This window comes from Nelumbo nucifera, chromosome 2 (genome assembly GCF_055504915.1).
Source record: "Nelumbo nucifera cultivar China Antique chromosome 2, China Antique-T2T, whole genome shotgun sequence".
NCBI classification, from domain to species: Eukaryota; Viridiplantae; Streptophyta; class Magnoliopsida; order Proteales; family Nelumbonaceae; genus Nelumbo; species Nelumbo nucifera.
The window spans coordinates 18,893,307-19,027,183 of record NC_142650.1 but is presented as its reverse complement, the minus strand read 5'-3'; the positions used below and the strand labels follow the sequence as shown (position 1 = coordinate 19,027,183).

The 133,877-nt window shown below is 38.7% G+C and overlaps 4 protein-coding genes across 5 annotated transcripts; 1 reads left to right on the top strand and 3 right to left on the bottom strand.

Annotated features, from left to right (window-relative positions):
- Positions 1-288: 288 nt before the first annotated feature.
- Positions 289-28,241, bottom strand: LOC104595038 (smr (Small MutS Related) domain-containing protein). Its single transcript, XM_010255587.3, has 11 exons — positions 27,329-28,241; positions 17,413-17,438; positions 13,527-13,682; positions 6,720-6,802; positions 3,806-4,035; positions 2,171-2,241; positions 2,024-2,080; positions 1,670-1,737; positions 1,470-1,576; positions 1,061-1,131; positions 289-921 (listed from the first exon to the last, which is right to left on the bottom strand). The coding sequence occupies exons 1-11, from the start codon at positions 27,834-27,836 to the stop codon at positions 793-795; spliced, it is 1,506 nt and encodes a 501-aa protein (XP_010253889.1). The 5' UTR covers positions 27,837-28,241; the 3' UTR covers positions 289-792.
- Positions 28,242-43,626: 15,385 nt separating this feature from the next.
- LOC104595036 (DNA replication complex GINS protein PSF3-like) lies at positions 43,627-50,373 on the bottom strand. Of its 2 annotated transcripts, none has more exons than XM_019197381.2 (7): positions 50,236-50,373; positions 46,526-46,703; positions 46,366-46,434; positions 46,184-46,284; positions 45,582-45,674; positions 43,962-44,101; positions 43,627-43,876 (listed from the first exon to the last, which is right to left on the bottom strand). In XM_019197381.2, the coding sequence occupies exons 2-7, from the start codon at positions 46,568-46,570 to the stop codon at positions 43,767-43,769; spliced, it is 558 nt and encodes a 185-aa protein (XP_019052926.1). In that variant the 5' UTR covers positions 46,571-46,703; positions 50,236-50,373; the 3' UTR covers positions 43,627-43,766. The 2 variants fall into 2 exon arrangements, with proteins under 2 accessions (XP_019052926.1, XP_010253886.1); XM_010255584.3 differs by having other exon boundaries at positions 49,654-50,245.
- Positions 50,374-50,687: 314 nt separating this feature from the next.
- Positions 50,688-73,031, top strand: LOC104595035 (LIMR family protein At5g01460). Its single transcript, XM_010255583.3, has 14 exons — positions 50,688-51,241; positions 51,353-51,438; positions 65,534-65,649; positions 66,096-66,206; positions 66,631-66,729; positions 66,815-66,937; positions 67,709-67,771; positions 67,870-67,934; positions 71,283-71,392; positions 71,486-71,600; positions 71,704-71,769; positions 72,176-72,286; positions 72,405-72,471; positions 72,570-73,031. Exons 1-14 carry the CDS (start codon positions 50,892-50,894, stop codon positions 72,615-72,617), a joined length of 1,530 nt encoding a protein of 509 aa, XP_010253885.1. The 5' UTR covers positions 50,688-50,891; the 3' UTR covers positions 72,618-73,031.
- Positions 73,032-77,442: 4,411 nt separating this feature from the next.
- LOC104595034 (SGNH hydrolase-type esterase superfamily protein) lies at positions 77,443-111,770 on the bottom strand. Its single transcript, XM_010255582.3, has 6 exons — positions 111,508-111,770; positions 110,199-110,276; positions 84,323-84,463; positions 83,899-83,975; positions 83,652-83,801; positions 77,443-77,890 (listed from the first exon to the last, which is right to left on the bottom strand). Exons 1-6 carry the CDS (start codon positions 111,616-111,618, stop codon positions 77,677-77,679), a joined length of 771 nt encoding a protein of 256 aa, XP_010253884.1. The 5' UTR covers positions 111,619-111,770; the 3' UTR covers positions 77,443-77,676.
- Positions 111,771-133,877: the final 22,107 nt, after the last annotated feature.

Below are 133,877 nucleotides of genomic sequence, written 5' to 3'. Positions count from 1 at the left end.
AAACTTGATTTAAACCGAATCAAATCAAGCTTGAATAGCTAACGAAAAACAAGATTCATATCCAACCCTAACTGAAGTTACTGAACCTAATGTTGGACGCTTGTGCAGATGATACCTAGATTATTTGCAACACCAAAGGGAAAGAAGCATCAATTGGCCCCATAGAGTCTTCTCCTCCATAGGCTTACAAGTTTCAACCAGATGTCCAATGATGATTTCCACCGGGATATCTGGTTATAAGCCTACCAAAAATAAATGTCCAATGATGATTTCCACGACCATTCTACATACAGAGAACAGATTAGACTAAGTAATTAATTACACTTCTGGTACGCAATACATGCTTTCATCTTACAAGTTTCAACCAGATGTCCAATGATGATTTCCACCGGGATATCTGGTTATAAGCCTACCAAAAATAAATGTCCAATGATGATTTCCACGACCATTCTACATACAGAGAACAGATTAGACTAAGTAATTAATTACACTTCTGGTACGCAATACATGCTTTCATGTTATTTAACATGGAAGTCTTATACCAACCGAAAAAAAATATTATTAACATGGAACTGAGCACACAACTCACAAATGTAGGTGCTCTCCTTGAGGTCCTGCAACTGGAGTTTGAACAGGTTAGAACAGGTATATGTTGAAGGGAGTTGGGATTTTACAGGATGAATTGAAAGCAGAAAGCTCAACGGCTAGATGGGTTTCTACATGTCGGACGGAAGGTAGCAAACCATCTTGTACAAACCTATTTGTTAGTACATTGCAAACCACCTGAACAAATCACATCGATTCAGAGTCAGTTTCGGACTCCATAAAGTTGAACTCTTTCCGACCATCTATCTTGATCAACACTGTTCCTTGGTTCTCTTCACTCCATCCAATACCTTCTTTCTCCAAAAGGCTAATGACCTAAAACATCAAACACAAATCAATCGCTATTGGCAAGGGACAGAAACGACAAATATAAGATATTCATGTCTACAACTCCAGCAGATTCATGGCTAATCATTTAATATACAAATGAATCGTTTTCTCACAGGAGCCTTACCGATTTTTTCAGTTTCCCCGTCCCAACCCCGTGGGTCCCACATCCAGTTATAACCCTAAGAGACTGAATAGCTAAGGCAAAAAGAAGAGGAGTTAGTGGAGCAAAATCACAGTCATGCTACTTAGAACAAGATGAATAAAAGAAATATTCAGGATCCGTTGGGTTCACAGTCAAAATTGGAATCAAAATCAGAGTTGGCCGGAATAGATTTTCATTCCCAAGGGAGGGAGAGGGAATGGCCATTCTCTCAAGTGGGGAAATGGCATTCCACCAGGAATTTCCTGGAATGGGATTCCAATTCCACCCAACCAAACAGTTGGAAATGGAAATGGACCATTCCAATTCCAATTCCAATTCCCTATTCCCACGAACCAAATGGACCTCAGTAATGTTGCATTAGGATGCTTACAAGACATGTATGTTGTATATATAAGATGAACTTTCAAGATCCTGATTGCTTGTTTGACATGTTGCCCATGTAAGTCGATTGTTATCACATTTTCTATTCTCTTGTTTCTGCAGACAATTCAAGCTAGACCATCCATCACATGAACAGAGAAACACGCGCACACACACACACACACACACACACAGAGAGAGAGAGAAAACCTAGCTACAAATATATCCTGACTGGCTTTTTCGTCTGCCTCCCTTGCCCTTCTTTTGTGAATTTCCCCCTATCAAAGTGAACAATAAGCAATCAGATTAATCTCAGCAGAAAAGATATTCATGCCCATGCTGGTTAATAACCTCTTATGTCTAGTGACCACTATCTTAATACTGTAAAATGTCCAACTGATTCAGACCTTCCAAGTACACTGGCCAATGCATGCCAAATGGACGACTTACAATCGAAGTCTTAGACTACAGGCCAAAGAACTTGGTGATTGCACTGTAGGCTTAATTTGAGAAGATGTGCTCAGGTGCATGTCTGAAATTACTTGTTACATAGGCTATTTTTACCTGTTCTGAAAGATAAGCTGCGTATGTCCTTTCTCCCTTTAAATATGCTGTTGTAGCCTGCATAACTGTTCTGTTACTAACAAATATACTTAAATTTAAATAAATGGGAAAACTAGAATGATGTCAAAGTCTTAACAACCAACTCACTTTCTGATAGCAGGATTTCATTGTACTCCAGTGCTGCTGTGCAGCTTTTCTAAATACTTGATATTCATCTCCTTCATATAATTCCAAAACAAAAAGAAATGTTAGAAATAGTTTGTTGAATATGACAGAATGATGTATTCATCAAGTAAAATCCAGAATTCTTGCACATGCTGTATCACAAGAAATCTGGATTTTAAAACTCAGAAGGCTAAGGCTACAAAATACATTTTAACAGGATCATGAGATAATGACGAAGTATCATGGGAGCTGAAGAAGCAGGTAAACTGATACTAGCAAACCTAAATTTCCAAAGCCTGATGGACTCCATGCACTCAAGGCATGGGGAATTCATGCTACATATAACATCAGAATTCAGGGCACAGAGGCTTTGTAGTGCATGTAGATGAGATGAGAAGATTTCTCATGCGTGTATGACTGAAAATCAACAACCATCTTTCACTAATAATTATCTATAATCTTCATAAAAATGTATAAACTCCATTTAAAACATAGATAATTAACATATTCATAAAAAAATAGAAAGAAAAGAATTTTCAGAAAATAGAGGGGCTCATGAATTGTCATAGGAAAAGAAAAAATGGATGGAAGAAAAATAATCAATATGTGTTGATTGGACAAAAATTTGAGTTCTTCCAAGCTTATTCTTTTAATCAGCAAGAAATTTAAAAAGTTCTTCCTTGCTTACTAATCAGTTCAGGTTTTGAAGACTTTGACGGTTCAAGACAACAGTATACATGTCTGAAGTCTGAATCCTAACAAATAAGAAAAATAATAAAAAGAAACTAATACTTTAACTCAAACTGAATAGTTTAGTTCAATAATGTATGTTTTATTATTATAAACTCAAAATGATAGGAATATAAAATATCAAGTGCACCATGTAAAAAATGTCTTGGCGATTCCATGAGCACCTTATTGCCTAAGCATCACCTTGACAACTATGAAAATCACTTTCCCAAAGCAAGGACATGAGGCTATTAGGTTTGTGTTGGATCCAACAGAAGAACAGTCTATGAAGCTGTATGGCAACACAATATGCTGTACAGCTGCTTGGATACTAGGTCCAGCCATATGGCCATACAATACAGTTGTATAATTGATCTCAGTGTGGCAAGACTTGGGCATTGGGTATACTAGGCCCAGCCACACACAAGACCTATTAAAAATGCATAACTGACTTGGTTGTATTCAATAGGCATTCAGATAATCAATACTACTTCACATTAATGCCTTTAGAGAAGGATGTATTCCCTCTTAAGCATAATGATGTGTGTTCTCGTCATAAAATGAATCCAAAAACATTCACATATTTTCCCTGCTTTTCATTCATGAATAACAAATATGGCCAACCAGTAACTTTTATCAGTTCAAAAGACACCAACACTATACTTTTATAGTTTTTTGTTTTTATTTGCTGGGAGGGGATATTGACTTTCTACAACATGCAAGATTTCCATAAAAAATTAAAAGAAATGAAAAATGAAGAACAATCCTATTTTTCATAAAATAAACTTGAGACAACCCACTAAACTATTTTGATATCACTTGCATTAGTATGAGCAAAAATAAGGAGTTGGTATCTGATATATGCTCAATGTAGTTAACATCAAGTACCATGTCCAACATTCTGTTGAGTTTCTGCTAAGTTTGGACGAAGATCTGATCCCTGTCCAAGTGACTTCATTTTTTTGACTGCATTCTTCCAGTTCATACTGCTAGGTTCATGCTCAGAACTTTTGGGAATGTTAAATAGAGATTCCAACACCTTTTGATGAAGATCTGATTCTTTGGTTACAGGCCTAGATTGGTATTCTTTATCACTAATAACGACATCAAGACAGTCCCTGAAGCAATAGAACAAGAAAATCAGCTCACGTTCTAGCCTTCTTTTGGAAGTGGTAAGGTTACTGATGGAGAAATAAAAACACACAAGCATCTGACAAGCAAAAGACAATGCTTTATATCAAAAGTTCATTAAACAAAAGATAAAGACAAACTAGCCACCAATTCACCTAATAAAAAATGTGAAGCGCCAGAAAAATAAGAAGGAATGGAGCAATTTTCTGTAATAAGGTGTAGTTCCAAGATACAACCATATTAGAGGTGCAAATCAGGTACCTGATTTTGAGAGCTTATACTACAACAGGGCTGCAAACAGATCGAATTGAACCAGATATAGGTAGATCCAAATTTGATTCTTTTATATTTGAATTCGAATAAGATCATATTCATCAGATTTATATTGGATCTGAATCCAATTCAGATTGCAATCAGATATCAGATCATTGTTAATGGGATTGAATTTGAACTCAGACAATAGGATACCATTTGCAACCCTATACTACATTGGGCCTAGGCTTTTGGATTGGGCCTATTCAAATTTTAAAAAAATCTCAACCCAAGTTTGCCAAGGTTGCAGCAGCCCTAACCCAGACATCTTATTAACATGACAGTTGTTCATTGCATCTGTACCAGATAGAGGATCTTTGAAACTTTCTTGTAGATGTTGAAATTGGACTGTCTTGTGTGCCTTACTCTTTGACTAGTTGAAGAGTGATAAAACTAACCTTTAATGGTTTCTATCTATAGAACCAAGGCTGTTCATGTGGTAAAGAGCGCTTAAAGAGGCCTAATTGGTGTATTCAAGTCCCTTCAGTTTTGCTATTTTGGGGGGCTCAATCAGAATCAAGCATGTTTACTTATTACAGGGCCTGAGATTGACCATTCTGATTCTCCTAGTTGAAGGTAAATGGTAATTCCCTCTGGTTATTCGAAGAATCAGATAGTGGGGAAGGTTTCTACCTGCTATATCACCACGTTAGGAAGGTTAGATGTTTGGCTGCTGAAGTAAATATCTTGTGCTACTGGATCCAAGATCAACAAACCTGTTAGCCAACAGCTTGGCTAGGTTTGTAGTGGAAACAAGGTTAGGTTTATTGGGGGGGGGGGGGAGCTATAATCGTGTTGCTCTATTAATACTTGGTTAACAGTATTAGGATCCTTTTTTTCCATGACATGATGACTCAATGATATTGACACAAATCTCACTCCCACGATCCCACCAGGGTTGGGGTTAAGGATCCTTTCTTCCTTGAACAAAATGAACAATTACCCACCAGTATAGTTTTGCAGTATGATACAGAAAATGAACAATTACCCACAAAACAAACATCCTAATTGCCTCAAAATTCGAAACCCAACATCTTAATTGCCTGCAATATTCTTTTTTTTTATCAGAAATTGCCTACTATATTCACCATTGAGACACAATTCTATATGAACCTTCACGGAGCATGTAGAAGATGTCTGAAGAATCAATACATAAGAATTTCTCAATACATTATTTACTTGCATTCAAGAATTTTCTCTGTATCAAATAATTAGGATTAAGGGTCCAACCAATTCTAAGTAGGACTAGACAAGACAACAAACTGAAATCAAGCCTTTTTTTTATTCTCTTTTTCCTAGTGTTTTAAAAGCACGAGGCACAAAAAATGTACAAGGGATTTTTTGCACCTGAGGTGCAAAGTGCAAGGTGAGGCATGCACCTTTTTGAAGTGAGGCACACAATTATTAAAACTTACAAAAAATGCTAAAAATTAACAAAACAGTAAAACATTAAAAACATTTTTAATAAAAAATGCATACTTCAATTTTAAACTAAATGTTTTATAAACCCTATTAGCTCAAATTAAAATACATAAAACATATTAAAAGTAAAAATGTAAAAAATAAAATTAAACATAACATATAAAATACATTCAACCACTCAACAATTCAAGCATGTGAAGCTTTCAATCTCTTTATTTCTTTCCAATTTCATTACCCTAATTCTGCAAGCCGCTTTGTACCGAGCCCCTTGAGACAAGCCCAAACATGTCCATGCTAGGGTCTTGAATTCTTAATTCATACATAAAAGATCAGTTTTCTATTTTAATTATGGTTCTTTATCTTTTAGAAAACGCCTTCGATTAATAAAGATGAATAAACAACAGTAGTAAAGAGGGGGAGGGTACTCGAAGCACCAGCAAGATAGCAGGAGCACGCCTTTGTAAAGGTGCTGCACATGGGCCTAGGTTACTTGAAATGCACCTCACTTACGCACCTACATGCGCCTTTTAAAGCATTGCCACCCCCCATTGGCAACAATAACTAATGAGCTTTATGATAGTACAAGATTTAAGAATGAGATGTATGAAGATAAGTCAAGTCTTTTGGTTGTCTTGGAACTTGATATCCTCTCTAGTATCCACTGGTTAGCTATGATACCGAGATACCTGTACAAGGGTGCCATATTATGTCAGATACTTCAATTTCTAGTGCAGAATTTCATATCTAATGCCATATTCAGCCATCTTTGCCATGCCTGGGTAACATAGCTGGATAATAATGTGAGCTACATTAGAGCATCTCTGCCTACCTACCAACTAGGTCATACACATCCATGCAAGAGACAACCTGCTACAACAAACAAAACAGAAAAACTGTGAGGTAACAGAAAGAATCAAAATAGGCTTAGGCTAAATACCTGCAATTGTAGTGGGGAGGCAATAAAGTTCCCTGAAGGTCCTCAGATAAATGAAGAGTTGAATCTGATGGTCTATATGTTAACTGTTAACAAAATTTTTGGCATCAGAAAATGATATGCACGGAACATGTAATCAATTGATATTTCCAGTGATGTTAATTGTAGAAGGAAAAGAATAAATTGTAAAATAATACTGATATTGGGACGACTGTAGTAGTAAGGTGGTTTGGTATACTAGACTTATTACTAGTTAAATTTTGAACCCAGAAAAAAAAGGAGGCTACTTTGATGGCAAAAATCAATAATGCTTGGACCCACAAAACTCACAAGCCATCCCAGGTCAGAACTGTTAGAACTTAGAATATGTATCTAAACCAGGGTAAACCGGTTACTAGTTAAGGTGGTTTGGTATACTAGACTTAACTAGTTAAATTTTGAACCTAGAAAACAAAGGAGGATGCTTTGATGGCAAAGAAGAGTTCGAACCTCTCTCCCTAGCCCCCTTGATCTCTTTTATTAATTTAATTCTAAAATTGAGTACAATTACGTGGATGCCCTTATTGAGGTGGCCAGCACTAAAGAAATATATAAAGAGAACAAAAAAGGCCCATAACCAACAAGCATAAACTTAAAACACTACTTAAAAGAAATAAGAACACTAAGGCGCATTTGGCCCATTCTCACTACACAGACAAAATGCTTACTTTTATAAGGGAAAAAAAAGATGATTTTGCTTCAAAACAAAAGCTTTTTTATCAGCAAATAAATTCCATTTACTAATCTGAAATAACATTACAAGTGTTTTAGCTATTGAGCTGCCCAATTTACAAAGCAATCAAGAACTTTCAAGTACATTGGTCACCCAGTTTCTTTTTCACTGCAGCAATTACAGCTTTGCCCAAAACAAGGTTGGTCTATCTGCCCCCTGTTTTGCTAAAACATCTGCCAATCCATTTGTTGTCCTTCTTACCCATCCAAAATTTGCATTAATCTTTCTTGCAAGACAATCAATCTCCCTGAAAGCAAACCTGTACTTCAAGGGTGCTGACTGGATTTTCTTTGCCCAAGAAATCACCAAGAGTAAATCTCCTTCAACTTCCAATTCTCTAACCCCTAGTTGTGATGCTAGTTTCAAGCCTTGCAGAAGAGCCATAATTTCAGCCTGAACTGAATCTCCCTCCAAAGCCTACTGGTCCTGAGAATAGAGTCATTACTACTCCTTGAAAGTTTCTGATAACTCCCCCTATGCCTGCCCTCCCTGGATTGCCAAAGAAGCTGCCATCAAAGTTTAACTTTGATCTTATTTACCTCTGGTAGTTTCCAATCCATTCTAACTACTTTATGTGTCTATTTTATGGATTCTGTCACTTCCTCAGATCTTATCTTTTCATTGAATATCCTATTATTTCTTTCCTCCCAAATAGTCCAGACCAAAACTTCCCTTACCATCTTCCACAAACATCTTCCCCTTTTTTTGTTGCCTCAAGAAGTTGGGGTTGAACAAACTAACCACATCCTATGGGGGAGCCCATCTGCAACCAAAGAGAGAACAGAAAAAAGTCCCATATGCAAGACACAAAGGAGCAGGAGATTAATAAATGAGGAAGGATCTCACCACAAGCCTGACAAAGGATACACACGAGGAGAGAGGCATTTATTTGGCCTTCTTTTCTATAGCGCGTCACAGGTGTTAACTTTTCCAAGGAACACTTCCCAACAAAGAGTTCGTACTTGGGTAAAAAGAAGTGCAAATTCATTTGCAGATGGATTAGCTAGGCAAGGGGTGAATAGGAATTCAGTTTTTTGGGCTTAGATGTAATTGTTCCTTTTTCATTTTGGGTGCATGTTGGCATATTTGGGGAGTTAAGATATTTTAGTTCCCCTCCTCTGTAAGTTTACTCTCTTTTAATGAAATTTCTTGTTATTGATAAAAAAAAAAAACAACAAAGAGTTTGTACTTTGGGAGGGATTGGTTTGCACCAAATTTCTCTGACTAGGAAATTTACCCTCAAAGAGTCTAAGTGGATGAGTAGGTTGAAGAAGCACACGAAAAAGGCCATCTGGGGAAGGAAACCAAACCCTGCCATCTAGAAAGCTCTGGTCCAAAAACATCTTTGGAAGTGAATCACACTCATTATCCCTCAGTCCCCTTCCGAAGCCAAAGTCTGATGGTGCCCCAAATCTAGAAACGGTTTCCGCCTTAAGGTTTGACGGAGAAAAGAGTCCAAGGAATGCAAATTAAGGGGGGTATCCCCAATCCAAAGGTCTTCCTAGAATAAAACATGGTCCCCACAACCCACATCAAAACTAATAAAATTAAGAAAGGTTGGTAATACCTCAGTTCCACAGGGAATTTTATGTTGCCTAAGGTGCTAGCTTTGCATCCCATCCATTGTCCACCACACTGTGAATGCTTCCAATGACCTTGTGTCGAAGCCTATCTCCTTCCAAGAGAAATCTCCAAAGCCATTTCCTAGAAGAGTTGTTCCTTTTAACTAAGTCCCCAATACAGTCCTCCATGTTCCTTTGATTTACATAGTTATTCCCGTTTGACCAGATGATCTTTCTTTTTGTCTCCTAGCTCCGACAAACAATCCCTCATCAATTTTTCTAACTATCTTGCTATTTTCATTGAGGTTCTAAAGGTGGACAAAAAGTAAGTGGGCAGGTTGGCTAGGGTAGACTTTATCAAAGTAATTCACCCTCCCATTGAGATATAGTTCTTTTTCCACATTGCTAACTTTTTAGTGAATCTTCCCACTATTGGTTTCCAAAAGCCATTTGCTCTCAGATTTCCTCCTAAAGGCATACCAAGATACTCTAGGGGCCAATTTTTCACCTCACAACCTAGTAATCCTACCAACACATGGATGTCTCCATCTCTCATATCAACTCTCACCACACAACTCTTTTCCCAATTGACTTTTAACTTTGAGATCCTTCGAAAATGACCAACTAAGACTTTTAAGTTCCTCAAGCTGGCCTTAGTACAATCTTCACAAAAAATGATTATGTTGTCTGCAAATTGTAAGTGAGTCACCACCACCTCATTTTCATCAACCCTCGACCCTTCAAACTAGTTTTCTAGATCAGCTATAATGATCAATCTACTTAGAACCTCGGCAACAATGGTGAACAAGAAGGGGGAAATGGGGTCTCCTTGCCTTAGACCTCTTTTAGCCAGGAAAAAGTCCCTAGCCACTCCATTGATTAGTACCAAGAAATATGTTGAACTAAAACAACCTTTGATCCACTTCCTTCATTTCTCACCCATGCCAGTTTTTTCAATAAACCCAAGAGGAAGGACCAATTCACCATATCATAGGCTTTTTCCAAATCTAGTGCAAATTAGTCCTACCCCACCCTGCTTTTTCTTTTCTACTACACACTCATTGGCCACAAGGATTTGGTTAATCATTTGTCTCCCTTCCACAAAAGCTCCTTGATTTTGGGAAATTACTAGAGGCAGAACAGTTTTAAACCTCCTTACCACTGTTACTAGGACTTTGGTAATGATTTTGTCGAGATTTACACACAAGGCTAGGCCTAAAGTCCTATGGAGTCTAGGTTCTTTCTTTTTAGGCACTAGGGCTAGGAATGTTGCATTAGCTCTGGGTGAGATTACCCTTTTTTTATGAAATTCCACAAGCACCTCCATCAAATCATCGTTTATGATTTCCCAACAGTCTTGATAGAAGGCAATTGAAAAACCAATAGGTCCTAGCGCTTTAGATATTTCCATTGAGAAAATTGCATCATGAACTCCTCCTCACTGAAACTCCTCTCCAAAAGAGCTGCTTGGGTTTCCGAAACTTCAGTCCAATCTAAATCCCTCACTTCCTAATTCCTTTCCCCTAAGGAGGCAAAGATTGATTTAAAATGATCTTCAAAGGCATTAACAATTTCCTCCTCTAATGTTATCACCCCTACCTTCAATTTCAATCCTAGAGATCAAGTTTTTCCTTCTCCCAATTGCCACTGAATGAAAGAATTTTGTGTTACCATCCCCCCCAATAACCATTTACATCTTGATTTCTGTCTCTAAGAGATTTCCTCTAATTCCACATACATAAAAAAAAGGATTTCCTCTAATTCCACTTTTAGGTTCCATCTTTTCAACATTTCCTCCACACTAGTCTCTTTCCGACCTTTCAAAATAAAAGCTTTTTTCCAATTTTCATTAAAAAAACCGGTTGTTTCAACGAAGAGCTCTAACTTGGGCAACTATTCAAGTAGGTAAAAGAAGTTGAAGGATAGTGTCAAAATGGGGAAAAAGGATGAAGGTTAGTTGACAATTGAAGCTTATGAACAAATACAAACAAGAAAACAAAATGTTAAGTGTTCAATAAATGAAGATAGCAAGATCCATTCATTTTCATGGGCATGCCATATAGTTTTTGAAGGTATCAAGATTAAGTGTTCAATAAATGAAGATAGCAAGATTCAATAAATGAAGATAGCAAAATATCAATACAGCCTGATACGTTGGAAGGAGTGTATCAATACTTTGAACCTTGCACTTTTTCATTTTTTTAATTAAAAAACTTAAAAACAGTGCATCGGTGATTAGTCAATACAATATGTATCAGCCAATACAGGCCAATAAGTTGTGAAACTTTGGTCCTCATTTAAACTGTCAATGTTGGTGGAAATATTGGTCATCCAAATATAAGTAACATGTCATAAATGTTGTATGGAAATATAGTAAAAATTATAGACATGATGAAGACATTTCGAAATATGCAAAAATAAAGAATCATATTTTATGAGGGTAGTAGTAAGAAATGATTTAGGCACTAACAATTTAATAGCGGATATGACTTTAAATAGAATGGATTAAAGAAACAAGCTTCATGTAGCCGACCACATATAGTTGGGATAAGGCATGAGTGATGACGATGATGATTTTATGAGAAGATAAAAGAAGCATAGGTAAACCATTTTGGAATTATTACCTGTTTTAAACCATCAAAGCTAAGAAATTAATGTTAAAAGACAAAATAGTACACCATGAAGTTGTCCTATAAACTATAAGAGTTAAAATTACATGATAAAGTGAGTCCAAGCAAAGTTCAAATACATAGAAAGCGCAAACAAGGTTCAAAGTATCGGAAATAAAAGGTCTCGAAAAGGTAGTTTTAAGACGCATTTCAGGATATGCTTTGAATATGCATGGATACGGGCGGAAAATCAAGATACACAAGGATACATTAGGAAACTCAAATAAATCTTAAATAAATATCAATATAAATGATGGAAGAACTAAAATCTGTATGCACATCATAGTTGTCAAGGTGACACCAAGGCGACAAGGCACCCTTGGAGGCTCGCCTCGCCCAGTCGCCTAGTAGTTTTGTATTGTGTCTTATAAATTACTTTTAAATTGTTACTTTTTTGAGATTATAATTATAAAATAGACATTATTAAACAAAAATATTCATTTTTTGTGTTTATAAACTAATTTCTTTTTATTATTTCTTATTTGTTAGGGTTTAATCAACACAAGACTTCTTCTTCTTCTTCTTTTCCTATAACAAAAATAGGGGTTCAGTCCCCATATTTTTTGAATATTCTTTTGTTTCTTCTTTTTCTTCTCATAAATATGTTGATTTTCTAGACATAAATATGAAGTTTATAATTTTCTTATGAAAATTATGGATAGTTATTAAGGAAAGATGGTTATGGAGCCTAGGGAACTACCTAGGATATGTATTTTTCACTTAAAAAAACCCATCGCCTAGGCAACAAGGCACCCCCCTGTCGCCTAGCCTCGCCTTGGCACCTTGAAAACTATGATGTACATACCTTAATTTAAAAAAAAAAAAAACTATATAACTTATCTTAATTATTATTAATATATAAATTTTAATAACTAATTTTAGCATTTATTGACAAATATCCATTAAGAAAGAGAAAGTTACTTAAAAAGACATGGCCTAGTGGTGGACTTATGGTCATTGCAACTTAATCAAGGTTCAAATCATCATATTGACATAACGTGTACTTTTTATACTAACAATTATAAGCCTTAAAATCAACAGCTTGTAGTTAAGGAGTTATAAACGAAATTATGAGAGAGAGAGAGAGAAACAAAATTAATAAGGGTCCATATTCAAATTTGAAAACATGAATTAAATACAGGAGTAAATTAACAAAATTAATTAGAGAGAAACCAATCAATACTACAAGTATTGCCTTGTATCAGACCTGTATCGGCCAATACAAACCCGAAATGGTACAGTACGAGCCAATATCAGCCCAATACACAAAAAAAGGAATGCAACAGATGATTTTTACATGTTTCATGTATTGGGCCTTTGTCAAAACAATATGTATCGGCCAATACGGCCCGATATGTTACGAAATTTAAAACCTTGAGTGCAAATCATTCTAAAAGATCAGCCAAATAATCAATTACATAAACAAAAATTAAGATTTAACTTCATGTCTAGATATAATTTCAAGTTGGTTCAAAGTGATAACCATTGACCATTAGGTGGGCAACAATACTACTACTCCACATATCTACAATATTGTCACCAACTAATGTTATAATACCATATCCTCTACTCCACATAGTGACAACAGTAGTTTCAACTAGGGAATATGTCAATTCAAGTAATGTTTCATGTTGATACCAATGGAAATGGAAATATTAGAAATATATGGGCATTACCAAAACAAAAGTTAACAGAGAAAAAGAAAAACACGAGAAGAAAAAACTTGCATTTAGATGGGCAAGTTTATCCTTGATAACAAAGAAGAAACAGAAAGTAACAAAGCTCACGTTGTAAAATTCAGGAATACCTGGAAATTCCCTGCAGTACTATCAAGACTGTCACTGTCACTGCATTCAATGAAGACTCTTCTGTCTTGTATGTCATTTTTGTTGTAATCGCCATGGCCACTGCTTTTGAACTGGTTGTAGGAGGTGGTAGATAAGTTGAGCAATGCATCCAAGGCCTGAAAAAAGCGTAAAACTAAGACAAATGCAAATTCCTTAGATTGATCAAAAGTAAGAGTAGAATTATTGTCAATTCTTCAAAGGTTAAGAATTGGAAGCAGTCAACACTTTAACTGGTTGATAGTTGAGGTAGATTCAAAGATAGTTATTGGATGGCTCAAGAATGGGAGCTTTATGTATGGATGGATGGAGAACTGGAAGCAACATTCAATTGGATTCAAATAGCAAGTAATAGCATGGCAGATGGACCAACTAAAAACGGGAGTAACAGAACTCAGATGTGTGTGGGGGTGATCTTGGGGAGGGGTGAGGGAACGAGTTATATATGGATGGATGGAGAACTGGAAGCAACATTCAATTGGATTCAAATAGCAAGTAATAGCATGGCAGATGGACCAACTAAAAACAGGAGTCACAGAACTCAGATGTGTGTGTGTGTGGGGGGGGGGGGTGAATGATTTGTAATTCCTTATTAAGCGGATTGTAGACTGTGTATATTTGCTACCCCAAATTGTGGGATGCAAACTAGTTTGTACTGTATATAACACATAATTCTTTCAATACAAATAAAGTTACAGTAATTGATCAAACAAAAAATAAATATCAAAATTAACATCCATCATCAGTTTTGGTTCCCGATTTGAGCTGTTTTCTGGTGGGCAATCCTTATTGTAGATCAGTTTTGGTTCCAGATTTGAAGCAAGTTCTCTGATGATCTACTCACATAAGATCATGATTCCACACAGGATTTGGTTGTTTGGAGGTGATTTTTTGCCTCTAACAGAACTCCAGTAAGGTTCAGAAATCCGTCTCAGCCATCTTTCTGAGTAGAGGAAGGACATAGAGTATTCTTTATTGGGAATTTCTGGAGTGATTCAATGGCTGCAAAAACATAGCTCCATAAGTCTCTAGATGAAACAACTAAGAACCCTAAGAGTTGACCCCTTTTTATGAATAACAGAACACTTTCATTAAGATAAAAATATTGAAGTACAAGGAATAAGCCATCCCAGAGGTTGAGATGGCCTAACCCAGAGCTGCTCTAATCAGATAAACAGTATGTCAAGTAGAAATCCCATCCCCCCAGAATAGATTCTCTCATTCAACCCCTTCTCATGCTAATCCATCTGCCAAACCATTGGCAGCCATGTAAACCCACTGAACAGCAATAACTCTGCCTCTTTAGCTCATTGATCTCTCTCATAATGTGTCTATACTGCTTAGGACACTTTCCTTCATTATATACTTATTCCACTACCACTTTTGAATCCCGTTCAATGATGATATTGGTGAAATTGTTTTTCTTGGCCAGCTTTAAACCTTGTAGTACCGCTATAATCTCCACTCTAACTGCATTTCCATGGCCTGCTGGCTGAGTTGGAAGTTGGGACCTTAAGAGTAGATCCTTCTAAGCTTATTGACACCAATATGATCCTTTCAAAAAAAACGGAAGCCCTATTATGTAATATTACGTGTTGCCAAGCTATTTTGGTCTAGGCAATGACTAATTGACAGTTGAACATGCCAGCTGGTTTGTTGTAGTCCCTCAGGATCATGGCAGTTTCTCTACATGTCGATATACCATTTTCAAGGGGAAACTCCTAAAAATGATCACAGAATACAATTTCTCCTTTTTATATTGTTTTATTTTATTTTATATTTTGAGGAAAGGGATTTCCTGAAGTAAAATGAAATGAAAAGGGTGTGAGTATCCATTAACTAAGCAGACTACGAGGAATGGGAAGTGGAGGAGGTGGCTCCTTTTTTTTTTTGATAGGTAAAAGAAAATTTTCAATAAAATAAAAAGATTACAACCTGGATAGGTGATAAGGTAGCACCTGGCACCCAAAAGATTTAAAACAGAACAATTTTATATTTCCCCTTCATAATTCTGTAAACCCACCACCTCCCACAATCTTTCTCCTAAATCTTCTCTCTTTATCTGAGAGAACTCTGGCAATATCAATGGCCAATCTGCAACTGATTTACCCACAGCCACCACCAATCTGTCCAGCTTCCATTCCTTGTCTTCAAAGATTCTTCTATTCCTTTATTTCCAGATATTCCAGCAAATGGCAAATGGAATACATCTCCATATTATTTTAGCCTTTTTTTCCTCCCCTAATTCTTGGCTAAGTAGAGAAGATTTTAGCAGGTGACCTTGGCTGGAAAGTCCTAACCCCAAAGAGTATCGTGAAGGGATTCCACAAGAAACCAGAAATTTTGCATTCAAAGAAGAGATGGCCGACTGATCCCTCCTCCTCCTTGCACATAAAACAAATGCTGCCAAATTGAATCCTCTTGATTTCAAATAATTCACTGTCAACACGCTATCCATAGCCACCAGGCAAGCAAAAGCTTCCACCCTAGGGGGAATTGGGTACCCCAGACCCCACCCAATGAATCAAAGTCCATTTGGTTCCAGCACAAGCCAACAAGACTTGACTGTAACTTTCCATTTGAGCATTCTTTCCACCATATTTCATCCCTGGACTGGGTTGAGATGTTCACCTTCTCCAACTTCTCCAGCAGACTTAAGAACTCCTCAATCTCCCTATCGAGGAGTGGCCTTCTGAATCTGGGGCTCCAAACTATCTTCTCCCCAATTCTATCATAACAACTGAGGACAGACACTCCCAATTCCGACAGCCTGAATAATCTTGGGCAAACCTCACACGATCACTCCACTCCAATCATCCTCACAAAATCTTATTCTAGCTTCATCCCCAACTGCAAAGATACAAAACCGTCCACACTCTCCCCCCCCCTGAAACCCAAGATAGAAAGATATGGCTGCAGAAGAAATCAGGAATATTCGTGGTAAGATTTTTCTTCAATGAGCTAATGCACTCAAGAGAGTTCTTTCCTGGTGAAGGAGCATGGTATTCTCCAACACCTTCAAAGGTGGAAGCTTCAGTCCAGGATTTGAGAACTCATAAAAAGTGGTTTTACCTGCAGAAAGTGACTGAGTAACATTTATATATTATTTAAGTTCTAGCATAGAAAGCAAAATGTTCTCACAAATGGAGTAAATTTAGGAATCATTGCCTGCTGCAACGGTAAAAACTTGACAAGCATGAAAGATGCAGGATTGAATCTTGATAAGGTTAAATCTGTATCCAGTCTACCACTCTCAAGGCCCCAGAGACGAGGGACCATCATTGGAAAACAGCCTTTTATATATTGAAGCAAACTTAAAGAATCTACACCTAGCTAATTACTTGGAAAAAGATATGCAGATCAAACAAAAGAAAAGGAGACGAAAATCCAAAGAGGATGCTAATGATGACCTCATGGTCCACTTGGGTGGCAAATTGGCAACTTCTGCCACTCCATATAGCACTATGAAATGTACTTATTCAAGGTTCAAATCTTTATCCACCAAAAAGATAGGCTGGACTTAAACTGTGAATCAGTTTGGAGAAGGAACAAAGAAATAGTTAACTTAGCCCCTTTTTTTAAGATAAATAAAGAAAATTCTTAATTGCTAAAAATAAAAGAAATTACAGCTTAAATATGGTAACAAGTGGTCACCCCCAGCTTAAATAGTTAACTTAGCCCTTGAAATTATAGCAAGTCATGACAGCAAAAAAAGAAACAAGATGCAAGGAGCAGTTTCTTATCTGATCTTGCTTTTTAAATGGTCAACATATTAGTAACTGAAAATCAGCGCTTAGCACCAAGTAGAAGGGAAATCAAAGAATGAACCAGGTGTAGAGTTTACTATACCTTTTCAACATCATATCGGCATTGACCTGCAAAGATGAATTTCAGGTTATTCACCACTACAATTGAAGTATGTAAAATATTATATTTAGTCTTTAATATGTCCAATGTGTGAAGGTTGAGAAAATACACCCATATAAACACAGATAAATATGAAGACTAACAACAATGCATGGTTGGAAATCCAGCAGCCATATCATTAAATTTGGATAGGGCTGGCTGAATTCTTTTAACTGGCCTTCCAGTAGGGAAGTCAACATGACTGCTTGAGAATCTCAAGAAGGAATTCAAATTCCAGCAGACAACATACACAGTTTGTCACTTGGGAATGCAGATTGATCAACAAACTAAACAGACCCCCCCCCTCCTTTTTTTCTTGGGGGGTGGGGGTGGGGGTGGGAGGGAGGGGAGCTGTGAGCATTACCATTAGAGGAATGGGATAAGGAACATGTTCTTTGAGATGAGACTTGGAGGTTCACAGATCTTGGATTTTTTAACAAACAAAAGGATATTAGGATTTATTTGCTTGCAAAGAAAATATAAAGTAATTAAAATTTAAAAATAAAAAAAAAAGAAAGGAGATTATGGGAGTATCTTTTTTTCTTTTTGAGAATGGTATTATTGTAATTGGTACCAAAAAAAGGTCCTCTGTACAATGAGATGCTGTACATGTATAATCCATTCAGGGACCTCCAAAAAAAGTCCACCCTCAAAAAAGAAGGAAAAATATGAATACGTGTATAGAGAACCGATTTATGTTCCTCTACTACTAAATTTATCACCTCTGCTTGAGATGTTGATTTTTTATCAAACTATTGTTCCTCTCATACCAAATGGCCCACATAATCAAGGGTGGAATTGTTGACCAGCAAACTTTCCCTTTCTTAGACATACCCGGGACTCTCCATTCTTGTAAGAGTGCTTTAACCAAGGACAGGAAGCACCGCTGCAAACTTAGTGTCCTGATAAAATGAAGCCAAACAGAAGCACTAAACCTGCAATGCATGAACAGATGGTTTACCGGCTCTTCCTCACTAATAGGAGGATCTTTGGTAGGTGACACTCCTTTGATAAATAGATTTTCCAATCTTTTCTGCCTCTATCACCATAAAAACAAAACCATCAGCCAATGTGTGTCTGTTGCCAACCATGGGGCTAACTGGAACCTTGGTTTCAGAAGAGGGATAAGGGATTGTGAACTGCCTAGTGTCTTTGAGATTCTAAGTTGTGTAGAAAAAGTCTTCTTTGATCCCACTAAAGAGGATAAAAGAATTTCAATCCTGAATCCTCAAGGTTTCCATTCTTGCTCTTCACTCTTCCATGTTTTATTATATATTTTCCCGCAGTCATCCTTGGTCTTTCTTATGAAGGCAGTGTGTAAGGGACTGTTGCACATAAAATAACGACTTTTTGTTGGGAGGTTTTTTGTATGAAAGCCAATACCTGCAAGGCAATCCAAAAGAAAAGACACAACTGGTACCTTTCACCTCATTGGTGCTCTTTGTGTGCAATGCAAACAGTGAGACTACTTATCATTTACTAATCTCCTGCCCTTGGTGTCTGGTATTTGGGAGGTTTTCTTCTCTCTATTTAGTTGCATGTGGGCCCTACCAAATGAGGTGCAAAGACTGTGTTATATGATAATTTCCTCTCTCCTTCAAAGAGAAGAGGGAAAGTACCATGGAGATGCACAAGTACAGCAGTCTTAAGGATAGTGTGAGAAGAATGGAATGCTAGAAGATTAAAGGAAGAAGAGCATTCTAAGGAAGTGATGATAGAGATTATCATGATCAGAATAATACACCAATTGAAGACATTGAGACTAATCAGAAACTGCCAGATGTGAACCAAATCAAACTAAATTTTGATGGATGCAGGGAAACACAGGAGAATCAGGGATTGGTGAAGTTTTTAGAAACCAATAGCACTCTACTCAGGACCTATAGGGTAAAGGGAGTGTAGAGTCGGCTACTAAAAAGGGTAGTTTGGTCATTTTGTCTTACTTTACGTGTGTAGTGTAATGTCTTTTATATTTCATTTTAAGTTTTGTGCACCATACTTAATTAGGGGTGTAACTGTCTTTGTAACACAGTATAAACATATAAATACAATCTGGCCAACTAGAGAGTGACTTTTCTCTCTAGTTCGAATCAAGGGTTTTCTCTCCCAACTCTCTCTCTCTCTCTCTCTATTCTCCTTCTTTCTCATTCTAGGACTGAAACCAGTACAGATTGAATCTGTAACATGGTATCAGAGTGTTGGTAATCAGTCCAGAAGATCAACCCAGATTTCTTCATCGCCTCCTACCCTATTCTTCTGCAGAGATCTCATTGATCCCTTGGAGAATCAAAGAGGCACCAGAAAGGAGTGGTCGTTTTTCCCTTTTGGAGGTTTTCATGCCTCCTGTTAGTGCTGAATTGGCTGTTTCAGGTGGTTGGTACAAACCCTCTAATTGATGGATTGAGGAGGGCTATTTAGTGGACAGATTAGTGCATAGGTGATTTGTATGGTATAGATAGCTGGCTTGTACGGGTGTTACAGTGAACAAAAATAGATTGATTGCCGACCTGGTGGTATGTGTTTGAGGGCTATTTAGTGGACAGATTAGTGCATAGGTGATTTGTATGGTATAGATAGCTGGCTTGTATGGGTGTTACAGTGGAGAACAAACATAGATTGATTGCCGACCTGGTGGTATGTGTTTGAGGTGTATCTGGGTGTTTTTGTGGTGCTGAAAGTGTGTGACAGCATTGACTATTATTGTTGAAAACTGTGAAAGCAGATGTTTTCAGCAATAATCAGCCATTAGTGGTGAAGTGTGTGGTGGCTAGCAAGTAGGGTGATGTGATATATTAGTGAGTGGAAAGTTCTTATTTAAAACCTAATGGCAGCTACGGGAGACAGAAGTGAAGACAAATCTAGTGTTATGATTCCCCCAACTTACTTGAATGTGTACATGACTTCTATTAAACTGAATGGTGAGAACCATGTACCTTGGGCTAACTTGGTAGAAGTCTTCCTTAACGCTAAGAAGAAGGTAAAGCATGTGAAAAAAGAAAAACCCCCCAGTTGATTCTCAAGGGTACAGTACGTGGGAACAAGAAGATGCAAAGATTATGGCATGGTTGTAGAATAGCATGAAACCCAAAATTAGTGTGAACTTTATGTTCTTAGATACAATCAAGGAGATTTGGGATCATGCAAAGAAGCTTTACTCTGGACAAGACAATACTACCAGAGTATAACCAGAGTATACCAGCTCTACCAAGAGTACTTTAATCTGTAGCAAGGAAAACAAAGTCTTGAAGAGTATTATGCTACCATGAGGAACCTTCGAAATGAGTTGAAGGTTTATCATCCCCTTACATATGATGTCAAAATTCCACAACAACAGAGAGAACAACTTGATGTAACCAGATTCTTAGTGGGATTGAAGACTGAATATGAGTGGGTGAGAGCACAATTTAGGTGGCTCTACCCTTCCATCTCTTGAGGAGGTGTTTACCCATCTCCGTAGGATTTCTATTGGACCCTCAAGGAACTCTACTATATTTGATAGGTCTGCCTTTGCAGTGACAAAAGGGAGAGTCGTGGAGGTAGAGGAGGAAGCCAGGGAGCTCAGCTAGGTCGTGATGGTGGTAGTGGTCCCATGTTTAATCGTGGTGGTGGGCGCAATGGAGGTCAAGATTCAAGGGGAGGTCATTATAGAGGACATATTAATGGCCCAATAAGTGTACTTATTGTGGAATGGAGGGGCACACTAACTTTTGTTATGATCTACAAGGTCGGATCATGCAGTGACAAGTGGTGGCGATACAAGAGATGAAATTCAGTATGCTAATCAAACACCTTCTACATCTACAGATGCCTCTAGGAAAGAAATGATGAGTGTTCCATGTGATGAATATGAGTGGTTACTCTAGGCTACCTCATAGCAGAATACTACTACCCTTGCCCACTTAAGTATGGCTTGTCTGGCATCTAAACCCTCCAATAGGATTACCGACTTTGGAGCTTCTGATCATACCTTTGAAGCTTTTGATCATATACTCTTGTTAATGGCTCTACATCTTCTATTTGTGGTGTTGGTAATGTTAACATTGATTCATTATCTGTCTTCAATTTTGTATGTTCCCAAATTCCCTTTTAACCTTATGTCTGTTAGTAAATTGACCAAGTCTCTTAATTGTTGTAGTACATTTTTACCACTCTTCTTGTGTTTTTGAAGATCTCAAGATAGGGATGAAGATTGGTGGAGGGCATGAAGCCAGTGGGTTGTATTATCATGATGGTGTTGGTTCATCTTTAGCTCTTCATTTGTCTCTTTCTCCCCCCCCCCCCAATGGCACTACAGGCTTGGTTATCTATCTCTCAAAGCACTTAATTACTTGTTCCGTCATTGAGTTGCCTTTCTACTTTGGAATGTGAGTTGTGTTAGTACAAAAAACACCATCGTGTTCCCTTTAGTCCTAGAGTTGATAGTCGTATGCCATGTCCTTTTCTTTGGTCCATTCAAAAATTTGGGGTCCAAATAAAATTGTGTCGTACAATGGTTACAAGTATTTTGTAATTTTTGTTAATGATTCTTTAAGGATTGCATGACTTTCTTATGAAAGGGGTGAATTATTTTCAATTTTTCAAAAAATTCATGCTAAAATTCGCACTCAATTTGGTGTACATATAAAAAATCTTCGCTTTGATAATGGCCGAAAATACTTCTATACACCTTTTCGGCAATATTTGGAACAACATGGCATTATACATCAAACTTCATGTACTTCCTTAACAAAATGAAGTGGTTGAGAAAAAAAACCGCCATCTTTTGGAGACTGCTCAATCCCTTTTGCACCACATGAATGTACCCAAGCATTTTTGGAGTGATGTTCTTCTTACATCTAGAGTCTTGGTTGTGTGTTATGTTCATAACCTTGGGCCTGGGATGGACAAATTAGATGCATGAACTACTAAGTGTGTTTTTCTTGGCTATTCTAGGACCTAGAAAGGGTACAAATGCTATAATCCCAATTCTCAACGTTCATTTGTTTCTCCAAACGTTACTTTCTTTGAGTTTGTCATTTTTCTATTGAATCTGATGTCTCTCCTCCTTCTACACCTCCAAGTCTTCCATTTCCTGTTCCAATTGATGACCTCATTCCTCTTGTTCCAATTGTAACTAAGTCGTCACCTCTAGTGTAATTTCCTATTGAACGACCACCAATCAGGCAAGTGTATACATCAACATGTATCGGCTCTTGCTCCAAATTCTTCTCCGTTGACAGATCCGGCAGTTGTTTCCACACTAGTCCCACCCCTTAACCTTGACCTTCCTATTGCCTTGCAGAAAGGTAAACATAGTTGCACTCTTCATCCTATTTCTAATTATGTTTCTATTTCTCATCTTTCTGCCTCCCATTGCCAGATTGTCTCTTTTATCTTGTGTATGTTCCTAAGAATGTCCAGGAAGCTCTTACCTCTCCAGGATGGTGGCAAGCAATGGAAGAACTTTCTGCTCTAGCTCATAATCACACATGGGATTTCACCACTCTTCCTCTTGGCAGGCATGTGTGGGTTGAAAGTGGGTATACATGTTAAGTACTTACCAGATGGTAGTGCGAAGCGGTTAAAGGCTAAATTGGTTGCAATAGGTTACAATTGTAAGTGGGTATACACTGTTAAGTACTTACCAAAATTGTGTTCTTGACTTGTTAAAGGAAACAAAATTGTATTGATCCAAAAAAAGGAGACAAGATTATTGAGTGCCAAACTAGCTAAAACACCTATGGAGCCAAATGTTAAGTTGAGTAGTGATACAAGTGAGGGATTGGAAGATCCTAGAAGGTACTGGAGATTAATGGGCAAGTTAAATTATTTGACCATTACTCGACTAGACATATCATTTGCCGTTAGTGGTAAGCCAGTTTATACAGAATCCTCAGGTTCCACATTGGGATGCAATGCTAAGAATTGTGCAATATTTGAAGGAAGCTCCAGGTTGTGGCTTTCTATACAAGACCGGAGGAAGTCTTGAGTTAGAGAGCTACACAAATGTTGATTGGGTTGGTTCAATATCTGACAGAAGGTCCACTACAGGGGTACCTTTCTTGGGGGGAATTTGGTAATATGGAAGAACAAGAAGTAGACTGTGGTGGCAAGAAGTAGTGTTGAAACTGAATATAGAATCATGGCACACACTACATGTGAACTAGTATGGTTGAAAAACCTTTTACAGGAGATGGGGTACTCAATTGATAGCTCTATGAAATTGTATTGTGACAACCAAGTTGCAATCCACATTTCCTCTAATCCATTTGTCCATGAGAGAACAAAACATATATAAGTTGATTGTTACTTTGTGAAAGAAAAGGCGCTCTGCACATGTAAACACAATAAGTCAATGGACAAATTTGTTCACCAAAGGGTTGAGTTGGGGAAGTGTGGGTTACATATGTAACAAGCTGGGACTATATATGACATATACTCACCAATTCAAGGGGGAGCGTTAAAGTCGGCTGTTTTTTTTTTTTTGATAAATGAGAGTAATTTTATTAAATCAAACAACAACAATACAATCAGCCTAGGAGGAGGCACGAGATGTTACCCCCCTAGGACTGAACCATATACACCAAAACTACCCAAGCCTGAGACACAATTACAAAGTAGCCCAAAATAGATCTCCCCTTGACACCCCCTGCTTGGCCAGAGAATCAGCCATTGCATTTGCTGATCTTCTAACCCACTGAAACCTAACAGTCATATTCCTTGTCATCCATTTAACTTTCTTTAACAGATCCCTGTAGCCCCAACAAGCTGTTTTGGGGCTAATTAGCCAGCCTACTACCACCTTGGAATCCCCTTCTACTAGCAGATTTGTCACTCCACTTTGACTAGCCATTTGTATACCTTGTACCGCTGCTAGTAGCTCTGCCCTTATTGAATCACCTTCACCCACTGGTCCTGAAAATAGAGACAACATATTGCTATCTTTGTCTCTCAGAATCCCACCAATTCCCGATGGCCTTGGGTTACCTTGGCAGCTTCCATCAAAATTCAAATTTACCACACCATCCGGTGGGGGAATCCATTCAGCTTGTGATTTGATCTTGGTGGAAACTGTAGTAGCCACTGCAACCCAATTTCTCCTTAAGTCATCAAAGGAGTAATTTACCAACAAGTGTAAAGATTTTAACCATGAAATAGTCCTTGTCAATATGCATTCCTTGATTTTAACAAGTGTGAAGATTAGAGTCGGCTGTTAAAAAAGGTAATTTGGTCATTTTGTCTTACTTTAAGTGGATAGTGTAATGTCTTTTATGTTTCACTTTAAGCGTTCATATAAATACAACCTGTCCAATTAGAGAGAGTGACTTTTCTCTTTTAGTTTGAACCAAGGGTTTTCTCTCCCAACTCTTCTTCTCTTCTCTCTCGCTCTCTGACTTTTTCCCTCTACTTCGAACCAAGGGTTTTCTCTCTCATCTCTCTCTCTCTATTCTTCTTCTTTCTCATTCTAGGACTGAAACCAGTGCATATCAAATCTGTAACAAAGGCTCAATTAAGGCTGAACTATTGGCAGTACTTCAAGGTTATAGGTTGAGGAAAGCTGAAAACTACAAAAACATAATAGTGGAAGGAGACTCCAGATTCATAATAGAGTGGATCAAAATTAATGATTCAGGAGCATGGAAATATAGATATATATTGAAAGTGATAAGAAGCCTAATGAGGGAGTTAAGAGCATCGGCCAAGTGGATAAGGGATTAGCAAACAATGTGGCAAATGCAATGGCCAGACAAGGAGTGGAAAGAAACCGGCTGTTTTTTGGAGAAACATAAATCAAGGAAAGGGGTTGTCACACTTGTAAAGGTAATGTAAAAGGAGAGGATACTGCTACAATGTGGGGTGCTTGGTGCAATCCCTTTGTATAAACAACATTTTTTGCATAAATGAATAAAATGAAAAATTACCTATCAAAAAAATGAAAACAAATGAGATAAAATCTTTAACTTGTTAAACATGTTTGGTATGGAAAAACATCATATACACATTTAAGAAAATTTTGTTGTTTTTTCAGAAAAAAAAAATGTGTCAATTAATAGAAAGTTACCGGAATTAATAAAATCCCTCTCTAGTATATAATATAATATTATATATATATATATATATTGTATTATATTGAAGTCTCTTCCACTAGTATATAATCACACAGTTGTCAATGCAATGTCTAGGCAAGAAGGCGCTCATGGAGGGTTGCTAAGTGCCCAAGTATTCTGTATATGGCACTATGAAATATTTTATATTCTTTATTTTTTGAGATTACAAATTAAAATAGGCATTATAAAACCAAATTAGTTAATTAATTTCAAGAATTCCAGTATAAAGATTTTTGATAAAGAAACTAGTTCAGACCTATGATACCCCAATACCTATATATGCCTAGCATACCAATGCCAAACCCGATATGTACCTGATACAACACTGAATAATCTATAGAATTAACACTTTTAGAATATGTAAAATGATGTGACAATCATATTATAACAAATCTGCACATGTTAGGAATTTAATTTAATCTAGCAAGAAACAGATCTTGAGAAATGACATTTAGTTTCAAAAACTAGATATAAAAGCATGGGATACACATACCCATAGCCATGTTTGGGATTTTAGGAAATGGAGAGTTGCAATCTCAATTCATATAACCATGTTCATGTTGATATCTGTATATAGGCATCATAAGTTCAAACATTAAGCCATGGCATCTCAAGTTACTTCCGGGTGGTGACAAATGTGAATTTGTGGTAAGAATCGGGAAAACAAATATGATGAATAGCTGATTAAGCCTTGTTTCATTGGTTCTGTAGACTTGTAGTGAAAATGTTTCAGCTTCCTTTTTCTTCTAATTTTTACAAAGAGAAGGAGGAATCAAAGATGGCTCTAGAAACCTAATGTTAAGAAGCAAGAGCATGGAATTGCTGACTTTTCATCATCATAGGACCACTGCAGACATGCTAGGCGCATTTCAGGGTATGTGCCTCGCCTAGGTCCTAGGCGCAGCCCTTTCAAAAGGCGCTGCGCCTTGCGCCTCAGCCCAGGCATGCGCCTTTTGAAAATTTGACGCTTTTTTGAACATAGCGGCTGGGCTGGGGGCTCCGCCGCCGGACCCCCGTTCCATGCTCCGAGAACCCTCAATTTGGTAATGTTGTTCATTCATTCATCCTAATAAAATGTCTTGTTAAAAAGCAATTAAAACAATAAAATCATTATTTTTTGTGTGAAAACTAAGAATTTAAGACCTAACGTGCATTTGTTTGGGATTGCCTCGAGGGGCATGGCAAAAAGGCGGCTCGTAGAATCAGGAATGTAATATGTTTTACATTACATTAGCTACGTGAAGTAATGCAATTGAGTGAAAAAAGAGATTATAGGTTTTAAATGCTTGAAAATGTTTTATATTTTGGTCTTATTTTTAAGTTTTCGTTTGAATATGCTTTACATCTTATGTTTATTTATTTTAATTTTAGATAATAGGTTTTTTAAAACATTATTTTAAAATTTAAGTTTATATTTTTATTAATATTATGTTTAATATTTTTTGGCTTCTTTTTTGGATTTTCTGACATTTTTTATTTTTTAGCATTTTTTTATAATTTTGGGCCTTGCTTCAAAAAGGCACATGCCTCGCCTTGCAACTTGCGCTTTTAAAACACTGATGCTAATATCTAGTCATCATTTCATTTTATGTTCTATGCCAGCATTATATACTTCCTTTAGTTTGATTTTTACTGTGAATTCGTAATTAATAGCTGCCGTGCTCAAGATGTTGAGAGTCGTGGTTAACAAAAATCTTAACAGACATTTCAAAATTACGACAAACATAAATATGAAAGAAAACAAAGTTGAGAGAATATCATGTGGCACTTACATAGAACATCTCTCACCACATCCATGCTCATCTCGCAATCATCTCCAAGCATCGAGTACAGGAATTGCTCGGCTTCTTCATTACTTATAGGGTTGTTATTAATCCCTTTAGAAATGTGCGAATTTCTCCTCGGACTGGACATCACATATTCCTTTCCCAAAACACTCGAAATCGTGCCTGCAGACGCAACAACTTTCTTTTGCTTCCTTCCTCTGCAAGCTTTCGCAAAAACGGGCTTCCCAGTACCACTGGAAGAACTAGAACTCATGGGGGAAACATTTCCGTTCTCTAGCAAACCTCCTAGAATCTCTGCGGCCTTATTCGCGTCCCCGTTGGCCTCTCGATAAGCCCAAGTAGCTTCTTCTAGAGAAGCAGAAGAGAACGCCTCGACCAACTGGTCCATAACTCTTCGATCCTCCTTCTGGTCATCTCCTGCGACTTCTCCATTGACGCGCACTTCTCTGTTGCCGCCCTTGCGAACTCGCGGCTTTTTCTTCGAGGGCTTCATCTCTTCAAAAAATGCCGAATTCTCATCGCGGAAATTCTCTCACATAAAATAATAAATACAGAGGACGAAGAGCGCGTCAATTAAATCCACAGAATTACGAAAACAAATCTACGAGTTAAAGATGTCTCCAACTCTATATAAATAACGATGATGCGAATTTCTGAATTGCAGAGGGTTTGCAGTATTGCAGGCGTCGATAGTTGGCGGTGGTGGTTGAAACCCTAATTGGGGGGGAAAAGGAGAAGGCGAGGGGGATTTCGAAATAATTACTGCTTGGCGTCGGTCAACAAGCAACGGCATTTTTCCGATAGTGAAAAATTTCCTAACGAGAGAGGGACTGACCGTTTTATAGGCCTCTCTCTCCCTCTCGCCTCTCCATCCGCGTGAAATCAAGGCCTGGAATTAGATGAATTGGCCCCATTTTTGAATTATATGATGTGGGAATCGGATTTCCTTACATATTTGAATCCGGATCTCCTTTAGACTAACCTCACAGAGTCTTCTCACCAAAAAAAAAACTCACAGTCACAGCACGTCCCAACAGAATGGGATCTGCTTCTCACAAAGGGGCGCCTCACAAACACATCTACCGTGCATTGAGAACATCTCCCGTGAATAATAACTTATAAGTATAAGAGATGTTCTCAATGTATGGTAGGATATGCGTGAGGCGCGTGTGAGGCGCCTTATGTGAGGAGCATATCCGGTCTCCGTCCCAACCACATATTAATGGGGATCCGTATGATTTACGCAATTTGTAAGAATAAAATTATTATAAGAGAGGAATGCAATGTTATTTAAATAATTAATTATTATTTTAATAATATTTTTATAGAAATAATTTAGTATTTTAATAATTTAGATTATTTATATTAATAACTCTTAACAAAAATAATAAATTATTTTTAATTACTTAGTAAAATAATTATTTTTTCTATATTATGTGATAGTGTTCTATTTAATTTATTTAGGTTATTAATGATTAAATGTTATAACTTTTTGTAGATATTATTTAAATATTTAAAATACTTAAATATTAATAAATATATAAAATTAGATTGTAGTCATAATAATCTAAACCCGAGCTTGATGTTTAAGACTTTGAATTGGGCTTTGGTTGATCCTCAACTTGACCCAACCCCCAAGTTTCACCCTAAGAGCAATGTAACATTCTTAATTAAATTGAACCACAACGAGTACAACCCATAGCTGCAAGTATTATGAGGCAAGTGTGAGGACCATAGGATGAGGACGAAATTTGTATTTAATATAATTTTTTATGTGCTTTACATAGGGAAAAATATTTTTTTTCACATATGAAACTCTTCATGTAAATTAAAGAGCAAAAAAAATAAAATTATAAATTTTTTTAATATTTCCAAATTAAATTATTTTTTCTATACCACAACCAATGTTTTAAGACCTAGATTGGATTCAATCGTCGGGCCGTTATATCTAGGAGCCAAGGGCCATTCCGCTTTTCTTAAACCATGACTTTCAAATTTCTAAAACATTGGTAGAACTAGTCAAAACCTGGCAAAATTGTTAAGAACCAACCAGGTTTTGATGATCCAATCCTATTGGTTTCAACGACCCACTTGGGTCAATAAAATGCTTGGAAACTTAAAAGATCAATAGTGAAATTCAAGCGCATGACATTTTAGTTAATCAAACTAGCCTATTACCATTAACCCACCTTGTTACTTGTGGTTAAATATGCATATTTATTGTATACTAGTAATTAAATATATGCTTTGCATGTGAGAATTTTTTTTCATATTAATTACTTGAATTTTAGATATATCTTAGTTAAGATAGAAATTGAAAATTAACAAAAGTAACAATATGATTAAAAATAAACTTAAATATTTATTACTCGATTATGACATCATGGATTTCTTTGAAAGGTTGGATCACTGACCTACCATCTAGATAAGAAAATAGTTTTGCTCTTGGATTAATTTTAAATTAGGGAAAAATGTAGTGGAAGCTGGTTGTACATTTAAAATTAGGCTACAAGTTGGTCCATAAACCAACAAAGCTCTGACAACTAGATTTACATTTCAAATTATAAAAACCATTACTATGTCATTAGAGGCTTATGTGGTTATTGCCAACATGAGACTCTTAATCCATGTTGGACACAACAAAAAAGCTTATATTGAAATTTCACTTTAATATTAGGTGATTGGAAAAAAAAAAAGGTTTTTAGTCTCTCTCTCCCTTTCTTTCTCTCTCTCACACATACACACTCTCTCACTCACAGTCATCTTTATATGCTCAATGATTATATGATTTGAAAATAAATAAAAATGTTTTTGGTTTTGTACTTACACTCTCTATATCAAATTCTCTCGTTCTTTCTCTCTCCACTTATCGTTTTCCCTCAATCTCTCTCATTCTCCCTTAATTTCTCTCCCGCTCCATCTCTCATTTTTTTTTTATTTTCTTACACACTTATATGGTATTAATCATATCGTAAAAAAGAACATGAGATCAACTTGGTATGGTTCAAAAATTATTGCTCCAATTTAATACAAATTTACAAGAATCTCTTGACTATGAAATTTACACCAATTGGAGAATGATAGAGATTGAGGGATAAGGAGATATTAATCGAGAGGGATAATAATGATATAGATTGAGGGAGAACAATATATATATATATATATATATATATATATATAGATAGATAGATAGATAGATAGATAGATAGAGAGAGAGAGAGAGAGAGAGGTTTTGATTGGGCTACAAATTAAAGCTGAGAGAGTGGGAGAGACAAAGGGAGCGGGAGATCGAGAGATGACTATGAGAGTTAGAGAGAAGGGAGGGAAATCGAGAGACAGATGGAGTGGGAGATAAATTGAAAACCTATTTTTGGTATAGATTTTTTTGTTGTGTCCAACATGGACTAAAAGTTCCATATTGGCAACAACCATATAAGCCTCTGATGATATGGCGAGGGTTTTTATAAATTGAAATGTAGAGTCGGTTGTCAGAGGTTTGTTGGTTTCTAGACCAACCTGCAACCTAATTTTAAATGTACAACCGACTTTGACTATAATTTTCCCTTTAAATTATATAAAATATTTTTTTACTTATCACACTTTATTTTTGTTTGTCTATGGTATCATTTCACTCAAACCACTAATCCACCATGTAAAAATAAAAATTGTTTGATTTTTAGGTTAACAATAAATTTTGTATTACCTTTCCATCATTGATAAAATTAATTTTTATGTATAAAACTTATTTTTGTTCAATATAATGAATGCACAATATTATAGATGTACCCAATATTTTAGTTTTTATAAATATATAACATTAGATATGTGCCCAAATTTTCCATTATCTTTTTTTTGTGATTCTTTGTATTTTCTATTATTAAAAATTATATTATTTGACTATGACATTATTTAATTTCTAGATAGATTTTGAATTTGGCATTCCATTTTCATCATTAATAAAAATACATGTACATTTCATAGTTATTTATTTTAATTTTTATTATTTAATTATGACATTATTTATTAATCCATTTGACTCCAAATGGTTGAATTGCTTACCCACCACCAGAAGGGAAGAAAATGGTTTTGTTTTCAAAATATTTATTTTTATACTATTAAAATCAATATTATGGATTTAATTACAAAAAATTAATAATGAGAAAAATATATCTTAAATATAGGATTTAATTTGAGAGAATAAGAAAATAATTTTATTTTCAATTGGTTTTAAATTTTACATTCCATTTCCATCATTAATAAAAACATTTCTTATTTATCGTACTTATTATTGTTTAATATGTACATAAAAATGTTCCCAATTTTATTAATTTCTACTTTTTTATTTTATCTATTTTTTAATTTTATTATTTAATCGTGGCAACATGAATTAACTCATTTGACCCAAAATGATTTAATTTCTTACCACAACCTAAATGAAAACACTATTTTTGCTAGGTAGATTTTAAAAGTATAAGATTTTATGTTATTGAAATTATTAATTTATTAAGTATGTCTTTAATTAATAGAACTTAATGATGAAAAGAAACAAAAATGAATTAAATATATGATTCAACGAAGATGAATGCAAGTTAATAACTTAAATGTTGGATTTAGTGAAAGAGAATTGAATGCATTGAATATCTTTAAATTACTTTTCAACCCATTTAATATAAAAAACTGATTACTCTATTTGCTCTCATTTTTTATCAATAAATTTAAATAAAGAGGGATACATTTTGTCATTAGAAAATTCCATAAATATTCTTGAAGCTATTTGTGCTTTTTAAAGTAGTATAGATATTGTATTAAATACATGCACATTCTTGCAAAATGCTAACCATCTAGATATTTGGGACGGAAATTGATAAGTTAATTAATCGTCTAGCCGCAATACCCAGATATGTTATATGTTATAACTTAACAAAAAATACAAATGAGGGTGTGAAGCTATTATTGAATAAATGTCCATATTTGTCTATTTAATCCACCTCTAATTATGAGGGTTGAAAATATAATTTTAATTAATGATTTTCACCTCATTTAATCCCCTCTCGTTAAGTCTTATATTTAAGGTATTAACCCCCATTTTCTCTTATTAAATCCTATATCTAAGTTATTTTTTCACTAATAAATGCTACTAATGAGATACATGTCCAATAGTTTTAACAATATAAATCCATGTATGTAAAAACTTACTAAAAATCAAAGTCATTCTTTATCCAAGTTATCACTAAGCAATTCAATCATTCATATTGATGTAACCATTTATGGTCATGTACCAATTTTTTTTGTGATGTACCAACTTTTTGGCTAAGTACCTCGTCATTTGACCTGTTCCCAGGTGGCCTGTGACTCAGAGGACGATGGAGCTTCCTGGTGGCGAACTGCTTCGTGATGAGCTACTTGGTGGTGAACTCCCTGGTGGTGAGCTACCTAGTGACGAGCTCCCTAGTGGAGAGCTACCTGGTGACGAGTTTCTTGGTGGTGAGCTACTTGGTGATGAGCTACCTGGTGATGAGCTCCTTGGTGGAGAGCTACCTGGTGACGAGCTCCCTGGTGGAGAGCTACTTGGCTTCCCTTTGCATGAGGTGATCTCCTCTCCTTTGCCGGTGGCGGGAGCTGAGGGACCTGCGAGAACTGAATCAGAGGACCCGGAGGTATTTTCCCGACGGGGACTCTCCGATGCCTAAGTTAGCATTCTGATTGTAGGGAGCTTGGAGAGAAATGAGAGAGCTAGAGAGCAAGGATTACCTCCATTTTTTCATTCTCTCTCCCTTGTCTTTGGGGGTCGGAGTCCTTATATAGTGGTGTCCTGTCAAATCAGGCGTAACCGCCTCTGTCTCTCTGCCACAGCCGTTACTATCAGAGCTAAGGTGGCGGGTGCAGGCGGTTGCTACAGAGTACGGCTCTGCCAGTCAAGGGATAGCTCTTAGGACTAGCAGGCATGGCACCGCCTAGCGAGAGACGTGGGCGCAGGTCTCCGAATCTGTCAGGTACAGTTGTCTGGCAGGAGATCTTCCTGCGATACGCCGAGTTGCCCCTAAGTGCCGAGCTGCCTATAAGTGCCGAGCTGCCCCTAAGTGGCGAGCTCTTCGTAAGACGCCAGGTTGCCTGCGGAGTGGCCAGCTGCCTGTGGCGAGCTGCCTATGCCGAGCTACCTGTAAGTGCCGAGCTGCCCCTAAGTGGCGAGCTCTTCGTATGACGCCAGGCTGATTGTGGAGTGGCCAACTGCCTATGCCGAGCTGTACCGAGCTGCCCGAGCTGCCCAGTTGTCAAGAGGCTGCACTTGGTTTGAATGAGGTGCCAAGTGTTACAATTTCACTGGAGGGCCAAATCCGCCCTCATCACATATCAAATTGGTTAACCCATTAAGTCATAGTCAGATAACTTAGATAATCTAAAACTAACTTAAAAAATAAGTGTAATAATTAGGAATTATTTTTATTGATGATAAAGATAAAATACATAATCTCAAATTAACCAAAAATAAAATTATTTTCTTGTTTAGTGGAGATAAATTATTTAACTTTTGGGTCAAATGTGTCAACCTTTAATGTCATAATTGAATAATAAAAATCATTAAAATATTAAAACACCAAAATGAAAAAACATAAAAAATTTACAACAAAACATTTGGGCACATTTATAATATCATATATTTATCATATTAAACAAAAAATAAGTGTACATAATAGAATTATTTTTACACATAAAAATAAAAATATAGAAAAATTGAACACATCTATAATTCTATATTTAAACTACTATTAAAAATATGAATAAGATTGTAAAACTTTATTTTGACTAAAATACTAATTTTTTTACTTTAATCCCTATTTAACTGTGAGGCTTAAAATGTAATTTGAACTACTACTTTTCACCTCATTTAATTATCTCTTTTAAATTTTACATTTTTTTTATGAATGAACAAAAAATACTAAGAATATAAAATACTACAAAACGAAGAGTCTAACCAAGTAGATATGCCTGTTAATGATACTCAAAACTTTGCACCCCAATATGAGGTGTTTACTTAATCGGGTTCAAATTTTGCAACTTACAAAAAATTAATAATGAAAAACAAAATATAAAAAAATACATAAATTTTATAAAAAAAACTTAGATACATCATTATTATCATCATCATCACTTGGAATTGACACGTATGATGCACGTGCCCACTTACTAGTATATATAAAATACGTGACTTGAAGTCAAGTTGTTTAACATGTGACCCAACAAGCATTTAAGTTTTGTGTCTAGTCCGAGTATTACAACATTGACCACGACACATGCAATACAGATGTTCAAGTAAAAACAAAAGGGTAAAATAAAAAATAAGATTGAAAATATATTTAGATTTAAAATTTTTTACTATGCTATTTTAAATGCCTTAACACATCGGTCCAAGTTAAAAATTAAAATATTTGAATAGACTCCATTTGTAGATATTAACCTTATGTGATACGATGCTATTAAAAATAATCTAATTTAATTTTATGGCTTACATGTAAACTAAGGCAAATATAGGCAATATATAGTATAGATATTTGTTTTTCAATCTAATTATTTTTTATTAAAAGGATATTAATGATGAATTGAAATGGCACATAAAGAATGAATTCATAAGAGAAAAAGGTTAAAAAAATATCCAATTTATTTAATTGAATACGACATAGTTTGAAAAGTAGGAGAGGTGAGAGAGCACCTATAAAGTTAAGAATCATTTTATGAGCATGGTATTATTTTCAAGAGAGGAATCATGAAAAGTTATATAGGGATGAGATTCTCCAATATCACTTTACTTTTACTTTTATAATTAAAAAAATAGGAGAGAAAAAAAACTTGATGGTGGGGAAGATTAAAAGCCATTCAAACAAAAATCATCCCATCATACCATCTTTTAGAAGATAATAAAGAAATGGGATGGAATCTAGATTTGCTCCCAAAAAGAGTCCCAACAAAATTATGAGACGCGACATGTCCTTAACATGAGAAGAGAAGATGGCACGTACAGCACAAATGGGACGATGGTAATGACACCCTAACCTTAGGTGTCTTGGAAACCTGGTTATAGAAAAAAGTAAATTATTAATAAATAAATAAATAAAAATATAGGAAAAAGAGAGAGAATGGTTTTCTGGCCTCCATGAAGGATGTATCCTCCAGTCCCCCCTCTTCTTTCTTTCCTCCCTCCTCTTTCTTCTCCTTTCTCTTTCTCCCTCTTCTCTACTGCTTCCCTGCTCTTTTGCAACAGAACCTCTTAGCGCCCAACCCCACCCCTATCTCCCTCCCATCCTGATCAGCACTCATCTTCCCTTTTTGTCTTTGCTCTCTCTTCCAATTTTTGTCATTGTTTCACTATCAAGGAACCATCAAGAGATGGCAACAGCTGAATAACATTATTGTTCACCTCACAGTTTTAGGGGGTGTAAACTAAGAGAGAAGAAAGGGAAAACAGGAAAGGCTTCACACATGCATCTTATTTTGTCATGTTAACAACATATGGCATCTCCCAGTTTTGTTGGGACATTGTTGGGATGAGAGCAGATTTAGATTCACTGGGATGGTTGAAGAAAGAAGAGGATGATGATGTGTCACTATCTATCTTCTTGCTCTTTATTGGAGTCTGAATCTGCTCTTCACATAGCGCTAGCTTCTTACACTGACCTTACAGCACGTTGCAACCATATATCAAGAACATCTCCCGTACTTACATGGTTATTCATGGGGAGATGTTTTCAATACACGTGAGGAGCAAATCCCGATTCTCTTTATTGTGGGTCATCCATCCACCAATAAATCTCTCTCTCTCTCTAATCCCGAGGTTGCCAAATATCTTTCTCTCTTAGGGGACGTTTTTTTTTCGGATTTTGAGAAGGGGGAACCAAGAATCTCATGTTATTTTTTTAAGATTTATGTGGGGACCAGGGAAAGTTTATTTTCCTGGGTACCACTTACCCGGGTAAGTGATATCCATCTCCTAGGTGGGTAAATAACTTTCCCACCTAGGGGGAAAGTTGTCAAGACTTGAATGGGACAAAAATGCCCCTTTTAATAATGAATTTTTATGGCTAAAATGATCATTGCCTTATTTACATGAGAAATAAAAGAACATGGGTAAATGCACTTACTTGGGTAAGTGTTTCCTAGGAAAAACTTAACCAGGTAACTATATTTACCCAGGTAAGTAACCTATCGAAAAGCGAACGTGGAGTTAATCTTATATCGTCTTCCCCACCCTTTTTTTTCTCATTATCCCCTTGTCTTTTGATCACTTTTTTATTTATCATTTTTATTTGTTTTTAACATTTTAACATACAATATGTATGCATATACATAGTTTAATGGATTTACTAAAGCCTATCCTGTAATTTGCGTTTTACTAAAGCACCCCTACAATTTGCAATTGATTTACTTAATCTACCTTTCACCATAAGATGAAAGTGGAAACGATAATTTTGACCCTAACATCCATCCAAATAAATAAATAAATAAATATATATATATATATATGTGTGTGTGTGTGTGTGTGTGTGTATGTGTGTGTGTGAAAATGCCAATTTTGCCAATAATAAGATACAACCAACCACTATATTTGATTCTATTTGCTGAATTTTATTTTATTTTATACAAAAAGTATTAGGGATACTTCTGGAATAGACAACCATGAGCCCATGCCCTTGCCCGTACTAGTAATATATAATTTAGATTGAATGCTTCAATTAATCGGTTGAAATTGCAAGTAATGATCAATTTGAAAGATTCATTGGTTTGATAATTTGGGTTGACGAAAATGATGAGTTGCCAACATTGCTTGATACTAGTTTAGGTAAATGATAGATTGACCTAAACTAGTATATACGATCTATTAGGAGTGGCCATTATGATCCGATATATATCGTTTTTTCACTATCTCAGGATGTTGCCCATGTGGAATTTGTCCAATATCATTGCTGTTCCACCTGTATATCGGTTCATGCCTGCCTGTATTGGTCATTATGATCTTATACATATCGGTTTTTCACTATCTAAGGATTAGGGGTGAGAAAATCGAAAAACTGAACCAGTCAGTTCAGTTTCGGTTCAACATTTAAAAAAAAATGAAGGTACCAATTTAGTTTCAGTTAATAAAAATAAAAAATCGATGATTAACTGGACTGACCGTTTTACATATATTAATATATATTTTTTATATTTTCTATATATTATAAATTAATAAATAGGCATTATATATAAATATATATTTATAATATATAATATATTATTTAGTATTTAAAATGTAATATTTTATATATATTTCTAGTGTTTTATTATATATTTATATATTTTTTATAATATATATTATAAATAATAAAAAACTAACAAACCGAACCGATCAACTTTGATCCGGTTTCAGTTATCGATTTTTCAAAAACCAGTAACCCCGGTTCGATTTCAAAAATAAGCCCACGGACCCCTACTCAGGATGTTGCCCATGTGGAATTTGTGCAATATATCATCATTGCTTTTCCACCTGTGTATCGGTTCGTGCTGGCCTGTATTGGCTAATGTACGTAGGCTGAAATATACTCAATGAGCTTTTTGATTACATTAATTGCCTCATTCAATCCCCATCAATCATTGTTTTGAATTTTTTAATACATTAAGCATATAAAAGTATGGTGTCAATAATACTTAAACCCAAGTCTTCCATGTGATCAACTAGAGTGTTCACCATATGCTACATCAACATCTAGTGATCATAATCAAAATTTTAATTAAAAATAAAAAATTCAGTAAGATGGTGCTGGCCAATGTGGATGGTTTTGTTTTCTAAAAGAAAAATAATTGATACATCAGCAAAAATTTATTGATTTTAGTGATATATATGATAATTGTTTTTTATTTTATAATTAAAACAAAACTATTCACATTGACAAATAATACCCCCAAATATTAAATTGATTTGATGTTCTTGTTTGGTGACCTAAATTCCACTATTTTCCAATGTTTTCCAAGTGTAATCTAATAATTCATACAATCACACTGCAAATGAACTATCAAAATATATTACTTATTTCCCCACAAGATCCATTAGAATATAAACTATATCTCAGTATATTTCTTAATTTGCTTTTCTAATATTCTTTGCAGTTTTTATATTTTGAATCTTGGTCATCACGATTAACTGATGGTGGTTCAGTTGACAAGTTTTTTTGTTAGTTGTAGTGGAGATTTATGCTCGGTTTGAAAGGAATATAAATACAAATATATACAGTGTAAATACTGAAATACATATAAAATATAGGGTTTTGTATTGTATATTTGTATTTGTACTCCTTTCAAGCTAAGCCTTAGGATCAAATCCCGTTGCCACCAGGGTTGGAGGGGGTTATGGGGTAACGGGGGACATGCTATGTTCCATTTTATAGCCTCATGAAGCCCCAAAAAAATGTCTTCTTTGAACTAACGACTGAACTACACAATTGGGGGTTGGGGAGTGGGGTGATCCATCCCCCAAACCCATAACCCCCCAACCCTGGTGCAGGTGGGACTTGATCCCAAAGTCTCTGCTACAACCAACAAGATACCTTAACGACTAGCCAATTGTCACCTTGCAAAACTGTTGCACAGTTTTTGCTCCACCTGTTATACACTTCCATTCAGTCTATGACATGTTCCTCTTTATACATGTGTGAATACTTAAACATAAGAGATAACATGCTTGAGAGTTTGACCAAACAAGATTCAAAACCACTCATGAATTTTAATGAATTTTCAGTGGTTAGTGTATGCCTTAATACAAGGTGTTAGTGTATGAGATCCATACTGGACCCATTACATATGAAAATGCACGTTTGTTTATACATAGGATACATGTCACAAACCAAATGAAAGTGCATGAAAAATATAGGAGATCTGTATATATCCACAAACAATTGATGGTGGTTCAGTTGGTAGGATCTTTGACTCATAGTAGAGACCTGGGATCATATTAATTCCACTTCCACCAGAGTTTGGGGGATGGGCTACCTTGTTGTGGAGCCCCATGAAATGAAAAAAAAAATATCGATATGATATACCCGGGGGAGCGTTTTATCATTCTTGGTGTACCCAAGTATGTTTGCATATATTAATACACATTATTTTTTCAAATGTTTAAACTATCCCAGCCCTTTTCCCCAGCCCCTTGATCATTATAAAATAAAAAAAGAAAAAAAAAGTATTGGCCATATTGATATACATCAATATCCATAAAAGTGCAGACAGGGTTCAAGGTATTGACATGCTTGATATTGAAATTTCTAGTATAAAACATGTCAACAGGTTAATTATAAAAAAAAAAGTCAGTAGGTTGATATAGGCCTTGTTTGATAATTAAGAAGTACTTATTTTAACAACCACTTAAGGCTGTTTCGTAACCCACTTTTCAAATCACTTATTATGTTTTTAAGTACTTGTTGGGGTGGGGATGTTTGGTAAGTTACTTTTCCCATAAATGCTTATATTGACACAAATAACAATTTTACCCTCCACTGTAGATTATTCAGATCTATCCCTTTCCTTTTCATTTTCTTCATCGGAACTGTAGATTGGCACTCTAGTTTAGGAGTCTAGTTTTAGAGGAACTGACCCTCCGTCTATGTCATATATTCCTCTCGGGTTTCTTCAACTATGAACCGAGTTTAAATTGTAAGCAATGGCATCAATAATGGGTGGCCAATTTTTGTGGTTAATATATCTGCTCCCTGTCTGTTATCCTTCAGAACTCATGCGAGGCACATGCCACCACACTCTGTTAAGAATGCCAAACTTCTGGTTGATGCGACCATCAATATTGAACAACCCTTCGTACAGCCCCGCCAAGGCGGATTTACAATTTCACTTCTGAAAGATCTAAGCCACGTTAGATCTCTAGCATTGAGCAGCTGGTGTTTTTAGTATGATAATTAAGTTGTTCGAAAACAGTAGTATCATGTTGAGTCTGCATTTGTGCTTTCCATATATATGAAGATTGTTCCTTTGGGGTTGAAAGAGTGCTGGGATCCGTCTCCTGATCCTGAACTCGACTGTCTCAACTCTCAAGCAGTTGGGTATGAGGGTGTCGATGATGATAATAAAAGAATTGCCTGCCTGGGATATTTTCTTGGCTAATTTGATTATTTCACAAATGCATGTATTACTGTTTAGGGCCATTGAGAACCTATAACTCTAATTTATCATACTTTGAATCATGGGCAAGTGCAACCTAAAAGGGTGGAGCATATTTTGACTCCAAAATTCTAAAAGGTAAAATCTATGGTGCATGAACTACATTGTAAAGCAAAAGACATAAATCGATGATAAAATGTGAAAATTTCTGATCAGTACCCTATATTTTGGTTCGAGTGACAATTTGGTTCCCGAACTTTAAAATGCAACAATTCAGTATTCGAACTTTCAAAATGTGACAATCCAGTACCTACCATTAATCGATCCGTTAAGTGACATTTGAAAAGTCAAAAATTCCCTAAGAATGACATCTAATTCTCTTTATCAACCATCCAAACGTTGACAATAAAATGAAGAATCCCAAATTCTAGATTATTCTAAACAGTCACCAACTTTTTTGAATAGAAGAGGCTAAGATTTGAGATTGTTCATTTTATCGTCAATGTTTGGATGGTTGATAAAGAGAATTAGATGTCATTCAAAGGGCATTTTCGACTTTTCAAATGTTACTTAACGGCTGATTAACAGATTGGTTAGCGGCAGGTACTGGATTGTCACATTTTAAAAGTTCAGGTACTGGATTATCACATTTTGAAAGTTCGAGTACCAAATTGTCGCATTTTAAAATTCGGAGACTATATTGTCACTTGAGCCAAAATACAGGTTACTGATCGGGAATTTTTCCTAAAATTATATGTCATGATTAACATCATAAGTTGTTAAAGTCCTGATGGTAAGTACACCTTATATATAACAGGTTAACATGATTGAAAATTTGATTTAACATACTGTAAATATTCATAAATACACCATAATTTGACTCTTCCAACAAACATGTGTTTAAGCTTCTTTTTTTCTTTATTTTTCCCAAATCCACCTGTCGCGCCATTCAATCATCCCTCAACCATGAGATCATTTGAGGTTTGAGAAGAGGACAAAATGACCCACTTCATTTGAGGTTTGAATTCAACCTCACTTCCGCCTCACTTCCACGGAATTCCCGTCATCCCGTGACAGAATTTCAGGATCCACACGAACGTAGAAATATTGAAGGATTAAAATCTACTTACTAGTAGTGGATTCTATATCATAATTGAATTCTATGCAATCACGATTCAAGTTTGTTTGAAACGACCGATTAAAAAGCTTCCATCTCAACTGAAAAAACAGCCATGACAGAATTAATAATATTGGGTCAATGAAGTGGAGAGATTATAGGGTGGATAAAGGATGGAAGGAGGAGAATAAAAGACAGAGAGATAGACGGGTGGTGTTGCCGTCCATTACCGCGCGCTCTGATTGTGGTAGGACGAGCAGGCATGGAGGACACGATGAAGGAGATGGCCAAGGAGCTGAAGATGATTATCATCATGCATGGATGTATGGTCATTGGGTTGTGCAAGAGGGGATGGTATGAGCTTCGAAGAAATCTTGGCATATAAGTGGAAGGAGAAGAAGAAGAGATCGATCAGAACGAGCTTCCTGATCTTTATTATGCATGTGATATGGATGTCATCATCATGAAAAGCAATGACTGTATTCGTGATTTGTTGAACATCCTGATTTCTGAATCTAATAAAGTATTTGAAATAAACCTTCTCTCTCTCTCTCTCAATTTCTCAATGGTTTAACCATGATTTTAATGTTTAAGCATAAAGAATCCCCACAACTCTGTATTTAGTATTTAGGTGGGTTCAATAACTAATATGTATAGTATACACTGTAATGTGCCAGTGGAATGAAAATGATATTTGATCAGATTATCATTGCCAATGTAATTCAATGTCAATCATCTTATCTTATTGAGTCAAATTGAAAATTTCCCCATCATCTTGCAGCAAAGGTTCAGTTTGGGAGGAATACAAATACAAATATATATAGTCAAATACATACAAAATAATATAAAATACAATGTTTTGCACTCTATATATTTGTATTTGTACTCCTTCGGTTCTTCCAAACTGAGCCAAAAGGACTCTTATTGGAGCAAACATCTTACACAACATATTCAAACTAAAAAAGAGTTTAGTTATGACCTTTTCCTTTAGCCATGTGATAATCTTCAGCCTACGAATTTTATGCAGCATTGGAAACAGCTCTAATTCTACCCTGACTTGAAAGGCTTTTTAATTTCATTCAGAGGGAAAGTGGCATGCCTTTCTTTCTTTGGTAGGCAAATTGGCTACACAACTCTGATCCCTCCTCCAAACCCTAAAAATCCCTCAAGGCATGCCATTGACCTGGTATTGGGCTAAGACAACTGCACTGCACATTTGACTCATTTTCCTTGGAGCTTAGGCTGTCTTTAGTTCGATAGAAAATAAGAGAGTTTTGTGAAATTCATTAATAACATTCCCTTCAACTTTTTCTTTCCCTCTTGTTTTCTGTAAACCAAACAAAGCCTCAATCTGTACATGCAATTTATAAAACCATTTCTGCAAAAGTTACAGCTACCTTACAGGAAGATCACTCTGGAAAGAAATTTCTTGATTAGGCAATCTTAGCAATTCACAATATACAATTGATCAACCTCATAGGCATTGTTCAAACTTCAAAGTATTGATACATATCTGTTTCAGGGTCACCAAAACGCTAAATACAAGCATTTGAGGGGTTTCAATGATTTTAAGCGTTAGAACCCCTCTTAATACAAATGTGGTTGAATTATTAAACTAAAAAAATGAATAAAGTGTATCCATGTTCTAACACACTCGGTACTCAACTTTTGAGTATCAAGCTTGTTGATACTTTGAACCACGCTCATAGGGCATGGCCATGGTCAGTAGTCAACAGTGACAGAACAATCGCGATCTTGGATGAAAATTCTAGGCTTTGTTACTCTCACCTAAAAATGTTATTTTTATTCCAAATGATCAAAAGGAAATGTTTTCTTTCTGCACTTTGGTTAGATAATAGCTAATTGTTTCTTTACAACGTTCCTTGTTGCACTGATTACACAATGAAACAAAATATTATTGAAATAATATAATAATTCTACATAAGGTTCAATTCTGCTTTGCCCACTTTGACCACCCATAGTACCACAATCAATAGCCAATTAGTAGAACTCAGAGAAGGGGAAAAAATGCAAAAACAAAGAACTGATGATCCTTTATTAGAACCACAACTGCTATCATACAATGGTTACCACAAGTGTGAGAAAAATATTAAAACCATACAATGGTTGCCACAAAGGAACAAGGATGGTTTGCATAGTCAGTGCTACCACCTAATCATTAGGTTTCCTCTTCTTCCCAAGGATGGATGCTTTCTCAAATCTTGGCCCGCCAAGACGCCATTTTCTAAATGCTGCCATTGAAGATCTAGCTGCTTCATACACTTCAAAAAGAACAACACCATAGATAAGCAATTTCACATTGAGAACAAGAGACAGAGAATTGTCAAACACTAAATTAAATATTACATTGTGTTTCTTCTTTTGTAAGAAGTGTCAAAAACTTGGGAGCCACTACAAATGCTGAACTATGTGCCTTGCTCAGAACTTCCTTGTATCTGCATGTAAATGTATACAGGAGGAAGGACCCAATAGTTCTATCACCAACCCTAAACATCACACAAGAGCTCAGTGAGAAATACAATCCATTTGTGTCATAAATTGCAACTGGCATAAATCAGCCCTAGCAGACTTTTGCCATGTGGTGCTACCTGATTTCATCATTAAAAAATATCAGACTAAAAACCTAAGGGTCTGGTTGGTTCATGGTTGGAATTAGAATCAAAATTGACTGGAATGGATTCTCTGTCCTAGGGAGGGGGTAGGAATGGCCATTCCCTCAAATGGGGGAATGCCATTCCACCAAGAATGGGAATATGATTCCAATTCCACACAACCAAACAGTTGGATTCCGATTCTGATTCTAGACCCATATTCCTGGGAACCAAAGAGACCCTAATAATATTGCTTTGAACCATATCATCAGTAAAGATCTATGATAGTACACATCATACGACATGGTTACCATCAATATCCAACAAGTTGACAAGACAACAGATCTATGATGATTTTGCAGGATAAAGAATATATATCATTCTTTCAATGGCATTCAAAAAAGAGAGATAAAAGACAAGGTAGTCAAACATGACCATATGTAGCACTTCTTGTTGGAAATATGCACTTAAACAGAGCCAAGAGGTTGCCATTACGAGTTAGAAATATATAAAGCTCTGTATCACTTTTGTAGGCCTCTATTATCACTCCTTTCTATAATTAAATAAAGCTTCCAGTTAATTATAAGAACACAAGACCCAGTTTATGACCAAACCTATATTGTTCACCATATTTTTGGCCAATGGAAATGATGGATATCATAGATGGCTCAATGAGACTGGCTGTCTATGATAAGGTTGGCCTTTGGTGCAAAACAGTGTTTTATACAGGCTACAGCAACTAAAATGCAAGTGATTCTTAGAGCTTGAGAAGCAAGGTGCAAGGCAAGCATGCACTTGAAATAAGTGAAGCACCACTTTTGAAAAGAAAAAACTAATATACAATAATATGGAAATGGGCTGGCTGATACTTTGGCTAAGCAAGGGGTTACTAGAAGTCATTTGTTTTGGGCTTTCTTTTAAGATGTTTCTTATTCTCTCCTTTTGATGTTGTTGGGTAGTAGTCGCTACCCTACCCAAGGGCTGTTTGTAATGTCACATTTCCATAAGTATCTAATAATTTTTTTTTCAGTTATTCATCAATATTATATATATGTATATATATATATTCTGAAAAAAAAAATATTTCAAAAAGCCTATTGGACCAATTGGTTATGATCATAGTCAGACTTACAGTGTGCCTTTTAAGACACTAATCCAATGAGATATCTCCTTGGTTTAGACTGGATAGAAATTGATAATGACATCTAGATAATAAATAAATGACATGGAAGTTTTCAGAATAGAAAAAGGAATATGGAGTCTTTGATAGGCATATTTTACATACATTAAGTGGCAAGGTAATAGGAAAAGGAGTATGGAATCCTTGATAAGCATATTTTCCATACATAAGTGGCAAGGTGGGAGAAAAACTCACATGGGTGCAATCTTGCATCCTAACTCATAGAAATAGAGGCATCTATTCCTTAGATCCACACATGCAGCATCTGCCTGGATTTCCTTCCTTGTTCTGGCAGTCAACAAAAAATCAAATTGAAGATAAGAACAAGAAATATGAGAGTATCACATCCTTTTAATAGTCATTTTCTTTTCCTGGAAAATGGCATCAGCATTGTAAGAAAAATGTCAATATCCTCATAGATACATGTAGGTCATAACTATAGGGGCTTTATGACCCAAGCAATTGAGAGTTTCAACCTAGGAGATACCTATGCTGAACAAATTCATTTAATCAGGATTGTAACTTCAAATAATCTTTCCTTCTTTTGAATGATCAGAAAGCATGGTGAATAGCCTAAAGGAAAGTCTAAAAGTCAGGAGGCTATGACACATGGGTCAAGATTCAGCTTAGGAGATTTTTAAGTTGGATGCATCCAAAAGTGAACACCAATTATTGTTAGAGATGTGCCATGTGCTAGCTGAATGTAAGTAAGGTAGGCATCCCACCATCTGGCCCTGATACAAGTAAACTTTTATGCCTTATGCAAAGCCTTCAACAAGAGGTACCATGATCTTTACTTTTGATTGAAACAGGCGGGCACATTAATTGATACTGCTTGTCTCTGGTGCAACTCATGGGCTAGCCAGAAAGGCAATTCTACCTTTGAACCTTGTTCAACCTGAATCATACAAAAAACATAAGAAATTAGAATAAATCGATAGTGTGCCCTTTCTTACCAGTTCAATGACTTGGAACTTACACAATTTGTTTCTGAGCCAGGGTCAAGTCCAACTCCATTAGCTGCTACGTGAAAAGAAACCGAAATGAGCTGAGACCAGATGCAAAGAACAAGTGGATGTTAGAATTGAGAATTTTGCATTTTTGCAATAATATCAGGATGAGAAGATACAAGCATCAACCTCGCCCTCCATAATAATGTCATCAATATCATAATAGTGTGCCATCTTTAAGTAAAAGCAGCTAGTTGCACTTGAATTTTTCTTTTGGTTTCTGTAGCACCTCTAGAAGTAAAACTGCAACTATTGGCTTCCTTTGAACTCTGAAATCTGTTTTTCAACCATAAATGCTTCTTGTACCCTAGCTTGCACAACCATGAAAACAAATTCAGGTATTGATAAAAAAACTCGAGTGTAAAATTCAATTTGCATGTTTTTGGAGTAAATATGTAAATTTGGTTGGAAGTTTGATTCATTTTCTTGACCTGCAATAGTGGATGCTTTATTAATTATATAAAAAGACTGATGTATACAAAAATGTTATCCCAACTTTCCAAGTGTCCTAACGTAAGGTCTAGCCCTTGCTACCCCAACTCACGAATACTATTTACAAGCCCCTGCCTTGGGGAATCATACCCCAATACAATTGATCCCTGTTGATTCCTTGTCATGCTATTAGCAGATCTTGGAACCCAACTATAAGTTGTTCCCAAACCTACAGCCAGCTGTTCAATCTCTGTCATTATGTGTCTATAATTCTAACTTCTAATATCCCATGCTACTATTCTTTTTTAACCAACCCACACTAGTACGAGAATCAGTTTCCGCCACTAGTTCTCCAAGCTCTAGAAATCTAGCCAATCTCATACCTTGTAAGACTGCTAATAGTCAGTTTGAATGGAATCACCAACATCCCATGGTGCTGAAAAACAGCACTATTCTATCTTCTTCATGGTTCCTAAATGCTCCCCTAATGTTGGAGTTTACAGGGATTCTTAAATAGAAAGCATCAAAATTCAATTTGATGTTGTTAGGCACTGAGAGGACCAAGAAAGCCTAAGAAAACTTCTCACAGAGGAAGAATTTTCCACTAGATGCCAGTTTCTTAGGATATCATCACTTGACAACAAAGAGAATTGTTGAGAAAATGCTATTTCTTATTTATTATGGACAGTTATATTTTTATCCTGTTACATATAAGTTTTTTATAGCTGCTGTTATGTTTTTATTCTTATATTGTCCTCAACAAGTAGAATGCCTCCAGAAAACTCAGCAAAATGTAGATTTTAGACTTCAATTCTGCTGAGACATGGAATTTGAAATAATGTGGGGGAGAGGGATATATATTTTAGTTTCACCCAGTCAAGGCAAAAATGGAACTAAACCCCCTGTCCATTCCAGAAATTGGAGCACATCTTTACTCTCTAAGGAAAGGCCATCTATCAAGAAGTGTATTTGTTATTGGATTGTATATCATTTAGACAGTCTTTGAACTGGAAGAAATGGAATTGAGATAGGGGAATAAGGAACCGATTCTACAAGTTCCTGAATCCTCCATTAGGTCCATTTCAAAAGCAAAACATAATTTGAAATCCCTAGGAGGTCTAGTTATTTTGAAATTTGAACTCCACTCCATGGAATTGGAGGGAGGAAGAATTATATCCCATTTGCCCTTAAAGAATGCCATTATTAAAAAAGATAATGGTTTTAAATCTGGGAAAATTTGGCTCACTGCAAATTCTAGAACCATAATGTTTTTTTTTTTTTTTTAAATTCAGAAATAGAGGCAGTACTCTTTTTTTGCAACAGCAAAGTATTGCATTACCATAAAAGACATTTACATATCAAACTGCCATATACACCATGGCACTGTGCATGGACCATACACAGTATGGTTAGCCTGACATTAACATAAGAGCTAAGTATCCCTGTCTAAGAATCTGATATATAATAGTTGTTTGAAGTCTTTGTGAGCAACAAGCCACTAACACAAAAATGTCTTTGATTCTCTCCATCACCACTTCCCATGTGCTTGCTATATTTTCACATACTCAGGCATTTTTTTTTTTTTCAGAGCACACACACACACACACACACACCCCAAAACAAGGCCTAAAGTATTAGACCCAAAAGTGCTTTCCCTCTCTTTCTTAAGTCTCCAAGCTTTGAGCTTAGCAGAAAAAGGAGCAATTGAAGCTGGAAAGCAGCCTATCCACCCAAAAGCACCTAGGATCACATGCCACAGTTTTTCTGTAGGACAGTGTAAAAATACATGATGCCATAAAAAGGCAGAACTCTTTTGATAAGTTTTATTATTGTGATAGAGGGTAGGCCTTGCGCAAGGGTTGGGTTGCTCCATTGCCACCTGGGTGACCAGGGTTCAAATCTTGGAAGCAACCCTTCTGTATGTGCAGGGGTAAGGCTGTGCACATCTGTCCCTCCCCAGACCCTGCCTTGGCAGGGACCTCATTCACTGGGCTGCCCTACTTATAATTTTATTACAATTTTCAATTTACATTACATTTTCTTAATACTATATCTAAAATTTCAGGCAAAATAAATGGAAAAAATATCACTAAAATTTAAACCTGCAAAAAAAAATCATTTAAAGAGGATGTGTAGTTTCACTATCTTTTGATCCCATCTAAGACTAAGGTACATAAAAGTCACTTGATCACAGCCTTAAGGACCTTGGGGGGGGTTATATGTCTTCTAAAATCAGGAAGTGATAAAGGATTCGTGAAGATGCTCAATAGATGTCATCTAATGCCTCGTTGGTCAGAAGCACTAGTGCCACATCCATTGCCCTAATCACTTAGGAAAAAGGAGACCAGAAGTTAATGGATAGTCTTCTAAGTGGCATATAGAAGCTAAGTATAAAGACCCTTGCATTAGAACACAATATAATTTATGGGCTCTATCATAGTTGTCAAGGTGCCTAGGCAATTCTAGACAATAGTGGTGCACCTAGTCACCTAGGTGATAGAATTTTATAAAGAAAAGATAAATTATAGCTTAATTCCCTGACTTTAGATAATAAAGAATTTCTGGGGTTGCTTCCCCTCTTTGTGCCTCCTTTTTGAGGTTCATGGTCACGTCAATTCTCCGACAGTGAGAACGAATATATTACTCAAACTATTGATAAACAAATATATTACTCAAACTAATTGGGGAAACCTATATAATATGAACAAACTAAAGTAAAACAGAGTAAAAACAAAACAGATCACCTAAATTATAATGAGGGGAGAGCAAGAAAAATCCTTAGAATGATAGACTAGTCGAACTACCACGGCAGTTTGGGGACTTACCTAAACCAGAACTAGAGACAAACCTCCACGTATACCCCTTGTCAATCTGTTTGAGAGCAAAGTAATCTGTGTGAGATCCACGAAGAAGAACGGGAGCTCTCCGGCTCTTTGCGGCTGCGGCTTGAGGTATGCGAAGGAATAAGAAGAGTTTCGAATGAAGTAGCTGAGAAGGCTATTTTTCGGAAGCCCAGATCGAGAAAAACTCCGGAAACTATATTTGAAGCTTCTTAAAATCGGGCTTTTTCGTACCCAATTCTACCCATGTGGCAAATTTCAGAAAACAACCCCTTTCCAAATAACTAAAAATTAAAACTTTTTTCGGATTATTGCTGAACAGCAGAACAAGAAACTCAAGGGAGGCAAATTGCTTAGTGATTGCACTTCAACAAACATGGGAGAGGCGCTAAGCCACTAACCATTTTTAACCCACAGAACAAATTAGAAATGAAATAGAAGGGATAAGACGTAGTCTAGATATGCAAATCAAACAAGGCAGAAGAAACTCAAGCAAATTACAGTTCTAAACATAATAGTAAGAAAGATTTGGCGAAAGAAGGGGTCCTCAGCCTTCAGGGATCTTACCTCAGAGAGTGAGAGAGACACCAGTCGAAGGGCACAATAAGTAGATTTGAACAGGACAAAAAAAAGAAGCGAAGAAAAACGAGGGAAACTTGAAATTAAAATGCCAAACGAGGGAAACTCTGTCCACGTGGCGACCTTGTCTACGTTGCAGGTCAACTCTGTCCACATGGCAAGCACAAGGAAGTGGTTGACAAGTGGCGCCGTTGGAGGCTCTTCATTCATTCTTTTGTCGTGACTCGTGAATGTATAATGTTAGATTGCATTGCATTGCCTCAACTTTACAGGTTGTCCGAAACTCCGAATTTGATAATATGGGTGAATTAAAATGACAAAAAAACCCCAAAAATGTAACTCATTTTTCGTGCTATGTATGTCTGAATTGCAAGGACAATATCGTAATTCAATCTTCACACGCCAACTCAAACGCACACGGTTCGCTCCTACAGAGCCCCCATCGGAGAAGCCCGTCATCCCTTTCTCTCTCTCTCTGTTTTTTTTTTTTTCAAAATCTTGAAGAAAGGGAAAGAAAGAGAAGGAACAGATCAGATGAGGATACTCTTTCTCCTTTGTTGAAGGGTAACAAAAACAGCCAAAAGAATCCCCATTTGTCGATCGAGCGGTTGGAATCGTTTTGATTCGGTTGGGAAGCTCGGCCGATGGGGGATTTCAACCTCGCTCTTGTGATCGTCGCAGCAGTGGTCTGTGTTCTGGTGTTCATCGTCAATTTGTACCTTCTTGTCAACTATCAGCATCCTGACGATGTGAACCAGGCGTATTTTCCAAAGTTCGTAGTTGTTCTTGGCCTCTCGGTTGCTGCCATCTCCATCTTGATGCTTCCTGCGGATGTCGCAAACCGTCAGGCCTGTCAACACGCGATCTACAATGGCGCTTGTAATCTCACCTTGCCAATGAAAGAACTCTGGCTCATTGTCTACATCGTTGACGCAGTTCTTGTCTTCTTCGTAATCCCTTTCGCGATGTTCTACTACGAAGGCGACGAGGACAAGTCAGTCTCTCTAGGGTTTTTGGATTTGTCGACGTATTGATTGGTTTTGATTCTGAAGGGACGTTGGGTTGATATTGGTTCTGATATTTTCTGCCTATCGTGCGTGTGCAGGAGCATAGGGAAACGGGCAAAAAGCGCATTAATGTGGGTTGTGACGACAGCCATTGTTTGCGGCCTAATGCTTGGCATTTTATATGGTTAGTTTGATGCCTTTTTATGCTGCAACTTAGACTCCTTTGATTCTCTTAAAAATTTATGCGACCAATATTTGCCATGGTCTTCTATGGTGTAAAACTGGAATATGTGGAGCATGTACCTTTTTCTTTATTTTCTGAAGATATCTTTTGTGATTTAGCATTTCACCCAAATTTCTTTGAAAATTGTTTCAAACAATCAAACGAATTTAGGCCACCAATAATATTTGAAACTAAATACTAACCTTTAAATTAATGTTGGGAAGTAAGAGGAACGTGTAGCAATTTGGCTCTACACTCCAGAATTATAGTATTTGTAGTCAAGTTTATCATACTTTCTTCCGGTAAAGTTTATTAACATACTGAAACAAGCAATCAATATGTTGAGTTGAACACCGAACTGCTCACTAAGGTGAACAGAAGGCAAAATGATAACAAAGATAGCTCAAAAAAAACCCAACTCACAAAAGAAATGGCAATACAAGATACAACACGGGTTACAAGTTACAAATTATCACCACGTCCTGGACATCCCTGAATAAATGATCCCTTGTTACCCAACTCTTGCAAGAGAATCAGCCAAGGCATTAATTTCCCTGGGATTTGGGAACCAAACCGAATGAACTGTTCAAACTGGAAACTAAAGATTGTGCCTGTCTCATCATCAGCTTAAACTTCCAAGGGATGTCATCATGAGAACTCATCTAGCAGATTATGGTTTTGCAATCTCCTTCTACCTCCACATACCTCATTTCCTGCATATATTTTTTTTTGATCAATAACACTTTCATTAATTCATCAAAGAAGATTTACAAAAGGAAGACAAACACACTTATCTTCCAAGAGCAACAAAGAATCTCAAGAAAGGGAAAAAAGAAAGAGAAAAGAAAGAAAACACACTAAAGTTACAGCTTGGCCCAAAAAAGTGAATCCCTTTCTGCCCCTTGTTTAGCTAAACCGTCAGCTAGGGAATTAGCCGATCTTTTAACCCAACATATCTTAACCTCCATCTCCCGCACCAGCCACTTGAATTTCCTCCTCTCATTATTGTATTTCCATAAGCCATTGTGATCTTTAAGCAGCCACCCTATCACCACCTCTGAATCCCCTTCAATTAAGAGTTTCCTGATGTTCAACTCCTTAGCTTTTTGGACTCCTTCCATAACTGCAAAGATCTCAGCTCTAAGGGAGTCATCCACTCCAATTGGGCCTGAGAGCATGGCAGAAATGACCCCATTTTCATCCCTAAAAACACCCCCAATCCCCGATTGTCCCGGATTTCCCCTGCTACACCCATCAAAGTTTAATTTCACGAATCCATTAAGTGGAGGGGTCCAAGCCACACTCATTACTGACTTAGTTTGTGTGCAACTTGCAATTTCACCCCACTTCCTCAACATGTCATCCACAGTGTAATCTGTGAAAAGCTCCAAAGATTTCAGCCACTGTACCGCCCTAATATGAATGATAGCCCTCAGATCTGCTGCTCCTCTTTGAGCTTCTGAGAATATCCTGGAATTTCTTTCTTCCCAAAGTGTCCAACATACCGCAGCCCTTAGTCCTCTCCACATTGTCCTTCCCCTTTTTATCCGCCACCTGAAAAAAGAAGGGGAAAAAAGGCCTTGCAAGTCATTTCCTGCATATTCATCTACTTCAAACCTTGAATCAAAGCTTGCAACTGAGCTCTGAAGGAATTACCATATCCAATAGGAGCACAGAAGCTGAAAACCATATTGCCATTGGTGGTCCTAACTCCTAACCACACCCCCAATACCAGATACCCCTGGGTTACCAAGACAGCATCCATCAAAATTGAGCTTCAACCTGCCTGGAGCTGGAACAATTCAACCAGCTGTCCTTTGCTGTCATGATGCCTGGAAATCAGAAGCTTCTCACCCCCTTAACATGTCATTAACTGAAATACCCTCGAAATCATCACAAATCAAAGTCCAATGAGCTACTCTTATTTTTATCATTTCAGTCAGCACCTCAGCCATTCTTGCCTTGTCTTAAAGATTCATGCATTTCTTTCATTCCACAGCCCCATAGGATGATAGGATCACCCCATGCACACATTGCCACAGAATTTTGTCTTCGAGTTATACAACTCAATTTTGTAATAAACATGATATATCGTCTGGAGACACCCAATTACTAGCCAGGGAGAAGAAATGTCCCCACACCCAAGCAGCATAAGAGCAATGTGACAGAAGATGGTTGGTGTTTTCCCTACTTCTCAGGTAAAGAACACACACATGAGGGAATAGACACCTTCTTTTCCACTTCCTTTGGAGTCTATCACAAGAGTTCAGCACTGGATTAACAACTTCGCAACAGAAAATCTTTTACCTTTGGAGGAATGGGACTGCTCCAAAGTTCTTTAGCTAGGACAAGGTGTGCACTAGTAGGTTGCTGAAGGGTTTGAAGAAAAGAAGCACAGGAGAAACAACCACTAGTATTTGGTACCCAAACTCTCTCATCAACCTCTGTCAAGAAAAAAGCCACCCCTTGGAAAGTATCAAGTAAAGAGACCATTTCATCCATCTCAAACTCCCTCAAAGCTCTCCTCAGCCCCAAATTCCAAACCGATCCACTTTCATCAAAAGAAATCAATTCAGCAATAGGTTTATTTTTGAGGTTTGACAAACTAGAGATTGTAGGAAAAGCTTGGAAGAAGGGAGAGTCTCCACACCAAGTATGCTCACAGAACTTCAATTCAGACCTAGATAGTGACATAGTGCATCATAAGGTCATACCTAATGTGTTGAAAAAAGGTGGGAGTAAGGTTCTAAGGGCTTCTTGCATATGTATTCCTTGTAGGATCCATGTCCCACCCATTCAGATGCAACCCATATATGCTTCTGATGACCAAATGCCACAATGCCTTTGATTCTTTTGGGAATTTCCAAAGCAATTTTCCCAAGAGTGCCAATTTTATTTTTTCTTTCATTCTTCCAATTTCTAATCTGCATGCCTCCTTACTTTTGCACACCCCAATCCAATTCATAAGATGATCTCTTTTATCACTCCCTAGGTCCCATAAAAATCCCTCATTATCTTCTCTAATCTATTTACCACTTTCATTGTCTGTGCTTTCTAGATTAGAAAGCCCATATTGCCTTTTTACATCAACCATGGGGTGGGGTAGCGATTATTACCCTACCCCTGCAAAGATATACAAATTATAAGTAAGCCCAATACGGTTGATTTCTAAAATCCCCTTGCTTTGCTAAATTATTAGCCATCTCATTTGCAGAACATTGAACCCATTGTATCTTGACATTCATGTTCCTTACCAACCAATTGATCTGTTTAACTTCATTCCTAAAAGTCCATATTTGCATTCTCACCATTTTTAAGCCACCTAGTTACAACCGTGGAGTCACCTTCTATGATTAGATTAGTCAAGTTCATTTCTCTTGCCCTTTGTAGTCCATGAATCACAACATATAGCTCCACCCTTATAGAGTCCCCATTGCCAATTGTCCTGAACACAAAGCAGTAATGTCTCCTTCCCCATTTCTAAAGACACCTCCAATACCAGATGGTTCTGGATTTCCAACACTACTTCCGTCAAAGTTTAGTTTTGATGAATCCCTCTTCTGGTGGTGTCCATTTTTTATGGACTTTTGCTTCTTTGAAGAAGATGCAGCCATCTCTCTCCAACTCCTCCACAGATCCTCATGTGAATAGAATGAAAATATGTAATCTTTTTAATTATCTAATGAAAGTTACCGTTTCCTATAAAAAAAAAAGAATGAAAATATCTCCAAGGAGTTGACCCAAATCACCCTAGCCAAGACACATTCAAATACTGATTCCTGACTTCTCTCCTTAAATATTTTCTTATTATATATATAATAAGTAATGACACCCCACCAATACAAATCAACTATGAACTTGTTCAGCAATACAAGCTTGGATTTCAAGAACATTCCAAAAGCTCCCCAAAATCTGATCTATTAATCTGGTTAAACTCAGGGAGCACCAACACCCAATTTGACACTAGTTTCCCTGCCAAGGCCACTAGTGCATCAAATGGGATTCCTCTCTATACTATCCTTGCTTTCGTGCTCCATACCATGTTTTCTAAGTACATTCCTCACCTCAACCCTCCTACTTCTCTCCCTCAAGCTCCTCAAGTTCCAACTTAAAACCCTCACCTTTCCCTCTTCCCTTCTGTTTTCCTTGGAGAATTTTGAACTTCAACTCCTCATTCTTTAACCAGCGACTCCTCACCCCCCTCTTCGTCCCACCCTCTGTCCTCAATTCTTTCTTTTTTCTTGTTTTTCTCCTCCCTCCTATTCTTCTCAAACTACTTGAAGGCAATTCTTGCAAAGCCTTCCCCTCCTTAGAAGAATGAGCCCAAGGATTTGCCCACTATCACCTCCCTCTCCTGCCTCCACTAATTTACTAATTTTCACTTCTCTCCATTTGGAATTATTTTAGTGTTTTTCTTGTACCTTGCCCCCTCTCTCTCTCTCCTCCTCCCTACCTGTTCCTCCTCTAGACGCCCTTCCCAATCTCTCACCTCACCCCTTCCCCCTTGCTACCCCTGTGGCAATTCTAAAAGACCTCTTCCTATTATAAACTTTTTATTTCTTATCCCCCTTCAAACTCGAATTGAAACTTTCTCTTTCCACCTTCAATCCTCTCTTCTTCTTCCTTAGCCCTATGACTCACCTCTGTTTGACTCTTAGGCTGCTCCTCCAAAGCCAATTCCTTATGTGTTATTTGTACTTAGTCTTCTTCATGCAAACCAGCGTCAAACCCCTTCTCACAATTGTCTTCTCCTTATTCATCAATTGAACCAGTATCTTCTTCCTCCGTTCAAGATCTTATTGAAATAGACAAATCACCCATCCCTAGCTAAGGGGAATGGGCCTGTGTTGGAGCTGAACTCACCTCCCCTATCGAAGCTTTTGCATCTTCGACCTGTGGCTGAACATTGGCTCCTCCACTATTAACTCCCCCATTCCCCAAATTGTCTAAAATTCCATTTCTGCCCTTCAAATCCCCACCTCAATTCCATCTTCTTTCTTTGACTGATCTTTCGACTTCCCTTCATCTGCTTTGTTCTCCTAGACCTTGCTCATAGTCCTTTCTTCCCTCTCTCCCGAGCAATCTTCTTTCCACCTATTCCCCTGAATTGAACTTAAAAAACTTCCATCTTCCCCTTCTACAACTAGTCTCAACTCGTACCTTTCCCCTGCAAACTGCAGCTCCCACTAAACTCACATTTAACAGCATCGTCCTCTCGTTCATCTTCCCAACCTTTCCTACATCAACTCAAACCTTCACCATCTTCTGCTTTGGAAGGGCTCCAAAGATCATGTTATAGATCTTTATCTTTGCTGAAGGAAGAGTCCAAGAACGATTCTTGAATTGTTCTTGAGATTGAACTCCACTCTGCTTTGATGGACGAAAAAGATTTATATTGCTGCATCTTATTAATATGTGTGTTAATACATTCTATTATATACTATATATATCATTTTATACTTTGTTTTAATGTGTTATTATTGAAATTTAAAAGCTAAAAGGGTTATGAGAAGAGAAAAAAAAGAATGAATTGAAGTATAGAGAGGTTTCTTTTTTTTTTTTTTTTCTATTCTCTCTCCCCCCTCTAATAAATTAAATAAAATAGAAACTCCATCCTTGTTTATTTCTATTTCACTTTCCATCTTGAATTTTTATCTTATAAAGTCAAAAACCTTCTTTAGTTGATAGTTAATATGAAATTGCTCTATTGAATACTTATTATAGTAGAATTATTTTTGAACATAATGAAATTAATATATTTAAAACATTTTTATCTTTTAGTTATGATGATTTGCACATTTTTAGAGGAAATTCAATGTTCTTAATAAGGAGACTTGCTATTTTTTCAATTAATATGCATGCTGAATGGTGGTATATAAAACTAGGCAACTAGACAAAAGTTAGTTCTTTATATCATAAAATTTTTATTGCGTAGGTGTTGCCTAGGCGACTAGTCCCTAGTGTCCCCCAGAATCGCCTAGTTGCCTTGACAACTATGGTTCTTGCATTTTTGCCCATATTGTTCACACCATTTTCTTGATCATCAACTGAATTTTGATGGCAGCAGTATGGGGAATCCAGGGCCCTTCGGAATAGGGGGAGTGATAAGAGATGAAAAAGGGAATCTGTTAGTATGTATTCTGGTCTAATTGGGGTGGGAGATTCCTTTAGGGCTGAGATACTAGGAGCTCTTGAAGGGGTACAAAGGGTCAAGGACATGCATATTAAAAAATTGATCATAGAAGGCGATTCTGAAATTGTGGTGAACTGGCTAAAAGAGGACAAATCTAAGCTCTGGAATTACAGCAATGAAAAGCGGAAATTTAGGTGGCTGACTAAGGACATTGAAGTTCGTTGTACATGGGTAAAGAGAAGTGCAAATTCATTGGCAGATGGTTTAGCTAGGCAAGGGGTGAACAGAAACTCTATTTTTGGGGCTGTTTTGTAATTGCTTTACGGTTTGGGTGTACATTGGTGTATTAGGGAGTTAAGATTTTTTAGCTCCCTTGCTATGTAATTTCTCAATTCTTAATAAAATTCACCGGTATTGATCCAAAAAAAAAATTCCCACATTTGAAGGTTCCATCCACCTGCAACCAAAGATAGAGAAGAACCTTTCCCAAATACAAGTAACAAAGGACAGAGGATTAGTAAATGAAAACAGGTTTCAGCATTAGCCTTACAAAGTATGCACCAATTTGGGGATAAACACCAACTTGATCTTTCTCTTTTGTAGTTGGCCCAAGGTATTGATCTATTTTTTTTATAGGAAATGGTAACTTTCATTAGCTTAAAACAGAAATACAAATTGTCACCTACAGAAAATAAGGTGACCCCTGAACATAAAAAACATGTTACAAGACAGCCCAAAACAAAGACTCCCGATTTACTCCTTGCTTTGCTAGAATGTCAGCTAAAGCATTTGCTGACCTCCTAGTCCAACAAGGTATTGATCTTTTCATGATACACTTCCCAGCAAAAGGCCCCAATTTTAGGGGGGATAGGCTTACCCCACACTTCTTTGACAGGGAATGAAAGTTGGGGGATGATTGGAGGTTCAAGGGCCTTAGAGAAGGATGTGCAAGTAAGAAACCCAATGGATGGGGAGTCCAAATTCGCCTATCTGGTTTTGAGGGGTCCAGACAGACTTCATCAAGAAGTTTTACCAGATTGATCACACTAGAAGCTTCTTCATCCCTCACCCTATTTGAAAACCCAATGAGTGAATTCCTTTGATGGATTAGGTTTAATTCAGGTGATCAAAATGTGTGGAGTTGTAGGAGATTAGTTTGCCTTAAGGATAACATGTGAATGGGTTATTGAATATGGTTATTTTGATTCAAGGAGACAAGGACCAACTTCACCATATTATAGTCAATGTCTTGTGCATGCACCATTTTTTTCACTGTTCTTTATCTGGGGATATATTGAGGTTATAGCATAGCCAAAGCACATGAAGGATGATATATTGGGTCCTGAAAAAGTTTGGTCCTTGCCAGTTCCCATCATGCTATGCTGTCAATTGGCAGATCTTATTAACTCATTTAAATGAGGAATTCAATTTGGTACTTAGTGACCAGACTTGATATGAAAACAAGAAGATTCTGCGGCCATAGTTAATAAATTTGTGTATGGTATAAATATGGTGCACAAAATGTTCATGTACAATACTGAGGACAAAAATTACGACAAAAAATTTGATCAAATAAGCATAAAACAGTAAAAGATCAATCTAATGAATATTTGTATTTATGTTCTCATTTAAACATTAGGGGTAAAAATTTTGCATATTTGTAATTTTGTATATGTAAGTGTGTATAATACATTTAATATATGCATCATATAATACAGTTTCCTGTATTTTTGACATATGTTTTCCATAGTTTTGAAAAAATGCAATTTGGGACATTATCTTTAAAAAAACATCAGTACACGTATAATGCATGTATATAGGCAAATTTACTAATTACAATGGTGGCAGATGTGGATACTTGAGCAATCAGATATGAAATTATTTTATGTGTCTTTTCCAATTTTACCTGGTTGGGTGCCATGGCTTCATGCATCTATCATATGGAGGACTTGTCAGAAATGTTAAAATTGGAGGTGACTTGCTTGTTATTTGCTGGCAATCTGGTAGTCTTATGACCCCCCCCCCCCCCCAATTGTGTTGATTCTATATTTCTGCTTTCATTAACTTGAATAAATTAGAACTGCTGCTGTGTAATCTGAGAAGAGATACACAGGTTCGACGAGAAGAAGAGAGAGGGAAAAGAAGAGTGGAAGGAAGAGAGGAGAGAAAGAAAGAAGGGGTTCAGTTATTGATGATTGCTGCCCCATGCACTTTATTATTTATAGCCTTTGGTTCCTTACAAGAATAGGAGAACAAAACAGTAGAAGATCAAGACTGTAATCAGTCTTGAATCCTAATAGGTTTTAGGTTTACAAAACAGAAGAAAAGTGAGAGAAAGGAGAGAGAATAGAAGAGAAACAGGAGAACACAAGTGGTTGAAAGGAGGGACAGATTCTAACAGATCTGCCGCCGCCACTCTCTTAATATTTATAGGTTATGTTTAGTACATAATGGAAAGGACACATCTGCCCTTAGTACTTACATAATAAATAAAGTAAATAAAAGCTGAAATAAATAACAACTGAATTAACAAACTGACTCAAACTGACACTACTATAACTGAAACAAATAACTACACTGCTGTCCTACGAACACAGTGGGGACCACTGCAGTGAGGCCCACATCAGTGTTCTCTACACTCCCCCTCAAGTTGGGAGTAGATATCTATCATTCCCAACTTGGATAGGTCTGTCTCTAATTTCTTCCTTGGTACAACCTTGGTGAGGATATCCGCGAGCTGCATATTAGATGTGATGTATGGAAGACACACTTCTTGTGATGTGACCATTTCTTGCACAAAATGTCGATCAACTTCGATATGTTTAGTTTTGTCATGCTGCACTGGGTTGTGGGCTATATTAATAGCTGCCTGATTATCACAATACAACACTCTGCTTCTTACTCCTCCAAGAGACAAGGTTACCTCCCACAAGGGCACAATATCCAGAAGTAGACCTTCTGTCATCAACACTCCCAGCCCAATCGACATCTGTATAGACTTCCACCCTCGTGTGATTATTGTTCTTGAGCAATATACCTATACCCGGGCATCTCTTCAAGTATGCTAATATTCTCTCTGTTGCAAGAAGATGAGAAGTTCTAGGGGAGTGCATGTACTGGCTAACAACACTAACTGCATAGCTGATATCCGACCGAGTGAGGCAAAGATATAGGAGCTTTCCAACCAACCGTTGGAACATAACTTTGTCTTCAAGAGGTTCCCCACCCTCTGCACTAATCTTGTGATTTTGTTCGATGGGTGTATCAGTCGGCTTAACACCCAATTTTCCAGTTTCCGCCAACAGATCTAGAACATATTTTCTCTGAGAGATAAAAATCCCCTGCTTGGATCTAGCAACCTCAATACCCAAAAAGTACCGTAGTGCACCAAGATCTTTCACCTCAAACTCTTGATGAAGGAGCTGTTTGAGGGACTCAATCTCATGACTGTCATTTCCTGTCACCACAATATCATCAACATATACTGCTAGTAGTGTCAGAGAGGACTCCACCCTCTTGATGAATAGTGTATGATCTGACTGGGCCTGTACGTAACCAAACTTTCCAAGGGCTAATCTGAACCTATCAAACCAGGCTCTAGGTGACTGCTTCAAACCATACAATGCCTTGTTCAGTCGGCAAACCTTCTTACCTGTCTCTGTATCATAGAATCCAGGAGGCAATTGCATGTAAACCTCTTCCTGTAAGTCTCCATTCAGAAATGCATTTTTAACATCCATCTGAAACAGGGGCCAAGAATGATTTGCTGCAAGGGATAACAGAACTCGGATGGTGGTCATCTTGGCTACTGGGGCAAAGGTCTCCAAGTAGTCTATACCAAGTCTGAGTGAACCCCTTTGCAACCAGCCGGGCTTTGTACCTTTCAATAGAGCCATCAATATTATGCTTCACAGTGAACACCTATCTGCATCCCACCGGTTTCTTTCCTTTTGGTGGGTCAACCAGTGCCCAAGTATTATTCTTCAACATGGCATCCATTTCGACTTGCATTGCATCTTTCCATTCTGGAACTGATAAGGCTTCTTGCACTGTTCTTGGAATAGGGACATCGGCAATGGAAGTGAGATAGGACCGGTAAGATGGAGACAGACGATCATAGGATAAGAACTGTGAGATGCTGTGAGCTGTAGAAGTGGTGCAATGTCGTTTCCCTTTGCGAATGGCAATAGGGAGATCAAGGTCATCCACAGGAGGGGAAGTGGCAACAATGAGAGGTATCTCAGTAGGCTCTAGATCTGGAGCCGCAGAAGGAATTGGAGTTGGCCGGGACTGCCGAAGACTAGGATCAACCTGCCTGCATCGCCTGTGATAGACTCTCAACTCTGGCTCCCTCTGACCACCCTCACCACTACAACCTTCATTATCCAGTGGAATAGGTAAAGGAACAGACCCACTTCTACCAGCCCCACTTCCACTCTCACTGCTCTCCCCCTGAGGAAAGAAACTCAAAACAGCCCCACTCTCAATGCTCTCCCCCTGAGGAGAAACCCTAGGATAATAGGGTGTCTCCTCAAAGAGGGTGACATCCATGGAGACAAACCGTTTCCCTGAAACCGGATCATAGTAGCAATAACCCTTGAGTTTGTGCATAACCAAGGAAAATGCATTTGGAGGCCTTAGGTTCAAACTTGGAATGATGAGGCCCGAGAAGTCGAACGAAACAGGTACAACCAAAGGTTTTAAGGGGAACAATGAACAACTCCTCGTCTGGGTATAGAAGGGAAAAGGGGGTTCTCATATCAAGAACTCGATTAATGAGATAAACTGCCGTGAGGATAGCATCACCCCAGAAGCGAATAGGTACATTGGAGGTAAACATAATGCTTCTAGCCACCTCCAAGATATGCCTATTCTTCCTTTCGGCAACGCCGTTCTGCTGTGGTGTATAAGGGCAGGTGCTCTGGTGAATAACTCCATGGCTAAGAAGGTAGGAGGTCAATGGCTGAGCAAAGTATTCCTTTGCATTATCAGATCTAAGGACTTTGATTTTGGTCCCAAACTGAGTGAGAACCATCTGATGGAAGTTTTGGGTCAGAGCAGGAACCTCATCCCGAGAACGCATAAGATAGACCCAAGAAAAATGGGTATGGTCATCAACAAACAGTAGAAAATATCTGTACCCACCCATAGAAGAGATATGATATGGCCCCCAAACATCAGTATGCACAATATCAAAAGAGCAATTACTCCTTTTATTACTTAAAGAATAAGAGGTTCTACAATGTTTGGCAAACTCACAACTCTCACACCTCAACTTTGATAACTCAACAGACTCAAATAAAGCAGGAAACAAACTCTTCAAAAACTTAAAAGACAAATGACCTAATCGGTTATGCCAAAGCATAACCGAACTCACAGACTAGGAAACAAAAGACTTCTTATCCACTGACTCCTCTCAACGAGAACTCTCTCCAAGCAGATAGATCCCATTCGTCTCACGGTCAGTCCCAATCACCTTCATCGTCTCCAAATCCTAAAAAACACATCGGTCAGGGAAAAAGGTTACTGAACAGTTCATGTGTTTGGTAATACTACTAACTGAAAGCAGGTTAGTATCAAGCTTAGGAACATGCAAGACAGAAGATAAAGAGATAGTATCCGATAGCTTGATGTCCCCCTTGCCCGAAATGGGAACAAGAGAGCCATCAACAATGGATACTCTATCTCGGCCAGAGGACAAGTGATAAGAAGTGAACAAAGATGGCAAGCTAGTCATATGGTCAGATGCACCTGAATCTATTACCCAGCAGTGGTCAGTATTACCTGGAGCTAAAGCATGGTAAGCTGAGGCTCGAGTACCTAAATGTGCAAATGCAGATGTGGCAGGAGCTGATGGTGACTGAGATGGCTGAGCTGAACTCCCAACTTCCTTTTCCAACTGTATGAGGGCAGCCCGAACAACAGCCAGTCTCTAGGATGTGCCTGATGAGGATGCTGAATCAGTGTTCACTGCCATATGAGCATTACCCTTCTTATTTCTTAGTTTTGCTGGGACCAAGTGAGGATGTAGCTTCCAACAAGTATCTTTTGTGTGCTTGGGTTTCTTGCAATATTCACATACCAGATCCCGTTTATCTTCCTTCTTCCGGTCCCTTTCTGAGTCACCCCCTGGCTTAGGTTTAATAGCTGTCAAGGCTGGGAAAGAGGGCTGAGGCTGCATCATGACTTTCCTCCTGGTCTTTTCACTATGCACCAGGGAGTATGCTTGAGAAAGGGTCACACTATCTCTTGTCAATATCTGTTGTCGCACAATGTCATATTCTGAATTCAAACCAGCTAGAAACTCAAATACCCTATTCGTCTCGACTTGCTTTCTGTGAGTCTGTGCATCTTTGGGACTCTCCCACTCAAGGGTCTCTAGATGGTCAATCTCATGCCACAAGGATTTCAAGGTAGAGAAGTAGACAGAAACTGGCTTCTCTCCTTGTTTAAGGCTGTTCACCTCACACTTCAGTTCATAGGCTCTGGCAACATTAAGGGGTTGGGAATAGGTTTCTTTCACAACATCCCATATCTCTTTGGCTGTCTTTGCCCACAAGTAATTTCGGCTGATATGTGGCTACATAGAATTACACAGCCATGCCATAACCAAATAGTTCTCTTGAACCCACTTGGTGTATGTTGGGTCCTCCTTGGAAGGTTCTTTCACATCTCCCAAGAGGTAACCCAGTTTTCCCCTTCCTCCAATAGCCATCATGGCTGATTGAGCCCACTCCAAATAATTTGACCCATCAAATCTCATAGTTGTAATCTGAAACCCGGTTTCAGATACACTACCATAACTGTGGTTTCCAAAACTACTTTCTCCCTGACCCTTAAACTCCATCTTTGATCAAGATTCAGTGGCTACAAACTGTTAGAGCCACTATACCAAAAAACAGAGTCAAACAAGCAAGTCTGAAATCTGATCCGAAACCAACACAAATCTGATCTGATCTGAAATCTGATCTGATCCGAAATCTGATCTGAAACCAACCCAAAATTATGTACTTCGGTTTACTGTCTTCTAGGGTTACCTGAACCCTAACCTTCGCTACTTCTTCCTGATTACCAACTCTCTGCAAGCCGCGGCAAGTCTTCAACTACTGCGAACCTCTCCCAGTAATCTCCAAGATTCAGCCACCGAAAACTTCTTCAAAGCTTCCAGCCCTAGCTAGTTCTCATGTGGTCGGCTGGACTAGACACACATGAGAAGCCCTAGATAGGCTCTGATACCAAGTAGAAGATCAAGACTGTAATCAGTCTTGAATCCTAATAAGTTTTAGGTTTACAAAACAGAAGAAAAGTGAGAGAATAGAAGAGAAACAGGAGAACACAAGTGGTTGAAAGGAGGGACAGATTCTAACAGATCTGCCGCCGCCACTCTCTTAATATTTATAGGTTATGTTTAGTACATAATGGAAAGGACACATCTGCCCTTAGTACTTACATAATAAATAAAGTAAATAAAAGCTGAAATAAATAACAACTGAATTAACAAACTGACACTACTATAACTGAAACAAATAACTACACTGCTGTCCTACGAACACAATGGGGACCACTGCAGTGGGGCCCACATCAGTGTTCTCTACAAAAACATAAAGTCCTAGTCCTAGCAAAACAAAAAAGTCCTAGTCCTAGTAAAACAAAACATAATATGGATAAACATAATAAGCGAGCCGGCCCAATCTTAAAAGAAAATAAAAATAACTAGAAAATAAAAGGTGTGGGTAGGGAACCACACATACTAGAGCCTGAGTGTGGGTATGGAACCCCACACTCGTGACTTAGTAACTATTTCTTCACATTATATTTGCTAAGGCTCATCTTGTTTCTTGTTAACACATTGCATCTAATTGATTCTCTATTATACTTTGCCCTTGTCTCATTGATTTTGTTTTTCTTTCTGATTGATTTTAGGTGTGGTTGGAAAAGTAGACTTTACTGTGAGGCACCTATCTTCATCCACAATGAGCTTTCCAAGCACTTGGGATTTTTCAAGTGGTCAGCCATGTATTGGAAGTGGCATTCATGAGGTTCTACTCAACTGCATGCTTCTATCTTCTTTGGTTTAATTGTTTTCATGTTTGGTTGGGAATTTTTTGTTTTCTGAGTGTTTGCCTCTATTTTTGCCTGTTGGTGATGTGTAAGTTGGGGTGTTCCTCAAACATGCTTCTTCATGTAATCTCTGTTTTGCCTATTCTTCTGTTTCTCGATTATAGATTTTTTATACTTATCCCAATAAAAACTGGAATCCTCATCTTGTATTTGGTGATTTCTTAATATCGTTATTACAGACATTGATGGAAAGGAAGAAAAGGAGATAGAATGAATTCAGTATCTCTATTTCAATCCTCCTTTGAGAATAATGTTTATTTAATAATTATTATTTTGGGTTGGTGTTTAAGGTTTAGGTATGGTTCTAAATCATGGTAAAAGTCTTCTGACTTCTCCTTTGTTCTCTGTTTTCTTTTTCTTCCAGTGCTCTGCATATTCAGCAAGTGCTTCATCAGAGAAAACTTGGACTATGCGTACTACCTTTCCAGAATATGTTGTTGCTCTTGCTACCATTGTTGGATCAGTGCTTTTCTCTGTTAGTACATACTTCATTGATGTCAAGTTTTTTCTATGTGATCATCCTTCTATTGGTATGAATGGAGGTTTTAAGGATGGCAGCATGTTGTTGTTGTCTTCTATAAAATCAATACTTCCAAAGCTTCAAACTCTTTCTATGCGATTATCCTTGTATTCGACTATCCATCTGAGGTGCAGGTTTGAAGGGTAGCATACAGTTGTTTCTTATGAAATCACATGGATCTGTAGAGACTACAAACATGCTTAAAATCATGTTAAAGAAATAGGTTTAGTGGGTGAGGTGCTTTATGCCTCACTGTGCCATTCTACACCTTGGAAATACTAGTATTTTCTTACTTTCTTAATTGGTGTACGCAATTTGTCCTTTCCCATCTTGGAAGAATGTCTATTACCAAATAATACCTTCACAATGTTTCATGCAGATGTTTGGGGGTGTTGGTATTGCATGTCTGCCTTTAGGACTCATATTTTCATTCATTCGGCGCCCCAAGGCTGTCATTACTCGCTCTCAGTATATCAAGGTGCTTTTGGCTTTGCACTCTATTAAAATTTTTAGGTATCTAGGGATAACAATCTTGTTATGGTAATTGGTATAATATAATGCAGGAGGCAACTGAACTTGGCAAGAAAGCAAGGGAATTGAAGAAAGCTGCTGATGCACTTCATCGTGAAGAGAGAAGTGGTTCTAAGGGAAGAAAATGGCGTAAAAATGTGAAGGCTGTTGAAAAGGTAGAAGAACTTTACTCTTGATCGCTTAAATGTACCTTTTCTGCATGATATTAACATATTGAAATCATTGAAGGCATATTATTATGATCTAAGCTCTTACACTCTTTTTGATTTGTTTGGTTTACATTACTTGTTATACCCCCTTGACATGATATTCACTTCTTATATGTTTCTTTTCAGTTTTTGCTAACCCATTTTGCAGTTGTAGATGATCTGGATGACTTGTGGTCCTCTTTGGTTAGGCTGTGGCTGGGTTTCTAAAAGCCATTAAGTTCAAGTAATATTTTTTATGGTAGGTGAAGTGTTGTTTAAAGGCCATAGCCTAGTAGAAGTTGAAGCTCAAAAAAGGCCAAAAGCAGGAGGCTTCAATTGGAGTCTCAGTCTCTTTCAGTTTTCTGGCTTTGAGACTTTGATTGGTGTTCTGACAACTATGCTTGAGTATCTGTTTTGAAACACAAAGATCTCTGTTATATGTGTTGTTTACTACAAGACACCCTTTGGTCATTTTCCATTATTGTGTCATGAAACCAAAGCCAGGGGTTTGGAGAATGATGTTACCAGACAGGCTTTCCAAGTATTATCTCCATCTGTGGACGCCTGATTTCTTTTATTTTTTATTTTTATTTTTGGGCTTTGAAAGATCTTTTTGGAAAGCCAGCCAAGCACCACCTTTTATCATTCATACTGAAATTAATCTATTTGTATTATTAGTGTTCCTTTTATGCATATTCTGGTAAGTGATAACTTATTTCATGCCATCTTGATTTGCAGGAATTGCTTCTTTTGGAAGAAGATGTTAAGGCTTTAGAGGAGATGTATCCTCAAGGAGAGCAGGTGATAGACCATATCCTGTTTTTCATGCCAACCAAAAAAAGTTCATATTTGTGGTTCTTTATAGTTCTCTATCTCACTTGTATGCATGATTTATCCAGGCCGAGACTGCTTGGGCTTTAACTGTTCTTGGCTACTTGGCAAAACTTGTATTGGGAGTTATAGGGTGAGTTGCATAACCCAGAAATAGCATGAGTTGCATATTATATGAAGTTTATAATTTCTTGAAATGGTTTATACTTTAGTTCATGCTATAGTTCATCACTTATGTTTTGTTTGAGACTTTGTTGATTAATAAGAGAAAGCAACATATAATTATTGTTATGTTTCTTATTTACTAGGAAAAGCATGCTTTACAGTTACATTTATTGGTCAACTGTTAGGATACAAGTTTTCACTTGGTGTAGTTCAGTTCTTTGGAAAGTATATGTGCAGAGTGCAGACTGTCCATTGGGGAAACTTAGGAGGGACAAGAAATTGTTGATGGCTTAGTTATCTCTTTCCACTATCATCAACAAGGTTGAAATGATAATCTCTCAATGAGCTTCAGCTCCCAAAGGGATCAAACATGTAATCCTTCTAGGGTTGGAATATATAATGGTGCAATATTTGCCCTAGTAAATTGACATCCAAGTCCAAATGGATGTCTGAATAAAATGGTGCAATCTTTTAATCTGGATGTCTGAATAGCTATATGGTTTCTTTTTACTGATTCAGGACCCATTTAGGAGGGCTTAGGTTCATGTGTAGTAGATTTGAAGAAGATACTGCAAGAGTCTTATCTGGAGAGCTTCCTAAATGGCTGTACAATGACAAAATTTGGCTCTCTGGATTTTTACCAAACAATGCTTATAGGCTTTTTGGGTAGGCTCCACCTCCCTAAGCCAAAAGGCACAGTGTGGAAGCCCTCCCAAACAGGCAGTCAATACATTATTATCCTTTTCCGGAAAAAAAAATTTCAAGTCCAAGCAGCATGGCATTCTCCAAATGAGAACGAGATTGGACTCAGTTTCTAGTGGTGCTCCCTTGGAAATATGTGACTTCCGGGTATTAGTGGATCTCGTTTCTTTTGAAAATTTTCCTTTTGACCTCAGTAGGAGAGTTACTTTTGCTTTGTGTAAGCCCCTACTATTGGTTTATATAATACCAACAAAAGGAGGTTCTAGCCATTCTTCATGGCTTCAAATATGTTGACAAATGGCTTAGATTTATCTAGTTGGTGAAATAAGATGATTCTATAATTGCATTATTCATTTTCTAAGAAAAAGTATTTGCATTGTTCGAGTGAGGTTGCCCAATAAAAGTTCTTGAATGTTATTTTGCACTGTCAAAAGAATACAAGGCTTGCTTTTCTCTTCAAATGCCTGATATTTTTGTTTACTTATATCAGCAAATAATGGTACTTTTGAAAAATTTTCTTGTAATTCTTGATTTCTTGTTTTCTTGTAAAATTCCCTCTTTCTCTAATATTAGTATGCACTAACCATAAATGGGATGAAAATGGCCTATGGCAAAGCAAATTGTAGGTAGACAAAACTAGTTTGTGCAATTAAAGCATTTTTAGGAAGGCTGGAACTATGTACACGGGTCAGTTCGGTTTCACATAATTTTATCAACTGATCCAAAACTGTTGGATAATTTTTATGCAAACTGAAACCAACTGATTGGTATCAAAACCAAAACTGTTGGTTTCACATAATTGTTGGTCAGTTTAATTGGTTTTAATTAAACTGAAGGGAAAATCCAAACAATAGACAGCTATGTCAGGAAGACCAGTAAGCAACTTATTGAAGATCCATGTGGGACCCACTACAAACTTATATCCTTAGAAAACTAAAAAATGGCTCAAAGATAGGACATCGATGACAAAAGAGTTGTTTAGGTTTTTCACTTGGAAATTGCTAAAATGTATAGAAGTGTTCAATTGTTCATCTTTAGACGGTAAGGTATTAAATAGTGACCACACATCCCCTTTGTATTGGCATGTGTGCCCAACTATAACACTTGGTCCCCCACGAAGTTTGTGGCTCAGATTTTCTCTTGCTTGTATGAAATTCTGTCATTTCATACTAAAGTATGACACTGACAAGAGACTAGAGAATACAGAGGCAAGCTAGCGACTGACAACCTGGCTCAACTAACAAAACAAAAAGCATAAAGAGAGGCCAGGCCACCAGGGCTTTTAATATATGCATTGGTTTGGGTTGGTTTTATTTCAGCTTACAAAGACATAACCTGCAACTCAACTGAGTCATTGGGTTCTAACATTTTTTAAACTGAAACCGACCATATCGGGTGAAATTGGTCCAGTTTGGTTGGTAACATCCTGTAAACAGCCACAGCTGGAACTTATGGGTAGTAGCAGCAAGTTAACCAAGATATATATTTTCTGTTGGACAAAGAGGTAATATTAGCATCACAGGGATAGTTGCACCATGTGATGTAGGACTGATAGCATTGTTACCAATGAATGGAATATTAGAATGACACAATTATGAGTTTAGGAGGGTTACAATTGGGAATGGGCTTGGAAGGGTTTAAGGATTATTTTAGGACTAAAGGATAGGGATTAGAAAGGTTTTGGTGAGTGTCATTCTGGAATGGCTAGAAATTGGTAGCATTGTATCTTTCTTGGAGGTAGAAGTACCTAATAATATCACTCTTCATGAATCTGCTATATGCTTCATTTCAGTTTTTAGAGCACCAATTCAAATTGTAAATAGAATAAAGCAATCATTACAGATTTTCTTTGGAAATCAGTTCAAAAAAATCTCTTAAACTATGGTGGAGTGTGTTAAACAAAAAATGGAGGTCTTGAGCTAGCAAACTAGGGAGAAATTAAGATATAAGAATTCAAAAAAAAAAAGAAATTAAGTTATAAGAAGGCCATTCTTCATAGGAAAGTATTTGCAGAAATTTTAAGTTGGTCTTTTTGTATCATTAACAAATCTAGAGAATTTAGAGATACCATTCATAAGAAGAATTAAGTGATTCAGGAGAGCTTCTCCTGCTCTCAGTTGGAAGCTTTGGCATGCTATAAGAGCCCAAGAGATAGTGCATGCTTTTTTTATATGCTTGGTTAGCCTTTTAGATTTGCTGTATCCTAGAATATTATTAGAATGTCAACTTGCAATTTGGATTATTTCTAGCATGGTCCATTGGTTCTGGGAGTTAAGCGTAAATTATTGTTGTGTTATTGAATGTCTCCAATTTGATATGCTATGAATTGTATTTATAATCAGACTTACTATTTGTTGCCCCCCCTCCCCCGGAAATTAAAAGATAATGTTTTGATGACATTAATCCCTTTTCATTTAAGGTGAGGGTCTGAAATATGTTAACTTGTTAACCATAGGGCTGTTTTGGTTTCCTCTTAAATCAGATGTAAGTCATGCTTTTCTGGGTCCCTTTGGTCATCAGTGCAGTATACTGGTCTAGTTTTCAATTGCTAATTTATGTACTATTTTGGCAAAGGGCTGAAAGTTCAGTATAACCACATTATATTTGCCTTCAGATTAATTGTGTCAATTGCTTGGGTGGTACACATTGTGATATATCTATTGGTTGATCCTCCCCTTTCTCCTTTTCTGAATGAGGTTTTCATCAAACTGGATGGTATCTGGGGTATGTAATGATAAATCCTTGGTGTGATCTTTTGTCTTACCTACTTATTTTGAATATTCACAATCTAACTTGTAGATTCTACCCCTTAAACAGGCTTATTGGGTACTGCAGCATTTGCTTTCTTCTGCTTCTACCTTCTTCTTGCAGTAATTGCAGGGGCCATGATGCTTGGTTTAAGATTAGTTTTCATAACCATTCACCCAATGAAGTAACTAACCCTTCCTGGCTTCCTCGTTAACTTCATCTGTGTTTGCTTTGGCATTATATGCCACTTTTTTTGTTAATTTCCAATTCAACTAATTTGGTTTCAGGTGGGGAGCAACCCTCATGAACTCGTTTCTTTTCAATGTGGGACTCATCCTCCTTTGCTCCATAAGGTTTGCATGCTTGACCCACTACCCTTTTATGTGCAAATTGAAACAGAAAAGTGTATCGATACTTGGTATTTAATTAGCTAAGATTTATCTCACACTATCTACAAGCCCTTAATCAGAGAAAGAATGCCTCACAAACATCATTGGATGTGTGGCTGCGGTCAGTTGTAGCTGAATAGACTACCATCCTTTTTATTTTTTTCCTTTTCCTATTTTATACAGTAAGTTGGAAACCACCAAACTGATTCTCTATTAGACAATAGATTATGGTATATACATGGATTAAGGGATTTACTCCTAAATAATTAGTATTTTTAAATTGCTTGTATGGACCATGGAGTGCATCATTATATGAAAAAGGTCGGATGTCATTTTCGGTGATCATCACTACTGGTCTTTGCTGTTGCAGCGTCATTCAATTCTGTGCCACAGCATTTGGATACTATGCGCAAGCAACTGCCGCTCAGGAAATATTTGGGCATACATTGCAATCTCTTCGTGGAATTAAATATCTGTACAAGTAAATTACAGCTGCCCTATTTGCTTTCTGATTTTTCCTCTAATATTTACATTTTTTTGGTGGGTCTCTAATGGTTAGATTTGAACCTGTTAGATTGATACATATTGGTTCTTTGCAGATATAATGTATTTCAAATTGCATTTATAGCTTTGGCAGGTCTCACATTTGTATATTATGCGGCATTTGTAAGTCACACTACACAGATACCCTTTTAAATAGATATACTGCTTGGGTGTAACACAACAGATTAGACTACCTACCCTTTTTGTCTTGGAATTTTCAGGGATGGCAAAGGAGGAAACCAAGTGGCAGGTTCCAGCTTTCCAGTTGAAATGATGTGCTATTTGGAAGATCATGGAACTGGGGAACCTCAGAATTCAGAAAGACTTATCTTTCATCTTAGAGTGATTTTCAGATTTGGGTGTGAATGGCCTGATTTTGTTTCCGTAAGTTGATGTCAAGAGGCCATCTCATCCGAGTGTAAATTGGTTGCTGCAGTTCAAGTAGTGTGGTGAGTCCTGCTGCTGCCACTCTTCTTGGCGGCATTTATGGTATTTCTTTATACTATTTGTTTCCATTTCTTTTTTCCTTTACCCTTATTTCTATGTATTATTTTCATCGTTGATTTATTTTATAAGTTGATACGTGCCTGTTATGGCAATAACTTTCTGAGGGATGTGACCAGTGACCACTGTTCTAACCTAGATCTGTCAAGAAAAATATCTCTTTTGGTATGTGCAGTCAATCTTTATGCTCATGTACATATACGAATGAAATGACTTGTACTGCAATATTTATCAAAAACTGGGAACCAAGATTTCTAATATTGGAGAATATCTACAGCAGAAACTTGGGAGTCCAATAAGAAATTCTTTTAGAACGAGATAAATGCTCAGAGAAGGGGGGGAACAGAAAATGAAATGCTAATCCTACCCCCGGTGGCGTTACGTGTTTATGTCATGGTTGCAATTACCAAAACAACCCTCATCAACCTTTGCAAAATATTATAATAGCTTTGACATGAAACCATATAAAGCTAAGGCTGCGATAGTGATAGATCCCCAGTTCTATTCCCAGGGTCCACTTTTGCCTTGTTTTTGACAGTGAATTTACAAATTGGATGTTTTACTTTCTGCTGTTTTTCTTGAGCCGTATATATGGTTATATACGTTTGGAACAATACTTGAGCACATGGGAGTGTCTACAACTACATATTAACGTACACACAGACTTGTATATATATTGCAAGACTTTTGATTTTTTTTTTTTTTTTTGAAAAGGTAAGGTAATTTATTAAAATAAGAACTAGTACAAAGGAGCCTAGAGCCACCACAAATTATAGATACAACCAGTTCTGAGATCTAAACAACAGATTCAAATTCTGATTTTTAAACAACTCCGATGCTGACACCCAGGACAGAAGTTTACCCATAGTTATCTGCACTATTTCCTCTGAAGATTTAGCTTTGCCCTGAAAATTCTGTTATTTCTTTCAATCCAGGTAGTCCAAAGCACAGCAACCGGGATAGTCTTCCAAATCAAGATACTTTTCTTGCTAAGACCCTCAATCTGCCAACAGAACAGTAAATCCTTCATAGAAATTGGCATTACCCAGTTGGTTTCCAAAGCTTGGAGAAAATGCCTCTAAATATAATTTGAGACTGGGCAATGTAAGGCCAGATGTTCAGTAGTTTTTACTACCCCACTACATAAGCCACATGACATCCGAAATCTGAATGTCATGTCTCACTAGATTAATTTTCCAGAGCAAAAACTTCACTTTAGAAGGACTGAAGGAGCTCCAAATCTGCCTAGCTGGAAAGTTTTCTTGACCTGAACTTATCAACTTACTGAACATAGATTTAACAAAAAACATGCCATCAACTTCCCATTTCCATCTCCAAGCATCCTCCATGTTTGGGTCAATCCTTTGGTTCTGGAGCAGGCCCAACAGAATTGTATATTCCTCAATTTCCTAGTCAAAAAGGCGCCTCCTACAAGTTAGGTTCCATTTGAAAGAATTACCATCCGCATTGAAATTCTCAGTCACCGAGGAGTCCTGATTTATAGAAATTTGATACAAGAGAGGAAAGGCATCTTTCAGACATACTTCAGAACACCAAGAGTCTTTCCAAAATTTGATTCTTTCCCCATTTCCCAAGTTGTAACCGATTCCTTCCTCAAATAAACTAGCGTTCTTCATTATACCTGTCCAAATGGAACTTATCCCTCTTGAAATAGGAGAATTGGATCTCCAATCACCCTAATCCACTCTATATTTGTCCACAATCAGCTTTCTCCACCAAGCATTTCTTTCATTTGCAAATCTCCAAAGCCATTTACACAGGAGGGTAGAATTGAGTTTCTTCAATTTTCTTATTCCCAACCCTCCAACTTCCTTAGGAAGACACACTTGATCCTAGTTTACAACATGAACCTTCTCCTCCTCCTCCCAACCTCTAGAGAAAGTTTTTCTGTAGTTGCTCCACTCTGTTAGCCACTTTGGAAGAAATAGGAAATAGGGAGATGTAGTAAGTAGGTAAATTAGAAAGAGTATTCTTAATCAAAATCACTCTCTCCCCAAAAGAAATGTATTTAGCTTTCTAGGAAGCCAATTTCTTCTCCATTCTTTCAACCACTGGATTCCAAATCTGAGAGGAAGTATATTTAGCTACCAGAGGGAGCCCCAAGTACTTGACCAGAAGATGGGTAGTCTGACAAGCCATAACTTCTGCACAAACTTCTAGATTTGTAACAAGACCTACAGGGATAATCTAAGATTTACTCAAATTAACCTTAAGTTTAAACACCACCTTAAACCAATTCAAAATTCCAAGCACCACCTCCAGTTGATTAGGAGAAGCATCAACAAAGCATAAGGTGTCATCAACAAATTGAAGAATATTGATTTTTTCTTTCTCCGGAGCAATTGCAAAGCCCTCCCAAAGCCCATTCTCAGCAGCCTTCTTGCTAAAGAGAGATAAAATTTCCATGATACAAATGAAGAGTAGGGGAGAGAGAGGATCACCTTGCCTCAAACCTCTTGAACTTCCAAAAAAACCTTGTCGTTTGCCCGTTAATTAAGATGGAGAACTTAGGAGTCTTAACACAAACTCTGATCCAGTTTCTCCAAAACTGCTCAAAATTCATTTTCTCCAAAACCAAATCCAAGCAGTGCCAGTTAACATGATCATAAGCTTTTTCAATATCTAGTTTACACAGAACACCTGGGGTCCCCTCTCTTCTTCTGGACTCCAACAGTTCATTAGCAATGAGAACAGAGTCAACCATCTGTCTACTTGGGACAAAAGCACTTTGGTTACAGGAGATAACACTGCCTAACACACACTTCATTCTTTCAGCCAAAACCTTAGCTAAGATTTTGTAAAAACTGTGCAAGAGACTAATGGGCCTGAAGTCCTTTATATTGACAGCCCCCTCAATTTTTGGAATAAGAATGATGAAAGTTGCATTCAGACTTCTTTGAAATGAGGCATTAGTGTGAAATGCCTGAAACACCTGCTTCAGATCACTCCTCACAATATCCCAACATTTTAAATAGAATAGATTAGATAACTCATCAGGACCCGGTGATTTATCATTTTCTAGCTTCTTTACTGCACCCTTACTGCACCCTTAATGGCAAGACTTCTGATTTCTATTTCAACCCTGCCCTATTTTATTGCAACATTAGGACTTGATTTATTTCTGTTTTGGTGGATCATTAAGAACTACTTAATGCTTATGACTAGTTGCAATATTAAGGTCTGCTTTATAATTAGTTTCAGTTTTGCATACCTGAGTGCTGCTGCCGCAGCAAGTCCTTTACAGAATTTAACTTGAGAAAGAAAAAAATGAGTGGTTAATCTTGTTTTCATGTGCGAGTTAAAAATAAGTGCAAATAAGATGAGGATATTGAGATGGATGAATAGGACTACACTGATACAATCAGAATTCCCATTAAAGAAGATTTAGAAAGTGAGTAGATGAGAGATGTTGATTGAGGTTATTTGATCAAGGGCCAGGCTGGGAACTGAGCAAATCAAAAGATTTGCTCCCACTCTTCGTGATCCCGTTTTTGGCTCTAGAGGAACTTGATTAGTCTCAGGATTTGATCGGTCGAATTCAAGTGCTCGTTGAAGTAGTGTCGTCAGACTCGGATCAGAATGGATTTTCAAACCAGGAATAACAGCAGTTTTTTTTTTTTTTTTTTAAGAGCAGCAGACCAGAAACAATTTGGGGTGCGAGTTTCTTGGAATGTTGACCGTCAAAATCGCCCAAATTGCATGCTTCGGCAGGTTTCTAACCTACACAGTCAATTTAATCCATGAACCAGACCAATGATCAAGAGTTTTACGTCTGGTGCAAGGTTGAAAATATTGTTACATATTGGCCTGTATTGGTCTATACGTATCGTATTAGGACCTTCCTGATACGCCCCTACAGGGGGTGTATCGGGTCAGTCAATTTAATGTTCAAACAATTCAATCCATGAACCAAACCAATGATCAAGAGTTTTACGTCTGGTGCAAGGTTGAAAATATTGTTACATATTGGCCTGTATTGGTCTATACGTATCGTATTGGGGCCTTCCTGATACGCCCCTACAGGGGCTTAAACCGCCCTACCGGCATATCGACCTACCGGTGTATCCTGTATCGATATTTAGAACCTTGGTTTGGTGCTCTTGTACAAGTCTGATGAATAAGACCTGATTATTTTAGCCTTGGCATATGAATATGGTGCCAGAGACATGATGCCCTAATACATTACGACTTTTTTTTTATACTGATTTTTCTGATTTCCACCACCATCATCTCCGGAATAATCTATAGTTACATCTTACATGGTCTAGGCAAACGAACCACTATTATGGACCCGATTATGTATGTGAAACAATCTCTATGATGACCTTAAACTGATGAATAATAGTCCTCAAACTTCACATTACCCAAACTGGACAAGAACTACTCTGTTCAGGTGTGGGGTGCCGGCAAGGGCCAACCCAAATGCAGTATCAGTACTATTTAAAAGGCTCAATCAGCAAATTTGGTTATTACCTCCATATAGTTGGCATCGGGCAAATTTGGTTGGTTATTCTCAAGAATTGCATACCAGCATTGCCTATTACATTAGTTTCTACGAACAATCAATCATCTACCAGATAAATGCATAGTTTAGAATATGGAAAGAATCTTAGTACAACTCACCCTTCAAATACAATGAAAGGGTCTTCAATTTTTTCAATCAATTATTTCACTTGATCCAAACAACAATTGCACTACATTTTCAGTTGCATAAATCACCGAGTTGGTTCCATGGTGCAGCTCATATTGTAGGGGCAAAGTTCAACTACTGAGCACAGGATAGAAGCCAACACTTGTCAGCAACTAGTCCCACTGTATCTCCCTGTGAAAGGTGCACTCAGAAATGTTTATTGTGGTCTTCCCATCAGCAGCAACCATATCACATGGCGAGTCTTCTCCAAATTCTGTAGGCAAGGACTTCCAATGCAAACATGGCTCCCATTCTGCTTCCTTGAGGATCCTTAGTATCTCCTCCACAACTATCTTGCTTCCCTCAGCCGAAAAATGAATACCATCTCTGTAGATGGAAAAAGGAGTCAAAAGTAAACATGTGATGATATATCGGCATGATTATCAAATTAAAAAATCTTACCTGCTGAATCAAACAAAAAGGAAGAAAATGCTTTTGTCTCATGAGGTTTTTGGTTGGAACAAGGCATCCATTAGAATAGAGACGAGAACAAACTGTTTATCTATCATGTCTTACTAATAAATGGTGAATGCCTTTTCATGGTGAAAATGCATAAAGGGAAAATGGTCTAGGTAGAAAACACTAATTATGAAGATGACATCATTGAAACCAAAAGTGGCAATTTTTATACAGTTGAAACATTGATTCCATTATCAGGATGGGATAGGGTATGCTCATGTTTCCGCCATGGTACTTAGAGAGGATAGTGAAGAGCTAATGCCACGCCTAGGAATTATCCTGGGCCAAAAGTAGTCCAATGACATGCTCTGACCCAAATCTTCATGTTCTGTTTTTTTTTTTTTATCTTTTCCTGGGTCATTCATCTATGTATTTTTTTTCTAATTATGAAAAGGATACGATAGATCAGATGCTAAGATCATCCATTGGCCAATTTCTTACCTAGCAAGATATCATTTTCATTACCTTGATTCCATTATCACAAGTAGAGAGGCTAAAGAGGTTGTTGCTCAAACAGTGGTGCAGATATGATGGATGTAGAGGTGATTCATGACTGGTGTGTGACCAGAACATGCCAATAAAACTAGGAACAGAAGGTTTGATTTTTTTTTGACAGTAAAAAAAAAAGTCACTAAAAAGAAAAAGCAGATACAATTTGGTGAAGAGATCTCACCAAGGCATTACAACACTGACCCCCAACAAAGAAAAACATAACAAGACAATTTTTAAAACCAAACTAACATAGCCGCTCTAAACTACACATTACTCCACTTTAAAGTCTCCGACAACTTGTCCCCAAAGTTACATATACCATGATTCTTAAACTCTGGATGAACAATAGTCCAGTCCACCATTGCAGCTTTACCTGCTACAATCTTAACATCATCTCTAGACTTATCTTTGAATATTCTCCCATTTCCTTCCCTCCAAATGCTCCAGCAGACCTCGAGAGAAATGATGCTCCAGAAAATTCTAGCTTTTTACTGTCTTGAAGCCTTGGCCATTTTGTGAAAATCTCTAACAGAGTATATGGATTCTGCAATGGAATCTTGAACATCTCAGAAAACAAGGGCCAATTGAAGACCACCAGCATGCAATGAATAAATAAATAAATAAATAAATGGCTTGGATTTTCCTCTTGCACCTTACCTTACACGTGATACACTTGTTTAGAATCTAAAATCCTCTTTTAGTTGATCAATAGTGAGAATACTCTCCAACACAAGCAGCCAAGAAAAAACCTCCACCCAAGGGGGAACTTAATTATCCCATAAACCTGAAAAATTGCTATCATCCAACTCTTCTCTTATGCATTATAGAATGACTTAACAGTGAAAATGTCATTTTTACATTCCTTCCACCATCTATCATCAGGTTACTGATATCCACTCTGATTTCTGCCAGCTTTGCATACAAATCAACAATTTAAGCATATTCTCTGTCCCAAAGAGGCTTCCTGAATTTAGGACACCAGACTATTTGATTTCCTATAACCTCAAAACACTGGGAAACAGTAATATTCTCCAAGCTTAATTTATACAAACTTGGACACATCTTACAAAGCTTCCCAAATCCACATCACTTGTCTTCCCAAAACCTCACTCTACATCCCTCCCCTAAAACAAAACAAATTTAAAGTAGTTGGCAAACACATCTTGGAACTTGGCTATTCCTTTCCAAATACTTACTCCATAGGAAGAAGAAACTTCTCGTGTCTCATTCAAGACTCGCCCCATGCCTATGCAGCACCACTTTCCTCCAAAGAGCCTCTCTCTCTCTCTCCAAAGCCACTCGCCCAGTAATGCTTTGTTGAGAATCTTGACTTCTTTCTTTTTTTTTTTTTTATCAAAAACACTTTCATTAAATCATCAGTAGAAAATTTACAGGAGGAAGACAAACACACTTATCTTATTCCCATACATCCTGCTTTCATCAGCCTACAAACCTTTTCCCAACCAACCAGATGCAAACCCCCATTCTTCTCACTTACTCCCCACATAAAGTCCTGGATCTTTTCAATCTTCTCAGCTACACCTACAGGAACTTTAAGGATTGCTAAAAAAATATACCAAAATGCCAGCAAAGTTTGGTGTTATGTATAGAACTGGCCATATTGCTCAAAAAACAGGATGTTAGTTGATCAAGAAACAACACCTCATCTGGATAATTGCAAATACTGATGATGTTAGTTGATCAAGAAACAACACCTCAAAGGGAAAAGGGGCTTGGCTTCAGGCCACTAGAAAAGATTTGAAATCTCATCTTTTAACAGATGATGGACTACCAGTAAACCTTAGTCATCCAGGAACTATATGCATACAGACAATTATACTTTTGTTTGCTATTAAGATATATAGCTTACATTGTCTCACATATTGTATTTGTTCTTTAATAATTTGGTGATTTGGTTCAACTACATAATGATATATGTCACCAAGAGTCCAAGATATTGTGCAACCTCTTTCTAAAATCCAGGAATTGACAGAGCTAGTCCAAAAACTCAGTGTGGCAGAAATGTGAATGCTTAGATGGATGAGTGATAAAACTAGAAAGGGCAGGCTTAGAAATGAAGTCATATGAAAGAACCTGGGAGTAGCTCCAATAAATGGTAAAATGAGAGAAAGTAGATTGAGATGGTCTTGTCACATGCATAAAAGACCATCTACAGCACCTGTTAGAAAAAGTGATCTTTTACATATTGAAGGGACTAGAAAAGTTAGGGGTACACTGGAACAAATTCTGTAATCTTCTTTCAAAAGATTCGGTCTAGTTTTCTTGACAATGGATAACTCCTTAAAAGAAATGTAAGATAAAAGAATACTATATTATGCCTCCTTACCGGAATGAGTCTTCATCTACCCCTAAAGCAACTCAGTTTTAGGATTTTCTTTTATGCCTCAACATCCTATATTATGCCCCTTTCCTATTGTTAATATAAAGAGAGGTGAAATGAGCCTCTTATACCTTGGATCAAAGCTAGGAAGATTGTTATCTGATATCATTATAGCATTACATGAAAGCTAATTAATTATTCTATGTAAAATGCAAGACTAGGGTCATCAACAAGCCAAGCTAGCTTGGTGTACATAAGCTTCTCTCATGGGAGACAACCCTGACTCTGAGTTGAATTTCCAAGCTCTTTTGAGCAGTCCCAGTCCATCTCATTTAGCTCAGCAAGCCTAGGCCAACCTACAACTGCCTGGCTTTTTCTACATTCAACTTGTGTAGATATTTTATACCAATAATACTTGAAGCCAAAAGTTAATTAAGAATATCTATTTCTAACCAATTCATTACTAATTCTTTTTTATTTTAATAGCTTGGAGAAATGGACCTTGGAAGAAGGGTTTTGCAAGATTTCACATAAGACAGTCCTGATATTTCAAATGGGCCTAGACAACTGAACTCAAGCCTGCTATCCTTAATGAGTTCACACCATCCTTGAATTTTTTACATAAAGTAGTTAGATCAGTTCTATTTCTTCAATATCACCCACTTCTTTTAACCAATATTAACATTAACTTTGAGGGGTCTAAGAAAGAGAACACCATAAAGAGTAAGAGAAAGGTTAAGCAACTGTAGAATGGATCAATGAGGATAATATGGGGCTTAGGTTGATAGTTGCTAGTTGGCTTAGATTGATAGTTGCTGAAGTGGTCACCCCATCCCTTGGGACTCCAGCTGGTATCATCATATATGGAAAAAGAAGTTATTGGATTGACAGTTGCTGGACTAACCATGTTTTCTCTGTTCCCTTAAAGTTTAAGAACCATGAAGATAGTTATCAATGGGCCATAACCTGTGTGTGTTCCCAACTCTTCAAGTTGGTGAAAACAGTTCTGGGAATGTGCAAGGCATCCCATGAGTGTAGGTGATGATTTCAACATGATCACATAATCACATTCTCCAGTGGGAAAGGAAAGGAAGTTGAATAACAAGAAACACATAGGATTTTGAATATTTGTTAATGACAGCAGTCAGAAAGATCTTTTCTTCAATATCTGGTCTAACATACAACCTCAATAGGATTTCAGTTGTGCCCAAGTGAGAGGAACATTTTGGTAGACTTTACCAATTGGCCCCCTTTGGCTACTTTAGGAATATCAATAAACCCTATTATGTTCTTCTAACATGAAGTTAGGATACTTTTTTTCCTACTCCTTTCTTTTTGAAACATGTCTCACTGTGCAGTTAAAGTGCCAAACCAAATATTAGTAACCAAGTTGGACATGTAGTCTGGTCAGCATTTTAGTCGGGTTTCAGGTTGGATTTGGATTGATACCAAGTACCAACCTGTGGCAAATCCAACCTGCAGATAGCATAGCATTGAAACATCTGTACATATATGGTTGAGTATAGGTGTAGTGTTTGTTGAGTGGATCAGATCATGTTTGGAGTGGCTTAGGTTGGGGTCAGATTGAGCCAAACCTGCACTGAACCAAACTATTGATCCCTAGCAGAAAAGATACTAAGGGAATAGATATGCCTTACATAAATAAAAGAGAGATAATTGCTCAACTTGAAGGAAAAATAAGAGCAAACCCCAAGTATGCTAGCTAACAAGCTTTGAAATCCTACTCAACATAGTTTCATAGTTCCAAGAATAAACAGGATCAAAGGCACAAGCAAGAAAAGAATGGCTCCCGGTAACCATACATAGACTTTCCTAAACTTTTAGCTGGACAATAATTCCCACTTCCCCTGGACAAATCCTTATTTTAAGTCCAAAACTTAGCACGAAGGTAAACAAAAACATATTGATAAAAATTCATTTTCCAAATCAAACTAGGACAAAAACATGATTAGTATTCTTCAACTCTCTCATAATTTTTTTATGGATAACAGAAACTTTTATTAATAAAGAGATTAAAAAGGAGGATACAACAGGAGGGAGGGGTAAAATCTCTTAACCCTCCCTGAAAGTTTACTTCATCAAAAAAGAATAGCTCCTCTCACCCCTTGCTTAGACAAAGAGCCTGCCAAGGAATTGGCACACCTTTTAGTCCACTGAAAGTGAACTTCCATGTTTTGAGTCAGATGTTTAATTTTCTTTTTCTCATTTAAGTATTTCCACAAACTGAAGTCTTCCTTCTGCAGCCACCTAATAACCAGGCTAGAGTCACCTTCCACCACCAGTTTTCTGATATTCAGCTGCTGTGCTCTTTTAATCCCTTCCAAGACTGCCAGTATTTCAGCCCTCAGAGATTCAACTCTCTCATAATAAAGGATTTCAATAAATTTTCCCTTTGAAATCCCCCAATAACTACTTCCAACAAAAAATAAAGATCCTTCATTGACTCTAGTTAGAAATTAACATGTCATGCACTCCTAACCACACCCCCAATTCACCCTTAGGTACATGTAGGCCCTACATCTTCCTCTTATGAGGCAGGATTGCACTTATCACTCTCAAACAGGTATGGGGTTGGTTGGAAGGGATTTTTTTAGTTGATCCCATATAACATCTCCCAGATGGGAATGGAATAATCAACAAGTTTATTTTTTGCAACATAGTATTTGTTATGCAAATAGAACACCATAGGCACATTTGTGGGTTCCTTGATATTTTCAAAATAGAAATTGTCAACTGGTTGAGTGAAATGTTGGATAAAGAGGATACCAAACTTACGTAAAACACACATTCATCCAATCATCTCTCTTCTGAATAGCATTAAAAAGATCAACAGCCTTTACATCAATTTCCCTGCAAAGCTCTAAACAAGCATCTGAATATCTGTGACAGGCCTCATTTGTCCGATCTATCTCACTAAATATAGCACTGCTTGCAGAGAAAACACCCATGTAAGAATTACTTCTATTCTAGGAACCATAGGAAACAGATCAGAAAAAGAAATACACAGTATTTATCAAAGCACCTTGTTCCTTTGCGAACCACTTCCTCATTGACAGGAGGACAGCTAAGAAAAATAATGCGTGTATTCTCTGAAAGACTCTGATTGCCAAACACTTTTGTTAAAATGTTTGTACATACAATGTTTATAGAATGAAATCTAAATACTTTCCAAGTAGAGCTTATAATAATCTACAAATGAGGAATATCAAGTCATAAAATGAACCAACTAAATGCTTGATATATTGTCCTCGCTTGAAGGTCCAAGAGGTAAAGAAGAAGGCTAGCATAGACAAAGAAGTAATAGGTTAATTCCTAGTAGACCATGTCTTTATTTTTGGCACGATACAGTTTATCCCCCAGTCAGCCAATGGTCTATGGCTTTGGTATCTACTTGTTGGACATGACCCCCTCAAATAGAAAAAAGATTATATATGATAAGATATTACCTTGAGATGAAATGCAATCTTTCTCATGTTTTCAACATACTCTGGGAGTGGAACATGAGGGCCTAAGCCAGATGAATGAGGGCCCATTGAATCATTTCCCCCAAAATAAACTATCACCAGAGAAGGTTGTACAGCAGCATCCTAGAACAAAGACAGGATCAGGATGTTAGTGTAGAAGCATTAGTGCATGACAATGCCTTGGAAAAAATAAAAACTTGCTAGAAACACAATAAGTGGCACAAGTCATGGAAAAGTGTAGGTCATTCCACTCAAAGAATTTCTGAGACAGGTAACAAACAGCTGTAAGCCAAGTAGCTAAAATTTAGTCCTATTATACCAGAATAACAATACATGTCTCAGACACAAATAAGTACCTGATACAACACTAGGTTCTGCAATAGACTCTTCTAGAGTGCACTCTATAAAATAAATACTAATATGTAAAATGATGTGCACCACCAACAGCTCCAGTTGGAAGAAGTGATTTGTTACAAGTGGAAGGGGCTAGAAGAGCTTGGGGTAGACCAAAACGGACAAGGGTAGTAGTAAGAAATGATCTAAGCACTAATAAACAGTGGATATGACTTTAAATAGAACGGGTTGACGAAACAGGATTCATGTAGCCGACCCCATATAGTTGGGATAAGGCATGAGTGATGATGATGATGAAGTAAAATGATGTGCTTTAACACATAATACTATAGAAAATCTGTATATATCAGATGTTTGCATAAATTTGTCAAGATGAGTATTGAAAAATGGCACTTGGCTTCAAAAGTAGTAGATATAGAAGTATGATATAAGCATATTAACTAGGATATGGAGAATCATATCCTTATTTCTTGTATCCATGTGTATGTATCCATATCTATGCGTCATAGAATTGTTCTATTCACAGTTGCAAAAGAAACTACCAAATAAACATCTTATGTGCACAAAATGTAGCTCTGACATTTATAAATACAAGATTATTGCACAAAATGTAGCTCTGACATTTATAAATACAAGATTATTGCAGGTTTGGTTCAATCTTGAAACTGGTAGTTTGGCTACAGATCCAATTTCTTAGATTAAATGTACTATTTGTTTGCTCAGTTCATGACATTCACTAAGACCAGGATGCCAGCCGGCTAAACTTGCATGTGTCAATTTGTTAAAATTGCAACCTGATTGATGAATATACCGTCCATAGTCACAAAAGAATTCAGAGATGCTGATGTCATAAAGGTTGAACATTAATATTGTGGGCCTCATACATGGCTAAACTACAAGAATAACCCCACAACATCAACAACCTAATAGTTAAATGATCGGATGCTTCCTTAAAGGATAGGCAACATGCACCATGAGGATGCAGAAAACATGTTGAGCTCTTCACAATTACAAAATAGCGATTCGTTAAATGGTTGACACTGTAAAACATGATTGAAAAGAAATGATGATTAGAGAGAAAAAGAAGAAAATAGTGGGATTGGACAAGAAACGAGGCTCTTTTGATATTACAGTTCTTTAATGGATAAGATGTTGTCCCTATTGGGACAGTTATGCTTAATGTCCTCTGTTGAGGAGTTGTTTATCACTTTTATAGGCTGTTTCTATGTTGGTTCTATGTTTGGGCAGCCAGGTAGCATGGTCTTTTCTCTTTCTTTTACTAAGGACACTTAAGTCCTTATTTTTCACTAAACATGGGTATAATTGTAAACACATTATAAGTAATATATAAATACCCAGCCATCTGTTAAAGTGGGATTAGCTGATTCTAATCCCAATCGAACAGGGGCTGAGGGTTTTCTTCTTTCTCTCTGCTACGGTTACAACTTCTTCACTTTTCTCTGCTGAAACTTAGTTCCAATAGATTACATCCTCTTTAGGTATACTAGATTGGAGATATATGGAGATTCACAGGTACTAGTGAGCTGGTTAAGGGATGGATGGTGAGGACTGAGGAAAGGCCATGGTGTTATTATTGGCAACCAGGGAGAACACCTCATTCTTCTAGATTAGAAAATCAGCCAATGATCTAGCAGACTCTTTTTCCAGAAGTAATATAGGCAGGAGTTTTTGTATTGATTGGGGCTCAGCCCATCTAGACTATTTGTCTTGGGGTGTTGAGGGGCTGATTAGGTCAGGTCAGTGGCTTTTGTTTCATTTTCTTAGGTTTCTTGTTATGATCCCTAGACTTATCTTTTCTATCCATTAATAAAGTCTACATTTGGTCCTGTTAGCAATCAAAGAAATGATTAGGTCTGGATTTTTCTCAGTTTCAGGCATGGCTTCAATGATAAGGTCTGCATAGTTATTTTCTTAGCCAGATTGAGACTACCCCCATCTTGCTAACGTTGGAATGTAGAAAGGTTCGACGAAAGAGGAACATAGAGAGAGTTTTTTATAGTAAATGCAAATTCATTAAAAAAGAAAAAGAGAAAGGACTATAGTGAGAGCTTTAGGGTTCATTCCCCCCACATTTATCCCTCTTAATAGTTCCTGTTGATTTGGAGGAAGTTCCTTCCCGGTCAAATTTATAGAGAGTTTGTGTGCTTCTTTTAGAGTTCTTTATTTTGACTACCTTCCTTGACAGGTTCCGTTATGTGCTTAAACCAATACATCAAAATCCCTAGGACTGTTGGAACACGTAAACCACGGCAGTTTGACCATTAAGGATGTATGGCCCGTAACAATAACATACTGCCATGCTTCTGTAGCTGACGTCCTGGTGGCTCTCATTCTAGGGAGCTCCTACTCTGGCAGCAACTAGCATTTTCCCTAGTTGCTCTCACTCCAACAGTAGCCCTTTCCTTTGGCAGCTCTCACTCTGGCAACAGGTAGCCCTTTCCTTTGGCAGCTCTCACTTCGATCCAGGTAGCCCCTTCCATGGTGACTTTCACTCTACCCCGAGCAGCACTTTTTCACAATGGCTTTCACTCTACTCCAAGTCCAAGTAACCCTTTCCATGTTTCAAACCTAAGATGTGGAGTAGGCTTTGATACCAATTATTATGTACCTAACCAATATTCCAAATGCCCTAGGGATGAGGAAATGCATAAAGACAAGTCATTTAATCATTAAGACCATACAAAGTTCCTTGTGGTAGAGAACTTGTTCTCAAGGAAGCACATTATTCCCAGCATGTGTTTTTGTGCAAGTTAGCACAAAATTGGTTCACGACTGACTTTACTTTTCTTCTTTCCTTTTTTTTCCTAAAAGGCAATGCAAAAAGGATAATTTTCAACGAGAAAAGAACAGAACCATGTAATGGCTCACCAATAAAAAAAAAGTTACATAATTGTTCACTCATTCACTGCCATAAAGCCCGTTGAGCAAGAGAAAGAAGAGGAAGAGAAGAAGGAAGAAGGAAGAAGGAGAAGGAAGAAGAGAGAAGAGGCTGGCGGACTTAATGCCTCAAGAGAACTTGCTTCATGCGAGTGAAGCATTTGTATTTATACTATACTGGCCGTACAACACAAGTGGTATTGAAATTACAAAAATACCCCTACGGTCACTAAATCTGTGTACAGTACATACAATAACATCTGTCAACACTCCCCCTCAAGTTGGAGAATAGATATCAATCATGCCCAACTTGTCACAGAGATCTTGATGTCTGGAATGGTTTAGCCCTTTTGTAAAGATGTCTGCTAGTTGGTCTTCAGAGCTGATATATGGAGTGCATACTTCGCCTGTGATGACTTTCTCTCTGATAAAGTGCTTGTCAACTTCAATGTGCTTTGTTCTATCATGTAGTACTGGGTTAGCAGCAATATTTATAGCTGCCTTGTTATCACAGAGTAGAGTCATGGGTTTGTCCACTAGAAAACCCAACTCACCCAACAGATTCTTTATCCACATACCTTCGGCTACTCCGTGTGCCATTGCACGGTACTCAACTTCAGCACTGGATCTAGCTACCACCGCTTGCTTTTTACTCCTCCAAGTAACAAGGTTCCCTCCTACAAAGGTGCAGTAACCACTAGTAGACCTTTTGTCACTTTGAGATCCAGCCCAATCCGCATTTGTATAAATTTCAACTCTCAAATGTCCATGCTTCTGGAATAATAAGCCAGCACCAAGGAACTTCTTAAGATACCACAATATCCTCTCTGCTGCTTCAAGATGAGTGGTCCTAGGTGCATGCATGAACTGGCTGAGGACACCAACAGCATATGCTATGTCTGGACGGGTCATAGAGAGGTACAACAATCTCCCTACAAGCCTCTGAAATTGCTTCACATCTTTAAGAGGTTCACCTTGGCTGTCACTTAACATATGGTTGGGGTCAATGGGAGAGTCAGATGGCTTAACCCCAATCTTTCTAGTGTCCTTAAGCAAGTCTAGGACATATTTCCTTTGGGAGATAAAGATACCCTTTCTTGATCGGGCAACCTCAATTCCAAGGAAGTATTTGGCAGGTCCTAGATCTTTCACTTCAAACTGAGTGGCAAGGAAACCCTTCAAACTTTGAATTTCATCCTTCCAGTCGCCAGTAACAATTATGTCATCCACATATACTATTAGGGCAGCCATTTTACCTTCTCCCCTTTTCACAAACAGTGTGTGATCTGACTGACATTGCTTGTACCCCCTCTGCTGAACTGCAGTATGAAATCTGTTGAACCAAGCTCTTGGTGATTGCTTCAGCCCATATAAAGACTTCTTTAACTTGCACACTTTCTATTCATTTCCTTGAGCCAAAAAAACAGGGGTTGAACCATATAAACTTCCTCTTCAAGGTCACCATTCAAAAAGGCATTCTTGATGTCGAGCTGATGTAGATCCCAATTCAGATTAGCAGCAAGAGAGAAAAATACTCTAATAAAGTTCATTTTGGCAACAGGGGCAAAGGTTTCTGCATAATCAACTCCATATACTTGAGTAAACCCCTTTGCCACTAAACGAGCTTTATACCTCTCCACGGTTCCATCAGCCCCATGCTTAACAGTGAACACCCATTTACATCCAACTGGATCCTTTCCCTTAGGGAGATCAACAAGTTCCCACGTGCCATTCTTATGAAGAGCATCAATTTCTTCCTTCATGGCATTTGTCCATTCTGGTACTGAGAGAGCTTCTGCCACATTCTTGGGAATAGGGATACTGTCAATGGAGGTAAGGAAGGCACGAAATGAAGGTGAGATGTTCTCATAGGAAACAAAGTTGGAAATGGGGTGTTTAGTGGTGCACAACCTAACACCTTTCCTGTGGGCAATAGGAAGGTCAAAACCATCATTGGGAGTCAAGTTACCTGAGTGAGTATGATCTTCCCCCGAGGAGTTTGATGGCACTTGAGGTACAGCTTCTGGATTCTTCACATCTCTTGAACTTGGTTGGCCTTTACGACGACGAGAAAAAACACAGAAAGGTGGAGGATCAGAAAGAGAAGGGGGAGAAGGAGAAGGATTAGGAAGAGGAGGAAGTTGAACCAGTTTCTCCTCATGCCTACACTCCCCTTGAGGAGAAATAGGAAAGAAGGGCTCATCTTCAAAGAAGGTAACATCCATGGAGACATAGAATCTCCGAGAAACAGGATCAAAGCAACGATACCTTTTCTGAGAGAATGAGTAGCCAAGAAATATGCACGGGATAGCACGAGAGTCCAATTTCCCCCAGGTGGTAGATAGGTTTTGGACAAAGCACCAACAACCAAAAACACGAGGAGGGATAGAAAGAAGAGGGGCCTTAGGGAAGAGAAGCTGATGTGGGGCTTTGTACTCTAACCAACGAGAGGGCATTCGGTTAATGAGGTATGTAGAACAAAGAACAGCCTCAAGCCAAAATTGTTTGGGAACATTCATATGAAGTAGTAAACCTCGTGCCACTTCAAGGAGGTGTTGGTTTTTCTGTTCAGCCACACCATTTTGTTGTGGCGTGCGGGCACAAGAGCTCCGATGAAGTGAGCCATGTGAAGCAAAGAACTCCGTGAGGTCACTATGAAAAAACTCTTTTGCATTGTCTGACTGAAATATTTGTATCTCGGTCTGAAATTGGGTGAAGATCATCCGCTGAAAATCTTGGATAATTTTAGGTACTTCCTCACGGGTTCGCATTGGGTATACCCAAGTGTATCTGGAATAATCTTCAATGAAAGTAATGAAATACTTGTAGCCACTCTCAGAAGGTAAAGAAACAGGGCCCCACACATCAGAATGCACAATGTGAAAAGGAAACTCAGATTTACTATTATTTTGAAGGAAATGAGTTCTACAATGCTTGCTTAACTGACACATTTGACAAGAGAAATCAGAAATAGACACTGACTTACACAATTATGGAAAAACAACTTTCAAGGACTCAAAAGACAAATGACCCAGGCGACAATGCCACAAATACATTTTACTCTTTCTGAACTGACTCATAGACTCTGTAACATGAAGGCCAGCCGTATTCTCCAGCATAAAGAGTCCATCAACCATATGTCCCCTACCAATCGTCCTCCCCGAGGCTAGATCCTGAATCACACAATAGGAAGGGAAAAATGTCACAGAACAGTTTAAGGAATTTGTAACACTACTGACTGAGAACAAATTCATAGGAAATTTTGGAACATGAAGAACATCAGAAAGTGTAAGGCCGAGAGGAAGAGAGAGAGTTCCCTGACCAGCTATGGAAGTGTATGATCCATCAGCTAGTCTCACTTTATCTCTTCCGGAAAGAGGGTGATAAGTTTGAAAGTAAGAGGACATACCAGTCGTGTTTTGACGCTCCAGAATCAATGATCCATGGAGAGTCAAGGTTGTGAGAAGCAACATGGAAAGTTGTGGCAGGATTACCTGACGTGGATGCAAATGAGGTTGTGGGAGGAGCATCCATCTGGCGAATTGTTCTACCATAAAGCTCCAGATGGTCACGGAAGGAGTTTACAATATCCTCCCTTGGGTCAGATCCAGAGTAGCTATGTTGGCCATGTGGTGTTTGAGATACAGTAGAAGTGGAGGGTTGATTCTCCCGAGTAACCATGTTGGCCATGTGGTGTTTCTTGGTACCTTGTTACCCGGGCCTTTTAATTACATCTAAGCCTTGCTTCTTAGGCAGATCTTGAGCCCATTTTGGTTTCCCATGAAGATCCCAACAAGTATCTTTGGTGTGTCGGGGCTTCTGACAGTTAGTGCACCACAATTTCTCCTTATCTTTTGTTTTCTTCTGGAGATCCCCTCTCCTGGAAGAAGATCCACCACTAGTAGAGGCACCCCCATTTGTCGGCAACACAATTGCATCCCCTCCGGTGCTGTTCATCAAGTTTCTCCTGCTCTCTTCAGACTGGACAAGAGCATAGACCTCCTGAATTGATGGAAGATCCTTAGAACTGAGAATTTGTACTCTGATGGATTCATAGATAGGATTGAGACCATGCAAAAAGGCAAACACTCTTTGCTGTGAGACGAGTTTCTTATACAATTTGGCATCTTCATCACACTTCCAATCAATATTCTGGTAATGGTCCAACTCCTTCCAAACAGAGGTCAAGTCAGAGTAATAAACTAATAAACTTCTCTCCCCCTGTTGACAAGTAGATGATGCTGCTTGCAGTTGATAAATCTTGGCATAGTGTCGTAGTTCAGAATATGTGGATTTTGCCTGTTCCCAGATCTCATTTGCAGTTTCAGCCCACATGAAGTTCTTCCTTATTTGTGGTTGCATGGAGATCAAGAGCCACGACATAACCATACTATTCTCCTGATCCCATCTATCATATTCAGCATTTCCAAAAGGTGGTTCTTTGATTCTTCCATTTATATAGCCTATTTTTCCCCTTGCAGTTATGTATAACTTGATCCCTCTTGACCACTCTAGGTAATTTAACCCATCAAGAGGAACAACAGCCATAGGGAAGGATAAGTCACTGCCCCCACTCATTCCATTCAGCATTGTGGAGATTCCGGATGTGGCTGAATCTTCACTATTCATGATTCCAAGTTTAGGAGTACACAAAACCCAAGGCACACTGCCTTACAGAGCTGCTACAGTCCACAACTAGGCACTTGCTGATTTTCGGTTTCACAGAGAACCAAGCACAAACACTACAGCTGCAGTACTAGTTTGTATGACCTACAATTTGTAGGAGTCCACAAAACAACATACGAACACTGCACTTGCAGTGTAACCAGGTCTGAATGACCTACAGTTTTACAACTTTCATGCAACTTTTCAGTAGGAACAGAAATACAAAGTGGTAGTTCACCACACACCTAATCGGCTGATACCAATTTCAGGGCAGCCGAACAGTCATTGAGTGTTTAGGGCATCAACAGTTACTTAGAGTAGCTGAATAGCAGCAACACACAAGAGAAGAGAGAAAAAAATGTAGCCGAACAGTCACCCTACTCAGATTTTAGGGCATTAACAGTCCATCGAAGAGAGCAAGAAGATAACAATAAAAAACAACTTCAGTTGAGTACCAGGTCACCCGAACAGTGGATAGGCAGTACACTCTTGGACACCATCTTCTCTGCAAGCCAGAACCCTTCTTCGTACATCAGGTGATAGTTTTCTACAGTCTTCTCAGTCGAGCAACTACAGATACCAGCACCTGGGCAGGATGAAAAAAAAAAAAAAACTTCGTAGCAGAACCCTTTTCTGCGCTAGGAAGTTGAACAGTCAAGCTGATTCTACTCGGCATTGGAGACTAACCGCAGCACTGGAGAATGATTTCTCTTCCTTGCCTTCGAACATCAGGAATATAGTGACCTCAGCTGATTGTTTTCCAGGCCTGGACGGTTCCGCTCTGATACCATGTTGAGCAAGAGAAAGAAGAGGAAGAGAAGAAGGAAGAAGGAGAAGGAAGAAGAGAGAAGAGGTTGGCGGACTTAATGCCTCAAGAGAACTTGCTTCATGCGAGTGAAGCATTTGTATTTATACTATACTGGCCGTACAACACAAGTGGTATAGAAATTACAAAAATACCCTTGCAGGCACTAAATCTGTGTACAGTACATACAATAACATCTGTCAACAAAGCCGACCCTATATAATTTGGATAAGGCATGGATGATGATGATGATGGTGAATTGTTCACTGCCAATAAAAGAGAGCTAGAAGACAGAAAACAGAAAAGAGAAATGTTGGTGAGGCAAAAAGGTGTGTGGCGGCTGCCCACATTATCTTATTTAAATAGGGTAAAACATAATGAAGGGTACAATGAATAAAATACCCCTACGCCTAACACATAAGAAATTTAACGCTCCCCCTCAAGTTGGGCAGTATTTATTATGCATGCCTAACTTGTCACACAACTCATTATAGCATGGGGTAGATACAACTTTTGTGAATACATTTTTCTTATCAATAACCAAGAATTTCATTAAGATTAAAGAAAAAGTATACATACAAGCAGAGGGAGTTAAGCCATCTTAACTCCCTTCCAAACAACAAAACAAAATTACAGGATTAGAAATGAGCCCAAATTAAAGAATCCCCTATCACCCCTTGCTTAGCTAACCCATCCACAAATGAATTAGCAGATCTCTTCACTCAACTGAATTTTATCTCAATATCTTTTGCCAGCCATTTAATTTTTTTTCCTTTCATTGTTGTAATTCCACATAGCAGTCTTGTCTTCCTTTAGCCATCTTATCACCACCTCCGAGTCCCCTTCAATTATCAGTATCCTAATGTTCAACTCCCTGGCTCTTTGAACTCCCTCCAATGCCACCATGACCTCAGCCCCTAGAGAGTCACCCTCTCCAATAGGGCCAGAGTAGATAGCTGAAACAATCCCCTCCTCATTCCTGAAAACTCCCCCAATACCTGACAAACCTGGGTTCCCAAGGCTGCTGCTGCCATCAAAATTCAGTTTTAGGAAGCCCGAGGGGGGAGGTATCCAAGAGGGATTTGTGTCCCTTTTAACCTGGGCAGAACTTGCTATCTCTTTCCAACTTCTCAAAAGTCATCCACAGTGAAGTCTGAATAAATCCAGAGATTCCAGCCAATGTGCCACCCTAATGTGAATCAACTCTATTAGGTTCTCAATGTTTCTTTCCTGTTCTGAAAAAATTCTTGAGTTTCTTTCTTCCCACAAGGCCCACCACACCGCAGCCCTTAGACACCTCCACATGATCCTACCTCTTCATTGGCCAGCTGAAGAAGGAAGGGGAATCTTGGCAATAAATCCGATTGAAATATGAGGAAGTAGAGAAGATAAGAAGAAAGAAAGGAAGAAGAAAAGGTTTGGAGCAATGGAACAGTACTGGCAGCGCCAGCTTCTATTATATTATATAGGGTGGCAGAAATAAGAAGGGAAAAGACTCTTGTACCCCTGCTGCAAGTGAGTACAATAACAGAAAATAAAAAAAGGCTTTAACTAGCCAAACAGACCCGAACACAAATAACTAAATTATTTCAACACTTCCCCTCAAGTTGGAGCATAGATGTCACTCATGCCCAACTTGTCACACAAATCATTGTGCCGCACATGATGAAGACCTTTGGTGAAGATATCTGCAAGTTGTTCTTCTAAGCTGACATATGGAGTACACACTTCTCCATTTACAAGTTTCTCTTTAATAAAATGCTTGTCCACTTCAATGTGTTTCATCCTATCATGCAGGACTGGATTAGCAGCAATATTGATGGCAGCTTTATTGTCACAGTAGAGTGACATAGGGTTGCTCACTGCAAAACCCAGTTCACCTAACAGATTTCTTATCCACATGATTTCAGCAACCCCATGAGACATCGCTCTATATTCTGCATCAGCACTAGATCTAGCCACCACACTTTGTTTTTTACTTCTCCATGTGACTAGGTTTCCTCCTACAAAGGCACAATACCCACTGGTAGGCTTTCGGTCATCAACTGCTCCCGCCCAATCAGCATCAATATATACTTCCACCTTTAAGTGTCCATGTTTCTGAAACAACAAACCAGCTCCGAGAAACTTCTTGAGGTATCTAAGGATCCTCTCTGCAGCTTCAAAGTGAGTTGTCCTAGGATTGTGCATGAACTGACTAAGGATACCCACTGCATAAGCAATATCAAGCCTGGTCATAGACAAATACAAGAGTCTCCCTACGAGTCTCTGGAACTTCTTCACATCTTTCAAAAACTCTCCCCAGACTATCTCCCAACTGATGATTAGATTCAATTGGTGAGTCAATTGGTTTTACCCCCAACTTGCTTGTATCTTCTAGTAGATCTAGTACATATTTCCGTTGGGAAATAAAGATGCCCTTGTGAGAGCGAGCAACTTCAATTCCAAGGAAATAACGTAATGGGCCTAGATCTTTCACCTCAAATTGAGTGGCTAAGAATTTTTTTAGTCTCCGTATTTCAGCCTCCCAATCTCCTGTGATCACTATGTCATCCACATACACAATTAGAGCTGCAATTTTCCCTTCACCTTTTTTCACAAATAGAGTGTGATCTGACTGGCATTGTTTGAACCCCATCTGTTGAACTGCTAAGTGGAACTTACTAAACCAAGTCCGAGGTGATTGTTTCAACCCATATAAAGATTTTTTTAACTTGCACACTTTTTATTCACTGCCTTTGGCACAAAAACCTAGAGGTTGGGTCATGTACACTTCCTTTTCCAAGTCACCATTCAAGAAAGCATTTTTGATGTCCAATTGGTGAAGTTCCCAGTCAAGATTTGCTGCCAATGAAAGAAGAATCCTGATAGAGTTCATCTTGGCTATTGGAGCAAAAGTCTCTGCATAGTCCACTCCATATACCTATGTAAAACCTCTTGCTACTAGTCTAGCCTTGTACCTTTCAATAGTTCCATTAGCCTTGTGTTTCACTGTGAACACCCACTTGCAACCCACTGGTTCCTTCCCTTCAAGAAGATCCACCAACTCCCAAGTGCCATTTTTGTGTAATGCATCAATTTCTTCCTGCATTGCATCTGTCCATTCAGGTTTAGATAAAGCTTCTGCCACATTCTTAGGAACGGGGACACTGTCCACAGAAGAGAGGAATGCACGGAATGAAGGTGAAATGTGATCATAGGACACAAAATTAGAGATACGATGATTAGTGGTACAAGATCTAGCACCCTTTCTCTTAGCAATAGGAACATCAAGATCATTGATGACAAGGGAATCAACATTGAAAGGAACAGGCATATCAATAGGAGCAAGTGTAGCTGGATGATGAGAAGGAGCTGCCTCTGGCGAATCCGATGATGTTTGTTGCATAGTGTCAGGTTCCACGGCTCTTGAACTCTGTTGGCTTTTATGGCGACGATGAAAGACACGGAATAGAGGATGATCGGGTAAAGGAGGTAGTTGAGTTTGAGTCGTCTGTTTCTCCTCAACCCTACTCTCCCCCTGAGGAGAAACTGAGAAGAAAGGTTGATTCTCAAAGAATGATACATCAATGGAGTACTTGCGAGAGGTAGGACCATAGCAACAATACCCCTTTTGAGATAAAGGGTAACCAAGGAAAACACAAGGAATAGCCCGAGGATCAAGCTTACCTCGAGTAGGGGACAAGTTATGGACAAAGCAACGACACCCAAAAACACGCATCGGAATGGTGGACAACGGAGCTGTAGGAAACAGAAGCTGATGTGGGGCCTTATACTCTAGTAACCGAGATGGCATACGGTTGATGATGTATGTAACACACAAAACTACATCCATCCAAAAACGTTTTGTAACATTCATATGAATTAATAAGCCACGAGCTACTTTGAGAAGGTGACAGTTCTTTCGTTCAGCAATACCGTTTTGTTGGGGTGTCCTAGCACAAGAGCTTCGTTGAAGTGACCCACTCGAAACAAAAAACTCCGTGAGATCACTATGGAAGTATTCCTTCACATTGTCCGACTGGAAGATATGGTTTTGAGGCTAAAGGATTTCTTAGCCACTCAATTTGAGGTGAAGGATCTAGGTCCCCTACAGTATTTCCTTGCAATTGAAGTGGCCTGCTCACAAAAGGGGATCTTCAATTCTCAAAGGAAATACATCATAGATCTGTTACAGGGTTCAATAAAACTAGGGGTTAAGCTAGCTAACTCTCCCATTGATCCAAGTCATAGATTGGGTGACTGATGTGGTGAGGTTATCAAGGATGTAAAGCAATTCTAGAGACTTGTGGGAAGGCTCCTGTATTTGTCCATGACTCGGCCAAACATTGCTTATGTCGTAGGTGTTCTTAGTCAGTTCATGCATGCTCCTAAGACCACACACTTAGAGGCAGTTGAGAGAATCCTCAGATATCTAAAGAAGTTTCCAAGAGCTGGTTTGCTATTCCAGAAGAATGGGCATTTGAAGATTGAAGTGTATACAAATGTTGATTGGGCTAGATCAGTTGATGACAGAAAGTCCACTAGTGGTATTGTTCTTTTGTGGGAGGAAACCTAATCACATGGAGAAGCAAGAAACAAAGTGTAGTGGCTAGGTCTAGTGCTAAAGATGAGTATATAGAGCAATGTCCCATGGAGTGGCCAAAGCCATGTGGATAAAGAATTTGTTGAGCAAAATAGGCTTTTCGGTTGATAGCCTCATGTCCTTGTATTGTGATAACAAGGTTGCCATCAACATTGCAGCCAACCCATTGAACTAAACATATTGAGGTTGACAAACACTTTGTCAGAGAGAAAATTCTTAATGGGTAAGTGTGCACCCCATATGTTAGTTCTAAGGAGCAACTTAAAGATATATTTACAAAAGGCTTACATCACTCGCAGCATGATGACTTATGTGACAAGTTGGGCATGATTGATATCTATGTCCCAACTTGAGGGGGAGTGTTGAATAAATTAGTCTTACTTTAGTTTAGTGCTGCAAGGGCATATATGTAATTTTACATTGTGTTAGAATGCTCGAGTCAGGGGTATTTTGGTCATTCTGGTGTATCTTCTTGAAAGCGAAAGGTCTATTGTATCTGAGTTTAAGTTGTGTCCCATCTTCTATGAGGGACAAAATTGTCTTTCTTGTAACTCTAAGTTTTATGAATAAAATTCAAGTGGGTCGGCTAGGAGAGTGATTTTTCAGATTCTCTCTTCTAGTCTGGCCGAACACTCTTCTTCTCTCCTTCTTCTTTCTCTTTTCTTTCTTCTTTCTTCTTCTCTACTTTGACCTAGAATCAACTAGGGTTTATTCACATGGTATCAGAGCAATAAGGTCTCGTGTTTTCTTGTTGTTGTCTTCTTCCTGGGTTCGCCGCCATCTTCACAGTAGGTTTCATCATCCTACAGCTGACCCAATTGAAGACTCGATAAAGGGCTGAAAAGGAGTTGCCGTTTTGAGGGCCTGGAGGTGAGAATGCCTCTGGCCGGTGCTGTGGTGGTCGTTGAAGTGGTATACTAGACCCTCTATTCAGTGTACGAAGAGGGCTGGACGTATACAGGTATGGGCACTGTTGTCGTGTGTTCAGAAATGGACTGTGAATGCTAATTTTTTGTGCTTCAAAAGTTAGTTGTTGTGGTGCTGGGTGAAACTGATACACATATCAGTCATGTTCCTTTGTTTTCTTGCTCGCATGTGTGCTGAAAGAAGAGTTGTAGACTGCTGATGTCCACGACAGCAGTGGTGTGGTGATGGTTGTGTTGTGGTGGCTGACATATCTATGATTCTAAATGCTTAAAAGTGAACCCCTAGACCTTGTGTGTAATCAGTTCTGCAGTATGAAGAACAAGTGTTCGATGAAATGACTGAGTAATTTCAGCCGTGGTGTGTTGATGGTAAATGGTTCTGCGGTGTGCAGTCCAAGTGTTTGATGTGTTGACTGAATGATTTCAGCTTTAGAGTGTAGTGTGTAATGTGCAGTTGAAGAAGGTGGAGTTGGTGGTATCATAAGTGAGATAAGTCTTGTGAAGAGTGTGAGATTGTGGTGTATATTCAAAGGTGAAATAATTGAGATGGCTTCATCTGTAGATGGGAATGACAACAAAACCGGCATCATGCTTTCTCCAGATTATCTAAGTGTTGAAATGACATCCATCAAGTTGAATGGTGAGAACTATGTACCATGGCTAAAATTGGTTCAGTTCGGGTGTTGATCCCATTAGCTGCTATGTATGATTGGCCTCTCGTACAACTTGACATAAAAAATGCCTTCCTACATGGTGATCTTGTTGAGGAGGTGTATATGGAGCAACCACCAGGGTTTGTTGCTCAAGGGGAGGCTGGTAAGGTGTGCAGGCTCAAAAAAGGCAATCTATGGGCTGAAACAATCTCCACGTGCATGGTTTGGCAGGTTCAGTGAAGTGGTGAAGGCCTTTGGGATGAAATAATGTCAAGTTGATCATTCTGTGTTCAGCTATAACTCAAAGGATGGGAAAATCTTGCTAGTCGTGTATGTGGATGATATTGTCATAACTGGAAGTGACAGCAATGGAATTGACAGGCTGAAAAAATTCTTACAGGACCACTTCAATACGAAAGAGCTGGGGAAGCTAAAGTATTTCCTAGGAATACAGGTTGCAAGGTCAAAACAAGGGATCAACCTATGTTAGAGAAAATATGTTCTTGATCTACTTGAAGAAACAGAGTTGTTAGGTGCTAAACCAGCAAAGACTCCTATGGAACTCAATGCCAAGTTAAGTGTGGATGCAGGTGAAGAGTTTGATGATCCTGGAAGATACAGAAGGTTGGTGGGAAAGTTGAACTACCTAACCATTACCCGACCAGATATATCATTTGCTGTGAGTGTGGTGAGTCAGTTTATGCAACATCCCCGGGTTCCTCACTGGGAAGCTGTTCTGAGAATTGTTAGGTACCTAAAGGGTGCTCCAGGTCGTGGTTTGTTATACCAAAAGGGAGGAACTCTTGAGAATAGTAGGGTACACAGATGCTGACTGGGCTGGCTCTATATCAGACAGGAGGTCAACCACAGGGTATTGTACCTTCCTGGGTGGCAATCTTGTAACTTGGAAGAGCAAGAAGCAAACAGTGGTGGCAAGAAGTAGTGTAGAAGCAGAGTACAGGGCTATGGCCCATACCACATGTGAACTAGTATGGCTGAAGAACTTACTACAGGAGATGGGTTTCTCAATTGACAAACCCATGAAACTATACTGTGATAACCAAGCTGCTGTTCACATCTCATCCAATCCCGTCTTCCATGAAAGAACTAAACATATTGAGGTGGATTGTCACTTTGTGAGAGAGAAAGTGATAAGTGGGGTAATAACTACATCTCATGTGAGCTCAAGAAATCAGTGGGCAGATCTCTTCACAAAAGGATTGTCTCGGGGAAGAATAGATTACATTTGTAACAAGCTGGGACTATATGATATATACTCTCCAGCTTGAGGGGGAGTGTTAGAATGCTTGAGTCAGGGGTATTTTGGCCATTCTGGTGTATCTTCTTGAAAGTGAAAGGTCTATTGTATCTGAGTTTAAGTTATGTGTCCCATCTTCTATGAGGGACAAAATTGTCTTTCTTGTAACTCTAAGTTTTATGAATAAAATTCAAGCGGGTCAGCTAGGAGAGTGATTTTTCAGATTCTCTCTTCTAGTCTGTCCGAACACTCTTCTTCTCTCCTTCTTCTTTCTCTTTTCTTTCTTCTTTCTTCTTCTCTACTTTGACCTAGAATCAACTAGGGTTTATTCACACATTGCTTTATTATTTGAGTGGTCGCCCTAATATAAATATCAAAAAGGCTAGTGCCGCCAGCTGATGTTTTTCTCTCCCTCCTCTTCTCTCACTATTCTGAGATCTTGCTGCGTGTTTACCAAGAAAACAATACTTGAGGGAGATAAATCTTTCACTTCAAAATTTGATGCCAAAAATTCCTTTAGTTTTTAAATTTCCTGCCCCCAGTTTCCTGTGATGATGATGTCATCAACATATACAATAAGAGTTGCAATTTTGTCATCCACCCTCTTTTTTTGATGAATAATAGTAAGTTTATTGATTCAGAAGCAAATTAGAGTGAGTTCATACATCATCCCAGTGAGACGCGCGAGCTGCAGCCCCTCCTTGAAACTTACAAGTAAACTAGGAAAGAAAAACAAGAATCACAACTGAGCCCAAAATAATTCTTCCCTATTTACCCCTTGCTTAGCTAACACATCTGACAAGGTATTTGCTGATCTCCCCACCCACTGTACAGTGACCAACATATTCCTTGTCAACCAACTAAATTTCTTCATTTCATTCTTGTATTGCCACATAGCCTCTTCAGAATTTTTCAACCAACCCACCACCACTTTGGAATCCCCCTCGATTATTAGTTGTTGTACCCCCAGCTGGTTTGCAAATTGGACCCCTTGTACAGCAGCTAAAAGTTCTGCCCTGATGGAATTCCCAATTCCCAAAGGACCTGAGTAGAGCAACAAAATCTCTCCCTTCTCATTTCTCAAGGCAGCCCCCATTCCAGATAATCCTGGATTACCCATGCTGCTTCCATCAAAGTTCAACTTAATTGAGCCTTCGGGTGGAGGAGACCAGCTTGTAATTGATTTGGCCTTTAAAGATGAGCACCTTGCTACTGCTAACCAATTTCTCCAAATGTCATTAAAGGAGAATTGACGAAAGATTTCCAAGGTCTTCAGCCAATGTATTGCCCTATTTAACACACAGTCTTTCAAATCTTGGCTGTTCATTTCCTTATCTTGAAAAATTCTGAGATTCCTTTCTTCCCAAAGAGTCCAAGTCAAGGCAGCACGAGCACATCTCCACATAATTCTCCCTATTTTTGTAGGCCAATAAAAGGTAGAATGGTTGAAGAGCATGTGAACTTCTGCTGGTAGACTCCAACTACCCCCAAACAACGAAAGTAGCCAAGCCCAAAGGTCTGCAGAAAAGGGACAAGATACTAATAGATGGTAACAATCCTCACCGTGAGCTCTACAGAGGATACACCAATTAGGAGAAATACAGAGAAAAGGTCTTCTCTTTTGTAGGTTGTCTAAAGTGTTTACTTTCCCATGGAAAACTTCCCAACAAAAAGCCATAATTTTTGGGGGGACTGGCCTACACCAAATTTCTTTTGACGGAAATGGAAAGGGTTGGTGAGTAGAAAGTTGAGAGATGGACTTGAAAAAAGAAGCACAAGTGAAGGTTCCATTGGGTCTAGGAGTCCAAACCCTCTTATCTGGCTTGGAGGGATCCAAACAAACCTAATTAAGACACTCAAGCAAAAAAGAAAGAGACTCAATTTCAGCATCCCTAAGTCCTCTACGAAAACCAAAATCCCAAGTAGGATCTAAGGGTGTTCCCAAGGGTGAGACAAATTTTGAGACCACCTCTCTTTTGTACAAAGAAATAGAAAAAAGCGAGGGGAACAAATCCTTTAACGGTGAGTCTCCTACCCAAATATCCTCCCAAAAAAGGATAGAGTTGCCAGAACAAACTTCATACCTGATAAAATTGAGGAATTGAGGAAGGGTGTTGTGAATAGCCTTCCAAGGTGCTGCTAGGTTAGCTTGCCTCGATACACCAGCATCCCATCCATTCTCTGACCTCCCATGAATGCTTCCCACCACCTCATGCCACAATCTCTCTCTTTCCAAAGGCCATCTCCACAACCATTTCCCTAACAGAGCTTGATTCTTTCTAATTACCCTCCCAATTCCCAAACCCCCCTCTTCTTTACTTCTACACACAATTTCCCAATTAACCAAGTGATCCTTTTTCTCTTGTCCCGGCTCCCATAAGAAGTCTCTCATCAACTTCTCCAGCTTCCTAGCTTCCCTAACTGGTATCCTAAAGACAGACAAATAATAGGTAGGTAAGTTAGCCAAGGTAGCTCTTATTAGGGTAATTCTTCCTCCTAAAGAAATATAGTTCCTCTTCCAAGAGACTAATCTCTTCTCAAATTTTTCTAATACTGGGGTCCAAAATCTACTCTCCCTAGGATTTGCCCCTAAAGGAAGCCCTAAATATGACATAGGCCAAGCAGAGGTGGAACACTCAAGACACTCCGCAATAGCCTCGACCTCCCCTACCTCCAAATTTATACCTGCTACGCAACTCTTTTCCAGATTTATTCTCAAATTAGAGACACTTTCAAATCCTTTTATTAGCTCCTTTAGGTTTGCTACCTTTTCACTAAGACCTCATTCACAAAAAATCATTAGGTCGTCTGCAAACTGAAGGTGGGTGACGGGGACTTGGTGTCTCCCTATTCTCCAACCCCTGATGGCATCTTCGTTGTCAGCCTTAGTAATGATCCTACTAATCACATCAGCTACTAAGGTAAAAAGGAATGGTAAAAGTGGATCCCCTTGCCTGACACCCCTGCAAGCTGGAAAAAAATCCCTCACCGTACTATTTACCAGAATAGAGTAGTGACAAGTACTGATACACCCAAAGATCCAACTACACCACTTGTCCCCAAAACCACCATTCTGCATAACCTCTAATAGAAACTCCCAGTCCACCAAATCATAGGCCTTTTCAAGATCCAATTTACAAATGAATCCTTTCCTACTAGACCTTTTCATTTCCTCCACACACTCATTCGCAATTAAGATCTGATCTGTTATTTGTCGCCCTTGAATGAAAGCCCCCTGAGTTTCACTAATGATGGTAGGGAGGACTGTTTTGATTCTCAATGAGAGCACTTTAGCCAGAATTTTATAGATGCTTGTCACCAGACTAATAGGCCTATAATCTTTTGGGTGGTTGGCATCATTCTTCTTAGGTATCAAGGCCAAAAAGGTGGCATTAATTCCAGGGCTTATAGTGTGATTGTTTGCAAATTCCTTAAAGACTTCAGCTAGATCCTCTTTCAACACCTCCCAACAGTCTTGATAAAAACCCATTGTAAAGCCATTTGGACCCGGAGCCTTGGATCTATCCATTAGAAAGACAGCTTTCTTAATCTCTTCTTCCTCGAAATCCCTTTCCAGCCACCTTGCCACTCCATCATCCTTGGCCAATCCACCCTTTCCATGACTGTTCTCTCACTCAAAGGCCTTCTATAAATCGATTTGAAGTGGTCCACAAATTTTCTGGCTATGTCATCCTGGTCGGTAATCACCTCCTCTCCTATCTCTAGCTTGGTCACAAAATTCTTTCTTCGTCTCCCATTGGCCAAATCATGGAAGAATCTAGTGTTCCCATCGCCTTCCTTAATCCACTTGTGTCTAGATTTTTGTCTCCAACTGATTTCTTCCCTCAATAACACTTCTTCCAATTCCTTTTTTAATTGTCTCCTTAACACTCTATCCTCCTCGGTCAGCCCATTGTGAGATTCCTTTACATCCAAATTCTCTATTCGAGAGATTAGGCCCAATTTTTGCTCCTCAATTCTACCAAACTGATCTCTATTCCACTCTTTTATTTTGGCTCTCAACCTTTTTAATTTCTTGTGGAACTTGATCCCCTTCCATCTTACCCCCCTCTCCTCCTCACCCCACCACTCCTTCACTTTTTTCACAAAATCTGGATGGGTAAGCCACATATTTTCGAATCTAAAAGGTTTGGGTCCTATAGGAAAAGACTCAGTTCCTATTTGGATAGGACAGTGACCAGAGGTGACCCTGGGTAATGCCCTAGCAACCAAGTTTTCCAAACTATTCTCCCAGGCAAGGTTAAAAAGGAATCTATCCAACTTTGAGCACAAAGGGGTTTCCTGAAGGTTGGACCAAGTGTAACTGGCTTGCAGCAGAGGTATTTCCTTCAGTTCACAATCTTCAATAAAACCATTAAATTTCCTCATGCTTGTTGAGATTACCTGTTGGGGATTACTGGTTTCATCAGAGAATCTAATGATGTTAAAATCCCCGCCCAGGAACCAAGGACCATCCCATAGCCCCTTAATTGCATATAGTTCCTCCCACATCTCATTCCTCTCTCTATAGGAATTAGGGCCATAAACATTGGTTAAGACCCATACACACCCATTTTCTACATTCTTGCACTTAATGGAAACTGAGAATCTACCTATCAATTCTTCCACTACTTCCACCACATCCTCCCTCCATAGTGTTACAATCCCCCCCAAGGCTCCCCAAGAAGGAGACAAGCTCCAACCTAAACCTCTAGACCTCCAAAAACTCCTCACCCATCTCCCATCTAATTCCATCAGTTTGGATTCTTGTAACAGCACAATATCAGGTTTTTCTCTTCGGAGTAGGTCTTTGATCGCCCTTCTCTTCCTTGCACTCCCTAACCCTCTTACATTCCAGCTAATAATTTTCATCGATACAAAACAGCAAAGGACCCAATAAGAGGCCATATTCTCCTCAGGTTTTTTTCTTATTTGTTCCTCTTCCCCCCCCCCCCCCCCCCCCCTTCCCAATTTCTCCATCCTTTCCAGCCAATTTTTGTCATCCACCCTCTTAACATACAAGGTGTTATCCATTTGACACTATTAAAGACCCACATGTTGTACTGCCTTACTAAATTTCCCAAACCATGCTCAAAGAGATTGTTTTAGTCCATAAAAAGACTCCTTCAATAAGCAGACCTCCTCACTACCTCAACCTAGATTCCTAGTGGTTGTACTTATACCATGTAAACTTCTTCTTCAAGATCCTCATTTAAGAAGGCATTCTTTATCTAGTTGATGAAAAGGTCAATCAAAGTGTGCAGCAAGAGACAACAACACTCATATTGAGCTCATATTACCAATGGGGACGAAGGTTTCCTTATAATCCACTCCATATAACTGTGAGAAGCCTTTAGATACAAGTCTAGTTTTATACCTCTCTATGGACCTGTCTACCCAATGTTTGACAAAGAATACCCATTTACATACAACTAGGTTCTTTCCCATTGGAAGATCAACTAATTCCCATGTATGATTCTTGTGTGGGGCACTTACTTCTTCTAGCATGGCACTATTCCACTCAAGTAATTGTTTAGCCTCTTCAACATTTTTAGGAATGAAAACACTACCAATAAAAAACGTAAGCATGATAGGATAGGAATAGACTAGCACAAGTTGTAAAATAAGCAAATAGAATGTTTAGTACAAGAATGAACACTCTTACAAATTGCAATAGGTAAGTCAAGATCATTGAAGTCACTTGGTAGAAAAGAAGATCAAGATCATTCTGGTCACTTAGTAATATTACTTATGGTTATGAAAAGAAGATTCATGGGAAGATTAGGAACATGACGAACATGAATAAACTGCATAACAAAGGGGAGAGATATGGTTCTTTGACCAGCTATGGAGAAGAGAGATCTATTAGATAGTGTATGCCCTTAGCTCCAAACAAATTGATGTACAGATACATTATTGTAAATGAATAAAATTACATTATTGTTTCATGTTGATATTGGTATATTTCTATGTAATTACCCCTTAGACTAGACACTTATGAGACTCGTGTTAGCTTACAATGTTCTCAACCGTTGGATAGACTTGAGGAGTTTATCCCGCCAAGACTGACACTGATGTGTTGTCAAAGAAGTGGGGGCAGCTTGTCTCAGCTGCTAGGGTTAGACCCGAAGCACATGCAATGTGCGTTTGGATGAAACACTAAGCCCGTACCACTTTCTAGTTATGCCCTAGACCTTGGAGACTGATGGGAAAAACTGGAAAGTTACACATAACCCCTAGACTTGATTATGGTACTACACTAAGTGTGGATTGGGTTGTCTTTGATAAGTCAATCAGTGAGATCCATCAAGGGTCAAAAGCTGGGTATGTTGGGGCAATCTGAGAATTCATCTGAGTGGGTGATCATAGTGATAGGATCGGCCCCTTTGTCGGGCAAAGTGAATGATAGGGCTTACACTCTCTCTGATGGAAACCTAAAGTGTCGGTAGTGGATTTCAATTGTGTTTGAGATTTGGTTTTGCAAAATATATTTATATGATATATATTATATTTTATGAAAAATGTTTGCAAAAGGTTTAATTCTCGGGATCCATCTAAACAAAGAGTGTGACACTGTATCTTGCAGCCAGGGGAGAGGTCCTTCCCTGTCGGGTAGTGTTGTGATCATTATGGGTCAAGAGGTTAAGTGTAAGAGACCATTAAGGGCTGATTACCTGATAAGTTTTATCTTACTTAAATCCATTATCCTTGGGTCTTCATAGGATGGCTGAATTCAATGATCATTTAAGTGTAAATGTTGGGCCTATATTGAGTCAATAGTGATGTGTTCAGGGTTCCACTGCATTTAGCAGTGAATTCAGCCAAGCCTTTTCACAGAGGCTGGGCCAAACCCATGTAGACTTATGTGAGGTCATTGTGGGGTCCCACGCCATACAAATCAGGCCTAAGTTGGCCATGCAACATCTCGAGTCGTGAGCCTTTGAAGGAAATGGGCCTAAGGCCCATAATTAATAAGATTAAGTAAGTTGTCATGTGCAAGGTTCAAAGTATCGACATAGGGTGTATCAGCCTACATCGGTACTTTTTTTAAGTTTTATTTTTTTCAAAACCGGTTCAAAGGGGTCGGTTTAAGGCCTGGCTACCCTCTGAACCATGGTCTGACCCGATACAACCCCTGGAGGGGCGTATCGGGAAGCCATCGGCATGATACGTATCGGTAGATACAGGTCGAAATGTGTCGATACTTTGAACCTTGGTCATGTGCTCTAGGTCAAACCTGGGTTTGGAAATGGGTATGGAGCACCCATCATCTTAAGAGGATAAGGCTTATCTCTTGATAGAGTCCAGATCCAAATTTGATTTGGATAATCTCCTAATTTGATTGGGAGAGTGCTCCATAAGGAGATAAAAGAAGAAGGCAAATCAGACTAAAACACCACTTTCTCTTGTTCTCGCTTCTTCTCTTTTGTCTTCCAAAAAACCCTATCACGACCTAGGCTTTCAAGGACTGATAGAGATCAGTTTTCTTCTGATTTTTGCAAAAAAAATCAGAGGAATTTCAGGATCACCTTCCCTAATTCGATCCAATCAGTTGGGTTGCAGTTTTGTTGAAAATGTTGTTGAATCAGCTTCCTGAATACACTACGCCATCTTCAGTGGAGACTGGTTTGGGACTGATTTGGGCGTGAACTTCCACCTTGGGATCTGCATTTGTGGTGTCCATATCAGGTATAAATCTCCCTCTTTGATTGATTTCAAATCTAGTCTAGTTCAGTGCAAGACTGATCCTGAAAAATGTAGTTTTTCAAAACATAGGGAATTCAATTCCCAGAAGGATTAGGACATTTTTGAAATTTTGCCCAGCCATCTAGCATGGTCCGGTCATCCATATGATGGATCCTAACCCTTCCAACAAGATCCATCACTAATCTCACCTTATCTCTTCCAAACAATAAGGAGTAGGAAAAAAAAGGGGTGGACTTACCAGTCATATGATTGGATTCTCCTAAATCAATGATCCAAGAAGCCTCAAATCTGTGGCAAGAAATGCTCTGTTACCATGTTCACTACCATAGAAGAGAGCTACTCGATAGAAGAGAGAAAAGAGAAGTGTTGGATGAGCAAAAAGGTGTGTGGCAACTGCTCACACTATCTTATTTAAATAGGGCAAAACATAATGAAGAGTACAATGACTAAAATACCCCTACACCTAAAATATAAGAATCTAACAATAATGATGCATGTGATACACAAAACACCCAAAAAAAACCATGATAGTTAGGATCTTGGGTAGCCTTACTTTTTGTTTTTTCTAGTCCTATGGGATTTTATCTTCCTTCTTTTCCTATTATGCAATAGGCAAAGAGACCCCAGGCATTCACCTCCTTTTGTCCATCTCATAATAGTAGTAAATAAAGATAATAATGGCCTGAATTCACCAAGAAAGTGTTATATCTTCTATGGGCTCTTTCTAAACCCTTTGTCATTTAATGCATTTGGCTAAGCCCTAGTCAATTACTAGAGAGAAAATTTCTTGGTAGTGCCCCCCAATCCCCACATCTAAGTAGAAAAGCCATTACCTCTTCCTTGGAGAAATCTGTCTCTTCTAGTGGGCTCACTAATGACCAAATTCTATTGCCACCTCCCTCTAGTGTGCTACCTCCTATCAAACAATTGATGAGACATAAATCTCAGTCTAACCTCTACAAAGTCAACCTAGAATATGCCCTTTTAAGGAAGATGGGAAGCAGAAATCATTGAGAAATTTCATCCCATCTCACTACATCTGATTTGTATGAATTCCTTAGTCAAGGCTGTCAAGATTAGTGATAATACAATTCTATCCTAGATGGCTGCAGGAGAGGAGAAATTCCCTTGTAATATCCTTTTTTTTCTGCACCTCTTAAAAACCACAAATAACCATGTGTGACATTCCTCTCTAAGGCCACTTGTTATATACCCAAAACAGGTTATCACCATTGTCACAGGAAATCTGTACATTCAAAGAAGCAACCCTTGCAATACCCAACAAGTTATGAAAGTAGTTCCATAAGATAGGATGGCAAGAGAATCAGATACCTCTTTTGTGAACCAGCTTCTTTTCTATTGCAGTTATGCAAATCATATATCTCTCATTTTATGAGTCATAATCTCATCAATAAGGTTAATTCTTTCAATTCTGCTACCTTCTGTTCATCCTGTGTTGACTTGGGAAAGAAAGATATAAAAATTTTAAAGCAAATCTAAGAATTTGGAGCCATTATTTGAAAATATCACAAAAGGCTCTACTTCTAGTCTATCTGATAGAGAAGTTCTGCAGAATGAGCAACAATTACTTGCATCTGGTTGATATAACATTGAATATGAATCATACCGGAGCTTCCTCCCTCTATGTTGCCATCTCAAATCTCAGCACTGAAAGCTTTATTATTTTATTTTAATTCCGTTGGCCCTTACAATTCTATATTGTTATATGTGATTAATAAATAAATGTTGTAGCTTGGATAATTTAGACATGAGAAAATGATCGGTTATCACCATGAATGTCAAACAGTTATTATATTCCCAAATACACACATATAAATCAACACAGTTTTCAAGCCAATTTTTCCCCAAGAAAAATCTATTCATGATTTAGATGTACATCACTAGCTAAACACCTTCCTAAAGGATACCTACATATATTAAAGGAAAGTTATGTAAATGCTTCAATGTGAAAACAACATTAGAAACTAAAGGTACAATAAATAACACCTTAGGAAAAACTTGATCAACAACTTGGAGAGCACGCCTTGAGTTCCAACCACTGTATCCTCGCACCAATATGTCTGCCTATATAATATTAGAAACAAATGTTAGTTGCTCCAACAATAAGTATATTAAAAGGAAACAAATGCCAACTTTTGTGTTTATTATGTTTCACTAAGAAAGGAAAAAAGAAAAAGTTGTGCAAGATTCATAAAAAAAAGGTTGTGCAAGGCAAAGCTACAGTAAACATCATTCATTCATCAACCAATTAATAGAGGTAGTTCACATTCAACCATTCAAGGTCTAAAGTTTTAACTGGATGTGACTCGGTTTAGTAATCTTACTTTCAGAAGTCTAACAAAAGCAACCCCATAACGTGGTTAACCCCAATCATGGTAAATAATTAATCAGTTTAAATGCAGAACAAAAACTAACTGCAGCATTTAAGAGACTGATCCAGGATGCTCTTAAGAGACCCTCAGCCCAAAAAGAACATTCCAGAGAACTTTCAAATAGAAAAGGCCAATTAAACATTTTAAAGGAATTCCCTCTGTCACCAAGTCGGAGAAAAAAGACAAGGCCAACCATCAACCGCATTACACGCAAAGTGAAATTTCCCTGCATGAAACATTTTTAAAGGAAATGATACCTAACTTTCAAATATTTGTAAATTAGCAAAACTGCTTGTATCAACAAGCAAGCCAATTAAACAACGGACCGGTTGGATAAGATGGATTATGAACAATCTGAATTTGATCTTCTACGCAAACCTAATGGAGTGTTGATGATATGTGCAGTATTCAACTTTTCTAGGTTCCAGAATCACTTTTCAAAAATTTCAACGAGACAAAAAAAATGAAGGCCAAAGAAAAATGCGGCATTCACATAGAAAAAATCAACAATTATATCCATCCTGCTCAACTTACGAGAGGAATTCGAATCGCGTACAGCATTTATCAAAGAGTTGGTACTTGTCAATTCGCCCAGCGAAAAGGAAAATGTAATCTAAAGCTCAAGATAACAGAACGCATTTTTACAGGAGGTACTGGGGATCTACCATTCAAGGAACTTAGATTTCCCTTCATCGTCGGGGTTATTAGATGAAAAATTATGGAACGATACGGCAATAACGAATTTAATGGTGAGATTTCCTTCTTCTTCCTTTTTTTGTTGGAAACTTTGGAATTATTTTGGAGCCTATCAATCAAGCATTAGTTATCAACTAAGAGCTGAGTCAGAGACACGGTGATAAGCAACTTCCATGAGATAGAGACAGATTTTAAAAGAAGATGAAGAAGAAGAGGAAGAAGGGTACTTTTCGAGCATAGATGTCAGCGAGAATGGCGCCCCATCCACCATTGGCAAAACTGAACTGAACGATGGAGGAGCCGAACAACACGAACTGAGGCCGTGGTGGTCCGACCATCTCTCTCTCTCTGTCTCTCTCTCTCTCTCTCTCTCTCGTACCAGTAGTTTTCTCCTAGCTTCCAAACTGCCAACTTCTAAGTTCTAACCGAGTTAGTCGTCCGCCTCTCAACGACGAAATAAATAAAAGGGCCGAGTGTCTGGGGTCACCATGTGTTGACAGGGAATATGTCAAAACTCCTCGAAAATTTTAACATGCCAGTTCAGTTCAGAGTTCAGAAACGCAAGAGGATAGAATAGGAAAATGAGGGGCAGCCCTCCGCCCCTCGGTCACCCGTCGTCCGACGTAGCCAAAAGTTTAGCCACGTGTTAAATCATAACCGTTGGCTAAAAAATCACACACCCAACCTTCTCTAGTCAGAAAAAATCCACCTATCCTTCTCAGCCACGTGTTGTCCCAGTTTTACAACAGGTTTTAATTTGTGGAGTCCTCTAAGTGGATCCAAAATTTAATATGATGTTCTAATTTGCCACGTGGCTTTGAATTGGCCATGTTATTTCATGAGTGATGCGTAACCTTATTAAACTTTGAAGAAGTATCTAAAGTTTACCATTATGTTGACACTGACAGGGATCGTGTCGGTTTTTTTCTCTGCAACGGGGATCATGTCAACCCCTTTTATCTTTGGGATCTTTTTGGTTTTTGCACTTTTCAGGTCAAATAATTAAGGCAGGGGGACGTGGAAAAGGTGGTTACAGACTAATTACAGTCCATCCATCGTGCCACTTTCAAATTTGAACAAATTCTTAAGCCAAGCCAAGCCCTCCAACGGCCAAAGTTGCACTTCTTTGTTAATGATTCTTTTAACTTTTTTTTAATTATTAAAATGGAAAAATCAATGATGCAGAAAAGATATGATATGGAAAGAGTCTTGACCAATCAAAACCAACGCATGAATTTTGATAAATAATATCTTATTTATTATTACGTTTGTGATTTCAGTTTATTGTTCTCGATACCATATCTTTTTCATATCATAGTTAAATCCTATTAAAATATATAAATAATTTTGTTTGTTTTTTTTTATTTGGTGATATGCCTCTGATTCCCCATAGGGGCTATTAAATAGCGCAGCACCACACTAATAACCCCCTCCCCAAATTGGTGGTAGCCCGAATCCACTCTATGTCTATGCTAAAATAAATCAGTTAATATATCAACTGAGCCACCTCTCGGTTGGCAATTTGGCATAAATAATTTTGTTAGTGTGATCTCTTTTTATAGTGTGATTCTGCCTGGAGAAAGGAGGAGGGTTACACCAATTTACAGTTGGCAATAAAACTTGGGAGAATGAAGGTTCAGTCCAGGGTCAGAATTTTTAGGCCTAAAGTATAATTGGGGAAGGTGTCAGTTTGGAATTGATGCTAATTTACGAGTGGGCATTGGTGTATAAAATAGGGATTTTTGACATTTTGAGTGTTTATAGATCTGTAGTGGAATTCAGAAATCTGCATTAAACCTGTCCATACTTTTCCGATAAAACCTTTACTCAATTCTCGAGATCACTTTATTCTAATTTGTCTCTTTACACTAAAATCAGAAGTAGCTAGAGAAGTGCACACGGGCTGATTATATTTACAAGGGAGTGCTTACAAGTTGCCCACCTAAAGAAAAGGGAAACTAAATTTGATGATGCCAAAGATAACATCAAGGTCAAAGTTGGAATTCCCAAAATTCTGAGGCCAAATTCACTTGTAAGAATAAGAATATAAATAATATAGAAGACCTTGGGATGTGCCTCAAGGGTGAGGATTCCGACAATCAAATCAGCTTAAGACTCAAGAAAGCCGAGGTGGTATGAATGCAAAAATAGTTAAGTGAGTTGGAAAGCATAAGAGAGGTAATTGAGACCTTGAGTCTAAATTTTGGTACGATGAGTTCTTAGTAACAGCTCCACACATTAGGTGCCATTAAGAGCGGGAACATCAAGGTGGTGACCACATAGTCAATCTTTACGCTGCCATAACTACATTGGAGGGGTTAACTTTGGTTGTTGGGGCTCAACAGCACAGGCTGTCCAGATAGTTTTTAGGCTGGGTACGTTTTGGGCAGTTCATCTATTCATGTTTTGGTTTTTAGTTAAAATAAATTAAGATGTAATTATTAATTTACCCATTCTCATGGTAATGTGACATTTCCAGAAATTCTCTCAACAGCATAGGTTGTTGGCCCCCAACAGCCAAAGTTTTTTCTACTAGAGGGGCTGGACTAAGGTCATATTAAGCATCCACATTAATCCAAGAGGGAAATGATGAGGATGCCCCCAAATAAGGGTGTCAATGGATCAGTTTTGGAGTGGACCCCGTCCAGTCCAAAATCAATTTAGACAGATTGAACAAACCAACAAGACATATTGGATTGGACCAATCTGATCCAAAAATATTTATTAGATTGGATTAGACCTGGTCTGTTCTTAACAAATTTATATTGGATTGGGTTGGATTAAGTCAATATCTGATCCATTGATATAAGATAAGAATATATGTGCCAATGGACCAAATTTGGGTTGAAACTATTCTAAATCAAAATGAATTTAAGTAGATTGGATGGTCCAAACATTGAATTAGACTGGTACAAATTAGTCCAAAACATTCATTGAATTGGATTGGACCTAGTCCATTTATAATGGATTCACATTGGACTGGATCAGATTGAACCAAATCCAATCTGATTGACACCCCTACCCCCGAAGTTTGCATGAGGACGAACTTGCCCCAATGGGTGTGGTATTTGTCCTCATATGGGGTCAAGGGTGAATATAATTATATAAGAATTGGTTGTGAATAGGCCATGTTTTATTTTTTATTTTTTTAATTTTATATAGAAAATACAAAACTATAAACGAATTAGAAAGTAAAGAAGAGTAGGTTGATGTGGACAACGACTACATTTTAGAATATAGTAATGGATTAGGAATTATGGTAAAGATGGTTGCTAATTATGAATTAGGTGCCCAAAAAAATGCTATGTTTTTTGTTAGAAAACAAAGCCATAGGAAAATATGAATTATTTCTTTGGAAGGAAAATCTGAAAATAGAAAAATGATAAAAAAACTCCAATTTAACAGTTGTAGCATTTAATTGGTAGGTGATATTTCCCTTAGATTTCTAAGGCAAATGCAGACATGATTATTCATTCTATTAATAAAATAGAATGCCAAGGAATTGCTGATCGCTTTGTTAGAGCACATTTGCTGCAGCCGTGGTCACATGTGATCCCAAAGAAATACAAATGGAAAATCTATGATGCGGGAAAAAGACATGATATCTAAAGAGTTTTGACCAATTAAAATCCACCTTTTGGATATTACAGTTAAACCCCAGCTTGTAATAACTGAAAATGTTGGTTGTAGTATAGAACCTGTGTTCAAATCCTGCCTTTATTAGGGTTGGAATGTTGGTATGTTAATATATTATTAAAAAAAGCAAAAAAAAATCAAAAGCTATTAGTTGTTGGGTCATTGATTAAGTCAATAAATTTAATATAATGGATTATGACCGGTTCACCAATCTAAAGAGGTTCTTTCTTTATGGGAAACCAGAGGACTTACACAAGACGGGGGTAGCTCTTCCCCACATATCAGCTAGACAAATGAGATCAAGACCACTCAAATTATAATTAGACAAGACTCCTTGGCACGTTAACTAGTCTGCGGCTTGAATTGCTTCACGGTAAACATATTTGAACATCAAATTATTCTCTAATCTCCACGGGAGGTTTAATTGGTAAATTGATCAATAAATCATTTGGAAAATTTAGGGCCTGTTTGGTTTGCGGGAATAGGGATCTGGAATCAAAATTATAATAGGTTATTTTGATTCCAAATGTTTGGTTGGGCGGAATCAAAATCCCATTTCCATTCTTGGTGGAATAGCATTCTTCCATTTGAGGAAATACCCCTCCCTTGGGAATGAAATCCTATTCCAACTTATATTTCAATTCCTGAATGAAACAGACTATAAAAATAAATCATTCCGATTACAACTGTAAACCAAACAGACCCTTAGAGTTCAACCCACTAGGTTTTTTATTTTATTTACCAACAACTCACAACCCCCTTGAATTTTGACTCACCAGAAATATAAGGCATTAAATAGACTTGACCTAAAACAATTAGCTCCACCAAAAGTTCAATAATTATGTATTTATGGCAGTTTGAAGTTTTTGATTGAAAATGAAGATTGCTTTCTAATTGGCCTGAACAAACAAATTAAACAGAAATATAACAATCGTACACGAACTATCGGAAGCTATATCTTTTGGTTTAGGGTTCAAACATTTTGTAGGCTCAGAGGCAGCAATTAAGAACACAAGACGAGATTTAAATAGGTGATTATTGCATAGTGTTTATTAAATAAGCAGTTTATGAATGTTTGGTGAAATAGCGCTTCTTTCAAATAGGGTAGTATAGGTATTTTGATAATTAGGTGACGGGTCAAGAAGGGTCATAAATGTAATAAGCATTTAAAAAAAAACACTTATTAAAAAGTCCTATATTTTTGAGCTCCTTCCAAAGGGACTATTCTATTGAAAGCATTAATTAGAGCTTTTAAGAAGTCTTTTCAACCCACTGTTGATTCGATCGGTTGAATTGTTCAAACCATCACTCAGTCAAGATTTCTGGTGTGGTTTGAGTAAAAGCCAAAGAAGGTAAAAAAATTACTTAACTCGAACAATTGGATCATTGACCCATTCGATCTAATGACCAAGTCACAAGTTGCATAATAAATGTGTATGCAAACTTTAGGAGGCCATAACTTTGCACTCCAATGTTTGATTGAGATTTTTTTTATTTTTTAATTTTGGGTAACTTTTCATGATATATGCGTCGTAAGGCGTCATAAGCGCCTTGCCCCATTTTTTTCCAAAAAAAAAACCATTTTTGCCTCAAATTGCAATTTTTAATATTTTTTACAAATAAAATTTTGAAAACTGAATTAAAAACATAAATTATATATATATATATATTTGAATTTTCATATGGCTGATGTGGCATGGTCTGATCGAATCGATCGAACAGGTGACACGTGACCTGGAGGCAAGAACAATTTGGCCTCCTCGTTGGTTTTTAAAATGTTGCCTATAAGTGCTTTTTTTGGGTAATTATAAAAAAAAATGCTTTTTTGGGTGATTTTAAAATCTTTTAATCCAAATAAGTGCTTAAAAGAAGCACTCCCAAATAGGGCTAAAATTGATAGAACATATTAAATATCTCATGTATTTTGTGATTTAGTATATCTAAATAGTGGAAATAATGAAATAGCAATGAACTCACCTCTAATGTGATCAAGAAGACAGGATTAGGGCCGTTCACAAAGTGAAGCAAACTGACTAAACTGGCCTAGTTTGATCCGATTTGATCAGTTTCCAAATGATACCAATCGGTTTCAGTCCACGAAATAATAATTAAAAATCGAATAATTAGGTTGGTTTCCACTTACAAGTGTGCAATAAAAAAAATAAACCAACCTCACCCACTTATATGATAACATACTTAAAGTTGCGTTTGGAAAAGATGCAAATGGAGTGTAAACCCTGGTTCATTGTAAATTTGCACTCTGGTTCACTTTTGTTGTGTTTGACAATATTACATTTATGCATTGACAAATGAAGACCAATGCATATTTACATTGATAATAAGATGTGAAAGTACAAAAATAAAAAAGAAGTAAATTTGCATTCAAGTGGGCATTTGATAAAAAAAAAGCATATGCTTTTTGGAATTCATGTTTGCATCCATTATACCTAAAAGTCTGTTTGGTAAGAAGGTAAATTTGTCAGTGCAAAACTAACCCAATTTTATACTCTATATATTTGCATTCACACTTATTTGCATCGTTTTAAACGCAGCCTAAATATCTAAATATTTATTACGTAAGTTCAGCTAATAGCTATTACCTATTAAATGTCGAACTAGAAAAGGAAATTTTGAAGCTTGGTTTTGAGAACTGATTAATGATGAGGATTTTCTAAGGGGTAATAGAGAAATCATTCAATAGTTTTTTATATTTAAGGTATTAATTCCTATTAACGTTTGATGGAGGGTGATTTGGCTCGACCTCGTAGCGCGGGTACACGTGGGCGTGACCTTGCTCAAACAGTGACTCAGCATGACAGCGCAATGAGGATGAGCATAACTCGAAGGGAAAGTCCCACCGAGTTTAGCTCGGCAACTCGGCGAGTAAACTACTCGCCAGGAGCCGCCTTACCCGCACCTTAATGAAATTTATGTAACGAAATAAAGGCGTCCTTAATGAAATTTATGTAACGAAATTTCTGAAATTAAGAGATTTCTTCCTTTTGTCGAAAGTTTGCGCAATTCATTTATGTCGAAACGATTATCTCACCTCAAGCTGTCAACCTGTCGAGTTGGACTTCCGAAGTGGGTGTTCCTTAACGGCCATCGTGGCCCCGAACTGTTTAGCAGGGGCAGCCTCGTGTATGTCGGGGTGAGGGACATAGTAGGGCGCATGCCCGACCTGTCTGTCCTCGAGGTAGGTTGCTGTCAGTTGTCCTTACGGGTTTAACTCTTCGCATGCCAGGGCAGGCTATTTGTCGTAAAGCTCGTGCCCGAGCCGCCTGTACCTCAGGTGCTACAAGTACTTAATTCGTGCTGATGGGGCAACTTAGCTTTGTATGCTGCCGAGGTTTTTTCATTAGCTCGGCGTTTCAGCCCTTAGGCTAGAGGAGTGGCTCGTGGCTCACTCTCGGAGTTTGCTCATGCCATAGAGGCGACTGGGTCCTGTTGTGCCGAGGTCATATTAGCTCGATATTCTGGCCCTTAGGCTTTGGGAGTGGCTCGTGACCTACTCAATTCTTACAGATAGTATTGTCTTAGGTTGACAATATTCCATGCCCGAGGTACTTGTTTTCCTTCGAGGGTCTCAAGCTCGTATGTTCCTTCCCCGAGCACCCGTTTCACTCGGTAAGGGCATTCCCAGTTGGACCCGAGCTTTCCAGCGCCGGGCTCAGGCACCATAACTTTGCGAAGGACCAGGTCGCCAATGCGGAGATTCCGCTTCTTGACCCTGGGGTTATAGTATCGAGCTACTCTCTGTGGGTAGGCTGCTGCCCTGATGTACGCGAGGTCCCTTACTTCGTCGAGTAGATCGAGGTTGGTATGTAGCTCATCTTTGTTTGTCTGGTCGTTGTATGCCTCTAATCATAGCGTAGGCACTTTGATCTCTGTGGGAATCACTGCTTCGGTGCCGTAGGTGAGATTGAAGGGTGTTTCTCCCATGGCGGTCTTCTCCGTGGTCCGATATGCCCATAGAACACTGGGTAGTTCATTTGCCCACAATCCTTTAGCCCGTTCCAACCGTGCCTTTAATCCGCGGAGGATGGCTCTGTTTGTGACTTCTACCTAACCGTTTGCTTGAGGGTGTGCAACTGAAGTAAAGTTCTGTCGGATTCCCATATCTTGGCACCAGTCTTGGAATTTGATGTCTTCGAACTGTTTGCCGTTGTTAGAAATCAATACCCGAGGTAATCCGAAGCGGCATACGATGTTTTTCCAAAAGAAATTTTGGACATTTTGGGTTGTTATCGTTACGAGGGGTTCAGCTTCTACCCACTTGGTAAAATAGTCCACTACTACCACTAAGAACTTCCTTCCACTTGTTGCTGGCGGGAATGGCCCGAGTAGACCGATCCCCCATTGTGCAAAGGGCCATAGATTGGTGAGATATTTGAGGTCGGCAGCGGGTTGGTGGTGAATATTGGCATGTCTCTGGCATTTGTCACATTTTCTAACGAGTTCAATGGCATCTACCTTCATTGTTGGCCAGTAATACCCTTGTCGAAGCGCTTTCTGGGCAAGGGCTCTGCCCCCCAAGTGCCCGCCGCACAACCCCTCATGAGTGTCGCGGAGTACGAGTTCGGCTTCGGTAGGCCGCAAGCAACGCAAATAGGGGAGCGTGTAGGATCTCCTGTACAGCCGCTCGTCTATCATGACGTATTTGGCTGCCTGGCGCTGCACCCTTCTGGCTGCATTGCAATCTGTAGGGAGGGTTCCGTGTAGCAAGAAGCTCACGAGCGGGTCAATCCAGCTCGGCTCTACTTGAATGATGGGAGCGACCTCCTCTACCCCCCTGAGAATGCTAGGCCGAGACAGGTCCTCTATGTACACGGTTCTCATGGTGATGTCTCTAGTGCAGGCTAACTTGGATAGGGCATCGGCCTCAGCGTTCTCCGACCTAGGGATCCGTCTGATGAAGTGTGACTGGAAGTCGAATAGGGCCTCCCTAACCTTGGTCAAGTAGGCAATCATGGTTGGCTCGCGAGCTTCATACTCGCCGGTGACCTGGTTAACCACGAGCTGGGAGTCGCTGTAGATAACAATGTGCTTTGCTTTTACTTCTCTGGCTATGGCTAGTCCAACTATCAATGCCTCGTACTCTGCTTCATTGTTAGACGCCACGAACTCGAAGCGTAGCGAGTATTCCAGTTTCGTACCGCTTAGGCCGTGCAAAACTATTCCGGCACTGCTACCCTGTTGGTTTGAGGAGACATCTGTGTGAAGGATCCAGGGCTCCTCATCCTAGCTCACGGTTGGCCGAGCTAGGAGAGGTGCCACACTGGCTGCTACCTCATGGGGTTCAGACTCGACCGACCCGGGAGCTTCGGGCTCACCCGAGCTGGGAGCCTTGTGCTCAACCGGCCTGGGAACTTCGGAGCTGAATGTGCATTTGGCTATGAAATCTGCTAAGGCTTGAGCCTTAATGGCAGTTCGCAGCTTGTACTAGAGGTCGTACTTGCTGAGCTCAATGGCCCACTTCGTCAACCGACCAGAGACCTCGGGCTTAAGCAATACTTGCCTCAGAGGTTTGTTAGTGATGACGACAACAGTATGATTTTGAAAATACGGGCGGAGCTTCCGAGCTGCGATTATCAATGCGTATGCTAGCTTTTCCATCTCTGGGTATCTTGTTTTCGCTCCCTGCAATACTTTACTAACGTAATAGATGGGTCGTTGGACCCGATCTACTTCCTTTATTAGTACTGAACTGACCACTTTGTCGCTCGCCGAGAGGTACAGTTCTAAAACATTGCCCTCATCGGGTCGGGTTAAGGTCGGCACACTAGTGAGGTATTTCTTGAGCTCGTCGAACGCGAGCTGGCAGTCTTGGGTCCACTTGAACCCTTTGCTCTTAATTGCCTTAAAGAACGGTAGACAGCGGTCCGTCGATTTAGACATGAAGCGGCTCAGGGCGGCTATGCGGCCATTCAACCTCTGAACCTCCTTCAACTTCCGGGGCGGTCTCATATCTAAAATGGCCTGAATTTTATCTGGGTTGGCCTCGATGCCGCCGGTTAACGATGTATCCTAGGAACTTGCCCGAGGTCACACCGAACACACACTTGTTTGGGTTCAGTCTCATACTAAACTTACGCAGAATTTCAAAAACAGAGTGCAAATTTTGTATTAATTCATGTGAGAATTGAGTTTTGACGACCATGTCGTCTACATAGCATTCTACTTTTCTTCCGATTAATGGCGCAAACAACTTATTTACAAGCCTTTGAAAGGTTGCCCCTGCATTTTTCAACCCGAAGGGCATAACCTTGTAACAATATAGGCCGAATTTCATGATGAAGGCAGTCTTTTCTTCGTCTGCCGGGTCCATCTTGATCTGGTTATAGCCCGAATAGGCATCCAAGAAACTTAGCAACTCGTGCCCTGAGGTCGCGTCTACCAATCGGTCAATTCTGGGGAGCGGGAAGCAGTCTTTTGGGCAAGCCCGGTTCAGGTCGGTGTAGTCGATGCACATGCGCCACTTGCCGTTGGCCTTCTTTACCAGGACGGGATTGGCTACCCAACTCGGGTAGTGGACTTCTCTTATGAAGTCAGCTGCGAGGAGCTTTTCGACCTCCTCGTCGACCGCTTTTCACTGCTCAGGGGCTAGGTTGCGTTTCTTCTGTCTAACAGGCCTAACTACAGAATCAGTGTTTAGCTTGTGAGTTATGAGTTCGGGGTCTATACTGGGCATCTGCACCGCGGACCATGCAAAAATATCTAAATTTTGAAGCAAGAAACTTACCAGTTCTGATCGTAGAGGTTCCTGGACGCAAGCGCCAATCTGAAGTGTTCGAGCTGGGTCCGCTGCCGAGGTCGGAACCGCGACCGTTTCTTCTGTTGGCGCGGCTCATTCTTCGCCTTGCTCCATTGGCCGCTCCAGCTCTAGGTCATCGGCTACCTTGGTTTTTCACTTCAGGGCGGCGACATAGCACTTACGGGACTCGAGCTGGTCGCCCCGCACTACTCTCACACCGAAGTCGGTTGGGAACTTCATAGCCAAATGGTAAGTGGATACCACCGCCCGTAGGACATGGGTGATCGGTCGACCTACTATGGCATTGTAGGGGGAGGGAGTCGCGACCACCAAGAAGTCGTGCTTGAATCTGACCACACAAGGCCACGTGCCGACTTCCACAGGTACTGTTATTTTCCCAAGGGGCCGGACTTCTTCTCCGCTGAAGCCTACCAAAGTAGTGTCTGCGGGCTTCAGGTCGCTTCTCTGCAACTGGAGCTGGTCAAATGCAGCTTTGAAGAGGATGTCGGTTGTTGAGTCGACGAGTACACGCCTGACCTCAAAGTCATTGACTCTTAGCTTTATTACGAGCGCGTCGCCGTGGGGGTAGTGGACTCCTCGCGCATCATCTTCTGTGAAGAAAATTGGCTCTTCTGTCCTCGGCCGCTTTGGGGGGTTCTGCTCCTCCCGGGTAGCTTCACGAACCGAAGTCCGAGCTGCTGCTGAAGTGCAACCCGCGATGATGGAGCCTCCCACTATCATGTGGATGGTTCCCCGGACTGGCCTCTCCTCAGGAGGCTGCCTCTGCGGTTGTTCGGCCGGCCTGCTGCTGGACTCGGGAGCATCCTTACCGCGCTCCCCTTGCCGACCTGTTTTATTACTATTATTATTATTCTGTACAAAGTTTCTTAGATACCCGCGGCAGGTGAGCTCTTCTATCTCATCGCGGAGGTTTTTACAACTCTCGATACTGTGACCGTGATCTTTGTGAAAACTGCAATACAGATTCTTATTTCTTTCATTGGGATTCCCCCTCAGACGGGGTGGCCACTTCACGTACGGGGCGTCCTTGATTGCCATCAGGATTTCAGCCCGCTTCGCGTTCAATGGGGTGTAATCGGCTTGGTCCGCTACAGGAGGTCGAAATAATTGACCCGGCCTTACCCCCCGAGCTGTGTCCTTTTTTTTCGGCTGTCTCCTTGACTGGAGAGCTCTCCTTCCCTCTTTCTTTTTTCGGGCGCGCCCTCGCCCTTTTGGTTGATCTCCTCTTCGGTGGCTATGAACCTATTCGCAAGCTTCAGGAACTCGGTTATGGTCGCTGGTTAGTTGACGACCATGTGCCATTTAAAGTCTTTGTGTGTCACGCCCTTCTTAGCTGCTGCAAGGCGTACGGCGGGGTCCAGGCACGGTATCTGCATACAGGCATCGTTGAACCACTTGATATAGCTTCGGATGGATTCTCCTTCTCTCTGTACTATGTTGAGGAGACTTTCTTCAGTTCGTGGACACCGCTTGCTAGTAACGAAGTGGGATGTGAAGGTTTGTGCGAATTGCGCCCAACTTCTTATCGACCCGGGTGCCAAGTTTCGGTACCACGTGTGGGCTGCTCCCCTAAAAGTAGTGGAGAAGGCCACGCACATGCACGACTCACTGGCTTACGCCAGGTGCATCTGTGACTGAAAGGCATCTACGTGGTCATTTGGGTCAAACGACCCGTCATACTTGTCAAGAGGTGGGAGCTTGAAGTCTTTGGGCATTGGGACCGCCAGGAGTTCGGAAGACAGGGGGGATGGAACCAAGAGGAGGGGAGCTTTGACTTCGGCCGAGCTTACCTCTTCTTTGCCCATGAGCTCGAGCAAATCGCGGGTGATGGATCAGTGAGCTCGGCGGCGGCGTCTCTGCTTCTTGGTGGGCTCGGCGTTCGTGCTGCTCACCTCTGCGCTGTCCGGAATGGTCTGCGCAGGGAGTATCCCGGTCTGTTGGTGATGGCTGCGAATAGAGGGGTCCTACTTGGAATTTGTTGCCAGGACCTCGAACCGATTCTCAAGGAGCGGGGTTTCAAACTTCGACTGCTGTGGTGACGTAGACCTAGTGAGCTGGGGTCCTCCCAACCTGTCCGCCCGTGGCGAGATCGGGGTAGTTGGTCTCTCTCGTCTGCTACGGGGGGAGGCTTGGTTTTTTGGGAGGTTTTGGGGGGCCTCTCCTTGGCCAGAGGGGCGCTCGTCCTGGCGGCGAGACTTATCTTGCTGCGAGGCTGGGTGCCGAGGCTGGAACTGTGGCTGCTGAAGTTGAGGTTGAGACAGCTGGGGGAACTGCTGTTGATACTGATACTGGGAGACCTGGTGCAGTACGTGTTGTTGATAGAGCTGAAGTTGTTGGAACAGTTGCATTTGGGCCTGCCTGGCCCGTATGCACTGCATCAAGTCCTCTAGTTGGTTTGAGCTGGCCGCTGGGGGCACGACCAAGGGTTCGGTGAACGTCGCTTCGACTGTAGTAGGGAGTGGGGCGACGACAGGTGCCACTGTGAGAGGCACATTCAAGCTGGGGATTCCGTCCGCTGAGAGGGGGACGGTGAACTGTCCGATACAAACAGTAGGAAGCTGGGGTTGTTCCCTGGAGTTATCCATTTCCGTGCTTCATCCGACTTTGCTAGAGGAAGCCATGAGCGTTGGATTGTTTCGAGGAAGAAAAGAACTGAGAAAGTTTAGAGAGAAAGGCCTTTTGAAGCGTTTCCCACAGACGGCGCCAAATGATGTAGCGCAATCCGGCCACTCCTAGTTGGCGCTCGCATGGCTCCTGAGAGGTACCTGAGACGAGAGGAAAGAGGAAGAACTCCCGGGGGGTTTCCCGGCGAGAACGCTCCGATGCTTAAGTTAGTACTGTGTGCAAGAAGGAAAAGGAGAACGAAGGCTAAGAGTGCAGGTTACGCAGGTGTTTCTAAGATACCTTGTTTCTTGAGAATAAGCCCCTTATAACTGAATTCCATTGCTTCAGGCTCTCTGACTTCTGACAGGGCAAGTATAACCGCCATTGTCAGTCTGCCACAGCCGTTACAGGCAGGGCTGAGGTGGCATGCGCGGGGTCATCGCTGCAAGGTACGTGTCTGTCAGGTACGGGACACCTTCCTAAAGGTGGCAGGCGCGGCGAGAGGGACAAGCCTGCTGTCCACAGATTTGTCGGGTACGGCGGTCAAGCAGGAAGCCCTCCTGTGATATACCGAACTACCCTCTCGCGAATTACCCTTATCCGGGCTGTCCTTTGAGTGACAGGCCGCCTGTAGCCGGTTATGCCGAGCTAGCTGCTCCGAGGTGTCTGTGCCTCGGGGTGTCTTGAGAAGGATCGGTGCGTTCTTGCTTGGGAGTGGCCCGAGGTCCATTGGGAGGAGCTCGGGTCTTAAAAGGGGTTGGGGCGCCCCGAACTTGGGACCCCCCGAAGTGCCTTGACCCTGGGGCGGAGGTGCGGGTAAGGCGGCTCCCGGCGAGTAGTTTACTTGCCGAGTTGTCGAGTTGAACTCGGTGGGACTTTCCCTCTGAGTTATGCTCATCCTCATTGCGGTGTCATGCTGAGTCACTGTTTGAGCAAGGTCACGCCCGCGTGTACCCGTGCTACGAGGTCGGGCCAAATCATCCTCCATCAGTTTTCAAAATCAGACCAGATCAAATGATCGGACCGAAAAAATCGGGATGACCGGTTCCGTTTTTCCCAAAACTATTGATTTTGGTCAGCAAACTGCTGAACCGGCCAGTTAACCATTCGAACAGTTTTGATCGTTTTTCAATTTTTTTTTTAATTTTTTTAATTATTTTTGTCAAAATGAACTGATCGTTCAAATCGAATGATCGGACCATTCGAACTGATAACCCGACCCCTGACCGGCTGAGTCACCGATTTGGTTTTAAAAATCATGAAATTGATGCAAATTCACAAGCATACATTAATGTATAGAATAAGGGTTTTTGACATTTTGAATATTTATACATATACAATGGAATTCAGAAAAGACAGAATCCAATGCACATGTATGTATTTGAACAGGTGTACCTTACCACGTGTGCTGCATATGTCGGATAAATTAAAGATGGTAGATAAGTGTGTCTAGCTACCAGCAATAACCATAGGAAGAGAAAGGATAATGGATTAGAGAAAGCTAGATGTACTTAGAATTCGGATTGAAGATACGAAAAATCTAGGAAGCCTCGTTATCACAGTAGCAGTGGATTTTAGTCAAATATCTCGTTATTCGAGTTTAGTTTAATAGAAAAATATGGGGCTTGAGTTTGGGTTCAAGCTTGAGTTTGAATTCAGCTGGACTCAAAATTCCACGTGCTCGTAGTCAGTTCGGTTTGAGCTCGACAATGAGTCAAGTTTTATATAAAAGAATAAAATATATAAATATAAAAGATTAATTAGCATATAAAATTATTTATTATTATATATAGAATAATTAAAAATATTATATATAATATAAATTTGATTAAGCACGCGAGCTTTATGAATCGAGGCTTTTAATTTGTCTTAGGAGTGAGAGAGAGGAGGGCTGCTACTTGGAGGCTTATAAAACAAAGTGCAAAATCAATCCAAGCGTGGGAGTCCAACCCTCCTATGCATGAATGGAAATTGAAGAATATCTTGTTCTGGTTGTAGTATTTTGTAATTCTACAACTCCCTCAGGATTAGGAGTAAACACAAATTGAGATTTTCATAATCTATTTGAGTTCGTAAAGTGCTCAATTTGACTTAATCAAAATGAAACTTCGAGTTGAGCTCAAACCTAATATATAGGTCCATTTACTAATTAAGTTGAACTTGAGCTCGAAGTTTGATTCTTGAGGTTTATGGGTTTAATTGAGCTTATATATAATATTTTTATTTTTATATGTATAATAATAAATAATTTTTATAATTCTTAATTTATATATATATATATATAATATTTTTTATATATAATTCTTTATTTATACAATATTTTCTTGGGAGAATAATGGTTCAACCCAACATTAAAATTTTTAGGCATAAAATACAGTTGGGGTGGATGTCAGTTTGGAATTGATGTTAATCCACGAACAGACATTAATATAAAATTTTTTAATATTTTAAATATTTATAACTCTGCAATAAAATTCAGAAATCTGCATTGAACCTGTCTGTACTTTTCCGTATTTTCATTTTTATAAGAAGCTTAACTCATAATTAAGCTCAAATTCAAGCCTCATGTTTTTCTTAAGCCGAACATGTATAGTTAGATATCATCTCAGCTAGATTTTGAACCCACCCAACAAACCATTTAATAAAGTTAGGAAGAAAAGTCATTACGGACCGGCCTAAGATGGACGGAAAAATATCAACCGAATTTAATGGCTGTGGGACCAATAATAAGGTCCCACGCCAATATTTAGTGGATATGGGCCACATGCAATTTATGGCTGATGTGAGATTTTATTATTGATCCCACAGCCAAGATCGAGTGGTTATGTGCCGTATGAAATCTATGGCTGGTGTAGGTTTTTATTATTAGCCGCACATCAGGTAACACACCCATTAATGCGTTTCATCTAATCCGTTTCTCTGACAGGAGAGCGACCGAGCAAACCTAACTAATCACTTACCATACCTACCTCAAATTATGCATAAAGTATCAACCAGATTTAGCCATTTTGGAGATGCAAACGCCTCGACAGAGATTCGTAATAAACATCTAACAAGTAAGAGAGAATAAGCATACACACAACATGGATCCACTTTCACCCAACGTACAGGCACAAGCATAATTACTCAGACAATGAGATGAAGTTAGGTTAAGTACTGCCTATCAGTGGTCGCAAGTTTGGTTTGGATGCTGAGAAATTTTTTATATCCCTGAGGCTAAACTTGGAAGGAGTATAAATGCAAATATGTAGAGTGTAAAACTTTATATTTTGTCTTATTTTGTATGTATTTATACGATACATATTTGCATTTATACTGCTTTCAAATTGAGCCTGATGGCCTTTTAATTTGAAAACCCAAAAGCTAGAATGAAATGGATAGAGTTAATCGTGCCATTTGATTTATTTTTTAGAAAGATCTTCCAGTAGTTCAAATGTCAAAAGACATGTTGAGTTTTTGGGTTGTCTTTAAATATAAAAACGTTTGATAAGCATGGTTCAGTTTATTGGACTTTAAAAAACATGTTTAGATGTTATCTATCATGCAAAAAGATCAAAAAGTTTCATTTAAAATTTTTATAAAATTTAGTGTTTTTGGTATTTTTGAGTCTTTTTGCATACACGTCTTTTCATCTTTTTATCTTTTGGTTATCAAACAGAAAAAGACTGATTTACGATCTTTTAAACTTATCGAAACCTAAAAACTCACGGAAAAGACTTACCAAATGCTACCCAAATTAATCAGACTTGTAGACCCATACCATACAATCTCCATTGTCCACATTAATCTATAATTTCCTTCCATCATTTAGAGAAAAGCATTTAAGTTATATTTGATTCGATAGAAATATAAGAGAGATAGATAGTCAAGGATTGAAAAGCAACTTATTAAAATTCTTTGAAACTTTCCCTTATTTTTCTTATATTTTTATCAAACCAAACACACCATTAATCGATTCCTACTTTAAAGGGAGTACCGAACCAGAGCCCACACATCTGAGCATCAATAAAGTGAAATTTCTGGGTAGTCAGGCTAAATAGCAATTGGGCATTGAAATTTGAATGAGTAGATGAGGTAGCTCCAATGTCATCATAATTGTAATTATGACCAAATACTGAATCCTCGGCCATGCCTGTGATGTATTTATTGTCTTTTCTTTTCAATCCGGACAGTGGGAAAAATGAGATATCTTGTAGCAGTAGCGCAATAATTGTAGGAAAGGCCCAATTATTGCAACATTATTTAATTGCAAGGGAGAAGTACATTGCAGTGGGTTAAGAATTTTGAGATGGATTAAATAATTTTATTTTTAATTATAATTAAACGAATAATTTGTTTATCCGTCCATAATACTATATGCTTGGACGGGTGGGTTCGGATCTACCCTCTTTTCCAACGTCAAAAAAGTAAAGTCATTTGTCTTTTTTCTTTCTTCTTTTTTTTTTCTCATTATTTTTTTTATCACAAAACTGTGCATTAGAATGCAATGACACTCTTATCTATTATATTTTAATTTAAAAAAATGATATTTATTGAAATGTAATGATTTTAAACCTAACAAAGTCACCTATCTCTCTCGTGATGCTATTAGAATAATAATATTTATTTATTAAAATACAATAATACTTGGGGCAAATTTCTACCCCTGTGATTTAGGAAATTGATTAATTCTATCCTTACTGTTTACATATTATCTTAAAGTGTCCTTAAGGTTTTTGACAATTCTCGTCACCATTAAATTGTAACATAAATGATGAAATATCATTTTTGCCCTTCTGTTCAAATTAACAATAGTCGTTGTTAAATCGTAATAGTTACCATTGCAACTTCTGTCCAGTAGTGCAACGGTGAGAAAGACTAGAAAGACTATTTCATGTACAAGTTTGCATGAAAGCACTGGGTCTAGTGCACTTTAGTAATGGAAGCATTGAAGAAAGTAAAGTTTATTGCTTGATTGAATGCTTACCGTCCATGAACCATCTGCTATCAGAGGATATGTAGGCCTTCTTAATACAGAGGTTCAGATCTATGAGAACTTGAACAACCTCCAAAAGGATTCATGTTTTCTTGCACTATCAACTTGACACACACGATAATAGAGAGAGAGAGAGATGGTGTTTCACAATCATCTCTCACATGAGATGGTGTTGCAACATTTCACAGAGCAGTATTGGGGGGAAAATACAACAGTTTTAAGAAGTATGATACTACTGGAACAACTAGGACAAACTTCATCGGATGATGCCATAGGAATTGGAAACGAACAAAAGAATATATAGAGACTGATGATTGAGATGGCAGGGAAGCCACAACAACAACCACAACCAACACAGCAACACCAACTAGGTGGTGGAGGAGGAGGAAGTGGACCAACATGGCTAAACAACACAATTCACTAGCAGCAGAACCAGTATGTTGATGGACCAATTCAAACTTGGTGACAACTACAACTTCAAACCAATGGTTACCAAGGCTGATTCTTCAATGGAACACTAGCGATGTTGGTGGTGGTGACGATGTCCTGGTGTCAAGTGACTTGATGATTGTCGTCGTGATGTCACCTACACCCAAACCCAGCTTTTCCCTCTCCCACCAAGAAAGAGTTTTCTAAAAATGCTAGTGACTACCAATAGCATAACCTGTCTTAATCTTCATCTTTGTGTTAGTATTCATCTCAAACTGAAAAGGGCATTTTCAACCACGAGAGGGCATTCTAGAAAATTTTGAAAAATATATCAGTCACGCGATGTTACATGTGAACGGTTTGTAAATTGTTAGAAACCTTAGGGATAATTTAAGACAATATATAAACATTAGGGTATAGTTAGTCAATTTACTAAACCATAGGGGTATTTTAAGAAATTTTCCCTCATATTTATTATTAAAGTAATAATAATTATGTTAAGTGAACTTAACATTATTCATTTAACTAAATTATTTTAACAAATTTCAATAAGGTAAATTGGTTAATTTATTTAATTTAACTTAATTAGGTTGAATGGCCAATTAGGGTGTGCCAACTTCATGTTCTTAGATATAGCTAAGGACATATGGAAACATGCCAAGAAGTTGTATTCTGGGCAAGATAATACTACAAGGGTATATCAGCTCTATCAGGAGTACTTTGGTCTGCAACAAGGAAATAAAACCCTAGAAGAGTACTATGCCAGTATGAAGAACCTCAGAAATGAACTCAATGTCTATCATCCTCACACTCCAGATGTTAAGGTTCAGCAACAACAGAGGGAACAATTAGATGTCACAAGGTTCTTAGTGGGGTTGAAATCAGAGTATGAACCAGTTAGGGCCCAAATATTGGGGGGCTCTACCCTTCCTACACTTGAGGAAGTGTTTGCTCAGCTTCGCAGGATTTCTTTGGGACAGACAGAGAATCCTACACAGTCTGATAGATCAGCTTTTGTGACAGCCAGAGGAGGTGGACGTGGTACGAAAGGGGGAGGACATGCCTCCCGAGGAGGTCGTGGTGGTTCCATATTTGGCCGTGGTGGTGGTCGTGACTCAGGGGGAGGCTGTGGCAAAGAAAAAGACAGCTCTACAAGGAAGTGTATCCACTGTGGCAGAGAAGGACATTCCGTAAATTTCTGTTATGATCTTCATGGCCGCCCTCCCTCTAAATGGGCCAATCATGCTACTGCTGGTGGGGCTAATATCGGTGATAATCAACAGACAGACCTAACTCCTTCCACATCTACATTTGTTTCCTGAAGGGAGATGGTGAGTGTACCGCGTGATGAGTATGAGCGGTTCCTTCAGTTCACTTCACAGCACACTACTGCTACTCTTGCCCACTCAGGTATAGCTTGCTTGTCATCTAAAACCTCTCCTTGGATTATTGACTCTGGAGCCTCTAATCACATGACCGGGATTCCAGGTGTGTTCTCTTCTCTCTCTGAAACTTCCACATCTCAAACTGTTACCCTTGCAAATGGTTCCTCCTCTCCCATCTGTGGTATTGGCAATGTTGACATGGCTTCTCTTTCTTTATCATCTGTTCTATATGTCCCTAAGTTTCCATTCAATCTTATGTCTGTTAGTAAATTAACCAAGACTCTTAACTGTTCTGTTACTTTTTTCCCTTCCTCTTGTGTTTTTTAGGATCTCAGAACGGGGAAGAAGATTGGTGGGGGGCATGAAGCTGGTGGATTGTATTATCTTGACGGTGGTGGATCGTTAGTTGCACTTCAGACTTCACTCACTCCTCTATAGTGGCATTGTCGACTGGGACATCCTTCTCTCAAGGCACTCAAGATACTAGTTCCGTCTTTGAGTCATTTGTCAGTGTTACAGTGTGAGTCGTGTCAGTTTGGGAAACATCGTCGTGTTTCCTTCAGTCCTAGAGTTGAAAGTCGTATGTTGAGTCCTTTTGCTTTGGTTCATTCAGATGTTTGGGGCCCGATCAAAATAAAGTCTTATAATGGTTACAAGTATTTTGTCACTTTTTATTGATGATTGTTCAAGAATGACATGGATTAATTTAATGAAAGAAATGAGTGAATTATTTTCCATTTTTCAAAAATTCCATGCTGAAATACGTACACAATTTGGTGTTCCAATCAAAGTTCTTCGTTCAGATAATGGTCGTGAATATTTTCTTACTTCCTTTCAACAATATTTAGAACAACATGGCATCATTCATCAAACTTCATGTGCATCCACTCCTCAACAAAATGGGGTGGCTGAACGGAAGAACCGTCATCTCCTTGAAACGGCTCGGTCTATTCTTCATCATATGAGTGTTCCTAAACGGTTTTGGAGTGATGTTGTACTTACTGCGTGTTTCCTCATTAATCGGATGCCCTCCTGTTATTCTTCATGGTCGATCTCCCTTCTCTATCTTGTTCCCCAACTTGTCTCCCTTTCCATTAACACCTCGTATCTTTGGCTGTGTGTGCTTTGTTCACAATCTGAGTCCTGGAATAGACAAGTTGGATGCATGCTCCATTAAGTGTGTCTTTCTTGGCTACTCTCGGACTCAAAAAGGGTACAAGTGTTACAATCCCATTACTCGGAAGTGCTATGTCACCTTTTTTGAGTATGTTCCCTTCTTCTCAGGAACTGAAGCATCTTCGTCTCCACCTTTACTTCCTCTTCCTCTTCCGGTCAGTGATCCTGTTCCGGGTGTTCCTGTTGGAATTGACTCGTCACCTCATCCAGTGCAGATCCCTATTGAACGATCACCAATTTGGCAAGTGTATACACGTCGAACGACACCGGCCCCTCCTCCAGCTTCTACCTTGTCCGCGGATCCTGTCGTTGCTCCTGTTGTTGAACCCTCAGGACTTGATCTACCCATTGCCTTACGGAAAGGTAAACGTAGTTCTACTCTCCATCCCATTTCCAATTTTGTTTCAGTATCTCGCCTTTCCGCCTCACATCGCCAGTTTGTTTCACTATTGTCATCTATTTCCATACCTAACAATGTCCAAGAGGCTCTTAGTTCACTTGGGTGGAGGCAGATAATGGAGGAGGAACTCTCTGCTCTTCAGCATACTCACACGTGGGAGCTTACTACTCTTCCTCCTGGTAAGCATGTTGTGGGTTGTAAATGGGTGTATACTGTTAAATACTTGCCAGATGGTAGTGTGGAGCGTCTGAAAGCTAGACTTGTTGCTAAAGGTTATTCACAGTTGTATGGAGTGGACTATATGGAGACCTCTCTAGTGGCTAAGATTAGCTCTGTCCGTGTGTTAATTTCCCTGGCAGTTATGTATGATTGACCCTTATTTCAACTTGACATAAAAAATGCCTTCTTTCATGGTGACCTTATAGAGGAGGTATATATGGAGCAACCACCTGGGTTTGTTGCTCAGGGGGAGGTTGGTAAGGTGTGCAGACTGAAAAAGGCAATTTATGGGTTGAAAAAATCGCCTCGTGCTTGGTTCGGGAAGTTTAGTGAAGTGGTGAAGAATTTTGGAATGAAACAATGCCAGGTTGATCACTTAGTGTTCAGCTATGACTCAGAAGCTGGAAAGATTTTATTAGTTGTCTATGTGGATGATATTGTCATAACTGGCAGTGACAAATTGGGGATCGTCAAACTCAAGGTCTTTCTGCAAAATCATTTTCAAACAAAAGACCTTGGGACATTGAAGTATTTCTTGGGTATAGAAGTTGCTAGATCAAGACAAGGTGTAAACCTGTGCCAAAGAAAATATGTTCTCGATCTTTTGGACGAAATAGGACTGTTAGGTGCAAAACCGGCTGAGACTCCTATGGAACCAAATGTTAAGTTGAGCAGTGATACAGGGGAAATATTTGATGATCCTGGAAGGTATAGACGACTAGTGGGGAAGCTGAACTATTTGACTATCACGAGACCAGACATCTCCTTTGCAGTCAGTGTGGTGAGCCAATTTATGCAGAACCCTCGTATATCTCATTGGGATGCAGTTCTTAGAATTGTAAGATATTTGAAGGGAGCTCCGGGCCGTGGGCTATTGTATAAACCAGGAGAAAAACTTGAAGTAGTTGGGTACACGGATGCAGATTGGGCGGGCTCTGTGTTTGATAGAAGATCTACTACAGGTTACTGCACATTTCTTGGAGGAAATCTTGTGACGT

Coding starts and splice junctions, on each gene's coding strand:
- LOC104595036 (XM_019197381.2), bottom strand. CDS start 46,570: ATGGCACACTATTATGATATTGATGACATTATTATGGAGGGCGAG. Junction 46,435..46,525: donor ACATTATTATGGAGGGCGAG/GTTGATGCTTGT, acceptor ATCTGGTCTCAG/CTCATTTCGGTTTCTTTTCA. Junction 46,285..46,365: donor CTGGCTCAGAAACAAATTGT/GTAAGTTCCAAG, acceptor TGTATGATTCAG/GTTGAACAAGGTTCAAAGGT.
- LOC104595034 (XM_010255582.3), bottom strand. CDS start 111,618: ATGGTCGGACCACCACGGCCTCAGTTCGTGTTGTTCGGCTCCTCCATC. Junction 110,277..111,507: donor CTGACATCTATGCTCGAAAA/GTACCCTTCTTC, acceptor AATATTATATAG/GCAGACATATTGGTGCGAGG. Junction 77,891..83,651: donor TGGATGAATGTGTGTTTTAC/GTAAGTTTGGTA, acceptor TTCCATCTACAG/AGATGGTATTCATTTTTCGG.
- LOC104595035 (XM_010255583.3), top strand. CDS start 50,892: ATGGGGGATTTCAACCTCGCTCTTGTGATCGTCGCAGCAGTGGTCTGT. Junction 66,938..67,708: donor ATGTGAAGGCTGTTGAAAAG/GTAGAAGAACTT, acceptor CTTGATTTGCAG/GAATTGCTTCTTTTGGAAGA. Junction 71,601..71,703: donor ATAACCATTCACCCAATGAA/GTAACTAACCCT, acceptor ATTTGGTTTCAG/GTGGGGAGCAACCCTCATGA.
- LOC104595038 (XM_010255587.3), bottom strand. CDS start 27,836: ATGAAGCCCTCGAAGAAAAAGCCGCGAGTTCGCAAGGGCGGCAACAGA. Junction 6,803..13,526: donor GTACTGCAGGGAATTTCCAG/GTATTCCTGAAT, acceptor TTTTGTTAACAG/TTAACATATAGACCATCAGA. Junction 4,036..6,719: donor CCTCCCCACTACAATTGCAG/GTATTTAGCCTA, acceptor CTATTGCTTCAG/GGACTGTCTTGATGTCGTTA.